At 40.7% G+C, this 144,179-nt stretch overlaps 3 protein-coding genes across 7 annotated transcripts; 2 read left to right on the top strand and 1 right to left on the bottom strand.

The window, feature by feature from the left end:
* The first annotated feature begins 38,351 nt into the window (after nucleotides 1-38,351).
* On the top strand, nucleotides 38,352-48,215 carry ANKRD1 (ankyrin repeat domain 1). The gene is made up of 9 exons (XM_067552820.1): nucleotides 38,352-38,436; nucleotides 40,131-40,310; nucleotides 42,459-42,596; nucleotides 42,707-42,814; nucleotides 43,740-43,838; nucleotides 45,245-45,343; nucleotides 45,509-45,607; nucleotides 45,788-45,886; nucleotides 47,293-48,215. The coding sequence occupies exons 1-9, from the start codon at nucleotides 38,410-38,412 to the stop codon at nucleotides 47,401-47,403; spliced, it is 960 nt and encodes a 319-aa protein (XP_067408921.1). The 5' UTR covers nucleotides 38,352-38,409; the 3' UTR covers nucleotides 47,404-48,215.
* On the bottom strand, nucleotides 47,630-77,259 carry RPP30 (ribonuclease P/MRP subunit p30). 3 transcript variants are annotated; one of them, XR_010920676.1, is made up of 12 exons: nucleotides 76,531-77,259; nucleotides 74,700-74,755; nucleotides 74,230-74,286; nucleotides 73,370-73,444; nucleotides 72,498-72,569; nucleotides 65,679-65,768; nucleotides 62,205-62,321; nucleotides 59,237-59,266; nucleotides 58,862-58,899; nucleotides 57,487-57,566; nucleotides 52,203-52,593; nucleotides 51,208-51,328 (listed from the first exon to the last, which is right to left on the bottom strand). XR_010920676.1 is itself a non-coding variant. In XM_067552821.1 (11 exons), exons 1-11 carry the CDS (start codon nucleotides 76,613-76,615, stop codon nucleotides 51,222-51,224), a joined length of 807 nt encoding a protein of 268 aa, XP_067408922.1. In that variant the 5' UTR covers nucleotides 76,616-77,258; the 3' UTR covers nucleotides 47,630-51,221. The 3 variants fall into 3 exon arrangements, 2 of the variants coding, with proteins under 2 accessions (XP_067408922.1, XP_067408923.1); XM_067552821.1 differs by lacking the exon at nucleotides 52,203-52,593 and having other exon boundaries at nucleotides 47,630-51,328; nucleotides 76,531-77,258; XM_067552822.1 differs by lacking the exons at nucleotides 52,203-52,593; nucleotides 76,531-77,259 and adding an exon at nucleotides 75,975-76,038 and having other exon boundaries at nucleotides 47,630-51,328.
* A 6,572-nt stretch (nucleotides 77,260-83,831) lies between these two features.
* HTR7 (5-hydroxytryptamine receptor 7) lies at nucleotides 83,832-133,246 on the top strand. 3 transcript variants are annotated; one of them, XM_067552970.1, is made up of 4 exons: nucleotides 83,832-84,744; nucleotides 118,071-118,218; nucleotides 118,315-118,820; nucleotides 132,617-133,246. In XM_067552970.1, the coding sequence occupies exons 1-4, from the start codon at nucleotides 84,215-84,217 to the stop codon at nucleotides 132,651-132,653; spliced, it is 1,221 nt and encodes a 406-aa protein (XP_067409071.1). In that variant the 5' UTR covers nucleotides 83,832-84,214; the 3' UTR covers nucleotides 132,654-133,246. The 3 variants fall into 3 exon arrangements, with proteins under 3 accessions (XP_067409071.1, XP_067409070.1, XP_067409069.1); XM_067552969.1 differs by having other exon boundaries at nucleotides 130,951-133,246; XM_067552968.1 differs by lacking the exon at nucleotides 132,617-133,246 and having other exon boundaries at nucleotides 118,071-118,824.
* The last annotated feature ends 10,933 nt before the right edge of the window (nucleotides 133,247-144,179 follow it).

The following is a 144,179-nucleotide window of genomic DNA, read 5'->3' as shown; positions in this document are numbered from 1 at the left end:
GCCAGCCTGGGCTCAATACTGGGGTCCTGACATAGATTCATTGGGAGATTACACAGAAGAGTCAGGTCTAGAATGCAGTAATTTCCAATATCGCACTTTGGTGCCCAGTACACCGAATAAATCCTTCTCTCCAAGCATGGGAAGTGAAAACACAAATTCTCATTCCCCCTTGGTGTGCTGGAGGATGGTCCTGCCAGAGTTAGTCAAGTTGGCGGCCTTCTGGACTATGGTGGAAATAACTGATTGGGCTTTCAAGGTACTTGGCCAGCACATGGGGATGCACAGATTGTGTACTGCAGGAGAGACAGCCTTGCCTGCTACTTCTTTCACTTTTCTTGAGTGGATCCTGAAGGAGGATGCTACCTGCCTATCCCAGCCCTCTGGAGCTCATCATTGGGCCACAGCTCCACAAGCCTTCCTGATTGGCCCCAGCAAACAGCTGAGATGGCTGAATGACATCCAGCCATTCCGTCTGTGACCTGTGCCCAGAGTACACATTTGTACTCGCTTATGCTTCATGCCACCCACTTTCTCGCCATTGTGTTCATCCCCAACACCAAGTGGTGGAACCAGCAACCGCCTGGAGGGTGAGGAAGCCCAATGGGCCTCTCTGTACTCCACTGTGGTTCTATGGCCTACTGGAGATATTAGCTGGCAGCTCCTCCATGGATCTGTGAGCACAGGCATGCATCTGGCATGGTTCATGAACTCCTGAAACCTGTTCCTTTTGCGGCAAGAGGGAAATACTGATGCACTCGCTATGTAGTGGCTGCAGCACCTCTTCCAGCTTCTCCAGAACCTCTTACTGAGGCTCTGGCTGCACTTTTTCCGGGACATGTTTATCTTATCTGTGGCCCCAAAAAGGTGCAAGACCTCCTCGTCAACCTCCTATGAATTGACCAAAATGGTCGTCCATCATCCCAGGAGGAAGAAGTTGAACATAGTCGCAGAGCCCCTCCCCTGACAACGTGGCATAGTTCTGGTCTCTTGGCAGATCACAGAGTTCTTCTGGGCAGTGTTCACTCCTTAGATGTCTTTGAGGAACAGCAGGTGCTTTCTGGGTTTTCTGCTCTGTGTCCCTTTCCAATTCCCAGATTTTTAACCTTTGATCTCACTCTTGTTCCTGTTTTCTCCTCCTTTGTTCCAAGTAATCACTTGTGGCCTGGGCTCAGTGGTTGAGGGGGCAGTTTTGGGCAGGTCTGTCCCTGTATCCACAATAGGAACACACATTCCAACTTTTGCAACAAATGAGACACTACACAACCCTGATTCATCCCAGAGCAAGTCCATCCTGTGCACTAAATGAGGAAGTCTACTTGCCCAGCCAGGTCCAGTTTCCCTCTCCTGGCACCTTGTCTGATATGTCTCTTCCCCGCTCCACCTGCTTCGCATCATTTCCCCTGATATCCCACCCTTCACCTTCTTGTCCCAGTCTGCCCTCTCCCTGGCTCTTCGTCCCAGTCTTTGTCCAGCCAACCCCCGTCTCCATCTCTCCTTCAGCTTATCATCTGATCTCAGTATTCCCTCCCAGTTCTCTCCCACCTGTAATTCCCCCACCAACTCCCAGATCCAGTCTCCTTGCCCAACTGGTCACAACCTCCACTCCATCTCACCCCCTCCAGCTCTCAGTCATACTCCCCTTGCCTAGCCAATCCCAGCTCCCAACCCCACTCTGGCTCCCAGTCCCATTCTCTTTGCCCAACCAATTCCAATCTTCTCCCCACAACTCCAAGGCACAGTATCTCTCTCTTCCCAACTCCCCCTCCTATCCCAATCTCACCAGGCTCCTTTCTCCCCTGCTGCCGCCATCTACTGCTTTCTCTCTCCCCAGACTAGCTCTTATCCCTTGTGCATCTGAGTCAGGCAGCTTTCTCCTCCAAGCTGTCTGGGCACCAGCTGGGGGGGGAGGGGTGTAAATGAGAGCACAAGAAAGACAGGCTCCCTGCTGTCATTCTAGTGCCTGGCCCTGGCCCAAATCAGCAATTATAGGGAAAGTCCAACTTCCTCCTCATAACTCTGGGTTGGAACATGCTCACTCATTCTGTGGAGCTGGAGCACAGCGAGTCAGGTCACACATAGCATGCCTCATCCCCTGAGAGTGCATGTGTATGACCAGACTGTGCATGCACCATGCTCACAGAGCAACTGAGCATGCTCCATTCCCTCAGAGCTGGTCAGTTGGTCTGTGAGGATGGCACATGCAGAATTTGGTCAGCACTAGGCACTGTAAAGGTGTAGAGAATGCTCAGTGAGGATGGAATCGTCAGATTTTTGCCATTAAACTCTAAAATCTCAGACCGCTTCTTAAAGAAAAGGTCACCAGATTTTTTTTTTTTTTTTACACTGCAAAACAATGAGTTTTTCTGAAAACATTCAGCCTGTAGCAGGCACCCAGGATAAAAAAATTGAGTCTAAACAGTTATATTTAGCAACTTATAACCTATAAGCAACTAAACAAAGGTCTTATAATGGGACGTGTCAGTCATCCTTAATAATAAGTACTATCAGCCTCACCTATAATTAAATTTTTTATCCATTTTTCTGGCTGAGCCAAATTTCAGATAAACATTTGGTGATGGGGCACTGACTTTATCTCATAAAAAGCCACTGGGTACCATGACTGCTTTATTCCTGTCCACCATAGCAGATCAATCTGGAATAAACATCACCCCAATGCCAATTTAAATTAACCTTAAGCATGGATGATAACACTCCTGTTCTGAAAACTAAATAGGACAAAGTAAAATATGTTCAGTCTGAGCTACCAAAGCCTCAAGATGTAACTGATACCTAGAACTGTACTTCATACAGCAGAGTCTACATGGACTTTCACTGTATCCCCAGAAAGCTCAAGACATCTCTAAAGAATCTCATTCAACCTCCTGAACAATATTAGAGCTGGATCAATTATTTCATTCCTTTTTATTGAAAATCCAAAAGGAATGAAGCAGATTGATTAATGTCCTTGTAACCTTAGTGCATTGATTCAAGGAAGGCTCTATAATTAAAATAGCTTTTAAACAAAATCTCAGTATCAGACACCCAGCATTATTCTCCTTATTACTGGGAACACTATGAGAAAGCACTAGGGACAGCAGCATCTGTTTCTATTACAGCATGGGTCTGCCAGCTAAAGAGGCATTTATCACTCAGCAATAGCCCTGTACGCCTCCTTTCTATGTCAAGGCATACATATATATGACCTAGAAATCCATCGTCACTTATGGTGCTAATATTCTGGGGTTATCAAAAACAAAGCATAAATCCACTGATTGAAAATACTAACACATTCTTCTTAATCATTAATTATTCAGCTTCAAGGGACAGAGTAGTTATGAAACTGACCTCTTACCTCATCTGACATCTGAAAAACTCTCAAAGAACCTGAGTTTTGTATTTGAAATTGTATGCAGCAGAAACTTGTTAGATCAGCTTATAATATAAAATGTGAGTGCAACAAGGTTAGTGGATCTAATCCTTTAACAGCTATTTGTTTAAGGGGTCCCTCTCTGCTGTATAATATATGTTTAGGTTTGGGTCACATGAAAAGTATTCATTTAACAGGTCTATTCTTTTACCAGATGAATTTTTTATTGCATTTCAGTGCTGATACATTGACAAGGTCAACTGTGTTTCTCAGCCATCTGAGATAGATAAATTGAGTTCTAATGCAGTTTACTGTTTGTGGGCATTTGAGAAACAAATGGAGGCTGCATCTACTCTGGGTGGCTATTAAAGATCTGGGGCATCTTTTGTAAGAGTCTGGATATGACCCTGTTGTCTTTCCCCACAATATCTCAGCCCGCATCCATTGCTGTGCAGTGTTATGTGTACCATTTGGTTGCTTCCCCATTGTGTAGATGGCTGCATCTCATTCTGTTAGCTACTGTTCACCTAAAAGATTTCAGTCCATTTCTGTAGCTGGGGTTCTGCAGACACTCTCATGGTACAAGAGTTATTCATATTCATTCAGTGCTTGCAGGATCGGGCCATGGGTTTGGTGCATGCTAACGTTTATTTTAAATTGTATTTCTTTAACAGTTTAATTCTAGAGAGTTGCATTATAATGTCCCAAGCAATGTCTTTGCGAGACTGTCACTTATTGCTTGATGGTAGGGTGTAGGTATACTTAGAAAAATGTACTCTGAGCTTTATTCAGAGCCCATTGGAGGTCAATTCTTTTTGACTACATTGGACTTTGGAGGAGGTACTGTGTGCACATTTCAGGTTTTTATAATCCATTTCATTAAAATTCTATGCAGTACAGCTACACCCTGGCATCAAAAGCAAAGTCAAGACAAACTAATCTGATTTATAATCCTTTATATGTTTTACACAACTCATGTGATCAAGGACATCATTTCACCAATAGTAGGAAAGTTGGTACTGGGAGTTTAAAATACCTATTTACTCCTTGTACCAAGCAGGCAAGAATTATTCAACCCACAACATTCACCTCCATGGATACTGTTCCTCAGAAGTTCCAGAGCTTGAAGGGAAAATTGTGCTAGGTAAAAGAATTACCTGGCATCTGATTACACTAGTGCAGAGCAGAACTGTTCAATGAATACAGAAAGCGGTTCATGACTTTTTCCCTACATATCAGTGACAAAGTTTGGCATGCTACTAGTCATGAGGGCATAGTATTTGGACAGCTGTCAGATATTCATGAAAATGTTCAATCTCTTGAAAGCATTACTTTCTGAATCAGGACCCTGAGTCACTTATGCACTTTTGAAAATTTTAATCAATTTAAAAGGCTACAAATGATCCATAGTGCAGAAAATGTCAGCCTATTTGGCAAATTCCAAATACATTTGTTAAAATCCAGATCTGCTAGCAAACAATTAATGCCTAGGAGAGAAGAATTAAATTCACAACAAATAATTCAGCCAGCTCTAGTGCATTAAGTTCTCTCTGGTTGACTGAATCTTTCAGCCTGGGAAGATTATTAAAGGAACAGGGGCCTGTAGAGGCAAAAGCTCAAAGGAGATGAACGCAGGAGATATACATGATGGCAATGTTGAGGCTGAAATAAGACATTACTACTGGGCATCGAGGGAAACCTCTGGAACAGTTTGGTAATTGTTTAGTTCTTCGGAATGAGACATGGATAGGTGAGGAGGCAGAGCAAAAAGTTCTGCCCATGCTCCACAGTTCTGCCCATAACTGGCCCTAAAGCTAAAGGAACTCTCTGGTGGGAGAGATGGCTGGCTTATCATTCTTGTAAATAGGAAAAAGGCACTGAGAAGCAGAATCTTCATCTGCATGAGCTCGTCTCCCTGAACAGCTCCCCAACTCACTCTAACAAGGTGAGTACTTTGTTTCCTGATTCGGCTTCTACAATGGGCCATCTGTCCCCTCGATCTTTCATCCCACCAAGGAGGCAATGTTTGAGATCTTTTAGGGCTCGCCTCATCCAAAAGGCTTTTCAGTGGGTTATGATCAAAGATGATGAGAGTCCCCACATTCAACTTCAACAAACATAAATTAAACTGGGCATCTGGTTTTATGGGGTGGGGGGTTGGGTTGAAGACTGACAATCCCAAGAAAACCTCTTTCTTTGTTCTTAAGGGTATGCCCACACTGCAAAAAACAAAAACAAAACACACACACACCAAAGCCATAGCAGCAAGTCTCAGAGCCTGGGTCAACTGACCTGGGCTTGCAGGCATTGCACCATGGGGCTAAAAAGAGCAGTGTGCTCTTGGGCTCTGAGACCACAAGCTGGGTATCAGAGACCAGGCTCCAGCCCAAGTCCAAACATCTACACTTCTGTTTTTAGCCGCATAGCACAACCCCACCAGCCTGGTCAGCTGACCTGGACTCTGAGACTTGCTGCCCAGGGTCTTTCCCCTCCCCCCTTCACTGTAGATGTAAGAAGTGACTTTTTCACACACACACACCCCTCCCCCATATGATCTTTACAGATATAACTAAATGTAAATAATTCTTGCTATAGCACCTTCCATTCCAGGACCCATCATTGTTTTATAAAGCATTTAATTTAGCAACATGTGTGAAATAGTTATTATTTTCCCAGTTCTATAGATGGCAAAAATTGAGATACAAACCTTTTACACCGTTAGCTGCTTGTTACCAAGGCTGGCAAGTTGAGTCATTTTTATTACTATCTTAAAGGACATCTGGAAGATCATGTGCTGCTACTGCTTCAATAAAAGTAATTTTATTACATACTATTGCTCCCTTTTTATTCTTTTTCAGTACATATTCTGCCAGTGCCATCTCACATTAAGAAGTCAGTAGTAATTCACTCATTTCTGCAAAACAAAAAAAACCCTAACAAAACTTATTTTTAATGGTTTTGACACAGGGACATTTCATTGTCAAGAAGAGAGAGGATGGGTGGGTGGGATGAAATAAAGCAGTTTCTAGTAATGCTCTTCCCTAGTAATTGATTTTAATTGGGATTAGTTTTTGCAGGACTCTGACTTTAGAGAAATTAGAGATAGAAAAGCCCTATTAGGCAATCTAGATTTCTGGAGTTGCAAATGCTCATCTTCTGAAGCATTTGCTGAGCAGGCAAGACTGAGGCACTGAGGTTATAAACCATCTTTTAAAGCTACTGCGATTGTCAGGAAATATATCATATATTTACTGAAAAACTTAATCTAAGTGGGCATTGTCTGAAAAAATTGTGCCCCCTTTTTGAAGGCAGGAAGAGTGAATCGTAGGTTCTTTCTGTACTTATTCTGGTTGCTACTGATGTTTGCACACTCACTTTGCTTCTGCATTCCAATGGTGTGAATAGTACTACCAGCACTAATTCTTTCTTTAATAAATATGTCTTCAGTGGCACAGTAACAACTTTATTGTGTAGTCTATTTTTCAGCTGAAGTGATCACTAGTGTGCCCATTTAACCACTACAGAAATACTCAAGTCTAGTCTGACCTCCTGTATATCAAAAGCCATTCAGTTTCATCATTACCCCTCTACTTAGCATGCTTACACCCAGTGTTTAGTATTTGGCTGTTTCGATTTCAAAACATCAAGAGATGGAGAATCCACCACTTCACTTGGAAGTCTGTTCTAGTGGTTATTCACCCTCACTGTTAAAATTTTTTGCCTCATATCTAATTGGAATTTATCTGGCTTCATCTTCTAGCCATTGGTTCTTGTTATGCCTATCTCCCTCCAGAAAGGGCTACATTAGAAAGCCCTTTAGTGCCCAGCATCTTCTCCAGCCCTCAAATAATTTTTGTCTCTTTACGCCTGCTCTTCGCTTTTTCAACATACTTTAAAAAAATAATAATAATAATGTTGACACCAGAACCGTTTGCAGTATTCCAGTATTGGTCTCACCAATCCATATACATTGGTAAAAATCACCTCCTTACTTCTATTCCCTTGTTTATACATCCAAGACTAGCATTAGCTCTTTTTGCCACTACATTGCACTGGGGGCTCACTATGACCCTGTAGAGGGGTGGCACACCTCTCGGGAGCGCCCCCTCTGCAGAAGTGCATGTGCCTGCCCTTTCTCTTGCTGCAACCTTTCTTGGGCTCAGGTCCTTCATCAGTCCTTGGCCCTGGTAGTGAGCCCTACTCCAGGGCGCTCTGCCTGGAGGCAATGTCCTTGCCCTCTATAGCCCTTTCTAGCCCCAGCTCTCCTGCTTGGCCATTAAAAGAGTTCAGTTTCCCCTACGAGGTGTATCAAAGTCCAAGTCACTTCCCCAATGGCCAAGGGGGGGCAGAGGGGATCCCAGCCCAGGGAGCCTATAGATAGCAGCCATCCACCATGTCCCTTTATCTATGCGTTGCTGCTATGACTCCCCAGGCCACTTACCCACAGGCCCCAGCACATTCTCACCCTTACCTCAGGGCCTTGTCCCGGTTGAGTTGGGCCCAGCAGCCAGCCAAGAGCTCCTTCTCCTGGCTCGGCCAGCACTGCTCTGTCCGAGGTCCTGTAGCCCCCTCAGCCAGCCAGGCACATGCTCCTCCAGCTCCAGTAAGGAACTAAACTCACTGGGCCCTGCAGGTCCTGACTAGCTGCCTGGCCAGCAGCTCCTCTAGGCCACTTGGAGGACTCCACTCTACTGCCTTTTTCTGGGGCAGGGTGTGGTAAGACTGCAGGGCCCTCTGGAGGGCCTCAAAGGGTCTGATACTGTCACAGACCCTTAAATCCTTTGCAGTCAGTGCTTTCCAGGATACAGTCTTTATTCTGTAGGTATGGCTTGCATTCCTTTTCCTAGAGGTATAACTTTGCATTTGGTTCTGCATTTTGCTTGAATGGGCCCAGGTTATCAAGCAATTCACATTGCTCTGTATGACTGGCAGGTCCTGCCTCATCATTTACCACTCCACCAATCGGTGTCATTTAAAATTTTTTTATCAGCAGTGATTTTATAATTACTTCCAGATCAAACACCCTCATTTGGTTATTCCTCACTGACAACTGCATTTTTAAATCTGTGAGCCAGTTATAGATTCATTTAGCATGCATCTTTTTGAATATTGGTACAACATTAGCACTCTGAATTTCCCCAGTATTTTAAAATTTACTAACATTTAAACATCAGCAGGCCAGAATTTTCTTTAGCCAACGCTTTTAGGACTCTTGGAGGCAAGTTATCTGAACCTGTTGATTTAAAAATGCTATTCCCTACTAGAGGTTGTCTAACATCTTCCTCAGTTACTAATGGACTGGAAAGTACTTCATCATCCTCATGATAAGGATACAGCTTCCTGCTTTTTTCCAAATACAGAACAGAAATATTTATTCATAATGATGCAGAAAAGGCAGTAGTAATCAACAATTTACCTCCATCTACTAAAGGGCCTGTACAATTGCTAAGATTTCTTTTTTCACTAATACACTTTAAAAAAAATCCTTATTGTCTTTAGCCCTGCCAACTCTTGACGGTTATCAATTTTCTGCATTTTTTAAGTTGTATCTGTTTCCTCCTTTTCCCATTTGTTGTAATTTGCTTTATTTCTAATTGCTGCCTTCATTTTGCCACTGAATCAGGATGGGCTTTTAGCTAAACTTGTCTTTTTTATTATGAAATCATGGCTGTTTGGCCATTTAATAAACTTCTTAAAGAACTCTAATTTTTCTTTCACATTGTTGTGGCTACATTTTTCCTCCCAATTATTTTACTCAGCTTTGGGAAGTTAGCCCCTTTGAAGCACTGTGTGTGTGTGTGTGTGTGTGTGTGTGTGTGTTTTGCTGGTTGGGACTGTCCTCTGTTTGCAGATATTGAACGTAATCAGGTCACAATCACTGGTGCCTAATCAACCACCAACCTCCACTCCAGTGATTAATTCACCTTTATCCATCCTAATGAGGTAAAAAATAGAGTTAAATCATGTTGGATGCAATAACTTTTGTATTAGAAAATCATCATGTATAATTTTTAGAAACTTTAGTGATATTTTACTACTGCGTGAGATATCCAGCATACATCTTCCAAGCTGATGTTCTCCATAACACTGTTTATTTTTCCACATTACAAACAGATGTTTCAGGAAAACTCATCCTGTTCTCTGGTTTGATGTGGTGGTGGTCTGTAACAACCTCCACCAGTGCCCCACTGGGCTTGTGATGTCGATGTATCTGTCCCCAGCTCAGCTCGGCCTCCTCAGAAAATCATAGAGTCTTAGCTATATGGTATTCAAGAGGAGGGCTACATAGGCTTGGGGGAAAGGTAATGCCTCTTCACCTCTACTCCCACTCTTAGTGACTGCTGTAAATCCAGGAACTCCACTGACTTCTGGCCAGTAAGTTCTAAGTTCAGAACTTGGCCTCAGGACTATCAAGGAGGCTGTATTTTCAGACAGTTTTTAGTACCTTGAAAGAGATCAGATGACTTTTTCCCTCCAAAGAGGCTGGCCTGTTAGTCTTACATACCTTTGGGAGCTCATACTTATGTGGCACATCTGGACTTATTTTATACCCTGTACAATATAATCTAACACTGGCTGCACAAATATAAGAAAATGCTTTGCTTCTTTTGTCCTAATTAGAAATGGAAAAGATACCAATATCGCTTCTCTGTTCTCTAGCTACCATGTTCTATCACACCACAAGAAAGGACCTGAAACCTTTTAAAAAAAATAAATCGCTGCACAATTGTGTGAAGTGCGCACTTGGCTAGAACAAAGAAACAAGATTAGTATCAAAGGTATGAAAGAATTTTTGGAGGAGAGAGGTACATGGTATTTCATGGATCAACTAGTATGCTTGGTTTCTATTGGAGCAGCCAGTTCACCCCACTCACCCTAATTCCTTTTTTATACTCTAGCCTAAATCTGAATAACTTAAACCGTACTGATCCACCATTTCCCTAAGACTATTCCACAGTCCAATTTGCCTACTGCATGGCAATGTATGACTTTGTTGAGAATTTTTTCCTGTTACTCAACCTATATTTTCACATTAAATTTAATCTATTATTTTAAATTATTTACTTCCTCCTTTATCTAATCAAAGCAATTCTTCCCAATTAGATGCCCTGCAAATAAATGCAGATGGTGACATTAGCCTTCAATTGTCTCATAGATACCTTGGCCCTGAGTCTGCAATGATGTCTGTTTGCATGAACACCAGGGTCCACTCATACAGATCTCACTATAGAGTCAGGGCCTATTTTTTTTTAGCCTTTTGACAGGGATCAGACCCCCTAACCCTTTATTAAATTTTATAGCCTTCTCTGGATTCTCACCAGTTTGTTAGCCTTCCTGGGAAGTCATAATGGGGAACCTGAAAGCTCTGCTATTTGTGTGCCCGGAGTAGTGAGAAGCAGCAGAGCACAACAGAGGAAACGGAACGAAGTGACAAGCACACACCCATTTGAGCAGGTGGAATTAAGGTTTCCAATTCTTCAAAACTGATTTGCTATGTGTTGTCTCCTGGTGCTGTCAAATGCTAGATACATTGTCTCTTCATCTTCTAATAGCAGGAAGCCTTGACTATTTTTTTAAATGAAGCCGCAGTTTATCCTGGTTTTCTACATCTATTGTGCTATTATTTTCTTGCTGCTCAGTTCAGGTGTCTTTTTCCCTTATCACTAGATCCTTTATTAATACAAGTCCACTGAGCTGCTGTATGAAACATACTGAAAAAGTGATTGCTTAAAACCTGTTGCAGGATTCTCCCAATACCATCAGTAATTGTATAGATTTGATTACTCTAGTGGTATTTTACATCCATGTACAATTCTTGTTTCTTTTTGAGTTTATTTAGAAATAAAGACCAGCTTTTTGTCCTGAAAATGTTATGCAACATCTTTTCTGAATGTAACACAGCAAAGGCAGTTCAGAGTCCGTGTTATGTACTTCTAAAGAAGGTGCTGTGTACACTGTCTCCGAAGAAGCATTCAGACTATTTAATGTAATCTTGCTGTTGCTATGGAAATCGCTCCTTTTCAAGTCTTGTGTGCAAATGCAGGTCTTATTGTTGTGTGTAGAGGTGAAAGGTGTGCATGAGTCAAACTATTGGTTGTGTATTATTCTTCCATGACCTCAGTGCCACGAGGAGGACGGGGGGGAATTAGTACCTATAATGAGAATGCTTGCAATAAGGACCTAGAGATGGATAGATGGGTATCAGTAAGTCAGAAAATCTCTGGCTAAAAACAATTAGCAGAATGCATTTTCTGCATCATCCATAGGATATTAGTTCTATAACTAGTTAAAGTCATCAGATTGAGGAATAAAATGTACATAGCAGCAGTTTGGGTCATAGTGATTTCAAGTGTGTGACATTTGTCAAACTAAGTCATGAATAAAATAGTATTGGGGGAAGGTCAAATATAGCATTAAAGCTCTGGCAGCAGGTATACAATCAGCCTTGACTGCAAGCCTTGTGAGAGACACCTGTGGCTATAAACCAAGAAGTAGAACTGAGCCTCTCACATGGACCTGCTGTGGGCCTTACTAAGGGAGTAAGGACTTGTCTATACTGAAGTTAATTCAGATTAAGGTAGGGTGTGAATTAATCAGGAATAGCTATTCTGCTTTAAACACCCTGTGTGGATGCTCTTATATTCCAGAATAACTTCCCTGTACTTTAATCAGGGGGCTGGACTAGATGACTTCCTGAGATCCCTTCCAAACCCTAATTGTCTGTGATAAGCCCTAAAATACTGCACACATTTCTACACAGGCATCTCAACTTCACTGTGCAGTCAAGAGAGGACAGAAGAGAACACAGAGCCTATATCCTGGCAAGCTTCCTACCATCAGTCATGTTTAGCAGATATTTTAAGCACAGCCTTCTCACAACCTTGATTTTATATTCGACACCAAGTTGGCTAATCAGGTGACACCAAGTAAAATGAAATTTGGTGTTTCATGTTTGTCAATTAGACACAGTGGCCAACTTATGCTTAAAGTAGGCAATATTCTTTAAGTACAGTACAGCCAGCAACATAGACCCAGCTGCTTCCAGGAAAGGATAAAGAGCTTGTATCTTTACTAACAATATTTTTAAAAAGGCTTGATCAGGTCTATAAAGGACATTTGTCTTCAGCTCATCCATATCCAATACAAATTGGAGCATAAAGTATGCACAGGAGATAGTTGGAAAATAGGCTTCACCCCACCCACCATAGAATTTCAACTTTTTATCAAAAAGCCAAAAACTTCTGATTCAAAAATTTGATGAAAACAAGATGTTGCATCATTCTTGAATTGAAACATTTAATTTAGATTTGAGTTGTGGAACTGAATGGGAATATTTCAATTTGGCTCAGTCCCACATTAAATTGCATCCTCCTTAGCTACCTGTGTGTCTCATGGGATTTTCAGTTCAGGTGCCTTGAACCCATCATTCTTCTCTGTTGGGCTCCCTGTCTAGACTACATCACCCATGGTGCAATGCACTCTATCCTCTTGCTCAGCTGTCACAGTGCATCATGGGGGAGATGGTGGGCTACATCTCCCATTATGCACTTTGTGTTCCTAGGTTGCAGAGGAGAATGGGGAAATTTGCAGTGTCTCATGATCCCCAATTAAATTTTCATTTTTTTCAACCAGAGGTTTTTGGATGTTCAGTTTTTCAATGAAAAGTTGAAAATTTCTGCAGAAAGCAAACTTTTTAGTGAAAAATTTTGTTGAAAAAGCTCAGTTTTTTTTAAATGGAAAACAGTTTTGACCAAAAATTCTTGAGCAGCCTTGGTGCACAAATGTAAGGATCACATTCATCATTCTTATTACCATGCCACCAAATGTGTATCTCACTCTTACCTGCTGCTGTGGCATACCTCACACTTTGTCCTGGAAACTAGCACACTCCTGCTTTGTTCAGTAGGGGATTTTACAAATTGTGGATTCACAGAAGTCAATAGACATCTTTGCTGAAGAAGTGATTGAAAGAGAAGGCCCTTGTGGTACTCAGGTTGGAGGGAAAGCTAGTTGAAGGAAGGATTCTGCACACCTGAGTGATATCTGAATATCTGTGTAGCATATTTGCTTGTAAAACATAAATCTCCTAAACTGCCACTCTTTTAACACCTAAACAAAACTATAATATTAAATATCAATTTAAATAAAACAGGACTTCCCTCAGTTACAGCTCAAAATAAAGATACAACTTACTTCAGCCAAGTCCCACAGAGACTGCTACCACAACCATCCTCAATTTCAGCCCCCTCACTCCTGCTGCTTTTCCCAAGTGGATCTATTTACCCTTCTCATCAGCTGCCTACTGATAAAGAAGCTCATCAGCAGTCCTGACAGGAACAGGTGCTAATCCAGCCATGCTTGTTAACAGACTGCAGAGATGACTGCCTATTTGGGGTGATGTTTTAACCTCATCCCTCCCATAATCTGTGGGCAGGCTCTTCAACAACAGCCTTATTCACGTATACTGATGTAATGTCAAAGCAGAATCAGACTTTTAGATAATATTTTCAGTTCTATCTGTACACATACAGTTTCACAATAATAGCAAACAAAATATTCACAAAAATACAAATTAAAGACAATTTTAAATCCTTCTTTAGTTATTGAAATGATTTTTAAAAAGGCACAACATCTATGAAAAATACAGCAAGTAAGGTAAATGACATTTTATTCCATGTATGAAAAATGCTATAAATTGCCTTTTTAAATTTATAGTTGATGTTTTCATTACATATTCTAAGACTCTGTACTTTTAGAACAATACTAAATATTTATATGGAGTTTTTTAATCTGTAGATCTCAAAACACTTCTAAAGGTGAATAAATATCATTAACTACACTTTTTAGATGGAGACAAAGAGGCACAGGGAGATCCTAGTTGAAATCGTTACACCATTAGGACACAGACTTTTTGCCATTTTGCCATTGACTTCAATGGAGTCAGGATGTTACTCTAAGTGACTTTTCCAAGGCCATACAAGGAATAAGGACTTGATCCTGCACCCATTGAGGTAAATGGCAAGGCTTCCTTCAGCTTCAGTGGGGGTAAATCAGTCACTACATGAGAAAGCCAAGATTAGCTTTTGTGAGTTAATCCTGCTTTGTAGTCCTGTGCTCAGAGACCTAGGCAATATTGTGTCACTATACTGCAACTGTCTAAGTTTGCCCATTTTAAACATCATTGTGACATTTATGTGAGATAATCAGACCAGGGACAAAATAAATATATGGGTGCATTTGTTCTTCTTCCCTTATGACTTTTAAAACATAAATTCATAATAGTATTGCGAAATGTCATTGCTGTATTTCTCTCATGTGCCATTAGTTAACCAGCTGCGTTTCATGGTAAATAAATCAAATTACTTCAGATATTTACACTTTGAGACATACAAATACATATGATCATTCACAAACTATATCTTTGGTAGTAGGTAATGACTAATGACATATACAAAAACTGCAAAATGGATGTATTGCTATGACAAACTAACCCATATCATATAAAAGTTAGATTAAAAATGTGATTATTTACATGAATAATCCCATGGCATTTTTACTCAAATGCATTAATAAAAATATTTTAGGTTGTTCAAATATGGTTTGTGTATATGTGTATAAACCTGACCACCTTCCATCCTAAGTGCAAGGTGCATGTCTTCAATCTTGGCATCTCTAACATAATCACATGAAGTATGTACTTTAAAAAAACACAAATCAACCAAACAACCAACCCCCAAACCCTACTAAAACAAAAACATCACAGACTGCACACATAATTCTGCCTGGCTGGGGGAGCGGGAGGGAGAAAGGGAGTATGAGAGAGAATGAACCATATGTGAGTAGATGTCAGTCATGTCACCTAATGCATTACTGGAATACACTCAGATACTACAGATATATGAGGAAGGTATGATAAGCTATAAGAATAGAAACAAAATGTACACAGCATGTATATTTGCATATCTGTCTGTGTGGGTGTGTGTGTACACAGTGTATTTGTGTATGTATGCACATATGAAATGTGCGTGTAGGTTTGTGAACATTTTTTAAATAATTATGAAATAATTTTTGAGCAATGAAATATTTTTGTTAATGTTTGAAATGTTAAAATCTCCTTATATAATATCTCTAGCCCAGCTAAGAGAAAGAACAATAATTGAAATGGTCATGATCTGCCCATGGTTTCTTTCATTTAAAAAATTGCCTGGCTGTCATTGTTCAGTTATCTTCAACATCATTTAGTCAGTACACTGAAAGATTACTTAAAAAGGAACTGACTGCAGAGAGCTCTCTGTTGAAATGATAGTTTTATCTGTCAAGAACAAGGTGAACAGATGCAATAAAGGCTTGTTCTTTTATTTGGAAATGCTGGTTTGCTTTTTATTGTTGGACTTAAAATAAGAATACATCAAACTCCACCCTGTAAAGTTTATATTTCAGAGCTAATGGACATGCTTTCTGTAATTCTAAATCTCAATGAGTTCTGATGGGCATTTTTATATTCTGTTGTTGGTTAAAAAACAGCTGCATCCAAGTTTGATGAATAGCATCCTAATATTCTAATGAATCATTTCACCATTTAATAGAAATACGATACTATGCAAATCATGTCATTTTTAACTGCTGTGAGCTGACATGGTATGAAATGTGAATGAATTAAATTAAACACTGCTTTCATATGAAAGTATCTTGCAAATGGTACTTATAAATCACAAGATGATACCACATAATTCTGCAGCCCAGTGGATAAATGTCTTTCTTGTCTGAGTACAATTTAGAAAAAACAAATGCATCAACTACTTTCTAATATGGGGGTAGGGGATGGAAAATACAAGTGTAATAAGTGACTAATGGAGTGTTTTATTCCATGAGTGACTCAATACTTTGGAAACTGGACTAGAATATCATGGATTAGAGGCTGTGTTCACTTTGTCTCTCTTGTTAGATTGGATGTAAATGAAATACAAAGGGAGAATAGCTGAAGGGAAATGTTACTGTATAAAATATTCTTTATTATTGTTAAGTACCAATAATGTGAAAAATCACAGTTCCTTTTACATTTATTACAAAGGAATTGTTGTAAACTCAGTTAGTCTACCTCCCTGAAAGGAGTAAGGCTATGTCAATGGGAGGGCATCTTCCGTCGATGCAATGCCATGAAGACACTGCGGTACATCAAGGTAAGTACATTGCTTGCCTATCTCCTGTCAGCTGCTGCCACCATTGTAGACCAGCCCATACTTAGTATTTATCTGATCCATATATCAAATTGATAGTGTATAAACTACACCCATATTAGAGGGAGTGGGAGAGATTATCTGTGCTCCACTTGCTCACATTCATCTTTAAATAGAGAGGTCAAACAAAAGTTTAGATGCTTAACAACATGTTGTTAAACTCATTAGCCTTTTAGATTCAGTTTGTATCTCCCAAACGGTCTCATTCAACAAACATCTGCAAATGCTCTACTAAATGTTTTTAGTATCCAGTTTAGATGACCAGTGTTATTGTTTAGTTTGGTATGAAAGAGTAATTTCTGAAACATTTAATATCCCTCTGTACAAAGTATAAATGGCTGTTAAAACCCCAGCTCTGTTAGGTAATACATTGGCTTCCTTAATTCTCAAAAATTCTGTTCTGCAAAAAAACCAAAATTAACCCCCTGGTTAATGTTCTTATAAACTGCAACCTCGCCTCATATTCTGTTAGGATTGTTTCACTACGAAATGAGACATTAGGTTAACACATGAAGGAAGTGCACAGGTCTAAGAAGAACATAAAGAACAGAAGAAAAGGCAGGCTTAAATCAGTAAGTAATTTAAATGCTCACTTACACAGCTGGTGTTATTCTGCGCTTATCATAAGAAGCTTGCTCAGGTATGTCCAACTTCCCCAGGAAAGACTACCAACTACCACCCCTCTGTAAGAATTGTGCAAGGATTTATGTGGTTGAATTTCAGGAGAAAGGTAAATGTATTTGCTTTATGGTAAATTCAAGACTATAAACTATAAAGAAGAGAATGATGCTTGTCAACATTTCATAAACAGGACTCAATAAATTAGATAAATATTGAGAACCAGCCTATAAAAACACGGACTGCCCTTAACTCTCATTAACTTAAATAGGAATTGAAGGTGTTCAGCGTCTGCTAGGAGAGGCTCAAGCACATTGCAACATTAGGCCATTTCTTTATTTTATCAACTGCTATTGAAAAATGCTTGCAAAGTGGCTCTTAGAATGCATGCTGATATACAAATTTGCATGTGCACACAGGCACAAATACATGCCAGTAAATAAAATCAAAAGATCTGACAAATATCGTCACCTCTTTCACTAGGTATTGAGCCAAGCTGGCTTCACTAGAATAGCACAGAAGCCCAAGCCCACAAATTCTGATGTGGAATGGATACTTTTCTCCTACTGCATTGTTAATGAAACCTTTTTATAAATGCTATTCAGCTCCTTCCTTGCTGCACCCCCCTTTGTGATTGAGCTTATTTTTGTGGGAGCAACTTATGTCTTGTAAATTAAAAATGTGGCCATTTTATTCATTTATGAACATAGTAAAGACCTGTAGGGACTGATCCTGGAAGATGCCAAGTGCCGCTGCCCCAGCACTGTGCAGAATTGGACCCTTTGTTTTATTTTCTACTACGAAGTGAATGAAGCAAATGAGATTTCATCTTGTTCTATAAGACTTTGAGCGCAGTCAAAGTTTGTCCAATAAATTCAGATCTGAAGAATGATAATCTTATGGTTTTTAAATGTCCTATCATTCTCTCCATATTGTCCAGTAAGAATCAAGATCACGGCAAGATAGATGGAGAAAAGGATTGGGGCAATAACACATCTTGATTCTTATTCATGACCACCTTTCCTCTGGAATTGAGATTGAGTACTTCATGGATGGCCAGCTTTTCAATTTACAGCATCTTGATTCTAAAACTGAGGTCACTAGGGCTGTTATTACTGACCTTCAGTATGCTCATGACTGTGCTAGCCTCAGACACACGGAGGCTGACTTGCAATCCACCCTAGATCTCTTCTTGGGTGCCTATCATAGCCTAGGACTCTCCCTCAACATTGGGAAGACTAAGGTGTTCCACCAGTCTGCCACAGCTCAAGTTGCCCCCCTTCTCCCACACAGTGTCATTGGCAGTGAACCCCTGGAAAACATTGAGCATTTCCCTTACCTTGGTAGTCACCTTTCCCAAACAGCCAATCTTGATGTGCCAGTCGAACATAGGATCCATTGTGCCAATGCATCCTTTGAAAAGTTTCTCTACCGTGTCTTTATTGACAGAGATCTGTGGATGGAAACTAAGATCTTGGTCTACAATGCAGCAGTTATCCCCATTCTTCTTTATGGGTGCAAGACATGGATGACATATCAAAGCCATCTTAAGCGTCTAGAGAGGTACCAACAGCCCCACCTTAGGAAGATTCTCCGTATAAGATAGGAAGACTGTTGCACCAATACCAGCATATATTTTAAGAAGGGAGGCATTGACCCTACAAATCGGGACAAGCTGGCTGGCAATAGACTACAATGGCATCACATCATACATCAAGCCTCGGCCCATTTTGAAGATAATTGCCTTGCTCAAGAGGCTGAGAAATGGCAGAGGAGGAAGGAAAGTGTACAGCATCCTGGCCAGCAGTTGTGCTCTCTCCAAGCAACCACCTGTCACATATATGGAAAAATCTGTAGAGCACAAATTGGACTCCTCAGCCATCTTAGGTTTCATCAATGACTTCCCCCCCCGGCAGACATCCTTGTATCGAGGGATAGCCAAAGATGATTGTCCAGTAGTTTCTTTGTATGCCCTCTTTAGAATGCTTTCCACCACATTGTTAAGAAATGGAGAAGTACCATGTATGCTAGTTTTATAGGTAACAAAGATCAGTTTCAAGTAGATTTTCAAATTCTATACTTGGTTAACTATTTGCATGGGAAAGACAATCTATGCGTTTAAACATGAGAAATATTAGAGTCGGCTGCATTTCTTGCTTGCAAAATTCAGAAAAATGTTTTGCACTCATATTTAAATTCACATTTTATATTTATATTCCATTTAAAGAAATGACTTCAGACAAAATGTGCCCAAACAAATGCTGGTTTATTTCTGAAGATGAATGGGATTAATTTCTATAAGCTCTATTTTTTAATCCAAAGTGATACTTCTGTGAAGGAAGTTTGCTGTGCTGGAAGATGGATTGAGTGACACATGAAAACAGTTTTTCAGATAAGGTTGTGGAATTATACTAAATGGAAAATGATGGTTTAGCCCCACTAGACTGATTCAGAGGAATGGAGTTTTAGGGAAATCCAGTGGCTATTTCCTCTTTGTCACAACCATTCCATTATTCTTATTTGTTCATATATTTGCCAAACAAAACACCTCACACAGATATGATTTTCCTAATGATACTCAACATCAATACCAAAGACATTTCAACATGAAAAATAGTTTTAACAAGTCAGCCCCACAGTTGCACGCACAGTATTAAACAGCCCGTAGGGCCTTTCAGCTATGCTGGGCTAGAGTATGCATGAAGCATGATTGTTTTCAGAAGTTTTATGTGTCAATGTAGTTTCTTTACAAATGTCAGAAGCAGAGTTAGAAATGAAAACAAACAACTATAACAGGAAGAACATAAGAACAGCCACACTGGGTCAGACCAATGATTCATCTAGCCCAGCATCCTGTCTTCTGACAGTGGCCAATGCCAGGCGCTTTGGAGGGAATGAATAGAACTGCCAGCTTCTAACAAACAAAGGCTAGGGATAACCCAACCATGGGGTTGCATTCCTGACCATCTTCGCTAATGCCCATTGATGAACCTATGAATGTATCTAATTCTTTTTTAAACCCTGTTATAGTTTTGGCCTTCACAACATCCCCTGGCAATGAGTTCAACAGGCTGACTGTGAAGTAGTATTGCCTTTTGTTTTAAACCTGCAGCAAATTAATTTAATTGGGTGACCCCTAGTTCCTGTGTTATTTGAAGGAGTAAATTACAGTTCCTTATTCACTTTCTCCACAGCACTCATGATTGTATAGACCTCTATCATGTCCCGTTAGGCATCTCTTTTCCAAGCTGAAAAGACCCAATCTTTTAATCTCATATGGAACAACCTCCATACTCTCAAATCATTTTTGTTGCCCTTCTCTGTACCTTTTCCAATTCTAGTATATCATCTTTTTTGAGATGGGGTGACCGAACTGCATGCTGTATTCAAGGTGTGGGCGTACCATACTTTTATATAGCAGCATGATGCTATTTTCTCTCTTATTACCTATCTCTTTTTTGATAGCTCTTTTGACTGCCACTGCACATTGAGTGTATGTTTTCAGAGAACTATCCCCAATGACTCTAAGGTCTCTTTCTTGAGTGGTAACAGCTAATTTAGAGCCCATCATCTTGTAGCATTTTGTACAGTGCACTTCAGCCAGAAACCAATAACAGCTATTTGTTACTCATAGGTATACCATACTAAGACACTACAAATAGGTGTAATGATATTGAGCAGCAAGTGCTGCTCAGGACTGGATGTTCTTAGAATAATGAGGTCTGCTTGAGATTGGTTGGGACACTGGACCATCAGCCTAACAATGTGGAGAATGCACAATCATCCCTCTATGTGAAAGCTGACATTGTACACAGCTTTAGCAATTAGACACTTAAGAATACTCAGCAGCTGCGGTTGCAAATAGTTTCAAGTGCAAAGTACTTGCATTCTCTCTCTATATATATACAGATTACAAGGGAGAGGCGGCAGCTGCTGAGGTCAAGTTTATTAGTCTTTAGCCAAGGTTCTGTATTCTTCCGACTCCACATATCTTGTCCGGACTTACTGGCTCCATGAACGTACAGCTGCAGAGGCTGCAGTTTGCGTTGCACTTGCTCTGATGGAGTGGGTGGGGATAGTTAAATGCTATTACTGTAAGCAGATTAATATGCTCACTTGTTATTAGAAGTTCCAGTCATTACTTGCATCCTTTTTCTCCACTGGAATTTTATGGATAACAAATGTCTCACTCCATTTTCATAGCAGTTAAACATGTCCTCCCTCCCCTTTCACTGTAGGTGCTCGTACCATCTCAGTGGTAGAGGGGTTGTGCCAGTGCCTATGCAAATTTGATCACAATAATTCAGTACTTAACAGTAATGGTGTTTACACGCAGTGAAAAGATTGCAGAGAACATCCAGGCTTAGAGCAAACATTGCTTAGAGAGTTTTCAGATCATACATTATCGATCAGAGATACCTGCCTTGCACCAGTAAAAATAATGTTGCGCTCTCTCTTCCTTCCCCGACAGAAAGAAGGTAGTTATTTTTTGCTCATTTGGTTTGGGATAAACATATTAGCATGAAAATGAAGACCGTGTTGCAGGAGAGCCTGGGCAAAGAGGTAGGGTTTGCATTTAGTTCTGAATGTGGGGAGTTTAGTGGTTATTTTTATTGCATCTAACAGAGTTCTATATTTTTAGTTTATTTCCTATGAAAATTCTGTTTGCTGTGGCCATGATCCCTCAGTTGACAGTTCACTGTCAGAGGAACATAGCTGTCATCAGTGCCTGCAGAGAGAGAGAGAGAGGGAGAAATTTCATGGTGGACGTGGAAATCAGGAAAGCAACTCTGAACTGGATTCTGCACTCAATAGTGAGCCTGTGTAGAGAAGAGAGAATTAGGATGATATGTTTCCACTAACCCTGTTATGGAACAGCTCAGCTGCCCAACAAACTAGATGGAGATTTCTCACGGCATGGAGTTTCATTTAGATTAATAAAACAAAGTTTTAGGCATTCCCAAGTCTGTACTTCAACTAAATTATCCAAAATTCAATTAATTCATGCCAAACATTGTACAAGTAATTAATTAAAATTATGTAAAGATGTCTCAATTCATTAGTTACTGTTGTAAATTATTGACATCAATAACAACCAGTCATCTAGTTTTCTACAACCTCAGTCAAAAATTAACTCCACATCATTTCAAGGTCTATTGTTGTTTATTGTGACTTAATTTGCGATCTATGTCATGCATCCCTTCATTAATCTTTTGGGGATGACAAGGAGGATGACGATTAGAAGGAATTGGATTAATTCTAATATCCTTGTTTTAGCTACTGGATATTTGTGTGTACCAAAATGGGATCGCATACTTTTATGTTATATTTTTGCACTGTGTATTTTAATTTATGATATGGGTGCCCATTACCAGATGATTTAACTCACCAGCTCAAGGAGGAACTAACACCATGCCAGGGTACAATTAATTGGTTGGACACCAGAATACAGCAATTCTCCTACCCAAAATGGACAACATTCCCTGTCACTTTTCCATTATTTCTCACAGCCAAGGGAAGGAGGACACAGAGTTTCTTTAAATTCCCTGCTACCTCATATGACAAACAGATGGCCCTTAACTCCATTCTGGTTGTCTCCATGTCATGGTGCCTACAGTCATTTTTATAAGTCAAAATAAAATTCATTTTAAAGACTCAGCTGCTGCTCACTCGGTCCTCAGCATGTTAAGAGGTATATTTTCATGAAGATCTTCCCTCCTCCTTCAGATACCATATTCCATACAGTAAGAACAGAGCAGTGTCTCCTGTTCAGGGCTACTTTGTCTGCCATTGCTAAGGGTGAGTGCATCATAGGAAGAGAGCAAGTATATCCAGAGAACACACTGGTACTGGAAGCTATCAGCTGATGGAAGAATGAGCTGAACTGGATATGTTCCAAAATGAGCCATCTCTGGAAGAAGCCAGGCTTTAGTTTTAATTCTATCCAAATGACTAAACAATTGCCACTCCATTTATTTTGTTGTATTTTCACTCTGCAGCTCTGCATAGCAGTTCATTGCTGATGCTCAGAAAATGCATTTTATTTACACTCCGTCTAAAATGAATAAAATGCAATTTAATACAGCTAAGCTGGCTGAAGTCCCTGTAGAAAATTCTACAGGAATTTAAAAAATGACATGCAGGCCATTTACTGATTAATATATATGCGTAGTATATCAATGACATGTTTGCTTAAAGCAAGATCAGAACAAAAGCCATCATAATAAAAAAAAAATACTGTAACTAATCCTCCTCTATCATCAGACGTTTGTACTTCAGTAGTACCTCAAGGCCTCGGCTGGAGTCAGGCTAAGCACTTTACAAACCGACCAAAAGATGGTCTCCGCCCTAAAGGATTTACAGTGTAATTAAGGCAATATGCAACAACTGGGGGCAGAAGATACTCTGAAGCAGAGAGAGAAGACAAAAGAAACAGCAATAGGATCATGCACTTACGAAGGCAAGATCCACAGAGTTTATACTACTGCTTGAGAAATGGGGAAAATGCTGAGCAGTTGGATAGTGAGAAGGAAGACAAAGAACAGAGTCAAGAAAAAAGGAAGAGGACTAATTATGTCAAAAGCAGCAAGATGAGCAAAGATGAAAGGCCCTCAGACATGGCTAGAAAGTCACTGGTCACCTTAGAGCCATTTCAGTGAAGGAGATGGAAATTAGAATGTAGGGGGATACAGGAAAAAAATTAAAAGGAGAGAAAGTGGAGGCTGCCAAAATAGAGAGCTTGGTGCATGAAGCAAAATTGGAGGAAAAAGAGGGTGAGAGCTGGAGAAGTAACTGAGGTAAAGGAAGTTGGTCAAGATTGGGGATGCAACAGAGAAAAAGAGGATAGTTTGATGGAATGAGGCCTGGGACCCTGTGGGAAAAAATAGCATGTAATTAGAGATTATATCATACTGGTTGATAAACTGTATATTCACTTGCTTGACCACATTTTGGCTCGTTATGAAATATACTCAAGTGATCAAATAACCAAGGTCAGTAAGGTTTACCGCTATAACCCAAAAATAATAATAATAATACAGTACAGAAAAATGTGCCTCCCTAAACAAAGTAAAAGAAGCAGTTAGATGCAAAAAGACATCCTTTAAAAAGTGGAAGTTAAATTCTATTGAGGAAAATAGAAAGGAACATAAGCTCTGACAAGTGTAAAAGTATAATTAGGTAGGCCAAAAAAGAATTTGAAGAACAACTAGCCAAGAGATCAAAAAGTAACATCAAAATTTTTTTAAGTACATCAGAAGCAGGAAGCGTACTAAACAATCAGTGGAGACAGTGGATGATTGAGGCGCTAAAGGACCACTGAAGGAAGATAAAGCCATTATGGAGAAACTAAATGAATTATTTGCATCAGTCTTCACTGCAGAGGATGAGAGGCAGATTCCCACATCTGAGCCATTCTGTTCAGATGACAAATCTGAGGAACTGTCCCAGATTCAGGTGCCATTAAAAGGAGGTTTTTGAACAAACTGATTAAAAAAACAAACAAACAAACAAACAGTCACCAAGACCAGATGATATTAACTCAAGAGTTCTGAAGGAATTCAAATATGAAATTGCAGAACTACTTACTGTGGTATGTAACCTATTATTTAAATCAGTTTCTATACCAGCTGACTGGAGGATAGCTAATGTGATTTTTAAAATTTTTAAATTTTAAATTTTTGAAAAAGGCTCCAGAGATGATCTCAACAATTACAGACCACTAAGCCTAACTTCAGTACCAGACAAATTGGTTGAAATTCTGTTCTTTATTATAGTTATCTGACATATAATGAACCCTATTTGTTGGGGAAGAGACAACATGGCTTTTGTAAAGGGAAATTGTGCCTCACCAATCTATAAGAATTCTTTGAGGGAGTCAAACATGTGGACAACGGTGATCCAGTGTATTTGGACTTTCCGAAAGCTTTTGATAAGATCCCTCACCAAGGCTCATAAGCAAAATAAGTGATCATGGGATAAAAGGGAAGGTCTTCTCCTGGATCAGTAACTGGTTAAAAGATAAAAAACAAAGCGTAGGAATAAATGGTCAGTTTTCAGAATGGAGAGAAATAAATAGTGTCCCCCAGAGGTCTATACTGAGACCAGTGCTGTTGAACATATTCACAAATGATCTGAAAAAAAGGAATAAGCAGTAAGGTGGCAATATTTGCAGATGATACAAAATTTCTCAAGATATTTAAGTCCAAAGCAGACCGTGAAGAGTTACAAAGGGATCTCACAAAACCAGGTGCCTGGGCAAGAAAATGGCAGATGAAATTCAGTGTTGATAAGTGCAAAGTAATGCACACTGGAAAACATAATCCCAACTATACATACAAAATGATGGAGTCTAAATTAGCTGTTCAAAATCTCTGAGAGGTGAGTCATTGTGGATAATGCTCTGAAAACATCCACTCTATGTGCAGCAGCAGTCAAAAAAGCTAACAGAATGTTGGGAATCATTAGGAAAGGGATAGATAATAAAACAGTGTGACAGGGCGCTGGCTGAGCCCTGAGGGTTAAGCCAGCCCCCTGCCACTGGAGCCTTAATTAAAGGGGGAAATGGAGCCAGCTGAGAGCCTGTAGGGACTGGGCTAACAAGGCAGCTGGGAGGCTCACTAGCCTGGCCCTATAAAAGGCTCGCAGGAAGGCACTCAGGGCTGACCAGAGGCTCACTGAAGGGAGGTGGTAGGAGCAGTAGCTAGAAGGGGTGAGGGACCAGCCTGAAGGGGAGAAACCTCAGTTGGAGGAGAGCTGCCCTGATCTGGTGCCTGAGACTGAGTGGCCCCAGACCAGAGATTGTACCTGTAAATAGTTGGTGGTGGGAAGAAAGCCTGTAAATAAAGAGCATTAATGGGAGCACAAAACTGCATCTGTGTGTGGTTTGTGGGAAAAGCAGCTCGGAGCAGCAAGGGGGAAGCATGGACCTCTTTACAGATAGAAAACATCATATTGCCTCTTTATAAATCCATGGAATACCCACCTCTTCAATACTGTGTGCATCTCTGGTCGCTGCATCTCAAAAAAGTTACATTGGAATTGGAAAAAGTATAGAAAAGTGCAACAAAAGTGATTAGGGATATGAAACATCTTCTGTATGAGGCACAATTAAAAAAACTGGGTGTGTTCAGCTTGGAAAATAGATGACTAAAGGGGTATATGAGAGTAGAAAATCTTGACTGGTTTGGAGAAAGTGTATAAGGAAATGTTATTTACTCCTTCACATAATACAAGGACTAGGGGGTCACCAAATAAAATTAATAGGCAGTGGGTTTAAAACAAACATATGGAAGTATTTCTTCACACAATACACAATCAACCTGTGGAACCCTTTGCCAAAGAACACTGTAAAGGCAAAAACTATAATGGGGTTCAAAAAAAGAACTAGATAAGTTCCTGGAGGGTAGGTCTATCAATGGCTATTAGCCAGGATGGGCAGGGATGCAACACCATGCTCTGAGTAGCCCTAGCCTCTGTTTGCCAGAAGCCGGGAGTGGGTGATGAGATGCATTACTTGATTGCCTGTTCTGTTAATTTGCCCTGATGAACCTGGCATTGGTCACTGTTGGAAGACAGGCTACTGGGCTAAATGGAATATTTGTGTGACACAGTATGGTTATGTTTTTGTGACACCAGTCTCTGGGAAGCTTTCATGCAGTAATGTTAGTCACTTTATGCAGAAGATGTGATCTCAAGGTTACACCCAAAGCCATCTTTTTATACCCCTCCCTGGTTACAAGTAAAGGTACTGTGTACATTATCTGAAACTAGATTTAACCCATCAACTCTTTACATTCTTTTTTGGTATCATGGTGTGCCTTTTATCGCTCTGTTCTGAACACACGCATTTCAGGTACAAAAGGGTGTGAAGGCACCTCTTAGGGTTATATTAGGGTAGTACAACCATATGTCTTGTCCTCCTCCTTTGGGACATTCCAGGACAGGCCTGTGAGAGTAACTCTTTCTGTTGCTATAGTAAAGCACTTTTCTGTCCTGATCTTGACAGCTTCCCTCTTTGCTCAAGCCAAAGTTTACTTCAGTCAATGCAAGGGGTTATGGGATACTTAGCATAAATGAGCAGGATTATATAAAAATCTTAGGCCAATTCAGGCTATATAATTGCTATAATATTTGTGCTTGTTGCTATTTGTGTTGAATGCATACTAATTATATATATGGGGTACAGATAATACATATTATTAATTATAGGTATACATGCTCTGTTAGCCAGCATATATTAGTCAATATAATGCATACACACAAGGGGGCTGAGTTAAGCGTGGACATGCAACTTCAAGTACAGCATTTCCTAACTTTTCAGCACATAAAAGCATTAAGATTGCAAAGTTAATTTTTTGGATGTAATACAACATACAGTTATACAATATTTATATGTGTATGCAAAAACCTGCTGGTATCAAAGAAATGCCATTACTGATAAAGTTGCCACCATGTGTCCTCCTGCCTTTATTACTGGACAATACAGAGAAACATGTCTTTTCTCCCCCCATGCTCCATTAATATGCAAAACTGAAATGTTCCTAAGTAACGAATGAGCACACTGATTTGTGAATGTATTCAGTAAAATAAAAACCAAGTCCTATACTTTAAGGAGTTGTTCATATGTACACAAATGTATGCAATCCTAGGATACTAATGGAGATATATGTATCAAGGGGAAAATACATCCTTTACAAGTCATTGCTCTGAACATGATGAAGCAGGATAGTTTAGGGTGGAATGCCCACAGTAATTTAATAGAAGGGATTAAGGATGTCTGTGACAACTGCTCTCAATAAACTACAGTGAGATCTAAGAAAAATAGGACACCTTGATAAGAGATTAACAAGTAGGATTAGCATATATACAGCTACAACACTATAACCCCTTAATATCAGAAGCTGGGATTTTTGATCCTGTCTTATTATTGATTGTGGGATGGTCCATAAATGATAGCTGGCACCAGGGGATAATGAAAATGTTGCCAAAGTCTTGTTTTTAATCACAGCCTGCAAACATGTTGATATTTTTATGCAAGTATTAATAGTTCTCCTGTAGAATATTAGTCTTTCGATGTTAGAAAGTTTCAGAAAGACTACATTAAGATGTAGAGCTCATTTAGTTTCCAAATGTTTCTTTTGAACAAGAGGCTGCTTTTGTTTTCCCAAACAAGTTTTGGCCAATAGCGAAAGTTGTTCTCTTCCTCCCTCAAACCCTTGAATGAAGACAGCCTCAGTTCCAACTTCAGAGTTGGCTTGTGCTATAAATCCTTCAGTGAAAAATAAGCTATGCAGCTCTGGAGAGGAGCAAAGCATGGATACAAGTTCTTGAAATGCATTTCTCCTCCCTAGATTGTCTGCTTATACTAGAAATGGTACCACATTTTCACAGTTCAGAAGTCTCTACCCTATGCTTTCCCTACATGTGTATTGCAAGGGCAGAGGCTGTGCAAAGCAGTAATGAGTAATGTAATGACTAATTTAGTATATAGCTTTCACAGCAGAATTACTTTGGATAAAACAATACAGGTTAATACCTAAGTGTTCTTACAACTGACTGTAGCTTCAAGTCACATTGCAATATTCTGTTCTAATCAATTTCTTTCCACTGTGGCAGAAAAGTCATTATCCCAAAATCCCTTTTCTTTAGCTTTTTGTTTGTTTGCAGCAACTATTCTAGTCTTTGCCTCTTCCTATGCTAGTCCCTCCTGTAGCTTGTTTGGCCATAGCTGTGCTATTTTTAGAGCTCTAACTCAAGGAGAGTTAGTGAGGGTATGTCTCCTTGAGCTGGGAATTACACCTTACAGCTCAAAGTATAGATATATTCCTGCCAAGTGACTGAGGGTATTAGGAAATGCAACTTGCCAGTTCCCTTCAAAGTGAACAGTACCAGAATTTCCTCTCTACCACCATACAAAGAATTGCTTCCATGACTTCTAGAATGAAACATGTAGAGCAGAGGGGCGAAGTCACATGGAAAAGGTCATGCATACTCACCTATTTGTGTATGCAAATCCAACAGCATTACACACAAAACTGGTGTGCATTTGTGTGGGAGTATGAATGCAGCCCTCAGCCTCTACTTTTCATAATTATGGCCCATGGACAATAGTGGGGAAAACTACAAAGTGTGGAGATTCCATTTGTATAAGCATTTAAAGAAACTGAAGTTCCTCCAGATCTAACTGGGCTGAAAACCTGGTCTCTCTCATAAGATTTCTAGTACATTCTGGCTTCATCTGTGCCTCGTATATTGTTTTGCTGTTTCTGATTCTAGTTCCTACCAAATACAGGAAATGTAGAGCTGTATGTAGAATAAAATAATGAAGATAGCTAGAGGTTCAAGATCAATTTTTTGGCAATGGTTTGGATAATTTCTTATGTTATCCTATCCTTCCTATTAATGGTATTGAGAGAGATGAAGGGTAAACCAAACTACTCTTACCATGTTGCAAAACATGAAAACAAGAGAGGACACAATGAAACTCAGTCTTTAAACAAAGAATACCAACAGTCTGAATCAGCATCTCATAGCTTATATTCCTATCCCTTTACCCTTATGTTTTGTGGACAAAATTGCTAAATATAGCTAACATCAAAGTATCACAGTTGTAGTCATTTTCTACTCTGGCTTTGTGGCACAGCCTCTTCTGCGTTTTGGCCTGGTATTCTCTCCATCCTCCACGTACCCTGGCATCCAGAATTCCTCCTCCTTCTCTTGGTCACCTGTATTTGTTCTTACTACTTCAGGCAACAAAACAGGAAGCCCTCAGTTTACTATCTTAGCTTATGGATTCATATAAGTGAGCTCTGTGCCACACACTCCCCCTCTAGCCCAACCGTGCAAAGGTAGAATATGTAGAATTTGTAATGTAGGTCTAAGAGGAACTGGAGTCTTGTCTCTTCCCCCTCCATCCAGAAGTTTAACAATGAGTGTTTGTGCAGACACTTCTATAGCTCATGACCAGCAATAGCAGTGTAGCACCCATAAAGTCAGGGTTAGATTTACCTGTGCCTTGTCCCTTCATGGATTGAAGGTCTGCTGAGGAGGTCAAAGGGGATTACTGCTGAACCAGTGCTGAGTTGTGCACACTCTGAAAGGGCTGAGTAGCAATGGGGCTGCGCAAACTGTATTTGGGCTTTTAATACAACTCCAATTTTTAAAAAACTATCCCAGGTCTAGGAGTGTAACAATACTTAGGGCCCATCTGAGCCTCCCTCTGAAGGGAGTTTGGCCCTGCAATTCTGCATAGATGTAGGTCTGCTTTCTATTCTGGTCTGTTCTGACATGCCTCAAAATCCCAACTGCACTCAGAGAGAGATGCCCCGTGGAGCAGTGTTCCAGTGAGTCAGCGAGCCACCTTGAGTGGCCTGTGCCAGGGCCTGCCGCCCTCTGTCTGCTCAGCAGAACTGTGCTGCTTCCATTAAATTCAATCCCTTCTAAGATCAGAAAGGGTGCTAGCAGGCACAGCTCTGGCAGAGGACTGTGCTTCAGTGCTCTCACTTTCTTATTTGAGTTCATCTTTCCCACCCTCAGAACAGAGACACAGGGAACCTTTTCACATGTCTCACTGCTGGAATTCCATATTTCCTGCTGGTTAAGGAAGGGAGTGTTATGCAGCAGGGCCAGTGCTGTCTTATAGCCCCTACATATTGAAGGGGAGGCCTACCACCTCTTCTCTCTTGTACAGTGGTCACAGCAGCAAGCCAGTTTGATTGAAGAGATTTGGAAATGGATGGAAGCAGCCATTCAGAGCCCAGATGTATCTTAGCTAGATTTGGGCACTGTTACAGCAAAGTCTAGTCTAAGAGGCAGCATAGAACCACCTTGTGACTTTTCCAGCTCCATGTAGAGCAGCGGTTCCCAAACTGTGGTACGCAGGTCACCTCCCAATGGTATGCGTCCACCTGCTGCTGGGGGTCCAGCCACAGAGCTTCCAGTGGTGCTCGACCTTGCAGGGGCAGATTACAATGGCCCCAAGCACCCAGGGCAGCCCGGCCATTCTGCCCCCATCCCCACCCTGGGCACACTCACAGCGGCTAGCCAGGAGCTGCTCCAGCAGTGGTCCCGCCCCCAAGCAGCATGGTGGCCTGGCCATTCTGCCCCCTCCCCTCCAGATCCTGGCCAGCTGCTGTGAGTGTAACTGCTCTGGCACCATTCTTGCCCCCCCCAAAATTGGTGGTGGTACTACAGGTGGTGGCATTTTACGTTGGTGGTATGCAATGTGGTAGAGTTTGGGAACCTCTGATGTAGAGTATTAGGTGCCTTCAATAGGGGCTGAATTGCTCTTCCCTGCTATTCCGCCCCCCATCCAACTTCCTCTGGCCTGGTATGTCTGCAGAGACAAAATAATTGTGTGTGAAATCCATCTACTGTGTCTCTGCTACCCTTTAAGCTGCAGCTCCCTAAAAATGAAGTTGCTCCCGGATCAAGTCAGGCAGCTTGCAGGCCCAGAGAAATGAAGTCACTTGCTATTCATTTCCCTCCACCCATCGCTTAGACATTTCCCACAGCTTTGACTGAAATAAAAATGCAGAAAGCACATGCCAACATACCAAAAGATGACCCTTTCCAAACTTTCATGCATTACAAAATAATGGACATTTTTCAGGTGAAGCCAACACCAGTTTTGCCTCCATTATGAAACTGCAAACAAAAAGAGGGATCTTTTACCAACTTTTCTAAAATTAAACTCAGATTGCATTTTTAAAATATCTACTGTCTTTAACAAGTTGAATAAAAGGAGAAAGTTGTTTTTCCTCTGTGTTTGTACTTCTCCTATCCCAAGTGGATGTCATACATAATTGGATGTGAAATAATTCCAAAGTTACATTAATGCTTCCTCTCCTTCCCCTTGATTGTTACTATGACAATCGCAAGAGATACTTTTTAAAAATAACTTAGATGAAAACCCAATACCATCTCACTGCCAATAAAACCTCATCTCATGGGAAAAAAAGTTAGCTTTTCAGAAAGTTTACTAGGAAGTAGATTTGTGCATTTAAATCTGGACATCAATAAATTAAAAGAAACAAGAATTTAGATATCTGTCTTAAACCTAACAACCTGTGTATCTAAGAATATAAAACAAATATGTTCCTAGTTTGACTATGAGAGTCTGGTACACTGATGTTTTGCTAAGAGTTAAACTCATTGCTCTTTCCAAACTCCCTCATACTTTTAAAACACAATATCCCTCCAATTCCTTCTGCCTTAGTTTCCTGACTTCTAGATTGCATAGCAGTTTTATGGATCTAATTGACGTAGAAGTGTTGGTGATAGTGTGACCTGTCCGTGCCTAGGGTAGTCACCTGAAAATGCCAAGGTCAGGGCAGGCTGTAAAAGGACAGCAGATTCACCCAGCACTGGTGGGCAACACTGAAGTCAGACTTCTCAACCAGCCACAAACAGTGCTTCTGATTCCCCACACTGGTTATCAAGAAGCCAAAATAAAAATATACACAGCCCCTTTACTGCATTCCAGTCTCTGGCGCCCAATCAGCCACTAGGTCCAGTAATTTAAAACTCTATGCTCTTTACCAAAAAGGTTTCTCCTGACGCCAAAGGGTCAGCCATAGTACCAGATCAATACAAGTTTGGATCTTACCCAAAATACCACGCTGCCAGCCAATCCTTTAGTAACGAAAACTAAAGGTTTATTATAAAAAGAAAGAAAAACTAGAAGAGAAATGTTAGAGAATTAAAGCAATCAGACATACAAATGATTTGAAAGTCCGTATATATCAGGTTTCTAGTAGAATTGTGGAGTTTGCAGGCTTGTATAGTCCCTCTGGTATACATCCAGTACCTGGATGGGTCTCAGTCCTGTGTTTCACAGCTTCTGTTCAGTTGTAGATGAATTGATCCAGAGGCAAGTGAAGACTGAAGACAAAATGGATGTGGTGCAGCTGCCTTTTATGTCCTTTGGCCTTTGCCATGCTGCTTGTGGAAATTTACAGGAATAAGATGGAGTCCAGGGTCACATGAGTAAGTTCTGGTGACTCATCAGGTATATCCCTGGCTTCTCCCCCTGGGCCCATTGTACCTGTGAATTTCCTTAATGGGCCATTAAGTAGACTAGTGCTGCAGCCATCCTGTCTGGGGTGTTGCCCAGAAACACAGCACAAATTGAAATATAGGTACAAACATAGCCATAACTTCCATTACACATATGACACATGAACATAAACATTATCATCTTACTTAGCACATTATAGCCTTTCTAACAGTACCTGACATGGCATATCTCACATGAATTATGATTCTGACATATTGATGTTAAATAATATACTAAATGCCCCCTCCACCCTCAATCCAGGCAGTGTCACACCCCCAACACGAGATTGTGTAGAAGGGAGTAATCAGAGCTCCTTAATACACCTCAAGGGCCCCCTTAATCCAGCCAGCATCACAGATAGGTTCTGGCCTGTGATATTTTCAGATCTCAGCTGTTGGAAATTGGTATAGCTCCCTTAACTGCCCTAAACGTATAAATGAGAAAGTTCAGCTGAAGAGGTGATCTACAGATCATAGAGCAAGAGTACAGGAAAACAGACAGTCTTGTTGGCTTGTGCTAAGGATTTACAACTGTAACTACAGGCAAAATTTCTTCCTACTCTCCATGGACTGTGGAACTTCTGCTGTTTGCTTCACTATATCAGTTTGTTAACTTTGATTGCTCAGGGTGAATTAGCCAGTTTCACTGTGTTGCAAGAAGGGTACTATAATAAAACTCAAGAGCTGAAATTAATTTAAATCCTGAGTTTCAGACATAAACAATGTTTTTACCATTATGATCAAAAACCCCAACTCAAAACCAAACTTCAAGTCCCTAGAGAGCGCTCTTAAATCCCATAGTGAGTGATACAACTACTGACTCATTTCTATTTTGGGTTCTGACACCAGAGGAGTGTGTTGTTCAGAGAGGACACCTGTCAGACTAGGAGAGGTCAGCGTTTCTTTTATAACAATTGGTCACAACCAATGGGATTTCCAGACATCCTCATCATTAGTTTAATAACTTGCTGTATATTAAATTTTTTAAGTTTAAAATAACTTTCCATTTGTAATTTTAAACTACAGCTTTTTATTCTTTGTGAGCCAATGTGATTCCTGATAGCAGCCTTTTACACAACTACATACATGCAGCACTAAACATGTTTTAACATGTAAGAAAATACATAGAACACATCTCAGTGTGCTGGCTAAGCTAGGGTGGGAGCTACAGAATGTATACGTAGCAGCATATCTCCTTCATGGGCAAGAAATGCCAAAGAGTTTATTAGGCAAATAAATAATTGTTTCCTCTCCTTTATGGGGAAAGAAGTAGCTGGTGAGAAAAAAGTTCCAAAAGCAAGCAAGAATGAATATTGTAGTTAAGTTTTAATTTGTGTGTGTGTATTACACATTTACACACAAAGAAATAAACACACAACTACAATTACTCACTTGAAAGGTCACTATCCAGCATGAATAAACCAATGATGGCTTACTGTTCCTAGGTGTGTGTGTGTGTATGTATGTAAATTATATACACAATTAGGAACATTAAATCATGATTTGATCACTTGTGCTGGATTAGTGCCCTGTTAAGCAAGTAATTACTTTTCAGTAACTGATTTTTCATGCCCATACTTATTTAAAAGTTGCAGATGGACAGTGACAGCTATGCACAATGGCATTCTAAAGAGCACATGGCAACCTCTTAGATGCAAAGGGCAAAGCAAAGATATTTAAAATGCAAAATAATTAAGCAGAGTGATGACTGCATCAAAAACGTGATGGCAAACTTCATAGGATGTGGAAATATCTTCCACGTTATGCATAAAGTTTTCCATAGAGCCTGTTTAATTTTTTGTTTAAACTAAAAAACAAACAAACAAAAAAACCAACACCACCTCCCCACATAAAAATCTTTTATAATAGCCAACCAACTTCTTGAGTGGTAGTAGGGTACATAATAAAGATACTTCTACATCATACACAGCTTATTTCCCTTTACACTTTTTACTCACAATCTTACATCTTGCAGACCTTTACTCTGCCCCTTAACCTTTAGCAGATTGCCATGTACTCTTAGAATTCCATTGCACATGTCTACCACTGACTGACTATTTGTTATCTTAACAGAGATATGACAAATCAGTTGTCGAAGGGTGAGTACTCGGTTTCTATTCTAGCAAGAGAAAAGAAGGCTAATGGATGATTATGTGACTATCAAGTGATTGTGCTGAGAACCTGGGATAGATTCTTAGCTGGTATAAATTAATGTAGGTCTCTTGATTTTAAGGGCACTACACTAATTTCAGGCAAGACTCTAGCCTCAATCCTTTAGCACCAATTCAATTCAGATTTTACTCTTAGTCAACCCAGGTTTCTAAGTGTCACCTTTTACTGCTATCGGACTACCTTCAACATTACAAATGAAGTCATTAGGGACTAGACTTTTACAATTAATTATTGCAGATTTATTTTTTGTGAGGTTATTGTGAAAAGAGTTGGTCAGAGAAGTGGGTTTTGCATTGTCTCTGAAAGCATGGGGATCTGTGGAAACCTGATCTGAGTTCAAGATTTGTGAACTAGTTGCAGAGAAAGATCCATCTCCTTGGTCCTTTTAATTAAGGATTTTGCTGGTATGCTCTTATATATGAAAGCCCCACCCCTTTTTTAAAGTAAAATAAAAACATTTAAAGAAAAAAGGCAATCAAGCTTTAAATAAAAGAAAAAAGTTTGCAGCTTCTTAAATAATTTTTAAACTATTCTGCCAACCACTCTTGTATTTTCCTTCTCACATCAGTCCTGTGGCTATCACCTGCTTCCACTGAATCAGAGGTGGACCAGCCAGCTGCAAGTGGGAAGAGAGGTGTCCCTAAGACACTCTCTCTAACAAGACATGGCCACACTATGACCATGTCTACACTACAGGTGCTACAGTGGTTTAGCTATGGCACTATAGCTATGCTGCTTTAGCACCGTAGAGCACATGCATCCTACAGCGATGGAAGGGTTTTTTTTTTTCCTTGTTGTAGGTATTCTGCCTCCCCAGGTGGAGGTAGCTAGGGCGACGGAAGTATTCTTCCATCCACCTTGCTGCATCTACATCATGCTTATATCAGGTTGTAACCAGAATTAGGGGTTAGGCTGGCATAGCTACCGTGCTCAAGTTTTGTTTTTCAAGCCCCTGAGCAATGTAGTTATGTCAGTCTAAATTTTAAATTATAGAGCAGACCTATGAAACAGTTTGAGAAGCCCTGTAATATCCCATTTACAAACAAAGCAAAGCCAAGCCAGAGTTCATTGCTGGTCTAGTTAACGTACAACAGGAACACAAAAGTATTTTGAAAGTTGGCTAAAATGCAATATAAAGCAAATATTTTGGAGGAATATACTGGGAGGTATTATGTTTGGGAAGGGAGATGCAGAAATACCCTAGCTATTCAAACTCTATTTTCGTTCTGGGGCTCAATCTCCCAAGTCTCACATTATCTGAGTAGTTAAGGAACCACCTGATGTTCAGATTCATTTCAGGGAAAGGGCGGGCAGAGGTTAGGTATGATGGGGACTAGCAGACACGTTTAGAAATATCCAAAGTTACTGGTGGGTAGATCAGGTGAGCAGAGAGACCTTGAAAGGTCAGTATTATGAACACAGTTTTATTAAATAGCCTAGCCACTCAGGCCTTGACCCAGCAGAGCACTTAAGCACATGCTCAACTTTAAGCACCTGAGTAGTTCAACTTGTGACTTACATGCTTAAAGTTAAGCTTGTGCTTTGCTGGATTGAGGCTCTAGGCATTTGAAAGTGACAAACCAGATTTCTCCTTGTACTCTAAATGTAAAGGTTAACAGATCTTCCTTTTATAAAGGACACAGGGCCAGATTCTCTGCTGATGTTAATTAGTATAGCCCCACTGTAGTCAATGCATCTATGCTGGTTTCTGGCAGCTGAGGAGCTTGTACACTTTTTTGTACTAATCTGAAAAGTTGCTTCTGCCCATATCATATTACCCATTTAATACACATCGCCACGTCCACTTGCTAAGGGTATGTCTACATTGACGGCGGCAAAGTCACTGCCATCAGATCGACTTATCTGGATCGATTGAATGGTCAGTGTAGACCTGCTCAATCGGTCAGGAAGCTGACATACTAAAACCATCTCCTAAAGTGGTGTAGTGCTTTGTCGATGCAATGCAGTGAAGACAGCGTGCAGAAAAGCACAGAGGTCAACGGGAATTATGCAAGCTACTCTGGGTAGCTTGTGTAACTCCCACCGACTGCCGCTGAATTGCCAGGTAAGCGTAGACGAAGCCTGAGTAGATCATTTTTGCACCTATATTCCATGAGATTCTAAAGGAGAATATTGCTTGAGAAAGCAGCAATTATTTTACTTTTTTTGTAGAGTAACAGGTCATAAGTTATGTTTATAATCATTGACAGCTTCCAAGAAAAATGCAAAGCTGGCTGTTTTTGACATCCTACACGGACTGTAACTTAACATGTCATAGGTCTTTTTAGCACCAGAGACAACATTCTGGCTTAATAATCCCCTCAGAGAATTCCTTCCAACAAATATAGAAGTGTGCCATCATGATAAGATTAATCTTTTCCTCTAAAATTGTTTACGGGCCAGGAATAGGCCATAATGAAAATAATGGCTTCCCAAAATTTAAGAGGTTGTCAGTCCACTTATCAGAAAGATATTACTACAAGTGCTGTACAAGGGTCGCTTACCCTTTCCGGTGTCTCCTAATGGTCTGAGAGAGAAAAATAAAAATAAAGCAGTATCAACAGACAGCTGTCCTACTGGGCACTGGGCAGACAGAATGACTAGCATTGCTGAGCTATTTAGTCATTGCCAATGGAATGATGAGCTCACGTTGCATAATGAGTCACATATTCAGTGTGGTTAGACTGTAAGCTTAACTCATTCCCCAAGTACACCCCCCTCCCATCCTGACCCCAACAGTAGGTCGGGCTAGTTAACATGTGGAATGAGAATGCACCTACCTCTGAGCTGGCAGGGTTAGGGATGTACTTGGATTCCCAGGTTGGAAGATTATCTCACTCAGTCTAAGTTCTCCCAAAGATATATAAGCTAAGCTATTTTGGTGAGTCGCAGCAGAGCTGCCTCAAACACTAGAGGATTCCATCCATAAAGGAGTACAACTTACAACCACCGACAAACATGATGACGTTGAAAGTAGAGGAGCTGGTAGGTACAAGCTACTTTTCACTCACGATTACTGTTATTTCAGGATTTTCATTGTAACTGATCAGCAAGTCTTTATTATTACAGGTATTAAAAGGACAACCATCACTGTGATATTCTGGGTACATAATTATATGTATACCACATTATGCTAGGAAGAGCTTGTTTTAATTTTTCCTTGGGGTTTGGGTTTCCCCACGTAATATAACAAAGTAGTTGACAGGGTTTCGTAATGGAAGATGCCTCACCAGAAGGAATGGGATAGCCTAGCATTCATTGTATACTTCTTTGAATTTGTTTTTAAGCTTAGTTGCTGTATTTGTATTTAAGTCACACATTTTAAAAGTGTGCACTCAGTAAAAGGTGTTTACGTGATCTAGATCTCGTCCTCCAAGACTGTTTCCTTTGTACTTTTAATGTAATGTTGACAATCACTAACAAAAGGTCCTATAAACTCTTTTCCATGGTTTAAGAAGTTTTTTGAAAGAATGTCTAAAACAATCAGCTTGAATGTTGAATTTGTAGTGTTCAGCCTAACAAAAACTTGATTGGACCAATAACCTGACCAAACAAAGTTCCAAAGTTCCTCTAAATTTCTCAGGAAACTCCTTTTCCTCCCAGAGGAATACTTTAAGACAGAATTGCTGTAGAACATAGCTAGTAAATACTAGTCTTAAATTCTTTTGCAAGGCCCCTCCAATTTCTGCAGTGCTAAATGCTCCAAGAAACAAAATTGTGCAACAGTGTTTCCTTACAAAACAATTTCACATCATATGATTTTAGTGAAATAAATCCCAAACCGCACCATGCAATTATACAAGGTTAACACATACATTTCAAAGGCACTTTAGTAAGCACAGGAAACATTTTAAAAGACTGTTCTTGTTTGTGTTGTGGCACAGGAATACCACTTGATGTGTGTAAGCTACTTAAAGTTGCTATTATCCTGCAACACTGACATCAATAGGAACTTTATCATTGACTTTAATGTGTGAGGATCAGGCCCTTATCCTATGTATCGCACCTATTTTAACTGTATTGTATGTGTCTGAATTAGACTACAAAATCCTGGAGACTCAGAGTATATCTTCAGCTATGTCTGCACACTGCAGCACTGTTCTTGTAAATAGTGTGGAATGATCTTGCACTGACAGTGAGTTGATAAAGGTGGAAAGATCCATAAAAGCCACCTAACTTCTATGACTTTCTGATTAATATTACACGGGATAAAAATTAATGGGAAAAGTGACAGAAATAAGATAGATAGATAGATGCTGGCTTTGTAGTGAGACACTTGCTGCACTAGTCTACTGTTACCATAGATAGCAGCAACCAAGACTCAGCCAGTCAGAAAGAGGACTCAGAACTTTATCATCCAGGATACTTACTACAGGGCCTGATCCAACATCCACTGACATCAGTGGGAGTTTCTCCATTGACTTCTATAAATGTTGGCTCAGGCCTTGCATGAAATCACGGTGACCATGGTCATAAAATTAATCCTGCTGCAGAGTGTGAGTAAGCACTGGGCTCTGATTACCACAAATGCAGATGGAACACTTACACATAGATGGGTGTTTTTTGCTTTTTGTTTTTAAAAACACACTGCAATTGGCTTCTAGCTATTAAGTGTTCCCAGGAGGTGAGTACTTAAGACTTGGTGCTCCAATTACAAAACATTGTGTTTCCTTTTACAGGTGATGGGGACAAAGAGTGACAGTAAAGAGACTAGAGGTTTCCTCCCGGAGGACTTCAAAAATGGAGAGTATGAAGCTGCTGTAAGATTAGAGAAACAAGAGGACCTGAAGACACTCCCTGAACACTCCCTGATCCGAGGAAACCTGACCTATGAGAAGGAGAAAAAGCTAGAGGCAGAGGTAAGCTCTTTGGCTTTGTGTTCATTTTTTATCATCATGTGATTGCTGTAGTTGTGTATCCCGAGAATGCCACATGATTTTGTTCTTTTCCACCTCAAACAATTTCATGAGGAGTTTAAGAAGTAAAACCTTTGCAGCTCACTGCCCGGTGAGGACGACAGTGAATCTCATCCAAAGCCCACTAAAATCAAAGGAAAGAAGTCCATCTTCAATGGACTTTGAATCAGGCCACTAATGCTGTGAACCTGCTGCTAAACCTCTCTTCATTTGTAATTTCTAACTGGGGAACTAGGAGTCTTTCCTGCCCAGAAGATACCCACTGCCAGCTGTAGCATATGTTAAGGACCGGCATGTATGGGAAAAGCTCCCCACTTCATAAACTTAACTATTGTCACCATTATCAGCTGAACAGCCCCCGCTCCCCAAACTGGCACACACACACACACCCCATTTCCCAGCCCAGGGTTCTGTACCGAGATCTCCTCGTACTAAGGGTGTTTCTTTCCGGAAAGCCCTGTGGAAGGCTTATTAGAAATGAAGCCAGGGGGAGCCTTTCCACGGACTCAAAGTGGCAGTTGGAGGAGGACCTTACTGCAGAGCACATCCAAAACAGAGGAAGTTGAAGCTATTTGATGAAAATGCCCTTTAAAAATAGATATGAAGTGTCTGCTCACCAATTCATTTTACATTTTTAGCTATTTAGGGCCAGATTCCACTAACTTTATTCACCTTGAGTAGTACTGTTATAGGGCACGCTCTGGCCCCACCCTCAGATATCCCAGAAACCACTCAGTCTCTCCACTGAGTAGCAACTTCGCATGATTTATTTACATTCCTAGCTCTAACACCAATACAGTCCTATGCAGCAATATTATATACAGGATATCTCTACCTTTAGCTCTTTCCTGCAGGTCCTGAGGAAAACAGGATCACCCTCCCTTGAGATCACTAGGTTATGTAGGCCCTGACTACTCCTTTTATGACCGTAATACTGCCTTCCTGTGACCTTCTTACTCTATCAGCAGAGGGATATAATTGGCTCATCCAGGCTCCAAACCTGATCACCTAATTAGCTTACACCTCCCCAATCAGCCTTCTCCAGGGGAGCTAGCTGATGCCTAAGTAATCGGAGTAGTTCTACCAAAGTCAAGAGGACTACTCAATATGGGTAAGAGTGGCAGAATCTGGCTCTTGATCAGTTAGCTTTTTAGTCATTAGGTGCCAGATTCATACTTGAAAGCAGGTGACTTCACTGCACCTTTTTACTCCAGATCTGAATGAGGCCTTAAGCATTTACTAGCACCAGTTTTTAAGGACAGCAGTGACATTTTTAATAGATTACTGCAGTGTAATAATATTGAGTGAAACTACAGGTCGGTATGAACCTTGAGTTCATTTAAAGACACATTTTCCTTAAGTTAAAGCCATCAGCTACACAATAATGCAGGAGAAAAACTGTGGGCCACATCCTGAAAGATTCTGGGGACATGGAGCTTGTATTTGAAGTCAATAGGAGATATAGGTGCTCAGCACCTCTCAATATTTGGCTGTTAAATTCTGTGGGAAATGATACAATATGCAGAAATGGGAATTTTATGCTACATAGAGGAAAAACAAAGGGCCAACTTCTTCCTTCATAGCTTGTGTGAATCCACTTACTACAACATGCTATATGGGCTCTTAGAGCAGAAATTAGATGAGCAGAACGGGGATCAAGGAAATACAGAAGCAAAAATTACTTGTAGATACTTTTGCAATCCATTGTATCATTTCAGCCATCACAATTTCCGGTTTCATAGATTTTAAGGTCAGAAAGGACCATCATGATAGTCTAGTCTGACCTATATAACACAAGCGGTAGAGTGTCACCCAGTGATTCCTGCATCTATCCCAACAAGTTGTGGTTAAAAGGATATAGCTTTTATTAAGCGATTCAATTTTAATTTAAAGGCTACAAGAGATGAAATATTTACTACACCCCTTAATTATCTATTCCAATGCTTAATTACCCCATACTGTTAAAAACTAGCATCTTATTTCCAGTTTGAATTTAGCTGATCGACACTATAAACTGCATTGCTGTGCTGAAAGAAAACAAGTTTTACATTCCCTCTAGACTCACTCCTATCATTTGCTTGTTTCATTCAGCTCAAGAAAAAAAAGCTAGAGGAGAGACCAAAACTTGAAAACTTGCAAGATCTTGAAAAAATTATTCAGCTAAAGAAAAGGAAAAAATGCACAAAAGTGAAAGTGCCTGTTTTAAAGGAACCTGAAACAGAAGTTATTGTAAGTTCTGTTGTTAGAAAGTACATTCTTTTGTGAAAGACTTGTTGGGATTTCAGGAATAGTGTACAGTTGTAACACACATTTATATTCTGTACATTTGTCTCCATCAGACAGGGCCAGTGGATGTACCTACATTTTTAAAAGCTGCACTGGAGAATAAATTGCCAGTAATCGAAAAATACCTGTCAGACAAAGGGGATCCAGATGCTTGTGATAAGGTACAACTTTTATACTTATTACCTCAGAAACACAGTGGTAAAAGTGATTACTATGTGTAGTTAGGCAAAATTACAATTTCCATTACATTTTGTAGTCTCTCTTATCCTTCTGTTGCATAAAGGAGAAAGAATAAACTACAGGAAACAACTTACGTTTTCTTGCTTTAAAGAGATCCCCTGGGAACATACAATGTATATTTTACTTAGGATAGTCTGCATATTTATGGGAAACATGATGGTGATCAGGAAACCCTGATTTCCTTTGGCAAAAGGCCCTTCAATGCTGCAGGATTCTATGACAATGAGCTACAATACAGAAGCCTTTCTGCAGAGTTATAAAAACCAGATTCTTTCATTCTTAAAAAGCACGTCTTTGTTTGGATAGCTGACTCTACCGCATTCCCAGATGGGAAGGGACTGTCTGCTCCCTTACATTATACCCTGCTTAAAAGTGCATTGGCAACATAGTAACACGGACTTGGGCAGAGATATCCGGTGCCTGCTGATGGTGGGGGGCAGAATGAGGGCAGCCAGCTTCAGCAGTGTTACAGAGCATGCTCAGTCTGTATGAGCCTGCTCAGGACAAGCCAAACAGCAAATCTGGAGGGTCATGTGACCCTGCATGTCCCCACCCCATGTGTCATCTCTGGACTTGGGAATTCAAGAGGTTCAGAAGATTTTTAATTAGAATGCCACGTTGCAGGTATTACTCATGCCATTTAAAATGTGTTGGATAGGCAGCTCTTAGCTAGGAAAAGTTGCTACTAAAATTTAGCAGATTTAAGGTCTCAAAAACATAAGCACTCAAAAATGAATCAGCATAAAATACGTTTGCGCTATCATCCAGGGTATGAGAAGGAAAAGGATTTCACAGATCTCTTTGTGCCACACACAGTATTTGACTTATCACTGTTTTAATTGACAGTACAAACGCACTGCATTGCACAGGGCATGCTCAGAAGGACATCTGACGGCTGTGGAAAAGTTAGTGGAAGCTGGAGCCCAACTTGAGTTCCAAGACATGGTATACACATCTGTTTGTTTCTTTGTAAATCCTGCTAACCGTATCTTGCAGATGCCAATTTCCAAAAGCCCATACAAGAGAGATCAGAATTACAGGGCCTGTCACAAGTGATCAGAGCAGCTTGTAAGACTGTACCCCAAAAACAGGACTATTGAGAAGGGGGTATAAAGAAAGGGTGCCTGTCCCTCCTGCTCAACCCTCCCCAAAATGGCTGTTGAAAGATGTGAGGATGAGAAGCAGATTGCCCAGCATATAACTTCTGTTGCCTATTCACAACAGAGCCTGACCAAAGCCTAAAGAAGAGTAGCAAATCTGGGGCCAGGATACTACTCCAGGCCTGTCACCTCTACAAAGTGGTAGAGAAATGCCAAAGGCTCATCCACTTACCCCAGGTGCACTGCAATACACACCCTGACACCTAGGCCAGCATTTCAGCCCTGAGCAGGAGAGCACTACTCTTTTGGAATGGGGTCCCTAAGTGGAGTTGAGTAACAGCAGCATTCACAGCTGCTTCTGAACTCCTGACCGTTTGCATCATTGTTGCATAGCAGGGATCAGAGAAGCCTCACTTAACCCTCCAGTGACTGGAGGTGAGAGTAGAAGGGAAGAAGGATTTCCAAGGGGCAGGAGGAAGCCTGGGACATAGATGTTAAGAGGGACGTCTGCGCATCTGGAGAAGAGCTTGGAAAAGATGTTTCTTTCCCATGAGCTTTGTTTTATTTATGTTTTGGAGTTCAAAAGGCATCAAAACAGAATAATACATATTGCTAGGCATCAAACACTGAACACTACCCTTGGCTAGAATGTTCATATCTGGCTGCCCAGTTAGGTTTCTAAATCCGTAACAGACACTCAAAGCTAAGTTGCCTGATTTTTAAAGTGTTGATCTCTCACTGCTCCCATTGATTTCACTGGGATTTGTGGATGCTGAACACTTTTGAAAGAGCAGCTCAATTAAAATTAGGGGGTCCTCGACATAGATTTAGGAGCCTGACTTCAGACAGTCAGATCTGAAAATTTTGGACATCGTTTTAAATTACTGTGTAGAAAAACAAAGCTGCACATGAGCTAAAACTGTCTTAGTAAAGGTTTAATTTAAGGCATGTTATAATAATCAAGTAACCCATAACCAGGCCCAAACACCCTACTATAGCAGCGTTGGCAGATCCCATTGCCTTTAAGTACAACATGTCATGACTATGAAAGATGACAAATCAGAAGTACTAGAGACATTAGAGCCAAATAAGAAAAGATGCTAAAAGCCACAGCTCAATGAGTACTGACTTACTGTTAGGTCAGACTGAATTAAAATCAGCATTATTTTTAGAAATTTTATCACAATTGTTTAATCTGTTGGTTTTTGAAATTCTGAATTCAATTATTTTCTGGTTGTTTTCTTGGTGTAGCTTGAATCTACTGCTATTCACTGGGCGTGTCGTGGAGGAAGCCTGGAAGTTCTGAAATTCCTGCTAAACAAAGGAATAAACAGAAACGCCAGAGACAAGGTATGTTCTTTTATGCCCTTTTAAGTTGGATGTGAAAAATTGATCCTCAGTGCAAATAAATCATTATTTTGGCAGCTGTTCTCCACATATTGGCTCTAAATCAGATTTGATGATTTTTCATTGATACCTGCTCCCGCTGATTGTTTTCTCCCTCCCATTTACTAGTTGCTCAGTACACCTTTGCACGTAGCTGTGAGGACAGGTCAATATGAATGTGCAGAGCACCTCATTGCCTGTGAAGCAGACCTCAATGCCAAAGACAGAGTAAGTAAATTATATATCTTATTTAACACAGAAGCTACCTCTCAATTACAATCTAGCACTGAGCTGACATATGCCTTTATAATTCTACTTGACTGTACAATTACCGTGTGCTTTGTTCAGCTGTGAATGTTGTGAGTACTGAAGAGGCTAAGCCAGTAATCGATCTTATGTTTATTTTAGGAAGGAGACACTCCAATGCACGATGCAGTGAGGATGAATCGTTACAAAATGATTAGGCTCCTGATTTTGTATGGTGCAAATCTAAACATAAAGAACTGTGTAAGTAAGATTAACAGAAAAGATATAATACAGTTTCCCCATCAGAACAGTTTCATAGATCTTCAGGCCAGAAGGGACCCTTCTGATGATCTAGTCTGACCTCCTACAGAAGATTAAAGTAGAACATATTGAAAATTGGTTTGCATTTCATGAAAAACTTTCAGTACATTTTTTAAAACTCAAAAAATTGTATCCAGCTCTGATTTAAAATTATGCCCAACCTTAATATCTACCTAGGAGACATATCTTTAAAAAAATCCAAAATATATTATTCTTTTGGAGCAATTCTTTGTTACAACCTGTTGCACTTGCACTGTATGTTGGTAATGTTTTAAACATCTGTGAAACAACAACTGACTCTTAACCTCCTAAAAAGAAATCTGTCCTATTATGCCAGTCAGCCCCACAGCTGATGGCAGATCTTGGCTGTGTGTCTGGATGAATAGTTAATTAGAAACCTGACCCGTGGACCTGTAAATCAAGAGCGGGAGGGGGAGGGAACTTTGACTAAGCAGAACTTTAAGATTAATTTAGGAAGTCCCAAAACTGACTTTTTGCATTTGGTTATTCTGCCAATACCAGCTATGGAGTAACAGGAAGATATCTGTAACTGGTTGTTAAAATACAGCAAATTAGCTAATCCCCACTTACAAAATCAGGGGAAAAAAATTCAAAAAGGATAGCAGGCTGGAAAGTGACCTTTATTACTGTCAATCACCAACTTTTGCAATTAATTTGGAGAACATCAATCTGCCTTGCTGCCTAGGTACAGCATTTTGCGAAGGCTGCCAGGCAATTTCCTCAGTCCATTCTGTTTGGTCCCTCTGTAATGTAGGCCTTAATGACCATATTCATCAGCATATGTGCACAGAACGACAAGTGTTGAAAACCAAACATTTGCTCTCTTAAGCCGTGTCTATACAAGTTTTACCTGTTTAACTTAAGGTATATTTTTAAATCTGTTTAGTTAAACTGTTACAAACCCCTATGTAGACACTTGTTTCAGTTTAAGAGTGGTTTATGGTTTATCTTAAGTCGATTCCTAATTAATTTAAGCTAAAACAAAATAAACTTAGTTTAACTGAAAGGAGTTAGATATTTTAGCAGATGAAATTAGTGTGCTCTATTATTGATCAGGACATCAGCTAATAGGACCAGCTCCTTCAACCACTGAAACTAATGGATATTTTTAGCTACCAACTTCAAAAGGAGCAGGAACATATCTATAGAGTGAGGCACTTGGTATCATAGTGATGACTTTGAGTCAGAACTTACGTATTATCAAATGCAGAAAGACTGTTCATTAGACATATGTACCACACACACAGAACAAGAAAACAGGGACATTAATTTTCTTAAATTCACCACCTGAAATTAAACTTGGTTCCCCTCACTCTTTTGAATAGAAAGAGAAAACCCCTATGGATCTTGTTCTTCAGTGGCAGAATGGCACGAAAGAGATATTCAACAGCCTTAAAGAAAAGTCCTACAAGAACTCCCACATAGACACATTCTGAAGAGAGGAAAAAAAAATATTTGCCTGGAGAAAACGAGTCTTCTCTTCAGCAGTTTAAAGGCACCAACCAACCTCAAGAAAAATTGCACTGAACATGCTATTTTTACTGAAGAAAAATTGCTTATCCTACTGGATTATTTGTAGCTGCCTTTATTGGAATACTCTAGAACGAAGAGGCAGAGATATTTAAAGACAGTTTGTTAAAATTCCATTGATTTAAAGTTGCCTTATTTTATTTTTTGTTAGTGGTTCAACTGATTTGTCAAGTCATGTTACCATTGCTTTTATACAGAGCTACAGCTACTACCATGGTAACCTGAATCAATCAGCAATATTAACACCCTCCCTAACCCATAACTTAGTCAACAGTTCAACTGTAGTAGCTGCTTCCTGTCAAGCCTTTCAATAGACCTAATTAGCTAATATTGGTCTCTGTTGCTGTCTCCGCTGAACTCTCAGCATTAGAGTAAGTTGTTAAATGCATGGCAATACGTAAAAGACAGTAGAAAGCAATGGAAGGTTTACTAAAATGCCAAATGGAATTAAAGGAACAGTTCAGTAAATGGGCTTTGTTGTTTAGCCAATCGTTATTGATAGAGAAGCCCAAGTCAAACATTAAGTAATTGTTTGGTTGCTGGATTCAAACAATGTTCAGAAGGTAAGAGGATGAGAGTGAAGGAACGTGCACCTCCGACAAGCTGGGATATACTGATTTAGGAAAGACAGATGTATATTTGTAAATGTATACTGCTTTGTATGTACATTTTGTATTGATCTTATTTAAAATTTAATAAACGTGTATGGCTCTTTTTATCTGAGTGTATCCTGCCAAGTGAGAAGATGTTTGCAGCATATACAAAAATGGGTGGGAGAGGTTCTGGGGCTTGCAATGTGCATAAGGTCAGACTAGATGAGCATGATGTCCCTTCTGGCCTTAGAAGTCTTTGAAGGAGCACCATGATCCTCACAGTCTGCTTCCTTCCCTTTATTAGCTAAATGATTAGGTATACAGTATCTTCAGAAAACTACTCAGCTACCAGCTCTGAAGTACCACCTTTTCATTATTAAATGCCTTTTCAGTTTTGTGTCTGTGTAAAAAAAGACAGTGGTCAATACCTGCAGTAAAACTTCTGTTTTGATTTGAGTTTGAAGTAGGCATCAGCTCCTCAGCTAAGCAATAGTTAAAGCAGATCCAAACAGGATGGGGAACTTGAACAGCACCCGCCAAGGAAGAGGGGGAGCAGTATTCCTTCTTGCTGGGAGAAGAGGAGCAGCTCTCCCTTTGCTTTTAGTAGGGGAAGTGAAGTTATAATCTCTCCTCCTGTCCCTTACTCTAATCCCTGTGGATGCACCAGTCATGGGAGTTCTAGATCTGTTAATGTTACAGTGGCTTTATACACTGCATCTAATTAAAATCAGACATCAGCAGCCTCCGAAATGAGAGAACTACCACTTTCCCATTGCTACATCCCCCACCCCCAGTCATTCTAGCCAGCAAACACTGGAAAGAAACCTAAATCAACTCCTGATACACTGCTGCACATGATAGGGATATAGTCAGTCATGTATAACCAGTTAATTATATTTAGACTTTGGCAGACTGCATGAATATTTTATTACAAAAGTAGGGTTTTGCACGAGTGTGATTATAACCAAATGTGACAATAAAAGAGCACAGACACGATCTATTCACAAAGCAGGAATACCTATAGAATTCTATTAGAAGCCACCTATCATACTGGATGCAACAGAGATCTAAACAGACAATCCTCTTCTCAGACAAGTGTTTTCCAAAGTACCCCCTAATTAATCCAGCCCACTATATGGAAATCCTTACAAAAATCTCTGTAAATGCTGGGATTTAAGAACACGCTCCTCTTTGTAGAGTCATAGTAGATCCCTGTCACTGTCCACTACCCACTTACTGCAGCTACACCACTCTTCTGTACAACAGGCCAGCTCAGCATCCATGAAAGCTAGCAACAGAATTCAGACATGAAATAGGCTCTGATTTTTTATTTTGTCTGCATTTATACTTGAGAAATATTTATACAGTCCAGGCATCAGAGGTTAGGGCAATACAAAAAAAATTCAGTTTAAAGAATTTAATGTTATGTCTCCAAATTTCCTATCAGTGCTTCGAGGGGAAGGAGATAAAGAACAAATAACCTTGCTTGCAGCTTCTGTTATCTCCAGCCTTGACCTGATGTTAAACACATAGTAAGCAAGATCATCATGCTGCTTGTTCCACATTCTTAGGCCTCCCTATGCATCATTCAAACAAGCAATTTCTCTCTCAAAGCAAGTACTCTCTGGCCATGGCAAAACGGTGCCACTCCTGCATGTAGTAATCAGCAGGATTTGGTCGCCCCCTTTGGTTTCAGCCAGAATATCAGAACTTTGTTTATGATTCTCTAAACAACAAACTAATATAATTATACCCAATGATTGATGCAGATCATGCACAAAGTCCAAGAAAATCAACAGCATCAAGGGCAAAAAGTGCATTGTACACTTCTCAAAGTCAAGGCTCCTTGTGATTAACACACACCATCTCTAAAAATATTAGTGTATTTTAAAGCAAAACTCCATCCATTGTGCTTAGTCCAGATGCTGAATTTTACCTTCTGTAGATCAACCGCGAAAGGATACCTGTGGTATTTTACAAGATATAATTTGCATTTCTCAGCTTGCTTCCGGAGGTGGTCACAGGGCTGAAATTGTCATTGTTTGAGACACAGCTGTTCCACTGCTATCTTTTACCTTTCTTTCATATTAGTTTACCATCAAAAGAAAAGCCTTAATCAAGACTTGAAACAGCCCTAAAAACGTTTTGCAGGATGGAGCGGATTATAATTTGCAGGCATCTGAATTAGATACATTGAGGTAGGAATCAGAGGGAAGAAAGTGGTAGCAGAATGGATATTCTTGCTGGAGAACATAGATTCTGATGCAAGTTTTATTTGTCTAAGGTTACTTAGACCTAGGTTAGGCAGCTGGTAAGTTGTGACCGCTGCTTGTCACATTGATCACACTCATCTCAATGTTACCTTAGGCTCTTTTTGTCTGTCTGTTCTAACTAGCCGCTGTCTCATATTGTATTTCGATTTTAAACTCTTCTGGCCAAGGACTGTATTTTAGTTGTATCTTTGTATTATGTCTAGTATAATGGGGATCAAGTCACCAGGCGCTTTTGTAATACAAGTAACTAATAAGGGATTTCCTTGCAATTCAAAGATGCCAACATTTCCGTTGCAGCACACAACTGTAATGAAACAAAATTAGAGAGTTCTATTCTTCATCAGGCAACTATTTTTCTTATGCCAGTTGGGCGGGAGAGTGGGGGCTGCAGGTACTGGCTTGCAGTTGTAAAATGAAGTATCTGGAAGCGTTCTAAACTTTGCTGAAGAGAAGATAGGGTGATCACGTTTTAAAAGGACTAATTGTAAAATCATGTCAATGGATAAAGAGACATATGTAGCTGTACAGTTCATGGTGTAACATTTTTCATACTCTAATATTGCAAACTGTACACAATCTTTATAACCTCCAGGGATTAGGAGTGGTAGGAAAGAGACTGCCGCTCTAACAAAAATTGCAAACCAGTTCTAGATTACCCTTTGGCCAACAACAGTAAGATCATTCTGCTGCGGTGAAATGTTATGAATTTCAATATCCTTATTCTTGCAGAAATATAACTTTTTTTTTCAATAAAAGAATTCTTAGCTGAACAAATTAAAATAATGAATCAATGAATTGTTGGGTGAGGTGGCGTGGGAGGAAAGGCCTCTGTGGAAGCTGAAAAGTTGGGTTTGATCCTCATGCTTCAGTCTTGGCTTTCTTGCAGACTGGGAGAATGCTTTCCTCGTCGGCTGCTCGGGGGGTTTTCTTGGTGTACACAACCCCAAAGGCAGTCTTTCTGGTTTCTGGAATTTAAAAATGAAAAATCAAACAAAGTTTAAAACAGCTCAAGTAAAAGTGATGCTGATATGTTAACTGCTCATTTCAATCTGTCTCCATCCTACTGCCTAACAATTACTTCCTCATCCCCTGCACAGATAATGCTAGCACAATGCAATGGCCTGAATTATATGTTACTAATGCAGTAGTTCCCAAATTGGCATTCTGTTGCCTATTTCAAAAGGGAGATAACTCTGCACCCCACCCTAACAGTCCTAAATTCCCTCTTTTCATGTGGCATTGTGTCCCCTTTGCTCCCTGTGGTAGCAACCTGTGCATTTCACACCGCTACAGAGCAGTAAAATGAGAACACCCAAATACATTAAAAAAGGCAGCAGAGACAAGCCCAAGAATATTAGTGCATATTCAAAACTTTAATTATTTCAGTATCCTGTGTTATGCCACAGAACTGGGTAACAAAGTGCTAACAAGGCTATTTCATTCATCTTTGCAGAGACCTGTGGATTCCTCCTTCCCAAAGGAAAACCCCAAATTCTCAGCTTTTGGATAACAGATTCCTGTATGTTTCCCACAAGGGTCATTACAAACTGCATTCCACTCACATGCACTGGACCCCCAGCTACTCTTCTTCAGGCATAATTATCTTGACTTTTGCCATCACAAGGCCCCACAGGCAACAAGAAGCACAAAAAGAAGTGGGGCTACAAGATCAATCCCCAGGAGTGAACTGCCTGTTCATCTGCTCATCTTGATGCATACAAGTGGCTTTACTACCATTCCTATATTCCTGGGGGATCCTCCTGTGAGGTCTCAGAGGAATTCAGTGCCCTTGTTCTGGAATTGCTTTTGTGGGGAGTAGAGTTTTCATACTTCACTCACTTGACATAGGAAGCATATGCACTGAACTTTTGGGCACCATCAGTAGCAAAATAGCTTAAGGTCTTGTGTACACAGAGGGTGGGGACGTTTAAAGTTGGTTATTGGTGCAGTTGTTCCAGTGCAAACCCCAACTGCTGATGTGCTGCGTAGGTATAAGCAAGAACTTGCACTGGTCAGTTATATGGTATACAGTCATCCATGTAGACAAGACCCAATGCACATTGTATATTCTATGGCCTCACAATCCTTGAGATCCTGAATATAGAAAACACAGGAATTCTTGACATAAGATAGACCAGGGGCCTAACAGGGCTCTCAGATCCTTGTAATCCCAAGATTTAGGAGGCTATAAGATGATAACTGAGGACAGAAACTCACTCTTGAAGGTGACCTGAAAAGGAAGAGAAAAAAGTAGATTTGTGCCCTGAGAAGGCTGGAAAGGGCTTGTGCTTTTTTTAAAGCAGAAATTAAGAGAGAGAAATTTATATTTTTGTTTTGCCTGAAGACTACAGCAACTGGAGAACTAATTATATTATGACTTCATAAGAGTCAGGAGACAAAGCTGAGCTACTAAGAGAAGAAAGACTTAAAACTGTTTTGCTTTGACAACAATCAATGGACTAATGAACATTTTGGAGAAAGGATGTTTCTGTTAAACATTTCACACACGCACATGCACACCCACTCCTGCCTTCAGGTAGGGCTTGTGATCTCACAATACTCATTTGCATGACCCCACACAAAAGATGCTCCAGCAAAACCAGGAAACATCAGACTTGATACACCCAATATTTCTGAAGTTAAAAAAACCCAGGAAAAATAAAGATTATCCTGAAAGACTAGGAAGGCCTTTGGGATTATTGATATAACAGAAGCAGTTAAAATTGCCATCTCACTTAAAAATTCCATATAAATTCGTTAAAATATAAAATCAAGTGGATTTATTTCAGCTAATACCACAGACACACAAATAGTTTTGCACAGACTTGTAACAGTTTTAAATAGTGGCAGTGTGGCTTTGCATTAATCAATTAGTAACTTGTTTAGTAAGGCATTAATCAATTAACACCTTATTTAGTAAGGCTAAATAACCCTTATGTTATTGCGCCTAATTTTATTAGATGCCCAAAAAATCCATAGCCTAGGAAGGAGGCTCTAGTGGTTTTTAAAAAACTGGTTTAGAGGGTTTGTGAAGGTAGTTATACATTTTTTTTTTAAAAGTACTACATAAATGGAAGAACAGGGAAGTTGATGGTAATGAATATAAATTAAATTAAGAATTGTAGAAAATTTATAATGGAGCAAACAGATACAAGGAGAAAGTTATGGCCAGCAGAGCTAAGGGCAATAAGGAGTTTAAGTATATTAGGAACAAAAAAGAATTTTGAGACTATTATTGGTCCATTAGTAGATGGAAATGGTAGAATTATCAATAATAATGCAGAAGGGTTAAATACATTTCTGTTCTGTATTTGGGAAAATAAACACATGATGCAGTGTCATATGATATGATCACACACTTTCCATTCCCACTAACATCTCAGGAGGATGTTAAACAGCAGCTACTAAAGTTAGCCATTTTTAAAATCAGCAGGTCCAGATAACTTGCATCTAAAAGTTTTAGAAAAGCTGGCTGAGGAGCTTACTGGCCTCTTAATGTTGATTTTCAATAGTCATGGAACACTGGAGAAGTTCCAGAAGATTGGAAGAAAGCTAATGTTGTCCCAATACGTAAAAGGGTAAACAGGGTGACCTGGGTAATTATAGGCCTGTCAGACTGACGCCGATCCCGGGCAAGATAATGCAGTGGCTGATAAAGGATTTGATTAATAAAAAATTAAAGGAGAATAATGTAATTAATGCAAATAATCAGTTTTATGGAAAATAGGTCCTGTCAAACTAACTTGATACCTTTTGTTGGATGAGATTACAAATTTGGTTGGTAAAAATAATAGTGTTGATGTAATATACTTAGACTTCTGTAAGACATTTCAGTTGGTACCGCATAACATTGATTAAAAAAGCTAGAACAACGACAACAAATTAACATGGCACACATTAAATGGATTACAAAATGACTAACCCATAGGCCTCTAAATGTAACTGTAAATGGGAAATCATTATTGAGCAGGTGTGGTTCTAGTGGGGATCCCGCAGGGATATGTTCTTGGACCTATACTATTTAACAGTTTATTCAATGATCTGGAAGAAAACATGAAATCACAGATAAAGTTTGCCGATGACACAATAATTGGTGCAGTGGTAAATAATGAAAAGGACAAGTCACTAACACAAAGCAATCTTGATCACTTGTTAAAGAGGGTGCAAGCAACAATATGCATTTTAATATGGCTAAACAAATATATACACCTAGGGACAAAATGTGAGCCATTCTTACAGAATGGGAAACACTATTGTGGGAACCAGTAATTCTGGAAAAAATCTGGGGGTCATGGTAGATAATGAGCTGAACATGAGCTCCCTGTGCGACACTGTGGCCAACGGGGCTAAATTTAAACCTGGGACACATAAACCGGAGAACCTCGGGTAGGAGTAGAAAGATTATTTTACCTCTGTATTTGGCACTGGTGCAACTGCTACTGGAATAGTGTGTCCAGTTCTGGAGCCCACAATTCAAGAAGGATGTTGAAAAATTCGAGATGGTTCAGAGAAGAGCCACAAGAATGACTAAAAGATTAGAAACCAGCCTTATAGTGATAGACTTCAGGAGCTTAATCTTTAGCTTAACAAAGAGAAGGCTCATGGATGACTTGATTATAGTCTGTAAGTAAATACTTGCAGAACAAAAAATAGGATCTTCAGTCTAGCAGAGAACAGTATAACATGATCCAATAGCTAGAAGATGAAGCTAGACAGATTTAGACTGGAAATTTTTTTAGGTCACATTTTTAATACAGAGTAATTCACCACTGGAACAATTTACCAAAGGTCATGGTGGATTCTCCATCACTGACAATTTTCAAATCAAGACTGGATATTTTTCTACAAGTTATCTTCTAGGAACTATTTTGTATTATAAAAGATGTCAGACTAAATGATCACAATGGTCCTTTCTGGCCCTAGAATTTATATGTCGAGGATAGCTTAATTGATTTGGAACAAGGCTACCACCCAAATGCTGCACAAGGCATTTAAGCTCTTAGGGTTAAGAAATGTGGTTTCATTTACAAGCCATTAAGGTCAAAAGTAGAATAATAGCCACAATACAGCTACAGTGTTTTAAACTCACCTAGCTATAAAAAACAACTAGCTAAAAGTTTAGACTTGAATTTTCCTTTCCTGCATTCTTATCTGCATTCCTTATGAGAAAGATTTGAGGAAAGGCCAACTGGAATGGATACATGTGTTGTATTTTGGAAGATGTAACATTTTTCTCCAGTGTATGTGAAAAAGCTCAGCACTTTTGAACACAATTTCTTGTTCTTTAAAATTACTTTAATGCACCCATGATTTTTAAAGTGGACATTTAAAAATCTTAATGCATTGCCAAACTTCAAATCATGATTAGTTCAGGCCTTTACAATATGTAGCTTAAAAAAAATCTGACTGATGGGTGTCTTAATTCTCAAGTATTAAAAGCAACAACATAATGACAGACTTAAGTGTTAACCCCTTCATCACGCTTGTTCAATCTACCTCCACCCAGTAAGGCATTTCAAGCTATTCCAAAGCACTTCACTTTGTAGAAGAATAAATATGGATATCGGCAGTTATAAAGGCACCTAAAACCACCTGTCAAGTATCCTAGTCTCCCTAAGCTATACAATCTATTTTCACCAACTCTAATCGGGAAGATGCTCCTCGAGGTGTTGGGGAGAAAAATCTCCTACATCTGTATATTGCTATCAGTCAAGAAACCTACCTCAAGAGAATCTTGCAAAAGAGCTGCTCACTTACCCTGGGCAAGGAAAGTAAAATATCAGCTTTTTTTCAACATCACAGTAAATGGTGGGCAAGAATATTGTGTGTCAGGGCAATGCAGTTTCATACCACTTTTGTGAGGCTGTTTCACCATGCAACCATCACTGCAGATTGGTAGGAGTATAGAGGCTCACAGTGTATAGGCTCAGACTTTCACATGGGGTCAAACCCATCATTTAGGACAGGTTCAGGTCCCACCTGCCTTGTAGCAAGAGTTCCAGGTCCAGACCTAATGTGTATCCACTATGCAGAACAACTCAGTTCTGGTATTAAATTATTTCTGTGGTCAAAACCAATAATTGACATCCTATGGTACAGATGGCAGGCCTCTTACAATGAGAGATCCAAGCCAGAGTAAACAAATTCAAATCAGAAGTATCTAGGAGGTGACAAGAGTTTTGGTAGGGGTAAAGGGGAGAGAAATCAGTGGCACATTAAGATGGCTAATTGGGAAACTAGGATGTTTAAATTGATATATGGCATTGAGGCTGTCATCTTTATGCTTGAGAGAATGCAGCACATAATATAATTGGAAATGTGTTGATTTCCAATGCAGTAGGGAAGAGACAAACTGGCTTTTGCCTAATGTTAGATGACATATGAGAAGATAAGAAAGAATTACAGTTGTATCCCTGTGCTTTCAGCATAGAAATCTATACAAGTTCTAATTTTCTAAAATACCTCACACCACTGCACCTCTATTAGTAGCATTTCTTACTGAGCAGAGAACACTTGAGTTTGATTTCACATCAGCCAGGAAGTGCTCACACTGCATACTGGAGTAATGAATAAACTTGAGGTAAGATGAAAAACCACAAAGGGAAGAAGGGGGCATGCATAGACATGTGCTTAAAGGGGGTGGAGGGTGGAAATGAAACAGAATCTGCTGTCATTGAAAGCCAAATTTTGATCCTATTGAAGTCATTGGCAAAGTTCCCATTGATCTCAGCCTGTCCAAAATTTGGCCTTTATGAATCAAAATGCTATTTTGCTACATAATGTAATAGACTGCCTTGGAGTACTTATAATAGAACTTATGAGGCTCTTCTGGGTGAAAGCACGGATCATGTAATCAAACCACAGATCAATCAGCAGCACTGAGAGGACCATTCATTTGCCTCTTACTCCTTGGGGAAGGCCACTGCAATGAAGGTGAGAAAGATACATGGAATGTAGAAGAGGCATAGGTGGCTCATCACCCAGAGAAAGCAGAATTCCAAGAAGACTCTCCTTTTAAGAGTGGGCCCAAGACCAATTGGAAAATAAAGTGTTAAGAGTCGCATTACTAAAAACTATCATAAAAATTAATGTGAAACAGAAGAGAGTTGTGCTGTTCACTCACCTCCATGAAGAAGGACTGCTCTGCAGTTGGTAGAAACGGCTGCCTTGGCATCACTTTCTGACAGGCCAAACAACAAACCTCTATCACCTTTGTTAAGGAGCTCAGTGTACAAAAAGGAGTGAACAGATTAAGTAGTTCTTTCCCCAAGGGTGAATTTGGTCACCTGACAAGTAACCAGGAACTAACAAAGCTGCAATTCAGAATGACTTTTTGCATAAAAGATACCCAGAGTGGTACTATTGTATGGGTGGCACTTAACGTATCAAAGATCTGATTCAATGTCCATTGAAGCCAATGGAAATACTTAACATTCTATTGATTCCATTGTTGAATCAGGCCCTATGCAAGATTCATCACTGTGCAGAAGAACCCATTCACTTTTGAACAGAACCTTCAGTCCAGTTGAGTATTCTTCTCCAGATCTGACCTGCCCAAACTAGCCTTTCAATGAAGTTAGGAAACCATGTTTAAATGCTGTTCCATCTAACCTGGCTTGAAACACCATTTGGTAGGGCAATATGAAAGGGACTAGAGTTGGCCAGAAAATGGAAATTCCATCTTACGGAGTATTCTGAAGCCATGGGGGGAAAATCGGTCCTCTAATTTGGGAAGCAAAAGGACACTTGGATCTTCTTTCTACCTGGGAAAATACAAAATTCTAACCTTTACCAAAGTTTGCCACTCATCCATGCCCATTCAGAGCCCTGATTCAGGGAGGAAGTCACCAGCTGGCATCATGGTGTGAAATATAGCAGGGGTACACATACCGACACTCTCCAAAAGTGACAAACTAGAATACAGAGACTTTAATTTCTGTTCTGTTTTGTTATTGCCAGTTGCAGTACTATCATTCTCTAGTGTTAGGTGTGAAACCAAAATCTGTTTCTCAGATCTGATACCGTATTATAAAAGCATTAAAGTTAACCTAATCAGAAAAGAACCCAAACATTCCTATCAGGACAAAGCAAATTGCTATTTAACAGTCTTTTTATAGTTACAATGCTTATGCTGAAAGAGTTCTAGTACAGGTGGATTGAAAGGATTTTCATTGAAAGATTTTATTTTATTTTTAAACTTTGTTTCATTCCACACTGCAGCTGGAATACACTGGAATCTCTTCTGTATTTCTAAAGTGTGAATTTTGTTCAGAAATTAATAATTCAAACCATCCTCCCACTGCCACAAGTTCTGTTACAATCACTATATACTGTATCCAGGATCCTACCTAAGTAAGTCATGAATTTTTAAAAGGTCTGGAGGATGGCGGAGAGAAAGGCATATGCATTTTTTTTATTGCAATATCAAATATTTCAAAGTCAACTGCAAGTTTCCTACTTTATTCTTAAAGATTAAATTTTACTTGGGAAAAGGATACAGATTAGCCACATCATAAGGGCCTCGAAGTTCTAATGGCTAAAACAGAAGACAAGTGTAGATATTTACACACACACTCAGTGTGTTTTAGAGAGTCACAGTTTGCAAGATAGTTTCTGTAAATCTTATCAGCTATTAACAGTGAATTTAATCATGAATTTAATTTGCTGGAGATGCCAAAATGAGAACAAAAGAACTGTTATCACCCAGGGGAAAACAGGAAGTGCCCACTTCCACTAGAGATTTGAGAAAATGCAACAATTAAGTAATACAGAAAAAAAACAAAAGAAAAATGTAAAGGGGTAATTATATTGATGCTTCTATTTCTGCAGAAATTCTCAATAAATGTATTTACATTTGAAAAAAAATGACTTACCCTTTCAGCTGCACTAGATATAACTGTGTTCTAGAGAACAAAAGAGAACAAGCATTAATCTTAGATAAATGTTATTAATGAATTGAAGACTAACATAAACCCAACACTAATACTCCTATGAGTATCATTTGAAGTTAAGAGTTAATTATGTTGGCGCTATCTAGCAAACGTATCTGCTGCTTTCTTGGTCAGGCAAATCCATGAAGATTGTTTCCAAGGAGCCATGACCCACAATAAACCAAAGCTGTCTACCAGCTCTGCAAGTTGCAGAGCTTACTGGATCAAGAAGAGTCTACACAAAAAAAGAGCACCACAGTTACACTCATTTAAAGTACATCTACCCTGGTATAAAAGACCTGTGGAACAGCTGTGTCTGGCCCAGGTTCATGGGAGAGCTCAGGTCTGCAAGGCTGTGAAATTGCTACGCAGAGTTCAGGCTCGGGTTCTCAGACCCTCCCCACTCACAGGGTCCCAGAGCTCAGGCTCCAGCCCGATCCTGAATGTCTACATAGCAATTTCACAGTCCAAGTCAGAGTCAGCTGGCCTGGGCAAGACGCGGGTGTTTAACTGCTGTGTTGACGTAACTTTAGTTACAACCCCTCACTCACTCATGTGAAAAAGGCTTGGAGTTATGTCAGCCATAGGGATGAACTAAATAGTTTGTCTCTGTGTTTTGGTGTTGAACACACGAACAAAACCCTTCACTCTTTTGAGGGGTAGGTTTTTAAAAGATTCCCCAATTCGAATAGTGTTACTTCAGCAATGGGGAGATCAAATCTTCAGCACGCTTGGCCCCATTAACAATTACACTGGCTAAAAGAACTAGCCCGAAGTCAGCCAGTGAGAACCCATCCATATCATTCACTGACTTTTATCTCCGCTAACACTGATTGCCATCAATATCAGCATATATGCGTGCATATGAAAGTGGTGGGGAAGGAAGAATAGCATGTTCTCCTCCCATCTCCCTAGCTGGCTACTGCCCCCCTTTCCTTGACTAGGCTTCTATGGGACTCCTAGGCTATGACAGAGGTTGACTGTTTCAGGGGCTCACACATACCACTGTTCTTTGCACAGCTGCCATAGTTCTTTTAACGGTGAATCCCAATGCACTCCTGACTCTAGCGACCTTAGATAAGGTGCTCATGGAAACTGACCTCTAGAGCATTAGCCTCAAAGCACTCTCCTCCCATTTTAAAGATGAAAATAAGGCTGTGGGATTCCTTCCCAGGGCAAAGCCTGAACTCTGAGGCCTCAGCATTCTTCCCTCTCTGACATCACTGCCACTTACATACCACATGATTCCAGTTAGGGGGGTGTGGTCATTTGCTGCTCTTCAACTGCATCCACAAGCAGGCACTCTAATTACATCAGAGCTATAATATTTCCATGGAACAAACTCACTGTCTCCACTATGCACAAGACTTCTTCAGATGCTTAGCAGGGCCCTATGGCTCAGAGCACTGAAAGCCAGAAGAAGTAACTAACGCACAGAGGAACTTCCCCACACACACCATGAAAGATCTTAGGAGATTTTTCTGCTTTGCACCTTTAAACCTGCTTACTATGGATCTCGAGTGTGCTTTTGAGTTTCAGGGTGCTGCCTGTCTTCAGTGGGATAAATTAAGCCTGCAGCTTTGAGCTGCAACAGCCAATGCCTGTCTTGCAGGCTCAGAAATGCTCCCAGAGCAGCAGCACAAGCCATCTCCTTTCGAACAGCAGAGAAGCAAATGCAGGATCTTTGGACACTTCACCAGAAACATGCTTTAGCTGCTGGACTTGAAGACAACTTCCTTCTAAGGAAGAGACAAAGGCAGGCAAAAGGGTTAGGCAAGGAGGGAATTGCCAGAGAATGAGGGGAAAGCAGGTAGAGGTGGGTGTCTGCCCAAGGAAAGGTAAAAGAAGGACCTGAACGCAAAGTATAATCTGATCAGCTGAGTGAAGATCAGACTGTTCAGTCAACTGCTATGGATGCCAGACCCATAACCTGCCTCATCCCCAGTTTTGAAGAGGAGACACCATTAAGTGCTTCCTGGCTGTTTCTCAGCTCCACCCTCCTGCTAAGTTCTCTGAGCAAGAGAGGAACTGTCAGCAGAGTCCAGGAGATGGCAACACCATAGCTCCCCTGAGCTGCAGAGAGGCCAGAGGAGAGTCCTTGTCCAGTGCTAAGGCATGCAGGCTCAGGAGCTGAGAGGAAAGATTCAGGAGGTGGCGCTATCTACCATACTGCCACAGAGAACAGGAAAGAGAAAGCTGAGAAAGGACTGGTGGCTGGGGAGTCTGATACGGTGATATGCATGAGATGTGAGGCCACACCATGACTGACAGGTCGCCCTGGTGGAATGCAACACAGGAAGAGGAAGGACATAGGGATCTTCAGATACAAGGCTTTCTTCATGTTGCTCAGTTTCAGAAGCAGGACAGAACTATTTCAGCCAGAAATCTGCCGTGGCCAGCCAGTAGTATGGGTTCATTTTATGTAATAGGAGTTTAGTGAAGTTTTCACTGAAGATTTTTTTTTTTAATTTATGCAAGATCCAAGTATTTTGTAAGATGTGATTGTTTAACATATGTACAGGTGTCCAGATTGACAAGATGTGCTTTTTTTGTCATTTAGAAATTAAATACATACCTTCAAGAACATGCACAAACATCTATTTTTGTGCAAACTTTAAGTCTCCAGAACTGCTTTTTGTGAATGCCCTGCATCTCCGCAGTATTGCTGCCACAGTAAATGACAGGTCATTCTGAAAAACCCTTGACAATTTTAAAAGCATCTGCCTTAGAAAATAATAGATATTACACAGCCACGGGTATTTGTAGATAGAATTATGGCTTGCATGTATCGGCAGGCAAAGGTTCAGTCATGTTCCAAAATTCCAGCGTCAAACCTGCTTGAAACTGCTCAGCTGATACAACTCCAGAAGAACTTGAGCTGAATTAATTTTATTTCTGTTTGAGAGCTCACCTTTCCTTTGCTGATCTGCATGAGACTAAGTGCATTTGAAATTGTGTATCTTCTCATTGTGGAGTCTTTGATGGCGGGAGTGTAAAGAAGTTCAAAGTAAATGCCACGCTCTATTGCCTTCACATGAAAGAAAGAAAGTAATCAAAAACCAAAAGCAGAGTCACATAACCATCTTACAACTAAGTGTCTATTATTGATAACTTTTTCTCTCAGTTCCACTACTTTATACACAAAACTAATGTTAGGCAGGAACTGTTCTGACAGAAACACATTGTTTGATGGGTGAAAATAAAGACATTGTATCTATATGTCATGTAAATGCACTTGAACTTAAGACTGTCTGGTAACTCAGGCTTATTAAAAAAAAGGCCTTCTCTTCCTCTTTACTTGTCCAGACTGTAATTGGCTTTCCAAGACTCTGAGATGAGAGAGACAATCACAGCTGAGCAGCAGCAAGTCTGGAAGTCTCAAAATATGAGAGAGAGAACAGTGGAAAGTTTCATATCTTCAGAAGACCAACCATGGTCCCAAGTCTGAAGATCCGGCTAATCACCAGAACATTTCATGGAAAGCCACGCACTATAGAAATGGGCAGAAACACTCCTTCTGCAGCTTAACAGCGGGCCCTGGAGAGCACCACTTTCCAAAGCTGAGGGTGTTCTCTGGCACCCAGCACCACAGTACTCAAATGCTCACTAACAGAGAAGATAATCTGGGAGAAGAGTGAAGATAATTAAATCTTCCTCACCCCATTGGACGATTTTTGAAGGACAGTTACTATGATCTATTGTTGTTATTTATTATTTCTGTTGTGGTAGTGCCTAGAAATCTCCATCATGACCAGGATGCCATTACGCTAGGTGCTGTATAAACACAGAACAAAAGGACATGAATTAACCCTCACAGCCTCTCTGTGAAGCACATATTCCCACTTTTGCAGATAAGCAAATAGATACTGAAAGGTTAAGTAACTTGCCTCAGGCAGTATGGTGAATTAGCGGAACAGCCACAACCAGAACTCAGAAGGTCCTGGCTCCTAGCTCTGTAGTAAGTGCACTGCACAATACAATCTCACAGTACCATAATGGAGCTTTATAGCAAGATATGGCAGTATACGAAAGAGAATCCTATTTCTTTTGTCCAATTAGCTTATGTGACGGTCCTCCCACATGCACCCAAGCACGAGATTTATCAAACACAATCATTAGGGCTGGTAAGAACCAGGGAAACCTGCCTGCCAAACAGATTTCAGTCAGAAACCTTACTGGCTTTTTGCCAGCTTGCCTGCCCCAGTCCTCAGCAGCCAGGTTTCCAGCTCCTCAGCAACCCATCAGATGGACTGTGCCAGAGCTGCGGCTCTCAGGGGATATCTACACAGCAGCATAAGCATAGGGTGAGTGGGACTCGAGCCAGCTGACACTCGGGGTTGAGTGTCTACACTACATTCTAACCTTAGGTTAAAGTTTTTCCGACCCATACCAGAACCTAGGGCTCTAGGGTCCACACTGCAGTGCACAGGCCTTAGTCAAAGGAACCCAGAATGCCTAGCGCCACCCCTCATCAACACTCTAGCCCTAGGAATATGTTGTACTGTGGGAAAACTCTACTGCCCACCCAGTTTCCTAACTGTGGTGGTGTTATTAATGACACTCAGGCGCCCATAAGGAGCACGAGTACATAAACTGCACACTCAACTCCTTTGGTGGCTGGCTCAGTAGAATGACTGCAGGTGGAGAATGCTGTGTACTGAACTACCATCTAGACTGAGAATTGGGCTTGCCAGCTCGAGACTGAATCAAAGTGGCAGGACAAGGCCCATGTGCACCTGTTCTAAGGATAATGAGGACATCAGTCTCCAGGGCTATCAAACTATTAAAATGAAACTTTGCAAGTCTTAATTTTTAAAATGGTATGTTTCATGATGGCGTTTTTGTTTGGTTGGGTTTTTATTTATTTTTGTCTGACTGTTCTGAAGTGTGACACAAAATGTACGTTTCAGAGGAAAAAAACACACACGCATCCCAGCCTGGCTGCTGCCAGCTGCAGAGCAGTGAAGTGCATCCCCATGGCTTGGGGTGCAGTGTGCTCCAGCACCCCCAGGACCTCTTATCCCTGCCTCCAACACACCTCAGGAGGTAGGGATAAGGGATCCCCTGGTGGCTGTGGTGAAGATATGGGGCTGGCTTCCACTCACTGCCCACTCACTCTGCACATGCAGCCCCAGGGGGGACCTGGGAGTAAGGGCCAGACAGCAGAGTGGGGACCAGTTGGCTGCCCTGCAGTGTGTTGGGGGTCATCTTTCCTCCAGTCCTGCTGAGCTACTCTCCCTCTCTGCAGGGCAGCTTCTTAGTCCCTACTTTGCTCTCTGCCCCCCGCCCCCGGCTGCGTGTGCAGGGGTGCCCAGGTAACATGCACCAAATCTGGCTGGGCACTTGTGAGCAGGAAGCAGCTCTCTCTGCAAAAAGCTTCTTCTGATTACTTTCCACTGAAAACCCTGCAGCATCTCTGAAAGTGTACTTGCAGACCGATGTTCAGCTGACAATGGGTTAATGGTGACGTGCCTTTTGCCAAGGGAGATATGGCTTCCATTTGCAAGAGTGAAATAGACTGTACTACAGATTGTCAGCACAGAGAGGACTAAGGAAGTTCCCCCAGGGAACTCTAGGATACATCTGGAGGACTTCCCTCCAGTCCTGCTGGGTCCTGGGACCCTAGATTCAAGCCCTAGGTTAACACAATTGGTGTGTGGACACGAGGGGGACAGTAGGCATGAGTCCAGGCTCGAGCCCAGGCTTACATTGCTGTGTAGACATATCCTCAGGGCCCCTGAGCTGCCCATTTCCCCACATGGAGAGCTGCTGGAGCTCTGGGAGCCTCAGAAACATTTTGAGAGGTCAAAACAAAAATGTATCAATTTTTTCCCCAAACAAGATACAGGAATGTCTGTTCTGTGAGAAATTTAATTTTTTGTTCTGTATCGGAACAATTTTTTTTTGTTATTTATAATTTCCCATGGAACGGGAATTCAAGTTTCCACCCAGATTTAGCTGTACATTTTTCAACAAGGACTAAAATCTACCCAGGGATGCCCACCCATGTGTAACTGCCATTGACAAGGAGCTGATACAGGTCCATATTCAAGGGAAGAATCTAACCTAAGTACCCAGACTATGTCCTGCGGGCTGTATTTTATTTATAAAAGTAGTTTATAAGTGGCTGAAGCTTTGTTTTTATGCTTTTATCCAGTATTCAAATATTTAGCAATTCCATAGGCAGGCACTGATTTCATTTAGTGAAGCACTGCCTTACACGTGAGACCTCAGTATAGTCATGAAGTGTGGAGGGAATAGATCTTTTAAAAAATCCACCATGTAGTATTGAAGCAAGAAGAGAACCACTCCAGTGGAAAACCTCAGTTGTGTTAGTATTAAATACGGAGTCTAACAGCAGGAAATAATTTAGGTGCAAATTTACCATGTTAACAGGGGGTCTTCGGAAGTAGAATGGCAGCTTTTCCGTTACATTTATGCATATTACATCCACATCTAGATTTGTGCAAGCGACCTGCATCACAAAAATACAAAACAGATAAGGCACCCCAAAGTGTGCGATCAGCTTTAGACATGCAGACATTTGATATATTACAGATACGTAAAAGGCATTTCCAATGTAGCCTATGCTTTAAATCCAAGAGCTGTTCTATAGGGATATCAGCAAGGCACTGCAACAGTGTCATGTGTGCTGAGTTTGTTTATTTTTAAAAGAACGTGGCCACATTTAGGACAACACTTTTTCCATTAAAATAAACAGACAGCTTAACAGGGGGCATCACCACTTTGCTTTCAGTTGGCCATAAGGCATCCCTTAAAGTGGTGTTAGCAAAGTGATCTACTCTCCACCAGATGCATTGCTAATAGAATAGAGCCTCCATTTTCCAAACAAACTGCAGAGTAATTCCCACTCCCTCCCCAAAGTTAATTCTCAAATTCCAGAGGGATGATTCTTCTTTGTTTTCAGGAAAAAAGATGTGGCATAGGACAGCTGCACTGCAGACACTGTCAAGTGACCGTGACTTTGGGTGCCCAACTTGAGACCCATTAAAGAAGCCTGATTTTCAGAAAGTGCTCAACACACACCCTCTGAGGGTCTCAAATTAGGCACATAAAATCACTATTTACTTTTAAAAATCTTGGCTCCAAACTTCTAAGTCACATCCCCACAATTTATATTCTCTTTAAAAAGGCAAAAAAAAAAAAAAAAAAAGGTAAAATGTGGCCAATGTACTGTTCATAGACAGTTAACTCCCCATGAGGGGACCACCTGATTTATACAGCCTCACACACAAGACATGAATTGCATACAGCGGGCTTGTTCACATTTTATATATAGTCTTGTTCACATTATATATGCATACACTGTAAAGATAATTATAGGGACCAGATGTTCTGGTCCAGCAAGGCTATTTTAAGGCTGGAGGCCATGAAGTGGCTGGAGATGGTCAGTGCAGAATTCTCCACTGACAGAAAAAATTCCAGCACATCCTGCACCAGCTGCAGAGCCCCCGGCTCCTTCTCCCCCACCAGCGTAAAGGCAAGTAAGTGTGTCAGGGGTGTTCCAGAGCACAGTACAGAGCTTGGCAGCTCCCAATCAGGGGACTGCACATGGCTCCCTGCAGCATCACTTCCGCACTCTGTCCGAGCGCAGCTTGGCTGGAGTGGAGAATCTAGCCAATATGTTATAATCAGGTGCACTGCAAAGCACAACCCCATTCCCCGCCCCCCATTTTAGTGAATTTCGTTTGTAAATGCTGATAGTGAGCACAAAACACCCTCAGTGGGCTTTGAATCATCCCCTAAATGGAATAGCAGCAAGGGAACAGGAACTGGGGACAGAAAGTCACACAAGTGAATGAAAACAAAGGGTAAGTCTACAATGCAATAAAACACTCAAGGCTGGCCTGTGTCAGCTGACATGGGCTTGCAAGGCGCAGGCTACAAGGCTAGAAAAGTGCAGTGTAGACATTCAATCTCAGGCTGGAGCCTGGACTTTGGGACCCAGCCTAAATGTCTATATTGCAGTTTTATAGCCCTGCAGCCCAAATCAGCTGCCCCAGGCCAGCCGTGGGTGTTTTACTGCAGTGTAGACATATACAAAACAGAATCTCCAGCAGACGCTGTGTTGTGGGATGAGACAGAATTGGACTTCCAACTCAGGTGCAGAGAGTTAGGAAAACATCTATTCTATGTTGTGAATTTGCCATAATTGGAGGGGGAACTGTTCAAATTCAAGACTATCAGCCTGGACTCCCAGTGACAAGGAGCTGTCACAAGTAACAAAAAAGGAAAAGCAGCAGAGAGAAGAAAGAAGTGTGTTTAAAGGAAGAATCCTTAAACTGCAAAGAAAGCTGGAACATTTGCTGAGATCCACTCAACTCTAATAACCACTCAGTCTTTGGATCTTGCCCAAGTCACACAGAGCGGTTGCCCAAACTTTATAAATAAAAAATACATGGAGTCCAGCACTCCCACTCAGATCGCGCACCCTCAATCGAGGTAACAGCCTCACCTGGTGGAAACATGGGTGTTGGCAGTAAAATAAATGCACTATCCCTTGAAATTTCCAGAGACAGAAGGATTTACTTTGGCAAAGTTGTATTTTACTGATGACGCACATAAGATTTAAATGCTGAAGTCTGAAGGTGATGTGTCAAAGGAAGACTTAGTAGATGCTATTAACTTATTTAACAATCAACAGGACATTCAAGATCACGTATTCCTCGCATTCCTTTTGTAGACTGAACATTCCAGTTACAGTAAAAAGATAAATATTCCTGAGAGATTTTAAATAATGATGTAGCGAGATCTCCAAGTATTCTGGCCCCTGCAGTTTCCCCCAGTTTTTGATGGTACAATAATGACTGGGGGAATTTTGGTACATCTTTCAATAAGACATTTGCAAACTCCCTTAGGCTTATTACTCAACATTTGGCCACATCCAGTCACAAGAACTTGAAGATCACCTGGCTTATCACAAGAGGGCATGGGCTTCAGTAGACCAGTCATAGCACATGCTCACTGATAACATTCAGATGCAATTTCAGTTGTTTAATTTAAAATACTTCTTCCCAAACACAGCAAAGAGTCCTTTGGTCCCTAGAGGACAAACTAAATACCAAGGCAGTGGTGGTTTGTTTAGCTACTTCTAAGTTACAGATAGGCAAAAATAAACTTAAATTTAGGTTCACCTGTGGGGCAAGACCAATCATAGAAAGCTTCAGCTCCCAGAAGGAGTTTTCTAGAAAGCTACGAGCAATAAAAGCAGGGTGTTAACATGAAAATTTCATGGGTAATGTTGTCTACCATATTACTCTCGCTGCTCTATTGTGCCTTCTACAATAGTCAAAAGTTCTCAGTAAGGCCATGGGAAGCCTAAGGGAACTTTATTAATACTTTTTAAAGACAAGGGATTCACGCTCCAAATCTCAGCCAGCAGGAAAGGAGTCCCTTCCCCCACACAATTTGCAGGATAAGTGCTTGGGTTTCCTTCCCAACCCAAGCCATCTGTAGAAGTAGTTAACTTAGGTTGTGCTTCTGCACAACACTGATTCCTTCATCATACGTTCTCACACAATAAAACAGATCTTTGTTTTACTTTACCACCAGTGCCTCCTGGAAAGAACAGAATCAGAGAAGTGCAGGACTGTAAGGGACTTCGATAGGTTACCTAGTCCAGTCCCCTGCACTGAGACAGGACTAAGTATTATCTAGGCCAGTGGTTTTCAAACTGGGTACGTGCACAACCCTCTAATGGTGAACAATTGATTTAGTACGGTTTGGCAATCTAATCATCGTTTAATCTCCTGCTGCATTGGTGTACGTTTGCTTTCTGCTGTGCGACTCGGAATCAGAGGTTTTCAAACTGTGGGGCGTGGCCCCAGGAGGACGCAGAGGAACAATTGCCAGTAGGACAGGTGAGGGGCAATATCAGCCCTGTGTGGGAGCATCACCTCCACCCCCGACTCACCTCACCTGGCCACCAGCCCCTCTGGGTTGGAGGTGGGGTGGGGGGCACAACCAATGATTGTAACTCAAAGGGGGGGGGGGAGAAGCCTCACCTCAAAAAGTTTAAAAACTGCTGCTTGTCCACCTCCGAATGTTCCTCTGTGCCCTCCCTCCCCCTCCCCCCTTTCAAAACCTCTAGAAGCAACAATGTTGCTAAATGGAAGGCAGAAATCTGGAGGGGAAGGGGGGGGGGGGAACACATGACCCACCGTGACCTCCGCTCCCCCAGTTGCCTTTGCCTATCTCATATGAGGGTATAGGGTAGACTACATTATTTGGAAAGAGGCATGCAGCCTAAAAAGTCTGAAAACCACCGATCTATACCATCCCTGACAGGTGTTTACCTAACTTGTTCTTAAAAACCTCCAGTGATGAAGATTCCACAACCTCCCTCAGTAATTTGTTCCAGGGCTTAACTATCCTGACAGTTAGGAAGTTTTTCCTAACGTCCAAACAAAAAATCCCTTGTGGCAGATTTCTTCTGCAGCCATTTGCACCTTTCAAAATCTAAAAACAGAAACAGGAAGACACTTGAAAGCATCTCAGAAAGCTATTTAAAAAGAGGAAAATTAATTGAAAGAAAAGTCAATCAAAAGTGAGTTTTCTTAAACTACAGTTGTTACAAGTAAGATTTAAGATTGCTATGGCTGAAAGAGATTAGGAAAAAAAAACTAATTCAGTGTGTTTTCTTTGTATAGTCAAATTCCACCTCTCTGTCAGCTTCTTGTATATGTGGGCCTTTCACAAGGGGAAGAAAAACAATTTTAAAGAGTTAGGGAAGTTTGATGGTTAAACTACAAAAACAGGCTGGTGGAGGGTGGTTTGGGGAGGGGGGGCATTCAGGGACAGCTCTAGTAGCAGAAAATAGTTTTTGTCCTTTTTTTTTTTTTTTTTTTTTTTTAAATACTCAATTCCAAGTTGACAGACTTCCTTTGAAAGTGAATTCTGGCATTTTCATAAAGAGATACAGTATGCTAGTTGGCAGTCCACCATCTTCAATGTTAAAGATCAGTTTGTTCACTGTCAGCTAAATTAGCAAAGGCAGAAGGTTACTAACTACCCATGCTTGCAATTCAGCAGTTAGCAGAGAGGACTAATCAGTTTTCAACAATGAATCCACATGACAATTTTGTGTGTTCAAAACAAAACATTTTGACAAATGCCAGGTTGTGTCAGACCCTCAACATGATTGGGCCCTCACACCAGCTACGCGAATATCACACATTTTAACATGTTGTGTACAAGACACTGGGAAGTAGTGAATATCTACTTACTTGACTAGCTAATCTGGGAACCCCCCTTGCATTAGATGGTGCTGATATTTTTGGCAGTGGTGTTTGTTCAAGGTATAGTCACAAAGAAACAGTACAATTTAGCATGCAGTGTAATGCTCAATATTGGCTGTTATTAACCACTGGAGAATGACTGTATTTCCTCAGCAACAATAAAATGCTTAAAGACATGAAGGCCAGAAAATGCAGTTGATCAAGAAGCTGAACCTTCTCCTGTCTGACAGAATGGCTTTGAAAAGACCTGGTACTGAGAGGGGAAAATTTAATTTTTACTACTTATTATTTATATTATCATAGTGCCTGGGATCCCTCATCATGGACCAGGACCCCATTGTGCTAGCTGCTCTACAAACACAGAACAAAGAGACAATCCCTACCTCAGAGAGCTTACAATCTAGTAGAAGACAAGAGATGACAGATGGATACAGGCAGACAGATGGGGGAGAACAAAGAAACAATGAGACAAATATTGATCAGCATGATACGCTGTGGTGGTCTCAGCTCACTAGTGGCCTAGCCATGGTCAAGTTTTTTGTAGGCTTCACAACAAAGATGAGTTCTAAGGGTGGATTTTGAGTAGGGTACTATAGGGAGCTCCTCTCAAGCCTGAGGAGATGCAGGGGAGAAAACAAAGGTGCTTGTTTGAAAATTAAACAAATGGGAGATGGAGGCTGCCACTATGGGCCAATCAGAGACAGGCGAAAACCTTGATACTCAATGAGAGACAATAGGTAGAGTGAATGGTATCTTACTGGATATGAAACAGAACAAGTTTCTTCTGTCAAGTCAAAAACTGAACCATGCTAGGTCATATTCAAACACACAAAACTGCCTTCAGAAATTGACAGGAATAACAATAAAAATGTTAAAATGTACAAAATATCTGCATGTTGAGTGATATTAACCAATGAGAGAAACAAGCCTTATTTAACTGTCATTAGAAGGTTCCTGAACATATATTATAGAAAGAATAAACCACTAAGGTGAATCTTTCTCAGTAGTATGGTTAAGAGTCCTTCCACTGCAACAGTTTGTAGTGTCTAAAACCTCTGTTTAATTTATAATAAGATTTCTGTGTAGCAACACATTCGGAGACTGAATCTTCACCAATGCCATGAGAACAGGGTTCAACCTGAAAGTTTGTTTTGAACTATCATGCTAACATTTGTGCTCAAGAAAACAACTTTTCCTTAAATATTTTTCTCCTCTTAAATGTTTTTGTCTGGGTTTACTTCACTTCACACAGCTTCAGCACTGCACTTGGCAGCCAAAGAGAAAACTGCACACTGTAATATTTTACAAGAAAAGCCAGGATTTTGCAATAAATAAGCTTTCTCCACTTACATTGGCAAAAGCCAGTCTCAGTGCCAAGGGGGATATTTTTAAATGGAAACATTTTGGTTTAGAAAAAATACATTCTACAAGTTCAGAGACTATAGAAGCAAATCTGTGTCCTGCCCACGTTTTTTTAAAACAAAATGAGCGGCTGCTATTTTTGTATTGGCTTTCAGTAACAGAGCTCAAACTTTTTGGGAGGTTAGGTCAGTGAGAGAGAATCACCCACAAAAGCCCACTGCTCCAACATTTAAATCCTATGTTCCTTCAGTCATCACAAAGCATCATTTCAACAGAGTTCCAAAACAATCCCTACTAAGCCAAAGAGCAAATGTGCGTTCAGATTTGGAAAGTCAAATTGTTTGAGACAAACTTTCTAAACACTGAGAGCTTAACATGGGTAATGGATGCTTTCCTCACACTGCCACTCAGACTGCAAGACATAAAAAGCACACCATCAAGTTTGAGATGAAATGCAAGCAGAACACTTGTCTAATCCAATCCAAAGCACTGAAGTTTATTCCAGTATTGATAGTTGCAATCACAAGTGGATTCTCACATGCTTTGAGAGATGGTAGATAGCTTTTTTTTTAAAAAATACTTACGTGAAACAGTTTCTCTGTCTTTGGAAACACTGCTATGATGTCATACAATCTTATATTTGCAGATGTCGATCTCTGACAAAAAAGGAAAAAAAATATCATATTGATTTATGCTGAAGGTGCACACACACCATGAAAATTGCCATAACAGAAGAAGAAACAGCCCTTCTCCAATAGTGAGTTGTAAAACCAAACCATTCCTATTAAGGCTCTATTAGCAGCCCTATATGTGGACAGCGTTTCACTGCAGTCATTATTCTGGTGCTCATTCTACACAATAAGTAAAGAACTAGTGACCGTTTGCCTTGTAAGCCACACAAACGTCCTTCATATCTCTTACATTTTCTAAGTCCTCTCCCCTGCCCAAGTTATTAAAATACCCAGTAAAACCTCCCTGGAGCCTCAGGGAGGGAAGAGGAGTTATTCTAGAGTTCAAGTTAAAAAAAAATTAAAATAACAAATGCAATATCAGCTCTATTTTCATCTTTTAAAATCTGAAGTTCTAAAGATGGGGTGATAATTTCATGTTTTACACTTCTACCACCCCCCCCCCACCTTCCTTATCACAGGGGTTGGTAGCAGCACTTTTCCTGGGCCTAAAGGCTTCAGCTATCAAGGGAATGGGCATGGGAACAGAACTCTGATTTTTCATGGAAGCATATTACACCATTAGTAAACCACCAGCACAGAGCACATCCCAGTTTTATAAAGTGACATCTTCAGTCACAAGAAGACATTATAGTTCAGCAAATTAGTGAAGTATTTTCTGTGAAATCCATAAAAGTTCTATCATATAAATTTTAATATAAAAAAAATGAAATTTCCTATGAAGAGAAAATAAAACTTACCAAATAAATGCATTTTAAAATACTTACCAATACATTGCAGTGAGAAGGATCAGAAACTACAAGCGTTAATCTGGTTACAATTTTAATTGGTTTGGATTTTCCCTGCGAGCAAAATAAACCATCAAAGAGACTGTTGAAGAATGTACAAAGCAAAAACCTAGTTGACTGATTTTCATGACTATTGCTATGTTTTGTTTATCTTTTTGACTATACCAATTTTCTGATTACTTCTAACTCCTAACTTCATATTTTTGCCTTTCTAATTTTAATGCTTTGTTTCTTTACTTTTTTGGTACCATTTCTACTCTTGACTTTTCTTGTATTTCTTTGAAGATTGTTTTTGCATTAAACAAACAAAAATCAGACAGCAGAGTAACAAGCAAATTTTATTGTGTTGTCACTACTGTTCCCTAACCTCTAACTGTTCTCTAATCACAAATAATAAGGGCAATACAAATGCAGTTTTAGAATTAAATTCCATTTATATATACATATATATAATTTTAAAAATTTGTGGATTGTGTTCCCAAATCCTGTGCCAGTAAATTTGGAAAACTGCTTTAAAAAAAAAAAAAAAAAAAAAGAAATCAATCCTTTAAATGTAACTATACTGTAGTCACTCAACTATAAGCAGTTTCAAAGTTCACACTAAGGGCAATTTTTGCCCCATATCATATAAACTAGATAGCAAAGAAAAGAATAAAGCCTGTTTTAATATGAATAAATAATTCTTCTGTTGCTGTGGGTTTATTTTAGTAGTTGGACAGTGACTACGATAACTTTCTTAATTCACATGACATAAATGAGAATTACATGCATAAAAACTCCAACGTGAAAATATATTTCTTAGACTATAATATGCAGGTGGAATTTAAACTCTGACATACCTGTATAATAGGCAAAGATGGAAACAATTCTGAAGGAGAGATTGGTTTGACAATCTCCTGAAACAAAAAACAAAACAAAAAACCCATGGTTCAAATCTTAATGGAGTAAGTTTACAGAATAAATAAAAATTGTTTACCAATTTTTAAATAGGAATCAGCAGTGGAACAAAGAACAAAAAACTGTTTTGTGGACGTTTCACACAGTGTATTAAATTTAGAGGATAAAAAATTTAGGCCCAAACTGTAGCGTTTCTAGATAGATGGGGTTATAAAATGGGAGTTTAGTCATGAATTAAGGACCCTGTCATTCCCTAATTTGCTTCCTTCTCAGAGCACTAATCTAGATGTATGCATAATCATGATCATCATCCTCATTATCGAGGGTCCAGGATAGCCAATGACAATAATTATGAACTTCATATTAAGTACTAATAAAGAAAACAAGAATAAATATTGAAATAGAGCCCTACCTGTTTCTTTTCTTTGAAATCAATGACATGGTTAATTGCAACAGTTGAATATCCCACTAAAAAAGATAAACATATGGTAAGATTTTTTTTGGTCAATTAACTATTAATAGAAATTAACCAGAGTAGAGAGATTTAAGATTAGCAATTACATTCCCCATATCATTTACAATTTTGAAAATTTTCTTTCTGTAATAATTTGAGATTTCTGAAAACAGCAAATTAGTATGAAACATGATGCCTTAACATTAAAAATTCTGTTTCCTTTAAATACATGAAGAATTAAGGGCCCAGCCCTACAAACAATTACACAAGTGCTGAATTGTAAGAACACATATAGTCCCATGGAAATCAATGGGACTACTTGCTCATTAATGTTACAGCACATGCACAAGTGCTTTAAGATCAGTATCTGAGGGCATGTCTCTACACAGCAAAAACAAAACACAAACACCCAATGTTGCATGCAGTCTCAGAGTATGCCTACACTACAATTAGATACCACAGCTGGCCCTGGTGAGCTGACTTGGATCCCAGGTCTCAGGGGCTATTTAAGCTCTGCGACCCTCCCACCTCAGAGGGTCATTGAGCCCAGCCCAGGCTCTAACTGGAGCCCAAACATCTACAACACCTCATTAATTAAACAGCCCCCTTAAGTGAGTCAGCTGGCATGGGCCAACCATGGGTTTTTAATTGAGGTATAGATATACCCTCAGAGACCTGGTCAACTGAGTCAGGCTTGTGCTGCAAGGCTCTAAATAGCTGTGTAGACACTCCGGCTCCAGCTCCAGCCCTGGCTCTACAACCAAGTGAGACAGTCCCCTCTCACTGGTTTCAGAGCTGGGGCTCCAGCCTGAGCTAGGAAAGCTACACAGCAAAGGCAGGGAATGTTAAACAAATGAATCCCAGTGTGGATAGTGTCACAATGAGGTTTTACTAGTAATAGCGCACACCTGCCATGATAGAGAAAGACAACATGCACTGGTTTGTTGATTGGAACGATCACAACAGTTAGCCATGCTATCTTTCCAGTCTCAATAAACAGGAGAGGTTTAAAAAATGTATTGCATAAAGAAGAGTGATGCAAATGGAGAGACTTGAAACTGGACTGTAAAACTCCTTTGTTGTGAATGTCCTACGATGTACACACATTGTTTGCTTAAACACATCATTACCACTGGTGCTAGGACAAACACGGAGAAAGAGACAAAAAACCGTAGCACAAATCACGAGATCTGAACCCCAAAACCCACTCTTGGTTTTGGTCTGGGGATCTACTCGACAGGGAGACTGGAACTCATGTTCTCTGGGTGTAGAGCAGGGCCCTGCAGTGCAGAGAGAACAGACAAAGGCTGGCCCACTTTCAAACCAGAGCCCCGGCTCTGGAACCGGGCTCACTTGGCAGGACGATCCCGCACCCATTTCCCGAGACGGTCTATGCGCTGAAACGCCCCGGACTGCGCCCCAGGGCAAGGAGGCAGCTGCTCCCAGCACAAAGGCCATGATTTACCAACGGGACTGGGCGGGGAGGGAGCTGGTGGATTAACAGCGGCCGGGAGGCGCTCTCCACTTTGTATAAGGAAGGGGTCGGGGAACAGGGCGAAACACACTCCACACGCACGCACTCTCGGGGCGGGAGGGAAAGCGTGGGAGCTCGGCAACAAGCGCCGCCCAGTCCAGCTCTTGACTTGCAAGGTCGGGAGGGGGAGGGAGAGGGCGGAGTCAGAGACTGCAGCCGGCCCCGCGGGTTGAGGGGTGCTCGGCGCTACGTATCCCGAGCGCTGCACGCGCCCCGGCCGTCCTGGTGCCTGACGAGGCAGAGCGCGGTACTCACGGTGCGCGGCGGCCTCCAGCAAGCGCTGCAGCGACTTCCTGTCCGGCGGCGCGCCCGACAGGTTCAGATCCGCAAACCCGGCCATGCTGCACTCACGTGACGCGCGCAGCGCCAGCAGCAGCGGGCTGGGCTGGGCGGCAGCCTTGCGCGTGCGCTCAGCCCCGGCTCCGCGCAGCGCCCCCGGGACTCCGCCCGGCCCAAGGCATGCAGGGGGTTGTAGTTTGGCCTCGTGGGCGCTGCGCGGGGGGCGGCGCACGGCGCTGCTCTTTCCGCGCTCTGGTGCTGTAGCGTCGCACCCCTGGCCGCGGGTGACAAGTGACACCGACACTGAGCGTAGAGCCCCACCGCGCGCGCGGCGCCCAAGGCAGCTGCCTCCGCCCCGGGACCTTCCCGGCTGCACCCAGGGCAGGTTCCCCTTCCTGCCAACGCCGGGTCTGCTCCCCGAGAACGAGCCACGTCGGGAGCCCTGTCACCCGTATTGTACGCGCCGCCCGGGCACCTAGCCCTGCTCAGCCCGCATCTCATGCACACAGTGCTTCCAATCCTGGGGGCAGCCAGGTGGGCCCGGGCTGTCATCAGCCTCCCGGCACGGCCCCCACCACAAGAGCAGAGCCAGCTTGTGGGTGGGAACAACAAGAAGGGAGAAGAAGCGGAGACAGCGCTTCCCCTGTGCAATGCAGGAACCAAGCACCACCGTGTTTGCAGGCTGGGGTCTGCTTTCTGCGGGCAAGGGACAACACCGTCACCTGCGTGAATCCTGGTTCCTGACCCTACTGTCTCCTACAGGAGGATTCGTTCCCTTCTAGGTGCTCTGGGTGCTGTGCTCCCAGTGATACCTCTACCGCAGAGGCATATTTCAAAGAAGCTCTGACTGAAAGGTGAATGTCACAGAGTTTCTAAACTCCACAAGCCCCCTCCATGCATGTCTACCCAGAAGGGGATACTATGGCACTTAGCTACCTTGTAGCTTTGTATTTAAATATCTGAGAGTCTCATGGAGGTGGAATCCTTTTCAGAAACAAAGTTGAAACAGAAGGAGTGTGTGCTCCTTGTTTGCTGGAGCAAACAGCATTGTATCCACTAGATGGAGTAGCTATATTAGTCAACTGAACTATTTATTACCAATGAAATTCTTTGAGGCACCATCTGAGCATTGACATTGACAAGAAAAGAGGGGAACGTGATTTTTCAGATTTCTCATTTTCTGATACATTTGAAATATAATCTATGTTGTTTAAAAATAATTATTTATTTAATATGCAGGGTCATTGATGGTTTACATACACTATTAGTGCATTTTAATCACTGTGAACCTCGCCCTCAAACTAGAATTCAAACTCGGATGGAAAATATCAGAGAAGTTCTAGTGGCTGAACATTTAATGAAAGTAGGGGAAATCTGGATGATCATGTAAGTACCTAGATTAATAGGCAACTAGTTAACTACACATTTTCAACACAAAAGAGAGCCAAGGTTTGTGTTCAGTTTAAGCTTTAGGTGAAATAATTATTTTATTTGAACCAGTTAATCAATCTCTACTTAAGTGCCTAGATACATCACTCTTTCCAGTACCAGTGCTTAGTTCACTTACTACTTACTCTTACTGACTCCTTCATGGGTTGTCTTAAATGTATCCAAGGTAATTGTCACTCCTTCAGTACAACCTATCACTGTTGTAAGTATGCACTCAACATAGATTATAAAAACAATGGGAGAGTTTCCATTCTTGCTCCTGGTTTAATCACAGATTGCTACCTTAGAGTGAGTCAACATTTTTTTCTTCTCAGGGTCTTTGGGGACTGCTATGGTGAAAATATGCAGCTTTCAGCAGGAATGGAAAACATCAATACTGAGACTGTTTTACTTTCTTTATGAGAATACCAGAGCCTAGGGCTGGCTGTAGATAAGTCTTTACTTACTGCTACCACAGGCTTATATATGGATTTAAAATGGATTGAAGAAAGCCCTTTTGGTATTTGGGTGTCAAGAGTCAGTTATGAGTCCAGCATGAACCAAAAGTTGCAGTTTCTTAACTGCTAAGGCGAATGATGGTTTCAATCAAGGAGAAGGTGATGGTTCTCTCTAGCCCTTGAAGAATTCCTTCTTTCAACTAGCACCTCTTAGGTCTTTCCTTGGTTCAGGTTGAGCCAACTATCCTTCTTCCAGGTGTCAATCTTCTTTACAAACTAGAATAAACATTGTTTGCAGTGGATGAAAAAGAAACGGAGTTTTGTGTCATTGGCAATATTTCTTGCATTGCATGCAGCTTGTGTCAGTTTACATTGTACTGTAATGGTAATACACAGATGTTAAATAGGAGCAGCAATGACAGAAGGAATCACAGCTTCTGGGGAGGGGAAGCATCACAGGTTTTGGGGAGGGGAAGCAGCTGCTCAACATGACTCCAAGAGGAATAAGAATAGCCAGCTTAGTGCCATTTCGTTGACCTCTGCTGAGTCAACATTACTTCATCTTTGACAATTTTGAAGGTGGATGACAGATGGGAAAGTACCAATATCAAAGTTTGCTTCTGTCTGTTGCCATAACATGTCTGTCCATCAGTACAGGCAGGGGTGTTGCTGTGCCAGTCGGATGCAGTGCTGAATGATATTTTAAGGAATTTCCTTTGGCATAGCTGAAGGTATTATTCTGGGTTTTCTTTGTCTAATTTTAGAGCTGAATTTGGTTGAGTTTTTCTTCTTGCATTTGTCTAGAATTCAAGAATTGTTTATTAATTATTGAGTATTCATATTGTAGTAATGTTCAGAGACCTGTCAGAATCTGGGTCCTATTGTGCTAGGTGCTGTACAACACATAAGAAGAGACAGTCCTTGCCCTGAGACACTTACATACACTATAAAGCCCTGATCAGGTAAACTGATCTGCATTTAGAGCCCCACTAACTTTAATGGGGCCCACTACTCAGGGGCAGGGCAACAGCCCATGACCCAGATTCTCAGAGGTTTTTAGGTGCTTAACTTCTATTGATTTTAATGGGAGTTAGGCATCCTATATACCTTTGGAGGATCTGGGCCCATGATCCTGTACCTGGCTTCATGTGGGGAGAACTATGCCCCTGGATGGAGCCTCATTTTGTATGTTGTTTGTCCTAAATTACTCTTTCAGTTCTCAATACTGAGCATAGTTTGGTCCAAGTGGTGAATTTGTCTGGGATGCAACGTACCCAGAACTGTACTGTTGTGCTTTTAACAGTCAGCTTCAGGCAGCTAGTGTGAGATTCCTTTGCCATAGCTCTGTGTTTAACCTTTCTGATGGAGCATTTCTTATTAAGTACTCCTAGTTCAGTAATTCCTAACATGCATTTCACCATAGCAGTACTCTTGCTTATTTTTGTTAGTGCAGGATGAGTTTCTAGTGCTGGTAGAACAATTTTTCTCCAAGAGACTTAGCACTTATGCCATAAGTTTCACCTTATTTGTCTTATATTCAGATGAGATGCCTCATATCACAGTTTCCAGGTAATTGCACCTACGTTCTCCCACCCCCACTCCTTTGTTTACTACAGGAGTTCCCAGTCAAGTTTCAGGTCTCCAGCTGTCATCCATCTCTGGGCAAGAATCCTTGTCCTACTCCCTTCTGAACAGATGGTTTTAAAGCCGCACTGCTCTGTGCCTTACACTGTGATATCCCCAGCAAGCCAGTCTGCCTAAAGGCCAGCACCTTTGATTAGCCCTTGGAGAGAGAGCAATGACCTGTATATTGCCAGATGTTACAAGTTACCACACAGCTCTTTCCAACCCTTCCACAAGAGTTGGGGCCCCTCTTGGACAGGAAGTCTTGTCCACTTGCTGGATCAGAAAGATGATCCTGTTACAATTCAAGCTCATCCTTTTATACTAAAAGCCCTTTCTTTGTGTCTTAGTCTCTAGAAAATCCAGTTTGAACCAGTATGTGCAAACAACTCCAGGGGATGGTACCTCTCTAGAGCTGTTTAGTTTCAGTGACTTGCCTTAATCACTCTCCCCCCAACACACACTCTCTGTTTTTAGTTTCTGGAGGTGCTGTGGTTATTCTCTCCCATGGAGAGTCCTACATAAACCATTAATAAATTAAATAAAATGGTCCCCAAAGAGACTGCATGGGGTTGCAACATCTGTCACAGCTGTTCTTCCTGCTGCAGTCAGTATTTGTTGGCATCAAAAAAATGAAAAATTCATTTCACATTTGTTTAAAGTGTACAGATACTAACATTTATTTTTGACAAGAAGAAAAGAAACTCCAAAGAAATGAATGTTTACCATCCTGCTTTACCACCACAAAATGGTGATGATTTATTTTCACAAAGCCAAGAAAAGGCAGTGAAGAAAATTGCAGCTGCAACAGCTCTGCTACAACTGAAACGGAAGTGTTATTTGCTACACACTACAAGCTGGGACTAGAAATCAAGATTCAAATATTTAGTTTCAAAATCTTATTCAGATAGTGGTAAAATATATTAAACATGTTGACAACATATCCTCCACAGGCTGGAGGGACATTTATTTCTTATTTCCAGCATGTTAATGCTCAGAGCAGTAGTAACTTACCAGACTTTTATGGGCACCAATGGACGGAGCTGCTGATTTTCAGAGAAGATAGTTGAAAAGAAAGAGAGAAAAGAGACAGAATGGATCAGACATGGAAGGAAAAAAAAAAGGGAGAAAGAAATAACGGAAAAAGCAAGAAAACTTTTCTGTTAATCTTACTTCTCCTTTATTTTTTTTTTGTACATCCCGGCCATATGTCCTGTATTTAATTGTGGGGGAAAAGAGGGAAGATGGCTAATTTGAGCATTTTTGTTAATATAATTATCCCTTTATCCCAAGTGGTTAGTCAGTATTCAAGGTCTTATTGGGTTGTTTCCATTAGAAGGAGCAATTGATGATATGCATCAGGTATTTCTTTGGCACAAACCTGTTTACTTACAAAGAACAGCAGGCAGTTTCCTTGCTCATAGGTTCCAAACCTGCCTTTTCAGCCAGTTCTGTGCCCCAAGGAGTTCTGCTCCCTCTCAGGGCCATTCTCACCTTGCTTCTCTGACTTTCTGGCTTTCAGACGTAGTCACTTGCAGCTGCAATTAGTCAATTCCTCAGCCTCTGAATTGTACTAATTCCCAGGGAAACTCCTCAGCACATGTGGGTTCACTCTGCTCAGGTTTTTCCATGTGGCCAAGTGCCTTGGGCAGTAGCTTCCTATTGTTTCTAGTTATCTCACTCCATAAAAGGGCTTAATTACCCCTTCCATTTAGCCTGAAGAAAGGGTGGTTAGCACACCCATTGGCTTTAATGCTGTCTGTGATTATATATTGCTCACAGATCCTCTTGATGACAGCCATTAACACCTTCCAATGTTAATACTGCTGTCTCCTCTGTATTTAGTTTTCAAGTAAATGCAAACTAAGACAACAACCTTGATTCTGCTTGGATGGAATGGAGTATAGGGGAGCCAGAGTTGGCTGTCTGATTCATAAAAGAGGACAGCAACATACCCTGTTGGTGTAAGATCCTCAGGGGCCTTGCCCCCAGGGGAGAATCTGGCATGGCAGAATTCTGTCCCACCATGCCCCTTTCCATCTGTCTCTTGCTCCTGACAGACCCCTTCCATACCCCTTACAGGAGGGGCGAGGGGGACAAGGCAGCTAGTGTAGAGGCAATGGAATCTCCTCTATCAACTTTCCACTGGCAGAGAGTTCCTCTTTCCTCCAAATTTGATTGTCTTTAACCTATTTAATTTCTTCAGATCTCTGCATCATAATCTTCTAGTTGAGTCAGTCCTGCCACTACGAAGGGGGCAAAGAGAACATTTGCTCCTCCATATGATCATCAAGGGGCCCCAAAATTATTGTCCAAAAAGCCAAAATATGTACAAAGTTTATCCAGTGTTAAGCAGTGGAATAGCCTGCAGATTGGAGAGGCTTCTTCCTTTAGATGTAATAAATCACAGCAGAATACGGAAACTGGAGCCAAATTTTACTTTTTTAATTGTTTAAAATCCAAGATTTTTTCAGGGGTCTGACTAGTCCCTGGACTCCGGGAAGGTTAGTTGTCTTTTAAATAGTGACATCCAGGGGTCCAACATACCCACTTGTTCCTCCCAATAATGAGACTCTAGAACTGGCTCTGAGGTCAGTCAAAACAGTGAGAACCTTCCTTTTACTATGTATTAAATTAACTACTAAGCTCTTGCTGGATAAGTGGCCTGCAATAATTTAACTCTTCTTCTGGTTCAATTCACCCCTGTACTGATGGCCAGCACAGCCGGGGTGCACAAGATGCTTGCTTCTGGCTTGCATTTGGATGGCTCCATCACTAGGCTGGGCCCAACCATAGCTCACATTTCATCAGGAGAGAAAGAAACACACTACAACAGTGGTTTTCAACCAGTGTTCTGCAGACTATGGCTAGGATTTTCAAAGGGTCCACACCTCCATTCCAAATGTTTAGGGGTCGGCAAATGTACTACAACATCTCCAGCTATTCAGTGAAGATGAATGGAGAAGGAATTAATTCAGCTGCTGGCCAAATGAATCAGCCATCAAGCCAATTCTGTGAGCAACAAGGAGGAAAGAAAAGGATAGCAATAGAAAGAGTGACTATGAGACAGGACCGGGAAAGATAAATTATAAATCGGCTGCAAGAAAAGTTGCTAATGCTATTTCTTGTTAGCTTCTCAGGTTAGCTTTGCGCTTCACCCCACAGTGCAAGTCCCACAGAAATCTGAGCCCTCAGGGGCCTGGACATTTGCCTTCCCGTTCCTTCCAGCACGCCTGTGTCATGCTCCTTCAAATCAATGAGCTCCTGTTAAGTGTCTTCCTCCTGCCAAACTATGTGGGAGGCAAAGCCTGGCTCGCCGCATCCGCACGTACTGCCGGGGCTCTGGGATTTCAGAGATTGCTCCGGCCCCGCACTCCAAGAGGCTCAGCCCCAGTCTGCGGCCAGAGTTAGCCTCTCGGCAGCTCCTTTTCCTTCCAGCCTGCAGGTCTAAGGGACCACCTCCCTCTTTCTTCTCCCCCGTCGCCTCCTCCCCTAGCCATGGAGGCAGCGGAGGATGGGGCAGAGCGCAGCATGCCTAGCACTGGTCCATGGGATGCAGCTGCCAGGGGTGGCGGGCAGGGCTGCGGGCGGACCCCTGCGTGACCCTGGGTCCCTGTGCCTGCTCATTGCTCAGCGTCCCGTCCCCCCCGCCCAGCAGCAGCCTGGCCGCCCTCCGCCGATCGCTGCCCAGCGCTACCGGCTCTCCGAGCCTCCCGCCCCCCGCCCCAGAGCAGAGGGGCAGGCGGCTGCAGGCGGGAGAAGGGCGGAGCCGCCAGGGAGAATCAAACTTCCCTCCCCAGTCCCCGCCGATCCTGCAGCAGGTAGCCGGGGTGGGCGGTGAGGCAGCAGCGGCAGCGGGCGCCGGGGGACGCGGCCCCACCCCCCGACGGCCAGCTCTCAGCGCACGCTGACCCCATGGCGAGGGTCCTGGCCCCGCAGAGTGCGGCCAGCGGCGCGGAGCCGGCGAGCCCAGCGGCGCGTGGGGAAGTTGAGGCACCTGCCCCGCCGCCGGTGGCAATGATCAGCTAGCCGGGCTGAGGCGCTTCGCTCGTGGGCTGCGGAGCCCCGGCCCGGGGGGGGGGGCCCGAGCGGGGTCGGGGGAACCCCGCGTGTTGGGAGCCGGCGGCTTCAATGGGCAGCCCCCCGCCGAGATGGTTATGGACATCAACAGCAGTCACGTGTCCAGCCACCTGCGAGCCTTTGTCCTGGGGGAGCCCCGCGAGCTGAGCAGCAGCAGCAGCGGGATGGTCGCCGGCTCGCTGAACCCCCGCTTACTGAAGATCATCCAGGGCGTCACCGCCAGCCCCAGCCCCGCTTCCAGCCTGGCGGCCGAAAGTGACATTCGGTGCGGGGAGCAGATCCTCAGCTACGGCAACATGGAGAAAGTTGTCATCGGGGCCATCCTCTCCCTCATCACGCTCCTGACCATCGCGGGCAACTGCCTGGTGGTGATCTCCGTCTGCTTTGTGAAGAAACTGAGGCAGCCCTCCAACTATCTCATCGTTTCCCTGGCTTTGGCTGATCTCTCGGTGGCTGTGGCTGTCATGCCCTTTGTCAGCGTCACGGACCTCATTGGAGGAGAGTGGATCTTTGGCCACGTTTTCTGTAATGTCTTCATTGCTATGGATGTGATGTGTTGCACCGCTTCCATTATGACTTTGTGTGTGATAAGTATTGACAGGTGAGTGAAATGCGAACGAAGCAGAGGTGAGAACATCTCATGGTACTTGTGCTGTGTGTCTACCTGTGTGTCTCTTTCTCTCTCTGGCTGGAGGGGAGAGACAAGCAAACCAGAGACTGCAGCCCGGTAAGTGAAACTTCAGTGAGTGAAAGCCCTCAGTTTGAACTAGTGGCTAGGAATAAAATACAGAGTGGAAACCATTCACGGACTCTTGGAAAATGGCTCAAAGTGGTTTAGTTTGAGAAGTTAGATTGGAATCTTGAATACTGACTGAGACTGGCAAACATGTGGTATGGCAGTTCCAGCAGTGGTCTTTCTTGCTTGCTTATTTTTCCTTGGGAAATAACAGCCATTCTCAGAGGAAAAATCGATGGCATTTTTAAAAAGAAAAAAATCAATTCAAGCATAGACTAACATATTTTACATCCACAGCCTATTGCTAACCTACACGTAGGCTAATGCATGTGAAAAATCTGGACATTAAAACAATCAAGACAGCAGAACAGCTTACTAGTAATTCATTTCCAATGTTTAAATTGAGCCTATGTGTTCGATTCACCCCTGCACCTGAGCAATTCTCAGCACAGGGGAGAGGAAGTTGTCATGGAGCCCACTGTGACTCTTTGATTCTGCTCTGGACCATCCCTGACATAAATTATAGCAGCATATTGGCTGTTGTAATTTATGCCTGTGGAGGATCGACATAGTAAGGACAATACTTTTCTCCACCCCTTCCAAATTCCCTCCCTCAGTATGCTGCCTGTGGTGGGCAGTAGTTGATTCCATCAACTTTATACCAGCTGGGATTTCACCTCCACCGAGTAGATTAGCCAATGGTCTTTTACAGCTGTTGTGCTACTTCAGTGATGCAAAAGGACTAGAACAAAGGAGAGAATCTGGCCCCAAGATTTTTCAAAATTTTATTTAAACTATTGAGAATTTTGCTTCTATTGTCAACAGAAACATAGCAATTTGAAACCTTTAATTCATGAGAAAATGGATTTTATTAATCAATATATATTCGTAACGGTTGCTGGCATTGATAGGGATACAGGAAATGCCTTTTTGGAACAGAGAAGTGGTCCATTTATTTCTAGGACCTGTCTGACAGTGGCTAGTACCAGCTGTTTCAAAGGAAGGTGCAAGGACCCTGCAATAGACATTTATGGATAATCTGCCCTGACTCCCAACAACCAGAGGTTGTCTTATGGCCTGAAGCATGAAGGTTTATATCCCTTTCAAAACACTTATGTATTAATATTTGCTGTCACAATTGTGTATATTCTTGGTAACTCTGTAATGACAAATCCTTAGTAGAATCCTGCTAAGATCTTGGATTCAATTATATCTTGTGGAAATGAGCTCCACGTACTAATTTATTGTTGAGTAAAAAAAGTATTTCCTTTCATCCCTCTTAAATTTGCCACCTTTAAATTTAATTCTTGTGTTATGAGAAAGGGTGAATAGCAGTGCCTGACCTGCCCTTTCTTTGCCATTCATTGGTTTGTATTGCCTTTTATCTCCTTTTATTCATTTCTGTGGTAAACGGTCCCAGTTCTTAAGTTTTTCCATGACTCTATTAATTCTTGTTGCCCATCTCTGACCTCTATATGCCAAGTAAGGCTGTACCATTGATTTACATAATTGCACCATGATATTTTCAGTATTATTCTTTATCCCATTTCTTATATATCCTAACATTTTTGTTTGCTATTTTTGGCCAGTGCTGGGCATTGACCATAGGCCTTCACTGAGCTGCCCACATTAATGCTCAGGTCTTTTGCCTGAGTTATTATAGTTAAACTAATGATATACTAGTGATAGTGTTATAGTTAAACTAGTTAAACTGATTATAGGAGTTATACACATGTATCTAGGAGACAATATGTCCTTTTAAGAATTAATCTGGAGCTAGAATTAAAAAGTGATTGATTTTTAATGGAAAAAATAATGAAAAATATTCTCTCTCTCATTTTTGACTTTGCTTATTCCTTGTTTTGTATATTACTGAAGAAATAATTGTATTAAATCAGGATCTTTTGATTCCTAAAGAGTTCATACTCTCCTGCTGCTTACTCCAAACTTAAAATCAAATTCTCTTTGAAACCTCTGGTTACTTCAAATCTGTTATACAACCATAAATTGTGATGTTGCAAACAAAGGTTGATGTCAGGTAAGGAACAGATGTAGATAAATCCTTAGTGAACTCTTACTAAATGTTTAGTAACAACCACTGAGAAAAGTGAAATAGATGAACTAACTACAAGGGTAAATATTTTAATAGAGTTACACTGGCATAGAAATGGCTTAACTGTGGTGAATCAGGCGCAGGGTTTTTTCAAGGTAACCTTCAGATATTAGCTACTTTTTTAACTGTGAAGATGCATAGAATATTCTCAGCAACTAGAAATGACAAATTTAATCTGAGCAACAAAATATTACCCAGATAGCATTGAACTCATGCTATCTAGTTTACAGTGGAATTACCCTCTCTCATTTGGGTAAGTAGAAAACACTTCATTTATGGATGAGAGCTTCATATCATTGAGTAAAACTCTATGTTTATGGTAGCAACTTGCAAATCACAAGGTACACATTATTTAAGAACCTTCACAAAGAACTATGGGTTTGATGGAAATGCCTGTATATTTGATCTTGCTTCAGAGGAAAAAAGCCACGGGGAGGGGGAGAGCTCAGAGCTTCCTACCCCAAAAACCAGAAGTTATAAAATAAAGCAGAATGTGTGAACTGGATTAGATGTGATGAACCAGAAGACCCAGAGATGTGGCAACAGTGGGTGAAATTCACACCCCTGCAGGTTTGTACAAGATCCTCTGGCTCTGTGAAATAGCGTAGGGAGCATGCACAGTAATCAAATTAGCTCTTTCTTGTGAGAAAAGCAAGAAGCAGGACATGGAGACAAAACTAATATGTTGTGCATATCATTTTTACTTTGTTTTGTTAGAATTCTAAGCGGAAATAACTCTTTCTGCTGCAAGTCATCTTTCCCAGAGAAGAGAACCACTACCAGTTCAAGGAAAATCTTGAAAGAACTTCAGTATTTAATAGCAACTTAACCACAGTTTCAAACAAGCCATCCTTGTCAGTAAGAGCCAGGGGACAGCAGGGGCCTGCACAGGGGGGGAGAGGGGGAAGCAATAAACTCTTCTAGTCCCAGGGCTGCAGTGGGGCAGGGGGGGAAGGGAAGAGCAAACTCAGGCTGAGGCTGGGACCGGGCGGAGGGGAGAACCAACTCCTACCAGCCAGGGCCGGAGGAGGGAAAAGTAAGCTCTGGCTGGGGCGCGGGGAGAGCAAGCTGGGGCTCGGGGGGGGACACAGAACATGCCCCTTCAAAAGAGGTCAGATTTAAATTCCTATGCACACCCCTGGGGGACAGGGTTTGTGTGTGTGAAATTCACCCCTGCACAGAGGGCCAGCACAAATCTTCTGTACCACTTAAATCTCATTGAAAGCCGTAGGAGGCTTAGGCCTCATTTTGCTTAACATGATTGAAAAGCCCTGCGACATGCAACCTAACACTTTTAAAGTCCTGTGTAGCCTGGGGCAAAGCCTACAATGTGGCTTCAAATCTGTTAACCTGCATCTTAATGCCTCTTTTCCATCTGTTAAACTAACACAGTTGAAAAACACCCCTTTAGCCCATCGAGACATCCCCGCTGTGTGGTGTTGCACAGCATGCTGCAAAATCCAAGTGTTCATTCCGCAGGATCACCATGGCTTTCAAGTTATGGCATTTTGTAATACATAAAATATGTGCAGTATGTACTTGAGTATTTGCATAATACTTTAACATTCATAGACAGTTTGTTGATGGAGAGTTCTGATGCATATGAATAGAAGGTTAAAAGGAAATGTAACTGAAGAGGTGATGGAATAATATACCTATATGTACTTCAGTAATGGGCCATTTGGCTGTCTTACGAAAGACATGCAAGGTCTGTATCCAATGCAAGATATAGTATGCAATTTGTTTTTTCACTTTCTGGGCCCAATTTTTAAATATAAGCTTCTGATTGGGATGTCCGTACTCGCCACTGTCTACTCAAATTAACACGACTATATAAAATGAGTATTTGTTTCCCTAAGTACTGCTTTCAGAGTTCAGATGCGGGATGTAAGAGTCCTGTATCTTAGAATGGTGCTCCATTCAGTTACTGAGCATCTAAAATGAAACCCAGACTTTGTTTAAAGTACCTGAATAAAACAGTTGGTAAATGTTTGTACTCTAGATTATATTAATAAATGTTATATTAAGACTGTGCAAAGCACTTATTAAAATGTTAGTATAGGGATCACTGACACTTTAGAGGCTCCAAAGGGACTCAGCCAAATTAGGAAAAGAGCACTCTTGTTAATTTCTATACAGGACTGAACTTAAAGGAGAATCTAAGGTAATATCCTTGACAATATCAAGCATTGAAATTTTACACTTTTTTCAGGCCATATAATTTCTTCTGTCTTCACAGGATGAAAACCGCACAGATCCTCATTGGGGAGTGCAGAAGTGGGCAATGCCACCTCTGTGGCATCGTCCCTGTATCTTGAGGAAGCCCTTTTGCGGGAGTTGGTATCTGCTCATAGGATGGGGTGGTCTGGGTCAGAAGTGGTGGAGGATGGGACTGGGGAAGTCAAGTATCATTCTTCCACCACCAGTCCCAGGGAATTCCAGAGCTAACTTAAGATCCACAAAGTTAGTATTAACTTTGCTATGCACCCCTTCTGGGATGTAGGAACGCTGTCTGAGGGGGAATTCTGGCGCAAGGCACAGGCTGCAGAGACTTGGCAGCAGGGTTGTCCTGCAGTAAATGACACCTCCTATTAGTTGCTTTTCCCCTAATGCCCTTTCTTCTGGGTCTTTAGCACATAGATTACACAAATTTAGATTCCCTCAGACTCAAAAGTGAGCAAAATTCAGATGTGATGTGTAAGAGGTGTAGGCTACACTTCATTAACTGGGTACACGCCCCAGGAGAGTTTAAGTTGGCATGGCTCACAGACTGAGATGCCCAGTGAATTTTCCCCAATATAGCTCCACAAACCTAATTTTGGAGACAGTTAACTAAATATCTATATAATAAACAGCAATTTTAGTCCACTTGAAGATGCACTCTATTGGGACTTCCTTTCTAGAACTACTCTGGCTTCATGATTCTTTATAAATTAGTAAAATAAATACTAAGAAGAATTGTAATATTTGAATCAAACCTACTTGAGTCTTGCATGCTTTCTGGAAGACCTCTCCAATCTTTATGCTTCATCCAGCATACCATGAGTATTCCGAGCTTCCATTAAATCACTGGGAATTTGGGGTATGCAAGTAATGCAGAATTGGGTCTTTACTGTCACCAAGATATTTATACCTAGTTAGAAAAATCTTTCCTCTCTAACAGAATTTTGTTCCTTCCTCACACTATAAAACATATGTGATTTTGCAGTTACTAAGGCTAGATCTACACTAAAAAGTGAGGTCGACCCGCTATGTCACTCAGAGGTATGAAAAATCCATGCCCCGAGCGATGTAGTTAAGCCACCCTAAGCCCAAGAAGAATTCTTACATCAACCCAGCTGCAGCCTCTCAGGGAGGTGGATTAACTACGGCACTGGGACAACAACTCCTGTCACTGTAGTAAGTGTCTACAGTGAAGTGCTACAAAAGCACTGGTGCAGCTATGCTGCTGTAGTGTTTTAAGTGTAGACACAGCCTTAGGTCTCAATCCTGCAAGGTGTTGAGTCTCCTCTATTCCCACTGGAATCAAGTTGCCTTAGAGAAGAATTGGGAGTTGAGGACACTCAGCACTTCTCAGGAACCCCCTAATGCCTGGCAGGATCAGGGCCAACTAGTGGAGAGTGATATCACTGAAGGATTGATGAGGAAAGAAGAAACTTCCATTTACACCAAAATACCTGAGAGATCAGCAAAAGTGTGAAAGGAATTATAGAAAAAGTATGTGATGGAGTAATTGCAACTATGGTATATATTTCAGCAGAATGAAGCAGAATCAGCTCAAAGAATTAGCTTAATCTTAAACATTACCACTGTCATAAGGGCAGTTCTTTCCATTTCTAAACCCCTGAATGAATTTAGTGTGTCTGCGTTTGTAAATAATTTATTATTTAGCTGATAAAATATAGCAGTGATGCCATGCCTTAAATGGAAAAGCAACTAGACATTTCCTCTTTACTTTTGCCATGTAGTTTACATTTTTAGTTTTTCTAATGTAGTCAGTTTGAACAGAGCCATCATCATTTTTGCTCTTCCAAATTGTTTTTTTTTTAAACAAGAATTTGCAGAGTTCAGAAACAATCTATGCCTGTTCCTATTGTTTATACTGAAAAAACAGAGCTTTTATCTTCTGTGCAACAACTGTGAAATATTGAGATGAAGGAACTAAATCTGAGTTGGAGAGATGTGATTACTTAGACTCTAAGCTCTTTGTGGCAGCATCTGTCTTTTTGTTGTATGTTTGTGCAGTGCCATTGTGGTCCCATGAGTGGGGCTCCTAGGAGCCACTGGAAAACAAATAAATAATAATGTGACGTAGGGTATTCAACATAGTAAACTGGTAAACAAATGCTCAGTTTCGTGAATGATACCTATCATTGGGGTAACTACTCCTCTGGTCTACTCAGAGATTGCCACCAGTATATGCTGTTCACCCCAGCAGCGGTACTTCTCTGGATTGATTACTGGTCCCAAGGTCTTCAGTAAGTACCCTGCCCCACTGATTTTAATTCCTGGATGGATAGGGCTTGGTAACAATCCCTAGCCCAGCTAGCATACCTGTAGATAACCTTATTCATAAAGATATGCTTGTGTTTGTCATATATGTTACAATGACACTTCAGAAATGAGGTTGAGATTCTACTTCTACTGAAGCTCCCAGAAGTTTTGTCAGTGACTCCTCTGCTGGGAGCAGGATTGGGCCCTAAAGTATAGTTTGTGTCTTGTGATTACACAGTGGAAGCTGAGAAAAAAGTTAAGGATTAGGGAGGATGCAGTAGAAAAACCTGGATGGTTAGTATCCTATTCTCGTTAGCTATCAGCTACATTTATACACATTAGTTACTATAAAGAAAACAGTCTATTCAGAATGGGGAAAGCTGCAAATTTTTCTCCATTTACAGTCAAAAGACTATTGGAAAGGCTTGAATGCTGCAAAGTAGGAGGGATTATTGGATCAATTGCTAACGGACATTTTGAACAACGTAAGCTTTGCATCTCTGCTTTTCATTGAAATCAGCTTGTTGCATTTTCCATCTGATACGATCTACTGACGCTTGCTCCCACATGGAGATATATTGTGACTTAAATTTTCACAAGTGATTAGTGCTGTCAGGTGCCTCAATTTTGGAGTATCCAATCTGACACTTCAAAAGGTGCCTGGTATTCAGAGAGTGGGCACTGTGCACTTCTGGCAATCAGGCCCCTTTTAAAGTGGTTGAAGCTGAGCACTTAAAATTACCGTGTCATTTTTGAACATTTAAGCTTCTGCATTTAAAAAAAATAAGGTTTATTCCCCAGTTCTTTTTCCACTCTCAAGAAGGGTAGATTCCAAATATTGCTCAGTGCCCAGACATTACTTTGATGTTAAAAGGAGTAATATTTTTCCAAATTAAAAAAAAAAAGAGAAAATTCCACAACTTATTTCAAGTCTGTCAGTCAATTTAAAGGATGTGTGTAATTCCTGGAGATACTTGGAAATGGATTCCTCTCTTGGTGGTCATGGTAAAGGTTTCCATGAGTGAGGATAGCTCGAACCTGCTCTGACTTGACAAGAAGGCCGTGACTCATTAGAAAGCTTTTTGGGTTTTATTTTTTTTAAATATTTGAAAGTGTAGCACAGCCATGTCTCTTGGAGCCTCAGCATCAGAGGGAGACCCCATAAATAGAGGCATTGAAAATGTGGGAAATATTAGGATGTGTATAATGAAACTAATCAGTACATTTGCATTGATCTGTATTTTCTCACAGTCCAGTAAGTGTTTCTTTAACTGAATCAATATTATTATGGAATGGAACATCAAGCCATTTTGTTCTCATTTCCATGTTTGTCAGTTTAGGAATGGCAAAGTGATTACCTTCAGTGAGGTTTGTGTAGGATAGAAAAAAATTGATCTAAGTAATAGAAAATCCAGTATAAACAGCATCCTGATATTGTATGTGTAGATGTGTTCTTCAGATACAATTTGTTAAAATCCTGAAATTTGTGGTAGGTTACTTTGGGCCCAATCCTGCTTTCTTATGTACCTGCAAATTCTCAAACTGTACAAGGAATACAGGATCAGAGCCTTAATCATAATATATATTATTGGGAATTTATTTAAGAAGGAACAGTATCCTTATGCAGGGTACAGAGAGGTTTCTAACAGCAGTTATTGACAGTATCATACTGCATGCTTGAAGTTCCTATGGGTCAGATTCTGCCCCCTTAGTTCATGACTAATTGTGATGCTACTTATTCATTAATGCTGTGGTGCGCAACGTTAATATACAGGAGGGCCACATAAACTTGAGCACAACCTTGTGTGGACCAAACAGATTCTACTTATTTTAGTAAGATTTAAAGTCACCTGTATTGATTTATATTTTAAGCTCAGCTTGTCACATATGTATTTAGATAGAATCCTTCCTGCTTTACCCTTTCTCTAAGAATCAGGAAGCACAGACAATACTGAAGAGGTTTATTCACAATACTGGGAAGTCTGATAAATCAGCTTCAGCTTCATGGTGTTACAGTGGTCAATTATATACGCTTTCTTATCGATTACATAGTACGTTTTAAATTCTTTATCTATTCACTTACAAATACAGAAACTGTCCCATCTGGAGAGAATAATAGTGATAATGGTCGTTACATACATGCAGAGACACTTTAATCACTCTACTTACATCAAGGATGCTAGGGCTATACTCAGGGTGGGGGTAGGGTGGAGGAAGAAGGGGGGGTGGTCCTTGCAGATAGGTGGCAGATGAGACAGAAATTCTGAAAGCAAATGTGCTGTTCTCATTGGAATTAGAATCACTCAGAGGACATCTGGCTTCCTGAGCCATCAGATGTTTTCACTAGCCATTGTCCCTGAGGCTCAGGTATGCTTGTTAGCCATTTAAATGAGTTTCGACCTACAACTTGTTAGCTGAAAACAACCTCAAGCCTTACAATAGAAACAACTTATGTACAGTATTGTGTCTTTACACACTTGTGTAAACTAAAATGATGTAAACATGACGACAAAACTAATGGATTGGCTGTTAATATATTGCGTTGAAGCAGGCTGCAGTCCTTATGAAATGCTCTGGTGGGCCGTGTACGGAGTGCAAGCTGTAGGATGGGCACCCTGGTAAGGTGTTAGAGCCTAAGGCTCTGGGTACACTTAGTCCGCTAGAGTGGGAGGAGTTCTCCTGTCATGGTTAATCCACCTCCCTGAGAGGCAGTGGCTAGGTTGTGTGTACATGGGGGCTTACATCAACTTAACTGCCTCACTTGGTGTGGATTTTTCACACCCCTGAGTGACAAAGGTGTGTCAACTTCTTTTTAGTAAAAACAACGAGAGTCCTGTAGCACCTTAAAGACTAACAAATTTCTGTGGGCATAAGCTTTTGTGAGCTGCAACCCACTTCGTCAGTTGCATGAAGTGGAAATCACAGATAAGGTGTGTGTGTAATTTTTTTTTTTTTTTGGTATTCCTCAGTGGGATCGGACGGTAGTGGCTTGTAGAATGTGGTGTTGGAGAGTTGTCTGGCAGCTTCCTGTTCGTAATCCGACCTATTCATGATGACTATAGCACCTCCTTTGTCAGCCTCTTTGATTATATTTATATATATATACACACACCTCTTATCTGTGATTTCCACTTCATGCATCTGACGAAGTGGGTTGCAGCCCACGAAAGCTTATGCCCGCAGATATTTGTTAGTCTTTAAGGTGCTACAGGACTCTCGTTGTTTTTGCTGTATACAGACTAACACGGCTACCCCTCTGGAACTTAACTTTTTAGTGTAGGCCTGCCCTAAATACCACAAGCAGGTTGGGTCCCACTGTGCTAAGCATTGTACAAACACATAATAAATGACAGTCCCTGCCTCAGAGAGCAATTTAATATGCATGCAGTAAGATACTATCCATCATGAGTAAGGAGGCATATTCTGTCTCTGTATACTTGTTACAGCACCTGTGACAGCTTTTCTGATGGATGTAATTTATTTTGTCATAAACAACTATTTGAAACAGCTCTAAACTGATGGTAATTGGGAGATCAATTAGCAGCATTGGGCCTCACTCCATCTGCTTTGAGCTGCTGAGCAGTGGAAAGCTGAACTGAAGGGGCAACTGAAGATTCCTCCAACAGAGGGAAATCCTTGGCTAGTTTTGTGCCACCCACTTCTCCCCACTCTTTATCTGGGGCTAGTTAGAGGTGAAGAGGACCAAGGAGGTGGTGGTGTACACAGAGTATGTACACAGTATCTACCTGATCTCTGACTAGCACACTGATCCCAAAGGATTGCTGCAGCTGATGCAATTTAGAACAGCCCTTAGGCTGCTCTAAATTACTCCAGGGGCTGGTTTGTTTTCTCGATGGCCCAAGATCTGGTTAGTGGAAAGGTAGCTTAGAACCACCTCTCCCCCACTGTGTTAAGTTAAGATCTTGCCTGCTACATTTGAGTTGGGAGATCTCTGAAAAACATTTTACAGCTAAAAGAAAAGCTACACATTTAATTTTTTTGCTTGAATATTAAAGGAGGCACTTCAGTGAGTGTAGCCTGTCAAAGGGCAATTGCTACTTAGGAAAAAGTGTGAATTGTGATTACAAAGTCTGAAGTCTATACAATGAATTTACAAAGTGTGCAAAATCTAAAGCATTGCTAAACTTTTGCAATTTAAAAAAAAATAACCACGTTTGGAAAAGTGAAAACAAAATATTCACCCAGTTCTAAAAGCTGCAACTTCTAGTTTCTCCTATAACTGCAGAAAGCAGTGACATGTTTCAATGATGATTGAATGACGCCTGCGCCTAGGTAATATAAACAAACATATCTATCATGACATACTGTGATGGATGCAGAGTGGGCAGGCAGCTCAAAACCTTAGTGAAAGTTCTTGCTATTAAGAGAAAGAAAAACCCCTTCAAAGATACTCCCTGAGAGACAGGGGAGGGGGGGGGGAGAGTCACAACACTTGGAGATAGTGCCTTGTAGAAGATGTCACATTTTACACTTAAATATTGTTTTAGCTGATTAGTAGCAGTGATCTATCCTTCCATAATGTGCTGGAGCTGATGAGCTACAAATAGATTTCTGTATCAAATGTTACAGAGATGGTCCTTTTAGAAATGCTTAGAGATTGATAGATAACTGAACAGGTTGGGTGAGTTGTGGTTGCTGTTTGGAAGTGCTTGAATAGGGCAAATAAGAATTCTGATATGTATACCCCCAACATCACGATTACCAGGACAGTTAACCATCTCTCAGCACAAAGATCAAACCTTTCCCATGGCTTAAAGCTGACACTAACTTTTGACCCACCTTTGGACAGACTACATAAGCTACACATATCTGCACTGGGGTTATAGCATCTTGACTCCATTTTGAAGGGAGTGCATGTATATAGATATCATACCACATGTGGGAATTTGTTTATAATGAACACGACTCACCAAAACCAACCACAATGAATATTCAGCCAGAGGAGCGAGTGTGCTCACCCCCCTCTCTATTTTGGAACTACTGAGATCTCATGGGAGAGTAGGCCACACCATGTATTTGAGGAGGATAGGTGATCTAGAGGATGGTTCTCTTCAGCTCTCCTTCCCCCTTAATCCATTCTCTCCTTTGTCTTTTTGAGACAAAGATTTCTGAGTTGGCTGTTGAGGCCAGAGGGACTGTCCATTTCCAATCCTTCCGTCTCCTTAGAAGAGGGAAAATGGGGATTTTTCTTCCCAGAGAAAGATGCAGTTGCACCAAGATTCTTATTCACTCTCTTTCATAAAGGCGTCAGGCTGCTAAGCATTCAGCAGAATAAATAACAGCTCTGATCACTCTGCCAGTCCACTGATTCAGTGTAGTTTTTGGGCGAGTTGGCACATCCAAGAGAATGGCTGCCCATTTTGGCAAGTTCTCAGTGTCCCACTCTAGGTCTGAATGATTCCATAGTGATGCTAATCCTTCACAGCAGTGTTGCAGATCTGAATAGAGAGGAGGCTGCTAGCTATGCATTAGCACAAGTACAAGTTGCGCTCATGGGAAGAAGGCAGAGAGGGTGTGGAGCCAGAGTTGGACCAGAGCCAAAAGGGCAAGGGAGAGTCTGACATCTGAACATCAGGTCAGCAAGAAGTGCCAATAGGGCATATTGGTTATTCCATCTTAATTCAAGCCATGAGACTTGGAGCTAGATCACAAACCTCATGTGAATATTTATGCTCCGGGACAATGTAATAGAGAATGCAGTGCATCTAATTTCCCTTCTGTGTACTTCAAGGAAAGCTAGATTTGGTAAAAGAAGAGAATTTCAGCCACCAGACACGGGCAGAAGAAATTAGGCACCTATGCTTTACTTGTCTCAGTAATTCAGAGGACTCTTGTGAAATTGGTCTATATGCTTTCTGAGATACATTCTGCTAAATAAGTAGCCTTTGAGTTTTGAAATGGTATAAAATGAAAACTATTCAATAATTTGAAATGATTTTGCCAAGATTAAAAGTCTCCCTCTATACATAAAACTAGTATCATCTTAAAGCCCAGAGTTATGCAGAATTACACAGCTACAGAGGTAAAGTTACAAGATCATTTGTAGCTGATGACCACCAACAATTAAGGGATCAAAGTTCACCTGACCACACACAACTCCTATTGACTTCAATGGGAGCTGCAGGCACATATTCTGAGAGCAAAATTTGGTTGTGTGTTTATTTCCTTAGAATTAATATATTTTAAAATATGCCAATGGCTTTGGTTTTTATTTTTTCAGAAAATTTCACACAGGGCATCCATTATCCTGTACTCTTTGCATCTGTACATGTAAGGATAATTAATTTCCACCCCTAAAAAGTTCCCTTGGTGAGAATTCATAGCAATAAAATTACAAGCCGCTGCAGAATTATTAAAATAGAAAGAGAAATCAGAAAGTGAGTCATATCTCAGCATAACCCACATTCCTTGGCTGGTGTACAAGCAAGACAAAGTGCTAATAGCTGCAACACTGCTAATGCACAGAACTGACATCTATGAGCATTTTAAGGAAAGATAAATCATTAGTGGATATAACCACAAAGAGCTGCTGCATGTAAACAATCAAACTGCCTTGGAACAGAAGGAGAGAGATACATGAAACTATTACAGTTATGCATTAATACAGGGCTGGACCTAAACCAAATGGTGCCCCAGGCGAGAAGTGTCTTTGCCCCCCTCCCCCCCAACTCCATTTATTAAACTTTTGAATGTCTTATTTTTATTGCATTGTAGCCCATTTCACAGAATGCCTGAAACATTTTACTTAGCATGACCAGATTGCCTGATTTGATAAGGACAATCCCAATATTTGGGGCTTTTTCTTATATGGGTGCCTATTACTCCCTCAGCTTCTGTCCCTATTTTTCACACTGGCTATCTGGTCATGCTAATTTTACTTCAAACATTCTATATTCCCTTTTGTTGCTAACAACAAAAACAGCAGCCTGAGCCCAATGCCCCCCAAACTTGGCACTCGAGGCGGTCACCTTGGTTGCCTGCCCCTAAATCTGGTCCTGCACTGATAAGTTACAATTTAACTGAAGAAAAGAATAATTACTAGTATTTGCCTTAGAAAAATTTGCAAATAACGCTGGGCTGAATAATGAACCACAAGGCACATGCCAGGAGCAGTGCATTGTTCTGTTGTCCTACTGACTGTTCTGTCACATTCTGCCTTCCTCCTGGTCTCCCCTGCTTCAAGGGGGAAATGCCCAGCAGTAAGCCTAAACCCGGTACAGCCTATTTCCCCATGTGCACTAGTGTAACTCTGCAAGCTAGCGCATACTGGGAGGCAAAGCCAAGGCTCTCCTCTGTCCCTAATCCCTCCTATCCATCTGCATGGGAGCAGGGGAATATAGCAGGGCTGTAGAGCCTACTCTCTTCTTTGTGTACTTGTGGAACAAAAAGCCATCACACAGGAGTCAGGAGGAGACTTACTCAATTGTGTAAGCCAGGATACAATTTGGTCTGTTGTGTCAAAAAAAGAAAACAGACTGTGGCTAGAACTATGGCATGAAAGGAACTTGTATGGGAGCTTTCTTCCTTACAACAACTGGGTTAAGGCAAGTTAAGTACTATAGTTTAAGTAGATTAAAAGAGGAAGGAGAGCTCACCATTCACTGATGGGACATCTGAGTCCAAAAGCTCCCTAACCAGGCCTCAGCTGCTCTCACTTCAGATTCTTCCAGCTGCTGACTCCTCATTTCACCAGCCAGTGATGATGCAGAAGAGTGAGAGCTGAACTCCTGAAGCCTGCTGTGATCTACACTAGGCTGGGGCTAAGGCATAAAACTGATCCCAAATGCAGGAACCACCATCAGCTCTATAGCTGCCCCCTCTCTCAGCCACACCCAATGATTACTGGACACTGGCAGCTTTGGAGCTTGGTCACAGTGTCTGCCCCAGTATTACACGGTCTGGGCAAAGAGTGAATATTTTAACACCTGTTTTGTTTTTTAAGTAATGGTATATTTTAAGAAAAAACTTATTGTTAAAGGTACAGGACATTTTGGTGAAACCTTTTGTTTTTCTGTGAGATGAAAATGGTCATAAAGTTCAACCTGGAAGATGCATCACAGTTTCTTTGAGGTGATTTGGTTGCTGCCAGAAGCTTTAGGATTGAAGCTGTTTAAGTAGATAAAGCATAAGCTAATGTATAACTTTGAAATCCAGTTCTACCTCCCATACTCATGTTGAGTAGTACTTGCATCTGGGAGCTTATTGAGAAAAAGGATGGCAGGGCTGGTGAGACTCAGAAAATCTTTAGCTGCATTCTGTGATACAGCTGATTGAAAACCACAAGACTAAGAATCAGTCCAAAATGTATAGCTTTCTTTAATGGAAAAACATATCCTCAAAACTATTTACCGACTAAGGTTTTATTGGCCTTTTGATTTCCAGTGGATTTACTCCAGTAATTGCTACTTTCACAAAAGGGTGTTATACATGTAAATCATTTACATATCAATGGAAGAACCTCCCCCCCCAATGATCTTTGTCCTCATTTTTCAACTGATTTAAAAAAAAAACTACTGAAAGCTCTAACAACACTCCTTTTAAGACAGCTGAAAGTCATAATGAATTGTCTAATGCCATGTGTTTGAAAAGGAAGTTCACACAATGAACAGATGTGCATGCTGTTATATTTCAATTTATAATGAAATTTACAACATGCTGTCACCATATTAAGAATGTAAACTTTCAAATCATGGTGTGACTGTTTGTTTTTTTGGCAGCAACACATGCCAGCAAGATTATCCAAAAACAACAGTCCTTCTTTATAGGGGTTTTTAAGTAATTTTTAAATGGTTTGTTTGTTTGTAGTAGAACTAGACAATTAACAAATGCTTTGAGAAAGGGAGAATAGTGCAGAGAAAATAGATGATCCATGGTCAGATGCGTGGCATGTTCATCTGTGCAAGGAATTACCTGGAAATACATATGCCTGAACCCGAAACAGCTGCTGGTGTTATTTTGATGCAACACTTTTCTTTAGTTATCTATAAAGGTGTTTTGATGCTTCAAACAATATGGCTCCTACAGTTGTAAAGATGCACATTTTGTGTTAAGTTCCACTACATTAGTTTTCATTTTTAAAAATGCCATTGCAGTTGGAGAAACCCATTTCTTTGCACAAGTTGCTTAATCAACAATGCTAATTGCAATCTTTCAAGATGCTATTGTCCTGTGCGGAACAGCTTTATTATTTTCTAAAATTAGTTTGGTCATTAGCACAAAATAAGCTTCATTTCTTCAGAGATTGTTTAATTTTTGAAGCTAATTAAGATGACATAGCTGAATATTCTTCTACAAATAAAGCATAAGAACTAGGATCAACATTTCCTGACCTGGGTACTTTAATATTAGGCACCCAAACTCATATTTAGACACCTAAATAAAAGTGACTTCGTTGTCAAAAGGTATTGAGCACCTGCAGCTCCCACTGAATGCAATTATGTTTGTGGTTGCTCAGTTTTTATGAATATCAGGCCACATAGGTGCCTAAATATGAATTGAGGAGCATAACTTTTGGCCTAGAACTATGAGGTAGACTATCAAGAACTGAAAGTACAGGGCCAAATCTTGGGTATATTAACCTGCATAGCCAGTGCCATCAAGGGCTAACAGCTCCTGAAGATTGCCACCCAGAGTAGAGGAAGGGGGAAGAGGAAGGAACCCACACCCACTATTTATCAGTGGGATAGGGAACAATCTGTTGTGGCAGAAAAAAGGGCAGCCTTCGGCTGATTCTCTTTGTACCCCCATTGCACCAACAGAGGTTGCTGCATCTGTAGGGCAGCAGTAGCCCCCACAAAGCTGAGACAAGATGGGAAAATTGGGATTCTAGGCCCTTAAAATCCCACTTACCTTTCAGGACATTCTATCCTCAGTTGCACACACAGCTACCTTGGAAATATCATTGCCCCGGAGGGCCTTTCCTCTTTCAACTGACAGCTCAATTTTAGAACTGTCAGCTTGCTGTGTCTCTTGTGTGGCCCAGCCCACCTTCTCTTCCTGGTGATCACTCAGGTCAGTGGAAGCCTGTCCCTACCCTTTCTCATGCGGATGTCATTCCCCAGTGCCCTCAGTTGGGGTGGGGAAAATTCCCAGATGCTGCCTAAGGAAGGAGGTCAGTGTTTAGTTTAGTGGCTGTATAGCACCCTGTTCCTACTCAAGGTCTGATGAATGTATATGGACACAGACCATAGATGGGCATGGAGCCTAACTACCTCTGTCCCATGGAGCTGGCCCACACACAGTTCAGTAGTAGTCTAAATGATCATTTTAGACAACTGGAGTCACCACCTGGGGCCAAATTCTAAACTCACATGTGCAGGCCCCAGAGCTAGAAGATTTGAAGGAAAAAGCAGCTCTCTTCTCTTCTGCAGGAGAAAGGGGGATGCCAGCTCTGGTAAGCTTCATGTACATATGATTTCACTTCTGTTCAGTGTTTTATGTTGTATTGTATGGCATTTGTGTTCTCTTCTGGAAAATAATTTCAAGTGTAAATGTATGTAGGAAAGGGAGGAGAATGGTGAAAGTTACGGTCTGGGGAAAGGAATTCAGCCTGAGCTGTCAGGTAGTGGACTCTGATTGTGTAGGAGCCCAAATTCAACAAAAGAAACAGACTTGTCAGAACCAGAGACTGCTGGAGAGAGTGGGGACCCTGACCAGAGTCTTGCTTTCCTTTGGGTTTCCTCCCCAGAGTTTTTGGAGCTTGTGTGGAGCTGATTTTGTGGGACTGGACCTGGCAGTGGCTGAACTGTTGGAGATGAGTTTGTGGAATTTGATGGGGCATAACTGAGGTGATAGTTGGTTTTACCTGAATGTGGACTTGGCAGAGGGCAGGCTGGGAAGAGCTGACTTTGTGGAACCTTGACCTGGCAGGGGCAGGCCTGAACGAGACCTGATGGTATGCACTTCACTTGCCTACAGCAAACAGGCTAAGAAGAGCTGCCTCGAGGTGCCCACTTGATCATGCTGAATCTAAATGGATTCGTGAGTGAACTTTAGATGGGTGGGGATTGTTTTATGAATAAGCATTCTGGGCTCTAACAATCTGGGCAATTAATCACTGGGACTGTGGGGTTTGCTATACCCCTAAACACACTGCTTGGGGTTCTCTTATGTCATTAGAGATTTATCTTGTTTTTCCCAAATAAAAGAAGTTGCCAGTTCTGTGTTCCCAATGACTCCTGAGTGCTTGCAAGCAGGGAAGAAACACCTGTAAAGGTGACCAGACAGGATCAAATGGGAAGCCCCTAAAACCTGGAAACAGAAAAGGTTTCAGATGGGAATTTGATCCAGTCATTTCATTTATTTTAAATAGAACTCCCTAGACTTCACTGAACCTGGCCCTTCCTACTGTTAACAGTACATCAGAGAAGGGTGACACACTGAAGTCATTTAGGTTACATATGTGCAAGTGAAGTGAAAACTTTGGCCATAATGTGTAAGCATATTGCAAATAAACGGCTGTGTAAAAGTGGTAAATGCTAGGAATATAAAGTGGACATTTTCCAGAGATGCCAGGGATGTGGAAGTACATGCTTATGTTGGTACTGAAAATTATCTGATCAAGTATGACCTTACTTTTGCAGCATTCTGCACAACTTCTGTAGATGAAAGAAGGCCTGCCTGCCACCTCCCCTATGATCATCAAAATATTAGTGGGAGAATAAATAAAAGGAACCTGTAAATGAAAAAAAAAAGTTCCTTAACAGAGCTGCAGGAGGAGGAGGAGATGGCTTATAATCTTCTCATCAGTTCCTAGCAAAGGGTTTTTACAATAGAAAAGTACTGTAGGTAAATAGTGGTTGGAAGGTCCTTAAATTGCTGCTGCACAGGCATCCTGCCATCTTAAAACTGTCACTTTTCCTCCCTCAGTGCCTCTCTTCCCTCCCCCACATTGCTCTTTGTTATTTCTTCCTCATATGAATATCCCCCACTCCACTGGGATATTAGAACTTGCAGGGATTTATTATTGCTGCTGTTTTTCAGTGATTAGTCCTAGTTGGGTCAGGAGCTGACTCACAGTTGAAACATAAATCAGAAAGGCTTAAACACTAGAGCTGATCAGAGAAACTTCAACTGAACCACATTCCACTTGGACATGCAGTTCTATTGATACTGAAACACTCTGAAATCAGGTCACTTTGACTGGAATTTAATTTAGGAAGAACACTGATAAAAGAGTTCTGAGAATGTTGAAAGATCCAGTTTTGACATTTTCAGAATGAAACATTTAAACTTTTTTTTTTTTTTTTTTGAAAAGTCAAATTTTTTATTTTAATACGACAACAAAGTCAAAACTGAAATGAAACATATAGATCAACCTGAAACAAAGGTTTGTTTGAATTTTCTGTAGGAAATGTTGAAATTTCAGTTTTTGCTCATATTTTGAACAAAGCCCAAATTTTGAAAATCCTTTGTCAAAGAGAACTTCTGTGCTCTGCACTCTGAGACAGCCAGTCAGAACATGGCTTTGGTCAAAGGACCTGTCTACACTTCAAGCCCAGGAGACAAACAGAGCTAGTGCATTGTCTTGGGTAAGGACCAGATATGCCTGCTGATAGTGGGGGAGGGGAGAGGGGACAGAGTGAGGGCAGCCGGCTTCAGCAGTATTACTGAGCATGCTCAGTACAAGCCGAACAGCAAATGGGGTGGGGGGGGGGGGAAGGGACATGCCCCCACATGTCCTCCCATATATCACCTCTGGTGGGGATTGTGGAGCTAGGGGCATGATTCCCAGCTTGCATAGACATACTCGCAACTAGCTCTCCTTGAGCTAGCACCCTAAGGGTCAGTCTACACTTGACACATACAGCAACACCGCTGTACTGATACAGCTGTGCTGCTATAGGAGCGCTTGTGTAGCCGTGTAATGTCGACGGGAGAGAGCTCTCTCGCTGACATAATAAAACTACCTAAACAAGTGGTGGTAGCTATGTCAGTGAGAGACGCTCTCCCTCCAACATAGACATAGTGCTGTACACACAAGTGCTTATGCTGGCAAAACTCATGTCGCTCAGGGGGATGTTTATTTTTACACCCCTGAGTGACTAAAGTTTTGCTGGCATAAGTGCTAGTGTAGGCAAGGCCGAAGAATAGTAGAGTAGCTGCAGTAGCATGGTCAGCAGCAAGCAGCTGCAAAGGAGAGCTGTCCCAAGTACAAACCTGCCCGGATCCTATGGATACATATGTGGGGAAACCAGCCTGTGTTGCTGCTTGCCTCTGCTATGCTAGTGTTTTTAGCATGCTGGCCTGAGAGCTAGTGCTAGTATGTCTATGTGAGCTGTGAATCATACCCTAGCTCCAAGTGTATCTTTTTGTGTGCTCATACAGTACATGGCACAGTGGAGCTTCAGTCTCAGCACTTCCACCTGCTACCATAATTCAATGAACCCCAGCACACTAAAAAGTATGGAAATAGTCATACACTCTCACTGCTGCCATCTCCCTCTCCTTCCCGAAACAGGACAAATGAGCAAGGTAGGAGCCATCGTTCACTTTTGAAAGAACAGAAATTTTTCTAATTCTGAAAGTGAGCCCATGACTCAGCTCCCAGCTCCTCCTTCTGCAACACAGGAACTACTGCTACTTTTTGTGACAAGGGAGGTGACGAGCAATGTTGAATAACCAAGTCCAGATTAGTGAGCCACTGGGTAGCTTCCAAAGTGGTTTGAAGATGCCACTGGCAAACAATTGAAGCAGGCACTGATTTATAATGTGGGTCCATAGTTTCCAACTAGTGTCCACATTCACCGGGGGCATTGTCTCTCATCTTCCAAAGGTGTAGAGGATGACAGCATCTGCCATGCAGTGTGTGAAAATGATTCAGTGTGTATCATTGTTTCCCAGGTAGGTTGAAGCCTGGAAGTTCATCAGGTGTTTGTTTGGGACATTTGCATTATCTCAGAATACTTTCCAGGGTACCTCAGGATTGAATGCAGACACTTTAAGAGCCTTAGCCTGATCCCAAAGAGGCTTGCGAGATTTCAGATATGTCTTTGGAAGGTTCTGGAAGTCCTCATGAATTGGTAAATTCAGATTGGCCATGGTTCGACTGTACTCACGAGCTGTCTCTCTCTCTCTCTGGATTTGGGGCTGGGGGTGTTGTCTATGTGCCAGCATGGGCAATCATTGAGCAGGAACCACCAGCGGGAATGAGGCTCCCAAAGGCTTTGCCTCTCTTATAGGGAAGGAGCCTCAACCCCGCTCCTCCAGCCTTCACTGCCATCTTCTGTTCAGGCAGACATTTTACAGCTGTAACTCTCACACACTACTCAGTAAATACTATTGTCTGCCTCTCCCGCAAAGCAGGAAAGAGCAGCATGAGCATCCTAACAACACACATAGCTGCCCGATGGCATCAACACCCCCATGTTCAACCCTTCCTAGTATTATTGTTACTATTATAATTATTTCCATTGTTATGCCACAATGCTTCCAGCACACCCACGACTACGGGAACAGACTATTCCAGTTCTGTCCATCCCTGGGACTCAGTTAGGTCATATTTCTAAAAGGTGGCAAACAGACCAGTCTTGCTTATGGAATTTGGTGAACTAGATATCCCTTCCAACATTCAGAGTATCCCATGATACAACCAACTACTTCATCTATCACAGTCCAAATAGGCAGCAACTGTCCAAGGACACAGCAGAGCATACCTAAGCAACTGGCTACCAGACATCTACCACCTATTGACTACAAGGGACCGTTACCTAGGTAAGGGCCCAAAGAAGGCAGTACAAAGCTACCTGAACTAAAACAGATGCTGATCAAGAAAGATCTATTGCCATCAAACACCACATGATGTCTTCAGTGATGAAGAAGCCAATGTAGCTTGTATCACAGAAATCTACTGGATGACACCACAAGGCCTGTGCTAACCCACCTTGTCCACCCAGGATACTGTTTAGCCCAGACCCAGTTTTGTCCCCTAGATGATTGTTTTAGGTTGTTATGTGGCATAAAGCTGCTGCAGTGAAAAGGAGAATCAAGCCCTTTGTTTCTATTTCAGATCCATGATAAAACTTTGCCTCTTACTTCATAACTACAAAGTTTTCATAATAACCTCTTGGGAGGAACTTTGTCAAAGACTTTTGAAAGCCCAAGTAAGTTATGTCAGCTGGTTTCCCTGTGTCTGCTGTTTTGATGACATGCAAATCATTTTAATAGGTTAGTGAGGCATTTTCTCTTTTCCCTCCTCCCTGCAACAGACATACAGCAATGGCAGGAACCAGCTCCAGCCAGCTCTGCATACCATCAGCCCCAACAGAATCGACAGGGGACCCTGAACACCCTAGAAGGGGCCAGGTCTTTGCTCCTCAAGCCATCCTGTCCATCTTTCTCCCAGAAGGGGCAGAACAGCAGCAGCAGGAACCAACTCCACCAGCAGCCTTTAGGAAACTCCAACTAGTACAGACAGCTGCGGCACATCTCAGCAACATGGGATACTGTGAACGCATCAGACCTGTCCCCTGCTCCCAACACTGGCTTCCCATTGAATATTGAATCAAGTTCAAGCTTTCAGTCCTTATCTTTAAGTTGCTCCATGGCCTTGGCCATGCATATCTAAAAGGTCACCTAAAGCTGTGGAACGAAGACCATGGTTGACAACTGTGCTCGTCAGGCACGATGGAACTCTACTATTGGGGTAAAGGTCGTCTGTGCAGGAGATGGAATTTTGGGGGGTCCAGTCTGATTGTGCAGTGAACTCCCCCAGGCTGCTGAAGAGTTGTCTGGAGGTTAAGAGTTGGGCAGGGAAGGGTGACAGGCAAATTGGGCTGAAAGGAAGAGGGAAAAATTGAGACAAAAGTGAGACTGGGTAGGAAAGCACATCTGTCAAGATCAGAGTACCAATGAATGAGATTTCAGAAATTATGTGTGAGATAATAAAAATGCATTGAAACACACTGCAAGTACCTTTATTCCCAGGAGATTATAAATTGCTTTAGAATGAAAGCAAAATGCATAAGTCTATCTAAGGAAGTGAAATGATAGGTCTGTCTGCAGACAGAAAAGAAGAGCGAAATGTACGGAGATAGAAGAAATAGAAATACAGGAACAGCGAGAGACTGAAGCAAAAATGGAATGAAAGAGATAAAAGAAGAATGAAAAATGAGTTAAAGTGAAATATACACAGAATATACAAAGCAAAAAATATAAAGCAGTAACTGCTTTCAGAAAAGAGAACAAGGAAGCCTAGAAAAAAAAAGCACATAAATAAAGAATAACACAGAAAAACTGGAAAATGGAAGGGAGTGAAAGAACCACAAGGAAATTTAAATATGTGAATGGAAATATTATTTAGTATTAACAAAATATTTGTATTTTTTTTTTTAAAAGTAAACATTCTTATCAAGGTTTACATTTCTTTGGATTCAATCAAAACTAACCAGAAGTGCTTGATAGGATGTTAGGGATAAAAATTCAGAACTTTGTTAGTCTCTCTTAGTTTTGGTGCTTGTGTATTAGTAACAAAAACTACTCCACTTCTAGCATTGGGAGGAGTGACTTTTCTGGGAATAAACTCCCTTCTGTTTTCAAAAGGAAATGTGCTTAAGGCACCAGTTGCCATCTAGAAGAATAGATGAAAAGGGAAAATGTTCACCTTGATACAGAGAAACAATTGCTCACAAATATTTAATTTCCCTCCATGCATCATAAAGAAAAATTATCACTTAATATTTTAGCATGAGAATAGTATCAAGACTTGTACATGAAGTGCACAATATATTAAGTCTAAAATGTTATACAGGGTGAATAATGAGACACTTTCTATTAAAACAACGCACTTTCATGACACCTGACATCTAGCAAGGAAGAAAAATTAAATGATCAGGTTAAGTAATGAAATTAGGGATGGAATTAGGCCAGCACAGTAGAGTTCGGGATTTTCACAGACTATCCCATAATTCACTACATAATAAAGATTGTTTAACTACGGCAAACATGAAACCAGAAAGTTTTAGCTTTAGCAATGAGTACAGTTTAGCAATGAGTACAGTACTCTGATTTTGGCTAAACAATCAACCATACTCTTCTGAAGGGGGCGTGTTCATATTGCCTTCTCCATCAGTTCTTGGCCCGGGCAAGGGAAGCTAACCAGCAGACCAAATTCGGCGATGAATCCTGGTCATGTGCCACCTGAGGCACGTTGCACATATGCAAAGAAAACTAGCTTGATATTGCAAATATTTACCAATATTTAGTCTGAGATTTTTAAAGTCATGCAGCACCTGCAATTTAACCAGCAAAATGGCCCCCTCCCAGGAAGGAGAGTAGAATTTCATTCTTTACTTTGTTTTGTTTCACAATATTCTCTTCGTCTCCCACTACAGAACTGACAGGATAGTTATATGTTTTGCTAGGATAGCCCAGATTAGCCTCAAGAGTCGGCCAGTGAGTGTTATAATGTCACTTATGAATCAATATTGTAATAGAAATCAAGCCAATTCCTTTCCACATCCTGTTTATCCCCCTCCCTCAAGCCCATTCAGCTTTATGAACATTGGTCAGGTACTGAATGTGGTAAAAATGCCTGTGTAACACATGGTACTACTATTATTGTTAATGAGCCTATGTGGCTAATTGAATGCAATCAAAGATGCAATGTGATCCAGTGGCTAGCGCATGGGTATGGGGATTCAAAGACCTAGGTTCATTACCAAGTTCTGCCATTGACTTCATATATGAGCTTGAGCAAGTAACACATCTGTACCTCAATTTCCTTTTCTGAAGATGGGTAAAGTAATGCTCACTCTCCTTTTGTAAAGTTTTGCATGCAAGGCACAATGTGAGTACACAATACTATTATTTTTTAAATAAGAAGTTTGAAGGCACTGTCATGGGGCTGGTATGCCCCGTCACTGGCATTGGGTCACATATGTTGGGAAGGCAGGAAAAGTGGTATAACCTTATTAAATTCCGGGGTCACACTCTGCAGCAGTTCCCTGGGAAGAGCCAGCAGTCTGCATCCTTCCTCTTCAGCAGCCCACCTAGACTGAGTTGGGTGGCTTTCTTTTATACCTGGCCTCCAGGCTGAGCATGCCCAGCTGAGGTGGAGGGGTGTGGCCTCCTCAGCCTGCAGTGCATCATTAACCCTCTCTGGGCCAGGATGGGGCTGGTAGGCCCCATCACAGGCACTAATATTTAATAAATATTAATATTCCGCCACAGACTTCCTGTGGGACCTTGAGTAAGTCATGTTCTTTGAGGCTAGGGAGTTGTCTCTTATGTGTATGTACAGTGTCTAATATAACAGGGCCACAGCCTTGGTTGGGGTCTTTAGTTGTTACTGTAATAGAAACAATAAATAGATTTCACAGTCACTTTTCTATTAGTTATATGTCATTTAAGTAGTGGAGCATTACAATTAAATAATATATATTAATAAAGAGGCAAAAAATAGTTGTTCTAGATATCAGATATATTTCACATAGTAAGGAGGATGCTCGAATGCTTGTAAATGCTCGACAGCTTCTAAGAATCTCTGTTATGTCTTGCTCCTATTCTTGTTATGACCTGATCCTATTCTTATCTGGCATGTCTTAATACTGCATTGAATTCAATAGAAAATTAATGATGGATTATTAAGAGATGATGGAAGCACAGCAGGTGCAGTAGAGGATCAGCAGCAAAAAGTTAAAGACAACCAAGCCCTTAGGTTAGAATCAGTCTTTAAAATAATTTAGTCTGGTAGGTGACCAGTTAGACCAGATTCCACAAATGTGCGGATTGGGAAAGACACAAATATGATGAGACAGAAATCTAATTCCTGACACATTAGAAAAGGTTATTGGTTATTCTTAGAAATGATTTTCATAAATAAATAAATAACAGCAAATATTTATATGAATCTTTTAAAATATAACAAAAGCTGAGATTTTTAAACGAAACACAAACCCAATCCAAGTCAAGCCCAAGATCTACTCAAGATTTATGCAGTAACTAAACAACATATGTGGATTCCAAGTAGAAATGGCTGTAACATCATTACAGCAGGTGCTATAAGATATATCTGTCTTCTGCAGTTTTTTCATTTTTACTTTATACCCATCTATTCAGCCTCATGAGAGCAAAGCCAGGCAATGAGAAACATAAGATGGTTTCGACAGAATGCTAGGATAAGTCAGGTGAGTGACAAGCCAGTGTGATGTTTCTTACAAGCTGACTGATATATATGAATTAAATGGAATTCAGTGCTTATGAAATACGTTGAGGCCAATCCTAAGGCACTTCATGTGTGTTGGGGGAATGCATCCTTGTGTATTTGAAGGAGATAGTTGTGGCTGACAATAACACCGTGGGCAGGAGCCCTGAAAAAGAGAACTCTCAGATATTATTTATCTGTTATATATTCAGTTATTCTCTGGCAAGGTTGTCACGCTGGCTAGATCGGCGGGGGGCATTTAGTATATTGTTTGACATCAGTATGTCAAAATCATAATAATTCATGAGAGATATGCCGTGTCAGGTACTGTTAGAAAGGCTATAATATGCTAAGTAAGATTATAATGTTTATGTTCATGTGTTATATCTGTAATGGAAGATATGGATATGGTTGATATATCTGTATTTCAAATTGTGTTGTGTCTGGGTGACACCCCAGACAGGATGGCTGCAGCACTAGCCTGCTTAATGGGCCATTAAGGAAATTCACAGGTACAATGGGCCCGGAGGAAAGCCAGGGATATACCTGATGAGTCACCAGGACTTACTCATGTGACTCTGGACTCCATCTTGTTCCTGTAAAATTCCACAAGCAGCATGGCAAAGACCAAAGGACATACAAGGCAGCTGCCCGAGATCCATTTTGTCTTTTAGTCTGTCTTCTGTCTTCACCTACCTCTGGATCAACTGAACTGAACTGAAGCTGTGAAACAAAGGACTGAGACCCATCCAGGTACTGGATGTACATCAGAGGGACTATACAGGCTTGCAAACTTCACAATTCTACAAGAAATCTGATATATATGGACTTTCAAATCATTTGTATGTATCTGATTGCTTTAATCCTTTAACATTTTTCTTATAGTTTGTTTCTTTCTTTTTATAATAAACCTTTAGTTTTATTTACTAAAGGATTGGCTGGCAGCGTGGTATTTTGGGTAAGATCCAAACAAATATTGATCTGGTACTGTGGCTGACATTTTGGGGTCAGGATAAACCTTTTTGGTAAAGAGCATAGAGTTTTAAATAACTGATCTCTTTACTGGATCTAGTGGCTGATAGGGAGCCAGAGATTGAAATGCAGTAAAGGGGGCTGTGTATATTTTATTTTGGCTTCTTGATAACCAGTGTGGGGAATCAGAAGCAATGTTTGTGGCTGGTTGGGAAGTCTGACTTCAGTGCCACCAACCAGTGCTGGGAGAATCTGCTCTCTTTTTACAGCCCGCCCTGACCTTGGCATTTTCAGGTGGCTACCCTAGGCACGGACGGGTCACAAAGGTTATTTTCTGAAAAATTATTTTCTGGTTATTCTCTGAAAAATAGTTCAGCAACAAACATTAAATGACTAATCTGCCTCCTACTTTTCTTCAGGCTACACCATCTTTTTTTAAGATGGTAATAGGTACTGTAGCAAATGTTCATGCGCAGCTGAATGGTTGTATAAGCTGTTGAAGTCAGTGGATTTGCACCTGTTTACAAATACGCTGAGGCCAATTCAGATCATCTTCTGGGTGTCCCAGAAGAGACAGAGGGAATAGTTCCGGTTTCTTGCAGTGGGAGATATCTGATTATTCTACTTCAGTTGCATCTTCTCCTTTGCAGTTATCACTGCATACAAGCCATGGTGTCATCTTTATTAACAAGCCTTCATTCCCTACCTTGAGGTTCCAAATATAACAATTACCATTCCACCTTTTCTGCAGCATCTCAAAGACAAGTACTAAATCAAATGGGAACAAGTGCAGGAAAGAAGGAGGCAGGCCAACTTTACTACTACCTCTGAAACTTGGGTTTAATAGACACTCGGGTAAATTGGTGGTTGGCTTACCATGGATGCTTCCAAGACTGACTTTGTCTGTCCTTGACAACTGTGATCAACAGCTTCTGCTACACACATGGAACTGTCATATGCTTCAAGCACTAATGCAAGGACATTCAGAGAGATATGATGAGAAAGTTGTTTCTGAAAAGCCTGCCACATCTGTGATAGATGGGTGTCTCCAGGAGCTCATTCCTGTACTGCTGTAAATGAAATAGCCTCTGCACCATTTTCTGGTTTAGAGGATTCAATGCTTTCAATACTGACCATATATATTATATAGTTTTTTTATTATTATTTATTTGTATTATAGTAGCACCTAGAAGCCCCAACTGAGATTCTAGCACAACAGGGCCTTGTGTTGAACAAGCACATAGTGAGAGAGACTGTCATTGTCCCAAAGAACTTACAATGTAAATAGACCAAACAGACAAAGGGTGTGAGGCAGAACAGAGGCACAGACAAGTGAAGTGACTTGCCAAAGTTTACACAACAGGTCAGATCCAGGAACAGAACCCAGCTCTTGTGAGTGCCTGGCTAGTGCCCTACCCACTAGATCATGTGGCTTGCTCTGTATATGTTGTATCTCAAAACACTTGCAATAGCTGTCTGTATAGTTTAACATGCTGTAGTAAGTGATGTGGTTGTGTGATCTGTAGTTACTATGAAAACACAGAGAATATATTAGCATTGTTGGCTAATTTCTGATCATTGTCTCTAGTCATAATGGATCAATAGTATATCAAAAAAGTCAGAATGGAAAAAAGAATGTTCCCCAGGAGCTGTGACCCACAGTGAAAATAAATATCCTTAACAATATGGTAGATACTATGAAAGAATATTAGGTCACACTGAGCCAGAGTTTTACTAATAGCATTGAGTATGGCCTCTTTTCTTTGTATCTTCCTTGTTATTAGTATTCGATAGAGACCTGGTGTGTATTACTGGGTAAATGTGGACAGTGGTGACTTATTGTTTAAGTTCACTAGTTACATTTGCTGAAAGCAATAAAATTTAAGACAGTTTTACTGTCAGTTCCAACTCTGCCACATACGTGTAGGAGTAAAACATCCATAAATGGAAGAAACAGTGAATGTTTATAATATTGCTATAGAGAATCAGAGTCAGATGGTACATTCTTCTTCTTCTGCTATGAGTGTTGTGGCTTAATACTATGGGGCATTGAAATCTCTAGGCCAAGAGCCTAGGGAAAATAACTATATAGAGCAGCCAACTTCTATAATGTGTCTATCTCTTGTCTCCCCATGGTGAAGGGAGCTGTCATTTTTAAAGTCACATTGGTGCCACGTTGCTGGGTCTAGCTCACTATAGACTCTAGTCCCTATCACACTTTTGGGGACTGTATACATAATAATAAATTACTGTGATGATTTTGTTTTCACAGCCACCCTGCAGGGTTCTTGTCAGTTCTAGCCTGTCTCACTTTCCCATGTACTCTCAACAACCGTTAGCGCTTTTGGAAAAGAAAGAGAATACCATTTATTTGATATGTTCCATTCTTTATAATGTGAATATATTCAATAGTATGTAAATAGTAGGCCAAATTCAATGTAGGTTTATGCCTGGTGGGATTCTGTGGTTGGTGAGCTTGCACAGGGTGTTAGTTTCAAACATGGCCCTTGGAACCGGTAACTAAGATAACAGTATGAAGTCAATACCTATGATCCTGTATTATTATTTATATTATGACATTGCTTAGAGGCCCCAGTGTGTTGGGCACTGTGTATATGCCTGGTAAGAGACAGATTGTAAGTCCCTTCCCCTACGAGCTAAGTAGACAAGACCAGGGTGTGGAAAAGGAATTATTATTAACCTCAATTTTCAAATGGGAACTCAGGCTCAGAGACTTGTCCAAGATCACATAGGGTATCTGTGGTAGATCCAAAAAGTGAACCCCAATCTCCTAAGTCCCAGCCTAATGCCTTAACATAAGACCCTCCTTCCTCTTCCTTGTAGTAAGGAATCTGAGAAAACAGCAAGGCCTCAAGAGGCTACAGACTCCTTGGATGCTGCTTTTGTCCAAATGGTATCAGAAAACAATTACTTCTACAGTAACTTTTTTAAGGTAATTATCATTTGGGTACTAGCCGTATAAAAGAGCCTTTTCCCTTTTCTTTATACAATAGTGACACAATAGTTCAGAAATCCCTGTTTTTTGTTAAACCATTCTGCAATCTCCAGCATACTAGACAGTGTCAATGATTAAAATTATATTAAAGTTGCATCTAAATTTTCAAGGTTAATGGAATTTATACACTCATAAAAGAGTGAAGGTTACCTAATTTAGGCCTGTTTCATTTTTCCAGCCCATTACATTTAACAGAAATAGATAGGGTACAAAGGTAGACAGTGTATTTTTATGTAAATTAGTATATTTTAATTTCAAATAGAATACGTTGTGGAACTCAGATAACTTTACACTGTCACTGCACTTTCAAAAACTAATGCATTTTAATTTATATGGATATATTTTTGCTTACATTTGGATGCATTAAATTGCGCCACTGGGTATTCCTGAAACCAGCATGTATAATGCACAAATTTGACTTTTACTGAAACTTAGTTTAATCCTTCAAGCTGTATAGCCTTGGCTCACATCAGAGCCTCATTGTTTTCCATGATAAAGTATGAAATAGCTGGACATATATAGTACTATACATCCCAGGAACTTGCATCTGCCGCTATTGCTCATATCCTTCAGGAATAACGTTCTCAAAGGACCATATCCAGTGTTGATTTCTGTAAAACTATGTCTGACTGACAATATCCTGAATCCTAATATCCTGAATGAAGTTTGTTGAATTAAGTTACAACTGCTTCAGCAAGATTTAATACCTTTGGGATCAATTACATTTAAATTGCAGTTCTGTATGTGTTATTGTAGAATTGCATGTGTGTACCTTCTTTAAGAGATTAATACAATCTCTGTAAGGTATTAGGAACTTCAAAGGGCTTTAAAAAAACAAAAACACCTGTGAAGTGGATTTCCTAGGGAAGTACCTGGGGGGACAAGGGGAATGCAAATGACTCACTTTGAATCCACGCTTTTGAAACTACGCCCTGGGGAAGAAAACCCATTGTTGACTAATTGCCTGCTCCTGGAAACTCCATATCAAAGACCCCATAACTGTATAAAAGGTTGGATTAAATGTGTTATGACAATGTTTGTTCTGAGCTGAAACTGTGATGGACTTGTCATTACAAAGGAAACCTCTTGGGTGGGGGATTAAAGGACTGCTCCTTCCAGAGCCCATGTTAGAGTTGGGGATGATCTTTGGAAAGCTTATTAGCATGTGTGCAGGTTCGTAATATGTTTTTTGTAGTGGTTTTACTTTCAGAATAAAATAGGCATGCCTAGAAAGAAATGTGGGGGAACTTAAAACGGTTGGCAATCACCCTGTTATCCATCTTAGAAGAGAAAGCAAGCAGGTGTGGCTGGGCTGCCTGTCTCTGCTGGGAATAAGACAATGAAGGCAAGGAACTGTCCAGCCTGGAAATACCCTGCTTAGAAGGGAGAGAGACCTGGATCTCCATCCAAGGAAGGCAACAGCTGTAAGCCTAAGGGTGGGTGCCATTGCTGGACCACTGAGGAGAGATACAGGTGCAGTTGCCCTGAAATGTGACACTGTGCATTACAAGAGACTTTTGATTAATTCTCAGTCATTCTAGTAATGTAACTTTTTTGGGGGGTAAACTTCTCACCTCACCCAAGTAGTCTGATTGGCTTCATCTTGAGTGTGACATGTTGTACAACACCCATTTATAGTGCCAACACTAACCTCAAAAGGCTTCAGATAATAAATAGCCATTTTGAAGTTTCCTTGCACAGGTAAGCCCTTTCTGTCCCAGGATAATTGAACTCCAGAACTTTGCAGTATGAACTCCGATTTTCTACATCTTTGGGGAACTTTCTGTTCATCACGGTGGCAGAGTCGCCAGTCAGTGATTTCACAGAATAGAATTCTCCATGACATCTACATCTTGTCACCAGGACTTCAAGACTTAGCAGGAGATAATATTCTAATGCAAAAGGTGAAAGAAAACAGGAAATAAAAACAACAAAAATATGTTTTTTACTATTATCTATATTATAATATGCACTCATTATGGAGGTGCAATTCCAGCCAACCATAATAACCATTCTCAGTCCGCTATTGGCCCAGACTTCATAAGTACAGAAGGATTTGACTAGAAGCTCACTGTAATTGGCCAGTTCAGGCTGGGAAGGATATGCCACTGTTATCAGAGTCTGCTTTTCACACTGATCCTGCCATGCCAGTAAAGCTTAACTTCAGTGATGTTGCTGAGTGATTATTGCCACCAAATTCTTACTTAAAGAAGCAGCATTAGCTATAATTTGCTGCATTGCAATAAGAGCACCAGTGTGGCACTTGACAATAGTCTCATCATCTCTATAGAACATCAGTCATAAATGTTTCTTAGAATAAAATATTTGTATTCCAAGTTCAACAACTGACATTTAAGAAAGATTTACAGCATAGAAACCTGGCAGTAGACTTCATTTTATTCATAAACTCTACGACAAAGCCTATTGTTTCTATGACACTTATGTAATTTGTTTTCCTAGTCTTTTGTAATCCTAAATTTAATAACTTTTATCAGCCATGGCTAGATGTCTTTGTTCCCAAGTAGTGTTCAACTCAAATGTTGTAATGTATTTTTATTTTGTTTAATTAATAAATACGTGATATGAATGTTGAAGAAATAGCATTTCTTTCTAATTATGTAATCATGAAGTGTATTATAGTGTACTACTGAAATGATCAAATAATGGAATACATTTGCAAAGTCTATGTTGTTTCTGTTGGAAGCACAAAAGTAAGAATGACACAATGTATCATATCCAGTTTAGTGGCGTGATCTATAGCAGTGGTTCTCAATCTGTGGGCCTCTTGTGGCCCAATCAGTACACAGCTGCAGCCTACGTGACATCCTCAGGGCCATACAGGTAGTATATATATTGTGTGGATGCAGCCCACATAACACAGAGATCTGCATATGTGGCTCACAATGGTAAATAGGTTGAGAACCACTGCTCTATACACTTTTTTTTATAGCCTGCTTCTTGCAGGATCACTTATATTGCTCTTAAGCAGTTATAAATCTAAATGTAAAATAGTAATAGCTTCTTTGGGTGAATTGTAGATGATGTACCAAGAGTTAAATTTCAGAAGTTAGCTAAGTAAAAATCTACCTTTCAGAATCTCTTTTATAAAACTATTGTAAGCAAAACATTATTTTTGTCTTAGAATGATTCTAGATCTGGGAAAAAATCCTGGCCCATTGACGTGAACAGGAGTGTTGCCATTGACTTTAATGGCACCAGGATTTCACTCTAAGAGAATAATCTTCTCTACAGGAAAGTGGGCTCTGCCTATCTTAAAGGCAAATAAGCTACCAAGTTTGAAAATGTGCAGAAGACAAGAATAGAGAATGTAAAATAAAATCTAAAACATGTTCAATATTTTTATGGCCGACTACATGAAATAATTTTATTCATAAATCAATGAACCATGTAGTAACTCTACCTTATTGTTCTAGGTACCTTGGAATAACAAGACCTCTTACATATCCTGTAAGGCAGAATGGAAAGTGTATGGCTAAAATGATCCTGTGTGTATGGCTGCTATCTGCCTCTATCACTATACCACCACTTTTTGGTTGGGCCCAAAACGTGAATGATGAAAAGGTTTGTTTAATCAGTCAAGACTTCGGCTACACAATTTACTCAACTGCAGTTGCTTTTTATATCCCAATGTCAGTGATGCTTTTCATGTACTATCAGATTTACAAGGCTGCGAAGAGGAGTGCTGCTAAGCACAAGTTTGCTGGTTTCCCACGGCCAGAAGAAAATGAAGGCATGGTTTCTGTGAATGGAGTTATAAAGCTACACAAGGAATCAGAAGAATGTACATATTTTTCACGACTCCTTAAACATGATAGAAAAAACATTTCCATCTTCAAAAGAGAACAGAAAGCTGCCACTACTTTGGGAATAGTTGTTGGGGCCTTTACTGTGTGCTGGTTGCCATTTTTCATCCTTTCAACTGCCCGACCCTTTATCTGTGGTACAGCATGCAGCTGCATTCCATTTTGGGTTGAGAGAACATTTCTATGGTTGGGTTATGCAAATTCTCTCATTAACCCCTTTATATATGCCTTCTTCAATCGGGACCTGAGGACAACCTATCGCAATCTACTACAATGCAGATATAGGAATATCAACCGGAAACTATCAGCTGCAGGAATGCATGAGGCTCTGAAGCTTGCAGAAAAGCCAGAATTTGTGCTGTAAGGTCACTTATCCTTTTTTACAGTAATTCACTGTTTTATACACATTAGCTCTCTTCAGAGTTAAAATAAAATGAGAGAAACTTCCCCCAGGAAATCACTATCACACACAGCTACCAAACTTAGTCCTAAGCCCGACAGTTTTACTGAAGGACTGGGCCTAGAGTATATGGTTTTAGCAGAAATCAACCCTTCCCACTAGGTACTATTATAAAAAGAAACAATGTATCATTCAGGAATATTATTATTTATATGTAATAATTGTATTCACTTGATTACCTGTGAATGAACATTAGTGAAATTTACTATCACTTCTGTACATTGCTCAATGAAATAGTACCTTGCATTGGCCACTGTTGGAAGACAGGATACTGGGTTAGATGGACCATTGGTCTAACCCAGTATGGCCGTTCCTATGTTCTTATGTTCTGGTATTTATGGCTGTGAAAAAATGCACATTGATTTATATGGGCCATTGGTGTAGCTTTGTTGGCTTCAATCGTGCTATGTTGATGTATGCCATTTGAGATCTCACCCCACATCTCTAACTTTAACATATGAAACTGGTATATAACCTATTTTAAGACCAGGAAAAGGCAATGTGGCCCTTACCTGATCATACTAAATCTAACTCTCCTAATTTTATCAATTGAGTCCTTCTTCTGTAATTTAGTCTTAAACTTTCCCAGACTTATAGAGTTCTATTGACCTTATTGATATTCTTTGCTGAACAGCAGTAGTTAATTTTGTGTTATGCTGTCTGTTTATCGCAGTTTTCTACTTTCTAGAGCTCATCTGTGAGTTTTTGAACCATTTATTTGTATCATATATAAAACTGGATACCTAAGAAATCATATTTTGCTCACCACTCATATAACTTAATTTTGAAAAAAATATTAGGTAAATGTCAAAAAATCTCTTTTCCAGTAACACATTCAACCTAGCCTAAAAACTTAGATTTTTTTTTCTTTCTGTTGTCCTAGGCAGAAGCCTGTCTAAGGATTTGATCCTACTCCCATTGAAATCAATGGCAAAACTCCTATTAACTTCAGTGGAGTAGAATCAAGCCTTATATCAATAAGTGACTTTCTGTGGGATGGTGGCCAGTAGTGCACACAATATTCCAGATAATATTCAACAAGTTACAGTACAGTAATAGTCTCAGAAGATGTCAGATCTTTTATTTTGCTTTTTTTCCCTTGCTAACACGCATTAGCATGTAGTTTCCTCTATTTACTAGAGCTATGCCCTTCGGCTATAGAGATGTTGATGATTTTACCCATGATAACTCCCAAATCCTTTTCTTATCATTGTGCTGGATTATTGTTCCATTTGGCACCTATTCCTTATCTTGTCTCTAATTATTTTAAAGTTGTCTACATTGGTCACCTTTGCCTTCTGCTGACCCAGTCACCTAACACTATACACATTCTCTTCTTCTTCCTGATCTCTTTGTGTTCGCATATGAATGAATATTAGAAACACATAGACTTTAAGATCAGATGGGATCATTGTGATCATCTAGTCTTACCGCCTGCATACTGCAGACCACAGAACCTCACTCACCCACTCCTGTAATAGACCCCTAACCTCTGGCTGAGTTACTGAAATCCTCATATCAGGGTTTAAAGACTTCAAGTTACAGAGAATCCACCATTTACACTAGCTTAAACCTACAAGTGACCTATGCCCTATGCTGCAGAGAAAGGCAAAAAATCTACAAGGTCTCTGCCAATCTGACCTGGGAGAAAATTCCTTCTCAACTCTAAATACAGTGATCCATTAGACCCTGAGCATGTGAGCAAGTCTCACCAGGCAGATACCTGGGAAAGAATTCTCTGTAGTAACTCAGAGCCCGCCCCATACAGTGTCCTATCTTTGGCTGTTGGGGATTTTTGCTACTGGCAGTCACCAGTGGGTCATGTGCCATTTTGGCAGTCCCATCATACCATCCCCTTTATAAACTTATCAAGATCAGTCTTAAAGCTAGTTAGATTTTCTGCCCCTGCTGCTCCCCTTGGAAGGCTGTTCCAGAAATTCACTCTTCTGATGGTTAGAAATCTTCACCTAATTTTGAGCCTGAACTTGATGGCCAGTTTATATCCATTTGTTCTTGTGTCCACATTGGTGCTTAACTTAAATAACTCGTTACCCTCCCTGGTATTTATCCCTCTGATGTATTTATAGAGAGCATGAATCATATCTCCACTCAACCTTCTTTTGGTTAGCTAAGCCAATCATTTTGAGTCTCCTCTCGTAAGGCAGGATTTCCATTCCTTGAATTATCCTAGTAGTCCTTCTCTGCACCTGTTCCAGTTTGAATTCATCTTTCTTAAACATGGGAGACTGGCATTGCACAGTATTCCAGATGAGGTCTCACCAGTGCCTTGTATAATAGTATTAACACTTCCCTGTCTCTACTGGAAATGCCTCACCTGATGCATCCTTGGACTGTGTTAGCCTTTTTCATGGCCCATCACATTGACAGCTCAGAGTCATCCTGTGATCAATCAAGACACACAGGTCTTTCTACTCCTCTATGGCTTCCAAGTGATACGTCCCCATTTTATACCAAAAATTCTTGTTGTTAGTCCCTAAATGCATGACCTTGCACTTTGCACTATTAAATTCCATCCCATTTCTATACAAGGTCATCCCAATCTTCTTTTATGATTTTCTTTCTAGTCCTCCTCCATATTGCAATACTTCCCATTTTTGTGTCATCCGCAGCTTTTATTAGTGCACTCCTACTTTTTGTGTGAAGGTCAGTAATAAAAATGTTTGGTCCCATGATCGATCCCTGAGAAACTTCACTAGTAACCTCCCTCCAGCCTGACAATCCACCTTTCAGTATGACCTGTTGTAGTCTCCATTTAACTAGGTCCTTATTCACCTTTCAGTTCTCATATTAATCCCCACCTTCTCCAATTTAACTAATAATTTCCTGTGTGGAATGGCATCAAATGCCTTACTGAAATCCAGGTAGATTTGATCTACTGCAAACTACTTGGCCAATTGGAGTTCCTACATTTTGCAAATCTTAAGCTTAAGAAAGGAAAACTTGGGGGTTTTGTAAAAGAAATCTCAGGAATAGCTAATACTGTATCATAACCAATTAAACTCTTTCTATTATTTCACAGTTTTTATAACTCCTAATTTAAAAAAAAAAAAGATAATTGGATATTTGCTGAGAAAAAAGCAAACTCATTACAAAGTAGTTTTCATGTCTGCTAGCTGGAAATAAGGTCATCTCGTACATTCTATTTTTCTTATAATGCCAAAATGCACTCGGAACTAAATTCTGCTCCAACATTCACTGCATTAAACAAACTTTAAATGAATTCAGTGTTGTTACTTGAGACATACACCAGTGGAGAATTTGTACCAGTCATTGGTACAGAGTTTGTAAAATCATTGGAAGTGCATGAGCTTGCAGGCACACAGCTGATGTTTACCAGATACATGGATGTGCTCCAGTATTCCCTCACTACTCTTGTTCATGCCCATGGCTGTGCACCCTGCTGGCATGCTTCATGCATCATTAAATTTGAGCCATTCAAAGGACCTTTATTCACCAGTAGGCATCTGCCTCGCTATCTCTCTCTCTCACACATACCCACACCCACATGCTTATCTTCCTAGATATCTTTTCACTGCCTGTTGAGGCAACATATTAGCATAGTTTCTGTTTGGTTAACACTAGAGTTGCATAAATAATGGAAATCATTATCCACAAATATTTGCTCAAATTTGAAAGTGAACGTGCTTTGTTTATGCTCACACGACTATTGTGTTAACTTTCCATGTGCATGAGTTTTACTTGCAAGAATGTGTGTAGGAACTACATTTTAAGCTCAAAAGCTGGAGTATGTAGATACTTTACATGGAATACTGTTTGAGGTTCAGGTTTTCCAGATCCCATTACCAGAGCCCTGGCCCATAGGCAATTAAAGTATTATTGTATCCAGCAACAAATTCTGAATTGCTTGCCTCCAGAACTGTTTGATCTCCTTCATTCTCCATGACTCCTGCCTAGACAACAGGGGCATATATGTCCTGATTTGGAAAGCTTGGGGAGTCACTCAAGGTTGCATCTCTATGGTTAGGACTGCTCTGTGCAGAATCTCTATGGTTAGAATTTTTCAGGACTCACAGGATATGTCTACACTGTGGTTAGGGTTCAAACTCAGGCTCAAGCCTAACTGCCCTTCCTCTACACACAAATTGTACTAATCCTGGCTCATGCTCAGGACACCATAGGGGTGACGAGTCCAAGCCTGACTCAAGCCAGGGCCCAGGGTTCACGCCCTATTGCTTTGCTGTGTGGATGCAGCCCCACTGGACTCATGCTCTGGAAGTCTCCAAAAGTGAAACTTGACAGTGCTTAGCAAGAAATAGGGATCATTAAGTTGCCAGTGCCACCCCCACTATAGCCAGGTGCAACTGGGAAGCATCAGGGAGGGGTAGTGAGAACTCCCCCAAGTCAGGGAATAAAAGGCCAGGAGCAGCCAGGGGCCAGAAGCTCAGCCACACTGTTTCTCCAGCTGATGCAGGAAGTACCTGGATCACCTCCCAGTCTTAGTAACCAACCATAGCCCTCCCCCAGTCCTGGGCAAGGAGCTGCCATGGGAAGAGCCACAAGTTACTGCCAGAATCCCTGGACACCAGCCTAGGGAGATGCCAGAGTCAGCAAGGAGCACAGCAGTTCTTTTGTTCTTAAAGCTCATTCCATGCTGTGAAGCTTAAATTCTGGTAATCAGGATAGTTGATATGTCAAAAGGATGGTGTATAGCCATCATATATGCAAATTTAGCTATTAAATTATTTGAATAAAATCTCCATATTTCTGGGTTTTTTTTTTGTTTTTTTTTAAGATATGGTACTCCAGGGATCAGAGATGCTTTACATACACTTAGTGGAAGGTGTTTGACTCTCATAACTAATCTTAGCCTTGGGGAATTATAAAATCCTCGCTACCTTATGTCTTTCATTGTCTAGCTCCATCGTCTTTGTTCATCTGAAGATTGTCATCTAAAGAGCTAAATTCACAGTGAAGAATTAAAGTCAATTTTTCTTTGGTACAACTGTCTTAAAGGCTCCTTTTAGAGATCTGGCTACTTATAATCTGCCCTCAGCTCTCAAGGGTCTTTACATCTACAAACAGGTTTTATGAAGAAAAACAGGTTGGCCCAGATCCCTCAGCTGTGGCCAAGGAACACACAAGAAAGCTCTGGAGAGGGCATGCAAAGGTGGCCTTTGCACTCCCTGATTTTGAGCTGGCTGTTTGCTGATCTGGTTTCCTGCATAACTTAGAAGGTTAGTTTCAGGTTAGGTTTTGTGAAGAATTTTCAACATGGGTGTTTTTCAGAAGATCTGATTGCCCATCCTTCTTTCATTCTCTTACTTGGAGTCTGAGGCATACTGGATACATTACAGCTCATGGATTCTCATGTGTCAACTGTAGCTGATTCTTTTTCATTACCTCACTTACAGATGGCTTGACCATTCCTCTCTGATATTAACCTTTGTAAGCTGAGGGTTAGATCACTGTACACTCTCCATTTAGAGCTACCCTTGACTAGTCCCCCAAACTTGCAGCTAGTGTGCATTAGCCCATCTTCACAGGAGCATACAATACAAATATTCTCTTCTCTTCATTGGATCCCTTGTCTCTCCTGAGAAATATTGGAGGTTTTGTTTATATTGTACAAAAATGTAAGTGTTCTGGCAACCACTTCATTTTCACTATGTCTTATCATGAGAACTACATTCCATTATCTCATGAGCCAGTGGCAGGATGTTTTCAGCAGAGAGCCCACGCCTTTGGATTTTTTCCCACCTTCAGCAGTCTGCCAGAACTTGAGTTTGGGGAGTGTCGGAGCATAATGTAAGACCTATTTGTTTAGTCAAGTTTTTGGTTAACCGATGGATTCAATTAATAGCAGGAAGTGGGAATCTATTGTTGAGCCTTTGAAATGAAAGAATAATAATTTGTTTTTGTTTTTCAAATTACTTTTTAATAGTTTAAAGCAGGTATCAATCTACCATTTTATACTCATTTGATCAAAAGAAAAATAATTTCAGATTTTCTCTTCCTATCCAGTTATTAGTTTATTATCCATTACCATCCAGAACCATAGATGTGAATAATCTGAAATAAATGTACTGCAGACAGTTATTCAGTAAGGGTGTTTATGAGTAAATGTATGCTGCAAATTTTTATCATTTTGCTCCCTTATCATCTTCTAGCTTTATGCTATATAACAACATTGTACTATTTTTAACTGTTCAACATAGCATATCTAGAGCACTGTTGAGATAAATTTAGGGATAGTTCAACTAAGACTGTAAGATGCAGGACTCAATAAAAAATACCAAAGAATCTTGAAAAATGATGCCATTTGTTTTCCTCATAGCTACCACCTTAAATTTTTATTTGATTTTTCTTGTCTTTCAGCAAAAACTGCTCAAGAGATAAACTTGTCTCAGGGAAAGCACAGGAAAAAAAACTATCAGCAAATCCTGTTCGTAGCTCACCTTAAATCTTAGGTTCTGTTTTTGTCCTTTAAAAGGAAAATCTCTCTTTGTCTATTGGTCTTTGTACAAAAAATACATGCTAATAGTATCTTCTTTGCTGTTATCTTGATTTTTTTTCTAAATTGCCACAAGTGTGATACAAACCCAGTTTATATTTTATATGTTTATATTTGTTTTGAGTGTTCATTTTCTAAGTATCTTAGCAATGATAGATCAGTAGCTCTCAACCTTTTTTCAAACCAGGACCTTCTTCAGCCTCCCCTCCCAAATAGCCAGGACCCCTTTCCATTTAGCAGCATTGGAAGGATGGAGTGTTTGTAGCCCCATGACACATGTTCACAACCCCCAGACTGATGTTCCTCACTGAAGACGAAAGGCAGTCTGATTATTTGCTTTCTTGTGGATGCTGATATATATAGACAACGTAGGAAACATATTTTAACACTTACTATGTTAAGCTATGATTTTTTTCATTAGTATTATCATTTGTATCTTTCTGATCAATTTATATATAGTTCTAATTGAATCAATAATCTCAGAACCAGAAATACATATTGAAATACCTAAGTTTCCAGAACAGAGAGCTCACTGAGTGGTAACTTACTATACTGTTATAAACTATTGACATACCAGACTGGATAAATATTTTGCTTTTAGTTTTAGATCTATTCAGTCAATGAAAGCTCAACAATTCTCTCATTAATAAAGCAGATGTGTGGGCTTTCCTTATGTGTGGTCTTGTTAGTTCAAGAAAATTGTGTTTACAGTATGTTTACTTTTTCTTTCTACATAAAAGGAGAGAAAGCCACTGTAACAAACTTGTTCTCTCATTTCAAAGAATGCAAGTATTAAAGTCTGTCATGAATTGAGAGAATGCAGCTGACTAGACTCAGTAACTTAAAACTCACAATGGACCATCCCCATCTGTAAAATGGGGATAATGCTATTGGAGCTTTGGGATCTACGGATGAAAAGTGCTTATAAGAGCTTGGTATCATTAGTAGTATAATGGACTCAAGCAGCATTTTTTAACAGGTCTCACGTACAGTAATAAGAAAAATACATACAAAGTTAGAACGAACATATGCTTGATATAAATACTAGGAAAAAGGGTATTTTGTGATATCTCAGCCTTATAGAACATGGTGACTACATAGAAATGTAGACTGGAAGGGACCTCAATGGGTCATCTAGTTCTAGTCCAGTCCCCTGCACCATCTAGACCATCCCTGATAGGTGTTTGCCTAAAAATCTTTAACGATGGAGATTCCACAATCTCCACTCCTTAACTACACTCCACTCCTTAACTACCCTTATCAAAATAATCTAACTAATGTAACTAAATTAATCTAATTAATTTAATCTAGATAATCTAACTAATCTAAATCTCCTTTGCTACAGTTTAAGCCTATTATGTTTTGTCCTGGCCTCAGTGGTTCAGAACAATTTATCACTCTCCTCTTTTTAGCAATCTTTTATGTACTGGAAGACTGTCATCATGTCCACCCCCATCAGTCTTCTCTTCTTCAGACTAAACAAACTCAATTTTTTAAAACTTTCCTCGTAGGTCATGTGTTTCAGACCTTTAATCATTTTCCTGTCCTCTGGACTGTCTCTAATTTGTCCACATCTTTCCCAAAGTGTGGTACCCAGAACTTGACACAGTACTCCAGTTGAGGCCTTATCAGTGCTGAGAAGAGTAGAATTACTTTTCGTGTCTTGCTTTCTACACTCCTGCTAATACATCCCAGAGTGGTGTTGCTCAAGATCCTTTTCTGCAGTACTCATTCCTAGGCAGTCATTTCCCATTTTGTATTTGTGCAATAGATTATTCCTTCCTAAGTGTAGTACTTTGCATTTGTCCTTATTGAATTTCATCCTATTTATTTCAGACCATTTCTCCAGTTTGTCAAGATAATTTTGAATTCTAATCCTGTGCTTCAATTGGTCCAGGTTGGTATTGTCCACAAACTTTATAAGTGTACTCTCTATGCCATTATTCAAATAATGTACAAAGGCATTGAATAGCACCAGACCCAGGACAGTTTCCTTTGGGACTCCATTCAATACACCCTTCCAGCTTGATTGTGAACCACTGGTAACTATTATCTCAGTATGGTTTTCCAACCAGTTGTGTGCATGCACCTTATAGAAACTCCATGAAGGCTATATTTCCCTAGTTTGTTTATGAGGTCACTTGAAACAATACCAAAAGCCTTACTAAAGTTGAGATATCACATCTATTCCCCCTCATCCACAAGGCTTGTTATCCTGTAAAAGAAGGATATTAGTTTGTTTTGACATGATTTGTTCTTGACAAATCTATATTGACTGTTTCTTATCATCTTATTATCTGCTAGGTGCTTACAAATTGATTGATTAAATATTTGCTCCCTTATCTTTCTGGGTACCAAAGTTAAGCTGACTAGTCTATAATTCCATGGGTTATCCTTATTCCCTTTTGTATAGATAGGTGCTATATTTGCCCTTTTCCACTCCTCTGGGATCTTTCATGTCATCCACCAGTTCTCAAAGATAATCGCTAATGGCTCAGAGAGCTCTTCAGTCAGTTCCTTAAGTATTCTAGGATATATTTTATCAGGTCCTGCTAACTTGAAGACATCTAACTTGTCTAAGGGATGTCTACACTGCTGGATCCTTGGGTATCGATGCAGCAGGATCGATTGAGTGGGTCTCCATGACCTGCTCAACTGATCCCAGATGTGCTCTCCATCGATGCCGTTAATGCACCTCCCCGAAAGGAGTAAGGCTGCATTGACCAGAGGGTGTCAACACAGCGCAGTGAAGATACTGCGGCATGGCAACGTAAGTAAGTTGACAGGAGATATGCAAGCTATTTTATGGATCTCCTGTCGACCACTGGTGGCAATGTAGACCAAGCTTAAGTGATTCTTAACTTGTTCTTTCCCTATTTTAGCCTCAGTTCCTCCCCCATTTACACTGATGTTCCCCTTGTTAGTCATCTGATCACTGCTAACCTTTTTTGTGAAAACAAAAAAGGCATTTAACACTTCAGTCATTGATGCATTTTCTGTTTTTGTCTTTCCCACGTCATTCATTAAGCGGTCTACTTTGTCCTTGATCTTCCTCCTGTGTCTTATGTATTTGTAAAATGTTTTCTTGTTACCTTTTATGTCCCTAGCTAGTTTAATCTCATTTTGTGCCTTGGCCTTTCTAATTTGGTCTCTATATGTTTGTGTTGTTTTTTATATTAATCCTCTTTAATTTGACCTACTTTCCACTTTTTGTAAGACTTTTTTTTGTTTCATATCATTGAATATCTCCTGGCGAGGCCATTGTGGTCTCTTACCATTCTTCATATCTTCCTATGCACTGGGGTAGTTTGCTCTTGTGCCCTTGATAAGGTCTCTTTAAAAAACTGCCAACTCTCCTGAACTCTTTTATCCCTAGACTTGCTTCCCAAGGGATCTTACTTACCAATTCTCTAAGTTTGCTAAAGCCTGCCTTCTTCAAATCCATTATTTTTATTCTGTTGCTTTCCCTCCTACCATTCCTTAGAATCATGAACTCTATCATTTCATGATCACTTTCACATAAGCTGCCTTCCACCTTCAAATTCTCAGCAGGTCCTCCCTATCTATCAGAATCAAATCTAGAACAGCTTCTCTCCAGGTGTTTTCTCCACCTTCTGCAATAAAAAGTCGTCTCCAATGCATTCCAATAACTTGTTGGATAATCTCTGCCCTGTTGTATTATCTTCCCAACAGATATTTGGGTAGTCCACCATCACCACCAAGTCCTGTGCTTTGGATTATTTTGTTAGTTGTTTAAAAAAAGACTCATCCACCTCTTCTTCCTGGCTAAATGGTCTATTGAAGACCCCTACCATGACACCAACCTTGTTTTTATGCCTTTTATCCTTACCCAGAGACTTTCAACAGCTCTGTCTGCCACTTTTGTCTGAGTGCAAGTTTATACATCTTTGATATGTAAGCTAACACTTCCTCCCTTTTCCCCCCCGCCTGTCCTTCCTGATCATGCTGTACTATTCCATACCAATATTCAGTCATGTTAATTATCCCACCAAGTCTCTAAGTAGTACAGTGATTGGATACTATATAGAAATATAGAGCTGGATACACACAAAGAAACAATTGCCCTCCCTCAGAGAGAGCATGTAAATACTACAGTGATAATAAATACACACCTTCCTACAATAAATAGGGACCACCTGAGACCAGATTTTGTTAATGAAGATTGATTAATTAAAACCTTTCTACTGGAAGCCTGGCAGAGTCATTATAGTTTAGTAGTCTACTAAGAGATTTGGGAATTTTCCCTCGCATCTTACGTTAGCATGGATTTACCCCAATGAGAGGTTTGTCTTATATGGTTGGGATTGATTCTCTAGGGCCTACACAGGCTCTTTGCTGCCCCTCTTATGGGATATACCTGGGAGGCACAGATATTTACTCTGACAGGATGGAACTATAAACATGTATCATGGAACTCAAACAGTGTGAGAGAACTTAAGGATCATTGATTGTACACACAGACAAGATATATCCCATTATTCAATAGCCATTGGAGTTCTTTTTTTTAGCAAGATATGGACTGCAGGACTGTTTCATACATAGCCACTGATTTAGATTTCTCTTTCAAAAATTGCTATAAATGGGCAATTAATACAGCAAACAGTATGAAAGTACTGGTAAGGGTTTCTAACTTTCAACCATAAAATCAAATTTGGAATGAGAAGAGTCAATCTACAGTATCTCTGTTGTTCCAAATTTTTTTTTCTCTCTCTCTCTCTCACATACACCCACCCACCCACCAATGAAGATCAACAGAACCAGCAATGCCTGAAGTCACTCCTATTGACTTCAGTGTGTGTGCATATCTGAGAGCAAAATTTTGGCCCTACAAGTTGTATTCATTTCAGAATTAAGCAATAGATAAGCACCAAATGCCAAGTTAAAGGCAATGTGGAACCTCTATTTGGACTTCCTTAGGCATGTGCATTCAACTAAAGCAGACCCATAATATTATTTTTATTTAAATATATATAGATGCATAAATAAATGAAACAACCTATTTTGATCATTTCATTCTCCCAAATCTAGTTTTGACCTTGTATATGATCATATAGTTAGTTCTCAAAATTAATTGCTTATGTCTTCTCATTTTAGTTCACAATGAAAATAAACTCTTTTGAAATTTATTTATGCATTGTATCCCACTAAAAAATTGCTTTTCCTGTGTTATTCTGTGATGGTCTCTAGTAAGTGCCTTCTTTTGTTCAATTTATTTGTTTGTGTTCATGTGCTGAAATACTTGAAAAGAGAGTTAATGAAGTGATTGACTATTAAAAGGCCTGTTCCTGCAGCCCGTGCTGATGTGAATAATCCCACTGATTTCGGTAGGAATACTCACATGAGAAAGGGCTCCCCTCAGGCCCAAAGGTATCACAATACATATGGCAAGCCGAGGGAGAGAGTTTAGGCTGTCATGCAAACCAAACTCAAAAATGTTCAGTTGTTTCAGTTTTTAATTTTCAGCCTTACCATTGCACTCATGTGGGCTTTTTGTTTTGTTTTGTTTTCTGCACTAGGGCCAAATCCTGGATCTCAACACAATGTCCAAGTGGCTGAGGAAAGCCCCTTCCTGTGGGACAGAGTGACTGATGGATCTATGTAGTCACAGATCCACTACCATTCGCCACAAAGAACTTGATACTGAATTCAGTGAAATTACTCACCTGCTTAAGTGCTTTGCTGGATCAGGGCCAGAGAGCTCAGCATCTTGCAGGGTCAAGCTCCAAATTCTCTGCTGGCTGGCACGCAGGAAGCCCCCATGGAGCAGAACTCTGACATCTGCAGGGAACAATGACCCCCTGCTTCCTTTTCCATAGCAGAACAGCACTAGTTCCACTGGCTCGAGTTCCTCTACAACATCAGAGGAGAGAGCAGGATTTGGCCCTGATTATCATTAAAGTGACACTGTTGCAGCTAAAATAAAATGTGATGTTATTTTGCTACCAAATATTTGATGTGAAGTTATTTTTGAGGAAGTTATGTGGCTAAAGGTCACTTTGCAAAATCAAGGGAGGGTTTCTCCATCCTGCTATGGCCCCTTTACTCAGTTTTTGTGTCAGGGAAATTCTTCTGTTATAAGAATTGAGTAGGACAACCATAGGTTGTCTTATGAGGCCCTCTCCACAAGCGCCAGCATAGGCAGTGGAGACTAGTGTAGAGGGGCGGGCCAGGGAGAAGGCTTTAGCACAGTGGTTCACAACCTTTTTGGCTCAAGGGCCACAGATATCATTTTTAGAATCCTGAAGGGCCACCAGTTTCCATCAGCAGTTCCCCACCATGAGGATCTAGCTGATCTCCCGTCCCCCTGGCTGCAGCAGGGAAACTGCATGCTTCCTGTAGCCCCGTGTGCTCCACCTGCGTCCCTAGGCAGTGGCTCCCTTCTGCAGCCTGGGGGATGGGAGATCAGTGCTCCGCTCCCTCTGGCTCCAGCAGGTACTCCAGCACCTAGGGACCGAGGTGGAGCGCTTTGCCGTGCTCCCTGCTGCAGACGGGGAGGGGAGCACTGAGCAAGGAGCCTGCACTGGTCTTGTAGCCCCGCAAAAACCCTCCGACCCTGTCTACACTTACCTGTGAGATTCGGCAGCAGTCGACGGGAGTTACGCAAAGTATGCAAAAAACTTGTGTAACTCCTGTCAACTGCTGAGCTTCTCTTCCGCACTCTATCTGCAGCTACGCTACTTGTGTAGCTGGTCTTAGTATGTCAATTTCTGGATCGACTGAGCGAGTCTGCACTGACCGCTCAGCCGATCCAGAGAAATCGATCTAGCCATAGCCTCCATCTAGGTCCTTAGGCAGTGACTCCCTTCTGCAGCCAGCGGGAGGGGAGCCGCGGGCCACTTTGAAAGCCCCCGCGTGCCACTTTTGGCCCCCGGGCCACAGGTTGGGAACCACTGCTTTAGTAGATGCTGCAGCAGCAGTTTTGGGTGGCACTGTCAACTGCCCAGCTTTTTAGCCCACATAGTAAGCATAAAGGTGACCTTAGCCACCCATTTCCTTGGGCTTCAAGTTTTGTGCTGATCTTCATGGAAAGCGTTCTAATTCTTTATAAACCTAATCCAGTTCCCATTAAGATCAATAGGAGGCTTTCCATTGTTTTGGGAGTTGGATCAAACTTTATAGGAAGGACTGATACATTTTCCTATCTAGTTCATTGTGGGTTGTGTATTTCTTTTTCTTAAACAGGAGAAACTCTGATTACTCAAGAAAAAAAGAGTCATGACTCATGACCAAATGCACAGTGAAGTAGTCAGATATGGCCAAGGAACAACCGGGGAAGGAAAAGTAATGACGATTTAGCCTGAGAAGAAATGGATGGGTTATGTAATGCACTTAATCGTCATTGGATGGGAATGCTTTAAAAATGATTAGTTTGATACATTGTATTAAATGTATTTCTAATGACAGTGGTGATATCTCTCATTTGTTAGTGGAACAAATGCTGTTGTGTACAAATGAAAATAGTTTTCAGTTTGAGAAAGCCAAATCATTTTAGCAATAAGCAGTTTGACACTTGAGGGAAGAGAATTAAACTGAAATCAAGAAAGACAAGATGTTGTACAGATCTCCACCTTTATAAATCAATGTAAACAGAAGAAAAAATTCATTTTTGTTTCTTATGCTTGTGGGTTCCAACACCGCTATTAATATTCAGGGATTGTCTGTGATACAGAATGTATTTTGTTTTACTACAAAAAGATATTTTTCAAGCAAATGGTGGCAATGTAGATGCTTTCAAGCCTTGTGTTGAAAATGTTCTGTGTGTCTGAGCTAAAGTCCAGAAAGGCAACAATAAAAGGCAGATTTTTGTTAAAAGCGGCCCTTTGGTACTAAATGGCAAAAGCCCTATCTAGTTATATATCTTTGACATAGATGATCATTGGTCTTTAAGATAAAAATGGAGCATAATTTGTTGGTTCAGTCTCTGACCTTTTAGTAAAATGCATCTCATGGATTTTATTATGTCAAAATCCATGAGACAAGAGCAGGATGTACATATTTTACACAACAAAAGGTTAATTTATGTCCTCGCTAACTGGTGGTTTTTGATGTATCAGAATATATAGAAAAATTAGAGTCTCTCTTTGTTCAAGTAACTGCATAAAAGGTGGGAGGAGTTCAACAATCTTTTGCGTGCTATCTGTTTCCGAAGAATATACAAAAAAGCACCTTTTTTACTTTGAATCTCATTTGTTCAATTGAGTTTCATGGAGATGTATGCTGTTGTACTGGTGATAATCAAACACCAGAGTAGCCTACTGTCACTGTATTAAAAGTCCTGAGGACTCCATTCTGTATCTTATCAATAGGATTAGTCACTGTGAACTCTGCATTTTAAATAAAATAAGTGCCTCTGGTAATTCACTTGGATTTCCCAAAAGGTACATATTGAGAACAAATAGAGCTGTACAAAATTCAATCATGTTTGTGAGAAAAGTTTTGTTAATCCTTAACTATTTAATGTAGGAAAGAGAAAGTTTATTGTATTTGCTCAGTGGACCAAATTCTGATCAATTACACTTGTGTATATTCTGAGTAATTCCACTGAAATCAAAGTTACTTTGGTGTAAGTCAGATCAAAACAGGGCACAATACATAAAACTAATGAGAGAAGATTTAAGGAAGAAGATGGATTCACACGAGTGACAGTAAAACAAAAGCCTGAAGGCTATTTTTTCTGCAGTAAATGCAAAACAGAAAGCAAAAGGACATCTGTAATATTCTAAAGCTAGTTTTTGACTCTCTGACTTGCTTAGCTATTTCACAGACACTGAAACACCTGTATTCAGAACAAAGTGGAATGTCTCTCTTTCCTTTTAGATAAAATCGTACCAAAACCTTAACTTCAGTTTTAGTAGAATAATTGTACATTATTAGATCCATAATTTAAATGGATTTTTGTAAAATGTACTAGTATTAGTTTTCTGTGAAATTCACTGTAATTATTGTGACATTAAATTTAATCAAAAATATATTCTATTTGTAAACGTCGTAAGAAAAATTTTATCTGAGGAGTTAGGAATGCTTCAAAAACTGCTAGATGGGGATCTACGATGAGGAAATAGGTGCTAAATGCTTTTGGACCAACATTGCCCCTTGAAAACACAAACAGTTGCAAATCTATAATATCATTGTGTTGCCAGCCACTGATTTTGTTTTCATTTTGTCTAACAGATTTTAAGAGGCTCGAATGACAGGCACCTGCCTAACAGCCATTAGTGCCTTTAAAAATCCACCCTGAATTCCCATCTCTTTGTTAAATTACAACTGATATCTTGGAATAAATATCAGTAGCATGAACTACATTATTTTTCTAAGAAGAAGAATAGCAAATAGAGTATGTACTGTGAACCAAGTTTGGTGTGTCCCCATTCCCAGCATGGGAGAGCTGGTGGGGAGTGTTGCTTTATAATAGGTTACAGTTTCACACCCTATCATTACCGCCATCCAACAACAATCCATCAACTAGACAATATAGGTGGATTACAAAGAATACTGGAAATCGTAATATACTGATATTTTGTAATGCAATGTAGACAAAATGCTGGTAAATTATGATTATTCTACCTGTGACCTTCATACAGTCCCATCTCCTTCTAGATAGCTTCTGCCATACTGATCAGCAGATGGCAGAGCTCACTTTGCTAATGAGAGATAAAGGTTTCCCTTAAAGTAATACATACCCAGAATACATTAATAAAATCATGTGCACAACATGCTTCAGGGGAAGAAAAGGAGTGTACAAAAATGCCGATGGGTAATTTGAACATCTGCTTAAAATGATCCTTGGCACTTCTATGATGCCTGCAGATCTCCAAGTGCTTTACAAATGCTAAATTAAACTTCATGTAAAATGTGTTGGCATTATCCTCATTTTCCACATGAGTAAGGGTTTAAATGATTTGTCCAAGATCAGACAGGAAGTCTGTAGGAGAGCCAGAAACAGAACTCAGGGTTTCTGGCTCTAACGTCTGTGCCTTAACAACACAGCTCTAGGTAACTTGTAAAATATCTTAGTATACAGTATAATTAGTCTGGTTTTTTTTTGTGTGTGTGTGTGTGGTCATGGATGCTTTGTGGAGTAACGGTCAGATATACTGAAATGTGGGTGAACTTCAGACATCTTAAAGGGGCCCTGATTTTAAAAAATGCTGAGCACTGGCACTTTGAAAATTAGGCCTCCTTTTAGGTATCTGAAGTTGTGCATACACACAAAAATGGAGGGAATCATGGTCAGTAATCTCTTTTGGATATGCCAAAAATACAAATGAACCAACAAATAAGACTTGGGTTTTCCAAGGAGTCTGGGGAAGGTAGGTAACCATAACCTCTTAAATATTAATTGGATTAGGGGGCCTAACTCCCTTAGGATCCTTGGAGAAATTCCAGTTTAAGTACATTAAGTACATTAAATACAAGATAAATGCAATGTTAGACTCACGCCTCTTTCCATTTCTTTGCCATCTAAATTAAACCCTTTACCCTTATATCTGTTCTCCATTCTGCCTGAATAAGTGATCTGCTGAACCCATATTTCCTCAAAGTACCCCCACCCTATTCTGAAATTTGTATAATATTTCCTTTTCTATTGCTAAATTAGAGGAGGATAATGTCCATTTTGCAGCAGAGAATTTCAGTTTTTTAAACATCTACATTTTTTACAAGTCTATGGAGACCCACCAACATCGTGCTTCCTGAACCTCCCACACCTGTGTTTGAGTTTACAGGATATTTTTCACCATGCTATTTTACATATGATACTTTTTTCCCCTCCAGGCAAGAAAACATAACTTGCTTTCATCATTCTACCTAGATAATTATATTGCACTCTTCACTGTTGCATCTAAGCACTTTTCAAAATTACATAAACCCAGATAGGTGGTGTACAAACAGGCCTAGAATTCACTCTTCTTTCCCTCTGTCAAAGAAAAGGAAAAACAAAAGGTTTTAAATATTCATTAATACAATTACCTTTTTAATATTAGGCTGGAAAAGTTGCGGCAAAGAGGAGAGTCTTGCATTTTGTCTTGAAAGTGGTGAGTTTTGTGGTCATTCTTACGGAAGGCACTGGTGGAAGGGAGTTTAACAGAAGTAGGCTTGCTACTAAGAAGTATCTGTCTCCAAGTGCCTTCTAGTTACAATTACCATTAAGGGTTCCATTATTCCTGACGAACATGGCTTCCAAGAATAGTCTGATGGTCACAGAGGGAGAGGTAATCTCTGAGATATCCCAGGACCAGCCCACTGAGCACACTGAAGATCAAAGCCAGGATTTTAATCTTGGTCCAGTGTTCAATGGCTCATCAGTTAAGTGAATGGAATGAATACACCAATACTGGTCTTGACTTGAATTTGTCAGGGGGCAGGATGCTGCATCCTCCAGTAGTGGAAGTTTCTAAAATGAGTGCAGAGGGTTGCAGTAATCTAATCTATTTTGAAAGTAATACAAGCATAGCCTGCAGTGGCCAAGACTGCACCTGATAGGATGTGGCATGATCTGCTGGCCAGCCAGCCAAATGTAGAAGGCAGAATTTTCTCCCTATTCTATTTGAGTAGCAGCTGTGAATAAGTGATCTGACTGTGCCCATTTTAAGGCTCCCTTACGCTATCAGATGGGACTTATCAAAATCACTTGCAAGGCTAGTGAATGCACCCAATTAATCATGTTCTGCACCTGGAGAGGTGAGTAGCTAACTGAGACCAGCCAGAGAGGGGAAGAGCTAAGCTATAATAAATAGACTCAAGGCACTTAGCTGAGGGAGATGATGGAGAGGAGACAGGCCTTTCTGGCTGAGAGAGGCCCAGTGTTAGAGTAACTGACAGAGATCATGGGGGCAGCATAGGCTCCTGTGAGGGAATCTCTGATATAGGGTTTGTACCAGTACAAGCAGAGGAGTTCAGTAGCCCTAGGGGACAGGGAATTATCCAGATTCATGTGGATTTGTTCATGATACCCTGGAAAGGGTTTGAACTTTGTGACTTGGCCAAAGGCCTGAGCCACAGAAGATCTGGAGTCAGAGGCAGGCAGCCAACAGGAGGCACTGAAGTCAAAGATAATGTCTTTCCTGAATGAGAGAAAATGGGAAGGACAGGAGAAAAACCTAAAGATACAAAATTGGCTTGGCAAAAATAAGGAATTCTGGCAGATTTATTAGTTACAGGAGGCAACCAAACCAAGGAGTTCTTTCTTATAACCCAGGTCATGTACACAAACCAAACTATCTCAATAATTTCAAATAGTGATTCATTCCTAATGTCAGTCCAGTAATACCATCTAACTGAACAAAGGCTATGGCCTATGATAGGTCAAAATTAGTGAATTATAGTGGCACGCAGTTCTGAAGCAGCTCAAGAGTTTCAAATTGATCAGACATGAAAGGTTTTCTTTAACCTATCTCTGTACAAAGAGAACTTTAGCTCAGGTAGAATGTAAACTGGCTGATGATCAAGGACATATATAATGGAATTCTAGCCCTACTGAAAACAGTGAGAGATTTTGTATTAACTGCAGTGGGACTAGGATTTCTCTCAGGGATCCTTTGCTAATCCTGAGTTCTATTCTTCCTCTCTGTATTAATTGTAACACATTCACAGCAGAATGGACTTGGTTTTAACAAATAAAAGTAGTAAAAAATTTCAGAAGCAATTATAAAAATGTTTTAAAACAAAATTATATTGAACTAGAAAAGCAGCAATGTCTCACACACTGATATCTTTGTTTTAAAAAGGTTATTTACAATAAATAAAATAACCTTCTAATGAGAAGAGGCCCATGACATGTGTAAATATTTGAACAGGTTCATTATGTTAATAGTAAGCATTGTTTTAGCACAATAGTATCTGGACTGAAAATACAAATATATAATGATATCTTCATAATTTTAATTAACAATGCATTGGACTGCAGATGTCAAGAAAAAACAGCCTGGTTCCTTATATAAACATAAACCCCTTAAAATTCGTATGTCAAAGACATACTATAACCAGTGATTGATATGTGGCTAGAAAATGACATGTAGAGAAGAACATTAATTGTCATAATTTTCTTACATTATTGTAGCACTTAGGAACCCTGATCAAGGCCCTATTGTGCTAGGCAATGTACAGACAGATAACAAAAAAGACTTACAATCTGTGGAGACAGGATGCAACAGCTGGGCAAAACAGATAAACAGGGTGGAGGAGGGTTAGGTGAATGAGGTTAAATAGGTGATTTAAAAAGAGAATAAAGTGGTGGCTTCATAAATTTTTGACAGTTCTCCCATTACACCCTCTAAATTCTGGGGAAAAGTATGTAGATGCTTATGGGAGAAGAAGATAGAGGGGCAATTGAGGCTGACATCATTGGCAGAGAAGGCAAGGGTTGGTGGCTTGATAAACTCATAGATCAGATGGGTAGGGCAGGTATAAATATTAAAGGGCCTTAAAAGTAGAGACAAAGAATTGATATTTGAATGGGGAGCCAGTGGGGTTGGAGGATGCATGTGATTGGTGAGATGAAACAGGAAAATGATTCTAGCAGCAGCATTTTGAATGAACTTGAAGGAGGCAATGAGGCTAGCATCAAGGCCAGAGAGAAGGAGATTACAATAGTCAAGGCATGAGATGATGAGGGCCTCAACAACAGTCTTGGTGGTTTGAACAGACAGAAGGGGAGAAAACAATTCTTAAATTTTCTGTTGATAGAGCAGTGAGACTTGGCCACTGTATGACATAACTAACAAACTGCATAACACGAAACTAGGTGCCATGCACCATTATAATTTAGTGCTATCAAAAACAGAAATTTTTCACTATCATAGCATTGGGGAAAAGTGATACTTGAAATGCTTTGTTATTAGTGAGGAAGAAGACATCAGATTAGGACTGAGATGTCGATGTCCAGCCATGGAAAACCATGTTTCTAACAACTCTTGGAATACTGTGGAACATAAGAATGGCCTGTTAGGTCTGACTTATGGTCCATCTAGTTCAGTCTCCTGTCTTTTGACAGTGGCCAGTGTCAGATGCTTCAGAGGAAACGAACAGAACAGGGCAATGTATCAAGTGAGCTTCTAGCAGTTGGAAGTTCCAGAAGGCTGGGGAAAAGCCAATGTTGTGCCAATATTTAAAAGAGTTAAATAGGATGGCCTGGTTGACTATGGGCTGGTTAGTCTGACATTGAGATCCAGGGTAAAATCATGGGATGGAATCAGTAAAGAACTAAAGGGTGGTTCCAAAATTAATGCCAATCAACATAATGACATGGAAAATAGATCTTGTCAAACAAACTTGATATATATTTTTTGAGATTGCAAGTTTGATTGATGAAGGCAGCTGTGTTGACATAATATACTTAAATTTCTGTAAGGCATTTGACTTAATCCTACATGAGATTCTGATAAAATAATCATCAATGTAGCCCATATTAAATGAATTAAATGAATTTAAATGAATTAAAAAATGAACTGATATCAAAATCCTCATCCTCTTAAGGGGTGCTTTTAGTGGGGTCCTGCAGCGATCTGTTCTTGGCCCAATGCTATTAAATATTTTTATTGATGATCTAGAAGAAAATATAAAATAATTGCTTATAAAACTTGCAGATGACAGAAATTGATGGAGAAGCAAATAATGATGACAGGTCAGTTATACAGACCTATCTGGATCACTTGGTAAGGTGGACTCTTTTGAATAATTTGCATTTTAATAGCATCATGTGCAAGGTCTTACATCTAGGAACAAAGGTCACTGTAGTAGGGTATTTCCGGATCTGGCATCAAAGCCTGATACTGCCTCAGTTTCCCTTTCTTGGGAACTGCACCCAAGTTCTCATGATTGTCAGATAATTGGTTTATTAAAACAGCACCACAGTTCTAATGTCAATTTATTCAGAAAAAGTCTTTCCTCTACTTAATGTTTCTTCCCCCAAAAACCAGCTCCTGCTGCTCTGTATTTCCTCAGGCTAATTCTTCTTAAGGATTTTGCTCCTGCCCTTCCCTGAAGGTAACTCAAGCTTGGCCTTTGAATCTGCATGGGGTGGAGAACTGCCACCCAGTCCTCTCTGTGGCAGTCTTCCTTCACTGATGAAGAAGTCTCACACCCAGGTTACGAACTGGTGATATTGGGCCCCTGGCCCAAGTGAAGTGCTAGCTCAAGCCCATCACCTGGGAACAGATAACTAGGCACAGACAGGGCTGAGCTCAATTCCCTAAAACATCCAGCCCACCCTGTGACAATCACATTGACAAGATGGGGAACTGTATCCTGCAGTGCAGTGACACTGAAAGAGACTTAGGGTACATCTTCACTGACAGCGGCAAATTTGCTGCCGTCAGATCAATCTATCTGGATCAACTGAGCGGTCCGTGAAGACCCGCTCAATCGATCTGGAAGTCGGCACGTTAAAGCCACCCCTCAAGTGTCGCAGCGCAGTGAAGACGCTGTGTAGACGAGGAGTTACAAAGTCGATGGGAGTTACGCAAGCTACTCTGTGTAGCTTGCGTAACTTCCGTCGACTGCCGCCAAATTTAAAAGTAAGTGTAGACTAGGCCTTAGGAGTGCATGATGGATTATCAGATGAACATAGCTACAGCATCATTCTGGAGGTCAAGAGGGTGAATGTGATCCTTAGATGCATAAGCAGGGGAATATTAAGTAAGAGGAGAGGGGTGGTTTTTGGCTCTGCATAATGGCATTGGTGAGACCATTACCGGAATACTATGTTCAGTTCTGATATACACACTTTTAAAAGGATGTTGAAAATTTGGAAAGGATTCAAACAAGAGCTATAAAAATGATTTAAGGTCTGGAAAACCTGTTTTACAGTGAGACACTTAAGAAATTCAATCGATTAGTTATTCCAAGAGAAGGTTAAGAGATGACTTGATCACGATCTAAAAGAACCTATCTGGAGAAAAGATTTCTTTCAGTACATGTCTCTTTAATCTAGCAGAAGGTGGCATAGCAATGATTGGAAGCTGAAGTTGGTAAGATTTGGACTACAAATAAATTACAATTTTTTAACAGTAAATGTAATTAACCACAGGAACAACTTACCTAGGGCAATGATGGATTCTTTATTACTCCAAGTTTTTAAGTTGAAAAGAATATTATGGGTTTGGTGCAGAAATTAGTGGGGGAGATTCTGTGTTATGCAGGAGATCAGATTAAATGATGATAATGGTCCCTTCTGCCCTTGAAAATCTACTAATCAACATCAAATTAAATTTTGAGAAAATCTCCTGTGGAGTACAATCCTGTTAAAGTTTGTCATTTTTCTGAAATAACTGATTCTAATCTTTTATGTTTCAGAGCATATGTATGTATATAAATAAATGATGGGCATACTTGATAGTATAGAGGCTTGTTCCTAGGAATATGGGGCTGTTTCATTACCCAGAGAAGATAAAGCCACATTCAAGATATGTAGGTGATCCCAAATTCTATGCCAATAAAACCTGTGTTCTAGAAAACACTAAAACATTGTCATGTATTTGTTTAAACCATTTTATAGCAAAAGGTTTTATGGATTTTTTAATAGAGATTATTTTTGTATCCTTGTGTAATGTTGGCTTCTCTTAGTACTATGGATCATACTATAGAAATCTTGGGAGAAAGGACAATAAATTCTATTTTTAAAACCTCTTAAAATATCCTTTCTAACAAATAGGTGGTCACAAATATAAGGTCACACACATTTTGCAGTGCTCTTAGACTAAAAACAAATGCTGCATACCACTGAGAAGGGGAGAGTCCCAGCTCTTTAATGGAATAAGGGAGCTGCTGCTAGTTGAGATGTTTCTATACAGAATCATAGAAATGTAGGGCTGGAAGGGACTTGGAGAAGTCATTGAGTCCAGCCTCCTGCACTGTGGCAGGACCAAGTAAACCTAGATCATCCTTGATGGGTGTTTGTCCAACTTGTTTTTAAATGCTTCCGATGATAGGGATGCCATGACCTCCCTTAAGAGGAGCTTATTCCAAAGCTTAACTACCCTTACAGTTAGAAAGTTTTTCCTAATATTTAATCTAAATCTCCCTTGCCACAGTTTATGGCCATTACTTTTTGGCCTACCTTCAGTGGACACGGAGAAAAATTGATCATTGTCCTCTTTATAACAACCCTTAACATATTGTAAGACTCATCAGGTCACCTCTCAGTCTTCTCTTCTTGAGACTAAACATGCCCAGTTTTTTTAATCTTTCCTCAGAGGTCAGGTTTTCTAAACCTTTTATCATTTTTATTGCTCTCCTCTGGATTCTTTCAAATTTGTCCACATCCTTCCTTAATTGTGGTGCACAGAACTGGACACAGTACTCCAGTGGGGGCCTCACCAGTGCCGCGTAGAGTGGGACAATAATCTCTTGTGTTCTACATACAACACTCCTGTTAATACACCCCAGAATCATATTAGCTTTGCAGCTGCATCATATTGATAATTTAATATTCAGTTTATGGTCCACTATAACCACCAGATCCTTTTCAGTAGTACTACCCCCTAGACACTTATTCCCCTTGTCAGAAATTAAATCTTAAAACATCATTAGTACAGGCCTGAAATGTGTTAGTCCTGGGACGAAATCCTGGCTGCACTGAAGGCAATGGCAAATTTCCCACTGACTTCAATGGAGACAGAATTTCACACTTGGGCTTTATAGAATATTGTAACTGGAGAGATGGGAAAACTCTACAGTTGGAAGGAAGGAAGGAAACACGTGTGGCAGGTTTTTAAAAGAAAAATCATTAAATGGTGCCTGCTTGAAAGTTGATCAGTGGTTTGGGATGTTAAAGAAGATTCAGCAGAGATAAATTAGTGGGCAAAGAGTAGGTGAAAAGGGAAAATGTCCACAATATCTAGGGCTGAGCCTCTGCTGTGCATAAACCACACTCAGCATAGCTTGGGGCAAGGGTGCAAAGGTCATCCAATCCTAGAAACAGTTGGGGACAAGTTTAGCCCTGGTATAATTTACAGCAGCCTCAGAGACAGTTCAGTACAGGGTTGGCATCTCCACCACAGGATGCCTCCTACATTTGGGGGGGGGGAGTCATTCAGCCCCTGTGCCCGCTCATGTCTCCTCGCATGGAGATCTCCTGCGCAGTTCCTTTTCCTTGCACAGGGCATCACCTTGCTTCTACCCCAAAGAAACAGTCTGCACCCACAGAAGGGTATGAGGAACAGGATTCATCCCCATGGGAAGAATATTGGCAGAAGTACTCACATAGTGACTTAGAAAGCAGCCATGAGTAATACAGAAAATACATATTGATGCTGCTCAGAATACCAGTCTAATCGATAAAGTGTTCCAAAACACAGGCCAGAGGAACTAACAGTCATGTGTGCTGTGGCTGAGTGACACAGGCAGAGGGAGATTTATCCCATAAGCACTTTCTCAGTTTCACTTAAAGGAGGTCATTTTCCTCTCTTTCTGCCTCTTCCACCTTCTTTTCCTCAAACCTAATATCAAGATATCTCGCTGTGCTCCTAATTTCATAAGGAGTCAGACCAGCTGTGAGGAAAGTGAAGCGGAAAGTTGCAGGGCATGTAAGAGCACAGCTGGTCTTCTCTCACATTCCACAGCAACTCACTCAGCAGTCAGACACCACAGCACCTGTGGTAGCCATCTAATGTGTAAACTTCATTTTAATGAGAACCAGTGACACAAATGAGCTGTATTGAACCACATGCTCAACATATCTATAGATACTATATCAGTATCTACTCATATGATATTTTGGTTGATTTACTTCAGACCTGAGCATGAAATA

This window comes from Emydura macquarii, unplaced genomic scaffold (assembly GCF_026122565.2).
Source record: "Emydura macquarii macquarii isolate MOO-44397 ecotype Brisbane River unplaced genomic scaffold, CSIRO-AGI_Emac_v2 contig_1390, whole genome shotgun sequence".
NCBI classification, from domain to species: domain Eukaryota; kingdom Metazoa; phylum Chordata; order Testudines; family Chelidae; genus Emydura; species Emydura macquarii.
This window is presented reverse-complemented; position numbering and strand designations above follow the sequence as displayed.

Bases quoted from the DNA above. Each gene is read 5' to 3' on its own strand.
- HTR7 (XM_067552968.1), top strand. From the start codon at position 84,215: ATGGTTATGGACATCAACAGCAGTCACGTGTCCAGCCACCTGCGAGCC. The intron at 84,745-118,070 runs GTGAGTGAAATG...TTATTGTTCTAG, and splicing joins TGTGTGATAAGTATTGACAG to GTACCTTGGAATAACAAGAC.
- RPP30 (XM_067552821.1), bottom strand. From the start codon at position 76,615: ATGGCCGGGTTTGCGGATCTGAACCTGTCGGGCGCGCCGCCGGACAGG. The intron at 74,756-76,530 runs GTGAGTACCGCG...TATCTTTTTTAG, and splicing joins GCTGGAGGCCGCCGCGCACC to TGGGATATTCAACTGTTGCA. The intron at 57,567-58,861 runs GTATCCTTTTCC...CAAAGGTGATAG, and splicing joins CCTTATGATGTGGCTAATCT to AGGTTTGTTGTTTGGCCTGT.
- ANKRD1 (XM_067552820.1), top strand. From the start codon at position 38,410: ATGATGACGTTGAAAGTAGAGGAGCTG. The intron at 38,437-40,130 runs GTAGGTACAAGC...TTCCTTTTACAG, and splicing joins CGTTGAAAGTAGAGGAGCTG to GTGATGGGGACAAAGAGTGA. The intron at 45,344-45,508 runs GTATGTTCTTTT...CCCATTTACTAG, and splicing joins ACAGAAACGCCAGAGACAAG to TTGCTCAGTACACCTTTGCA.